General features: G+C 59.0%; 8 protein-coding genes across 8 annotated transcripts; all 8 read right to left on the bottom strand.

Moving 5' to 3' along the window:
* Positions 1–11,084: 11,084 nt before the first annotated feature.
* Positions 11,085–11,864, bottom strand: LOC126232509 (uncharacterized). The gene has a single exon (XM_049942757.1). The coding sequence runs from the start codon at positions 11,862–11,864 to the stop codon at positions 11,085–11,087; it is 780 nt and encodes a 259-aa protein (XP_049798714.1).
* Positions 11,865–29,679: 17,815 nt separating this feature from the next.
* Positions 29,680–30,459, bottom strand: LOC126232511 (uncharacterized). Its single transcript, XM_049942758.1, has one exon. It carries the CDS (start codon positions 30,457–30,459, stop codon positions 29,680–29,682), a length of 780 nt encoding a protein of 259 aa, XP_049798715.1.
* Positions 30,460–47,234: 16,775 nt separating this feature from the next.
* On the bottom strand, positions 47,235–56,522 carry LOC126232512 (WAS/WASL-interacting protein family member 2-like). Its single transcript, XM_049942759.1, has 2 exons — positions 56,077–56,522; positions 47,235–47,961 (listed from the first exon to the last, which is right to left on the bottom strand). Exons 1-2 carry the CDS (start codon positions 56,520–56,522, stop codon positions 47,235–47,237), a joined length of 1,173 nt encoding a protein of 390 aa, XP_049798716.1.
* An 8,255-nt stretch (positions 56,523–64,777) lies between these two features.
* On the bottom strand, positions 64,778–65,557 carry LOC126232513 (uncharacterized). The gene has a single exon (XM_049942760.1). It carries the CDS (start codon positions 65,555–65,557, stop codon positions 64,778–64,780), a length of 780 nt encoding a protein of 259 aa, XP_049798717.1.
* Positions 65,558–78,687: 13,130 nt separating this feature from the next.
* LOC126232514 (uncharacterized) lies at positions 78,688–79,467 on the bottom strand. Its single transcript, XM_049942761.1, has one exon. The coding sequence runs from the start codon at positions 79,465–79,467 to the stop codon at positions 78,688–78,690; it is 780 nt and encodes a 259-aa protein (XP_049798718.1).
* Positions 79,468–91,769: 12,302 nt separating this feature from the next.
* On the bottom strand, positions 91,770–92,549 carry LOC126232515 (uncharacterized). The gene has a single exon (XM_049942762.1). It carries the CDS (start codon positions 92,547–92,549, stop codon positions 91,770–91,772), a length of 780 nt encoding a protein of 259 aa, XP_049798719.1.
* A 12,328-nt stretch (positions 92,550–104,877) lies between these two features.
* LOC126232516 (uncharacterized) lies at positions 104,878–105,657 on the bottom strand. Its single transcript, XM_049942763.1, has one exon. The coding sequence runs from the start codon at positions 105,655–105,657 to the stop codon at positions 104,878–104,880; it is 780 nt and encodes a 259-aa protein (XP_049798720.1).
* Positions 105,658–122,445: 16,788 nt separating this feature from the next.
* Positions 122,446–123,225, bottom strand: LOC126232517 (uncharacterized). The gene has a single exon (XM_049942764.1). The coding sequence runs from the start codon at positions 123,223–123,225 to the stop codon at positions 122,446–122,448; it is 780 nt and encodes a 259-aa protein (XP_049798721.1).
* Between the last annotated feature and the right edge of the window lie 14,235 nt (positions 123,226–137,460).

Below are 137,460 nucleotides of genomic sequence, written 5' to 3' on the forward strand. Positions count from 1 at the left end.
CCGACTCGTGGAGATAACATCGTGGACCTACGGATGACAAACAGACCCGAACGTGTTTCGACTCTGTATGTGCAGAACAGGGACGCAGTGATCATAAGGCCGTTGCAGGGAGGACGGTGTATCTATCTGTTTTGGCTAGCAAGAGTAATAGAAGGCAGATTTGCAGACGACCCGACAGATGAAAAGGCAAATGCCTGTTCCGACACTGACAATGTTGAGTGTTCATGGAGAAAGTGCAAGGCAATGGTAAAAATGCGTTTTTAGACAGGTACGTGCCGAGTGTCGAACTGTGAGGGATGGGAAAAAAAACCCACCGTGGTATACTACAACAACAACGTTAGGAAACTGTTGCGAAAGCAAAGAGAGCTTCACCCAAAGTTTAAACGCAGCCAAAACCTCCGAGACAAACAGAAGCTAAACGATGTCCAAAGTGTGAGCGTAAGGAGGGCTATGCGTGAAGCGTTCAGTGAATTCGAAAGTAGAACAAACCCTATGTACCGACGTTGACAGAAAATGCTAGGACGTTCCGGTCTTGCGTTGAATCAGTAAGTGGCTCGAAACAGCATATCCAGACACTCCGGCATGGTGATGGCATTGAAACAGAGGATGACACGCGTAAAGCTGTGAAATACCTAAACACCTGTTTCCAAAGCTGTTTCACAGAGGACGGACCGCACTGCAGTTCCGTCTCTAAATGCTCGCACGAACGAGAAACCGGCTGACATCGAAATAAGTGTCCAAGGAGGAATGGGAAAGTCCGCCGGACCCGACGGGATTACCAATTCGCGATTCCTACACAGGGTACGCGAAACAACCTGCCCCCCTTCTAACAGCCGTGTACCGCAAGTCTCTGGAGAGGAAGGGAGGGTTCCAAATGATTGGAAAAGAGCACAGGTAGTCCCAGTCGTCGAGCAGATGCGCAAAAACCATAGACCCATATCTCTGACGTCGATGTGTTGTAGAACATGTTGTTTGCTCGAGTATCATGTCGTTTGTGGAAACTCCAGAGTCTACTATGTAGGAATCCATGTTGGATTCCGGAAACAGCGATCGTGTGTGAGACCCCCAGCTCGCTTTATTTGCGCATGAGACCCAGAAAATATGAGATACAGGCTCCCAGGTGGATGCCATTGTCGTTGACGTCCGGAAGGCGTTCGATACAGCTCCGCACCGTCGCCTGATAAACGACGTAAGAGTCTACAGAATATCAGACCAACTGTGTGGCTGGATTGACGAGATGTTAGCAGACGGAACACAGCATGTTGTTATCAATGGAGAGACAGACGTCTACAGACGTTAAAGTAACCCCTGGCGTGCCACGGGGGAGTGTTATGGGACCATTGCTTTTCACAATTCATATCATATAAATGAGCTAGTAGATAGTGCCGGACGTTCCATGCGTCGTTTCGCGGATGATGTGCTGTATGTAGTATACAGAGAGGTTGCAGGACGATCGGCAGCGGATAGGCACCCGGTGCAGGGAGTGGCAACTGTCCCCTTAACATAGACAAATGTGATGTATTGCGAATATACAGAAAGAAGGATCGTTTATTGTATGATTGATTATATGATAGCGGGACAAACACTGGTAGCTGTGACGTCTGTAAAATATGTATCTGGGAGTATGCGTGCGGAATGATTTGGAAGTGGAATGATGATCAGATAAAAGTAATTGTTGGTAAGGCGGGTACCAGGTTGAGATGCACTGGGAGAATGCTTAGCAAAAATGTAGTCCATCAACAAAGGAGGTGGCTTACAAAAACACGCGTTCGACCGACCCATACGTGAGTGTTGCCCACCAGTGTGGGATGCGTAGCAGGTCGGGTTGACGGAGGAGATAGAGAAAGGTCCAACGTTTCGTCACAGGGTTATGTGGTAACCGTGATAGTTAAGTGGCAGACTCTGCAAGGGAGGCGCTCTCTGCATCGCGGTGTAGCTTGCTCGCCAGGTTTTCGAGAGGGTGCGTTTCCGGATGAGGTATCGAATATATTGCTTCCCCGTACGTATATACCTCCCGAGGAGATCCCGAATGTAGTAAAAGTAGAGAGATTCGAGCGCGCACGGAGGCTTTCAGACAGTCGTTGTTCCCGCGAACCATACGCGACTGGAACGGCAAAGGGAGGCAATGACGACAGTGGCACGTAACGTAAAAAGTGCCCTCCGCCACACACCGTTGGGTGGCTTGCGGCGTATAAATGTAGGAGGTCGGCTGTCGTGTGTGCTTGGAGGCAGATTCGGTGTGTCTGTAGTTGCGGACGGCGGTCAGCCCCCCTCGCGTAAGCGGCGAGGGGCGGCGGCGCTCGGTTGGCCGGTGCCGATGTTGCGCAGGCGGCGCCCGTTTTGTTTGCGGCGGGCAATTTTGTGAGAAAGGGGCGCGAATGTTGGCGGGCGAGGTGGCCCGACGGCTGCGGGCCGATCGGGAAACGGTGGGAGGGCGATGGGGCGGCGGAGGTGCGTTTGCACGGCCGGCATCGCCGCACGCCTCCGCTTGTGTGGCTGTGGCGGCGGCCGCGCTGGCCGGGCTGGCGCGGCGACGGTGTGGCACTTTTGCCGAAGGTTTGGCCATTGTGGCGGGTCGTCGGCTGGGGCTGTGGGGGCGGCATGTGGGCGGGGGCGGCGATTCTCGGCGGGCCGAGCCAGGCTGTAGCGCGCGGTAGCTGCAGTTTGGCCGTGGTTTGCGGCGCTGCCGTGGCGACTGGTTGGCGACTGTGGTGTGGCCGTGTGTAGCCCCATCCTCGGTGGTTTGAACGGCGCGGGTGGTTGCGGCGCAGGTTTGGGGCTGGTCCGCACAGGCTGTCGGACGTTGGGCGGTAGCAAGCGCGGGAGGCGCGGCGCGGCGGCGCGCAGAGTGGCGGCCGCTCTCTCGGCCGTCCGCGCCCGCCCGCGACACTGGCTGGGCCTGGCGGCGCGGCGGCTATTCTCTGCCGCCGTGCTTGCCGCCTGCCGCTCTCGCTCTCGCTCTCGTGTGTGTACGCGCGTCGTCGAAATAATGGCAGATCAGGCGGCTACGAACGAGACTGCTGCGGCACCCGCCGCCACCGGCCCGGCACGACGAAGAAGGCCAAGTCTGCGGCGTCTGCGAAGAAGCCGCGCGCCAAGCCTGCGCACCCGCGCACCTCTGAGATGGTGACGGCCGCCATCAAGAGTCTGAAGGAGCGCGGCGGCTCGTCGCTGCAGGCGATCAAGAAGTACATTGCCGCGCACTACAAGCTGGACGCGGAGAAGCTGGCGCCCTTTATCAAGAAGTACCTCAAGTCGGCCGTCGTGGCTGGCGAGCTGGTGCAGACGAAGGGGAAGGGCGCGTCCGGCTCTTTCAAGCTTGCCGGCGCCGGCGGCGGGGCGGCCGAGGGCGGCAAGGCCCGTGCCGGCGGTGCGAAGAAGAAGCGCGCCGCTCCGGCCAGCAAGGAGAAGAAGGGCGCCCGTGCGGCCGGCGCAAAGAAGGCTGGTGGCGTGAAGGCGGCGACCGGTCGGAAGGCGGGCGCCGCCAAGAAGGCGTCTGCGGCGTCGGCGGCTCCCGCGGGTGCGAAGAAGGCGGCTGCGGCCAAGCCGGCCAAGGCCAAGTCGCCGTCGAAGGCGAAGAAGGCCGCGAAGGTTCCGACGAAGAAGCCGAAGGCGCCGCGCCCGAAGAAGGCGACGACGCCGTCTAAGGCGAAGGCTTCGCCCAAGAAGAAGAAGTGAAGTTAAAGTAAAGAAAGGAAAGGGGAAGGAAGGGAAGGGCTGGCGCTTGACCCCGTCGTCCCCCACCCCCCTCCCCCGCGTCGTCTAGTGGCGCGCGATGGCACGGCTGCGCGCGGCCCAAAACGGCCCTTCTCAGGGCCATCAGAGGACGTCGGGAAGGCGTTGATTGTCGTGCTTGGCGCGTTGTGTTGTCTTGTTTGGGTGGCCGTGCGTGCATGCGCCGGGGTGTGTGTGTGTGTGTGTGTGTGTGTGTGTGTGGGGTTGGTTGGTGTTTGTGTGGCGTTTCTGTATGACCCTTGTGGGTACTGTGTGCGTGCCGTGGTGGTTGGATTGTGGGGCCGGTGGCGGTAGGCGGCGGCGCGCGGTAGCGGAGCGGTTGTGGCCGTTTTGTTTTGTGTTTTGTATTTTGTGCGGCGGCCGACGGTTGGTTTCTCATGTTTCTGGAGACTCTGTTTGTTTGCTTGCTTTGCGGATGGCGCGTCTTGTTTGTTATGTGTGTGTCCTCTCTGTGTGAAAGGGGGACGGGGACGTTGAGACGTGGAAGTGGCCGGCGGGAATTGGGAAGGCGCGGTGGCGCCTCGGAGACGGCGGCGGCCAGCCACCCGTGGTGACGTCGTCCGGCTGTTTGTTTGTGTGTATTTGAAGGGGTGGGGTGGGATGACGTCGATTGTGATTGTTGGCGAGAGCGGCTGTGTACGGGAGGGAGGGTGGGGAATTGTGGTGGTTGTTTTAACGGGGCTAGAGAGAGAGGCTGGGCGGCAAGACCGACAAAAGTTTTGCTCGCGACGGAGAGATGTTAGTGGCCCTGAAAAGGGCCGTTTTTTTTGTGTTGCGCGCGTGCGGTGCCGTGCCGCGGCTAAGCGGTTTAGGCGCGCTCGCCGCGGATGCGGCGCGCGAGCTGGATGTCCTTGGGCATGATGGTGACGCGCTTGGCGTGGATTGCGCACAGGTTGGTGTCTTCGAAGAGGCCGACGAGGTAGGCCTCGCTGGCCTCCTGCAGGGCCATGACTGCGGAGCTCTGGAAGCGCAGGTCGGTCTTGAAGTCCTGGGCGATCTCGCGCACTAGGCGCTGGAACGGCAGCTTGCGGATGAGCAGCTCTGTGCTCTTCTGGTAGCGCCTGATTTCTCGCAGGGCGACGGTGCCCGGCCTGTAGCGGTGGGGCTTCTTGACGCCGCCGGTGGCGGGCGCGCTCTTCCTCGCCGCCTTGGTGGCGAGCTGTTTGCGCGGCGCCTTTCCGCCGGTGGACTTGCGGGCCGTTTGCTTTGTGCGGGCCATAGCGGTTAGCGGTGCGTGCGGTAGCGAAGCGTCCGGTGCTGCCTTGACAACGGGCCCGCGCGGGCCCGTGCTGCGCTTATATGCCCTCGGTGCGCGTGGTGGGGGGAGGGCGGGCCAGAGTCTATATAGGGGGGCGGCGCGCGCTCACGGCGCACCGTAGCCGACTCGCTAGCGCCGGGTGAGGAGCTGCCGCTTGTGCTTTTTTTGTTGCTTGAGGAGGAGGAAGAATGACAGGCCGCGGCAAGGGAGGAAAGGGGCTGGGCAAGGGTGGCGCCAAGCGGCACCGCAAGGTGTTGCGCGACAACATCCAGGGCATCACGAAGCCCGCCATCCGCCGCCTGGCTCGCAGGGGCGGCGTGAAGCGCATCTCTGGTCTGATCTACGAGGAGACCCGCGGAGTGCTGAAGGTGTTCCTGGAGAACGTGATCCGCGACGCGGTGACGTACACTGAGCACGCCAAGCGCAAGACTGTGACGGCCATGGACGTGGTGTACGCCCTGAAGAGGCAGGGGCGCACCCTGTACGGTTTCGGCGGTTAGGCAGGCAGCCGGTGTGCTGTGCTGTGGCCTTCCCGCGGCCGTGCCGTTGCCCGTGCTTGGTGGGAGAGACGAAAAACGGCCCTTTTCAGGGCCACCACACTGTTCGGAAATTGAAAAGTGCGAAAGGGTCTGTGTTGCCTGCCTGCCTCTGTGTGTGTGTGTTTGTTGTTGTTGTTGTTGTTGTTGTGCGCCTCTGTTGCTTTGCGTGCGTGCGTTCCGTTTGGAGTTTCGACGTGACGTGTGTGATGATGGATGCGGGAGGGCGCGGCTGAGTCCGGTGTGTGCGTGGTTTGTTTGTGGCGCGGGCCGGATCATCGATCGGATCAGCTGTTTGGTTTGGTTTGGTTTGTCCTGTGCCTGTGTGTTTGGAGAGCGCGCGCGGCGGCCCGCGTGTCGTCCGTCGTCGGGCCGTTACGCGCTCTTTTAATTATGAACATATTAACAATGATCACATCACATTATTGGTGTATTGATGTCGTTGTCGTTGTTTGGAACGCGACTGTGCGTGCGTGGAGGGGTGCAGAAAAAATGTGTGTGTGTTCGGCCACACGGGCTGTGGACAAGATGGCGGACGTGCGCCGGCGCTGTGGACGTTGTTGTAAAGTGCGGCGAGGACGACGGAAACTTTGCTTTGGACGTAGGTTTGTGTGGTGGCCCTGAAAAGGGCCGATTGTTGTGAGGCGAGCCGGCAAGGCAAAGGCGCGTTTGCGTTTGCGTGCAGGGAGCACGCAAGCGCAGCGCCGCGGTCCCTGTTTAGGCCTTCTTCTCGGTCTTCTTTGGCAGCAGGACGGCCTGGATGTTGGGCAGGACACCACCCTGTGCGATGGTGACGCCCGACAAGAGCTTGTTGAGCTCCTCGTCGTTGCGGATGGCGAGCTGCAGGTGGCGCGGGATGATGCGCGTCTTCTTGTTGTCGCGGGCCGCGTTTCCGGCCAGCTCGAGCACCTCAGCCGCGAGGTACTCCATGACGGCGGCGAGGTAGACGGGCGCCCCGGCGCCGACGCGCTCGGCGTAGTTTCCCTTGCGCAGGAGGCGGTGGATTCTGCCGACCGGGAACTGGAGCCCAGCCCTGCTTGAGCGGGACTTTGACTTGCCCTTGACTTTGCCTCCCTTTCCGCGTCCGGACATGGCGTTTGGCTAGTGGCGTAAGCGCTAAACACGTAACCGTAACGGTGCGAGCCGCAGCGAGTCGAGCAGCGGAGTGCGTGCGTGTGCCGGCGGCGGCGGGGTGGGGGTCCCTTTATGGGCTCGGGTGCGGCGGCCGGTTGCGCGCGCGCCCCATTGGTCGGCGGCCGCAACAGGGCGAGCTGGTAAAGGTGCGGTGTTGCGGTAGCGGCGGGTGCCACTGTGTGGGGAGACGCTGACTAGAGCGGAGCGCTTGCTGCCTGTTGTTGTACGTTCGAGATGCCGCCCAAGACTAGCGGGAAGGCCGCCAAGAAGGCCGGCAAGGCGCAGAAGAACATTTCGAAGGGCGACAAGAAGAAGAAGCGCAAGAGGAAGGAGAGCTATGCCATCTACATCTACAAGGTGCTGAAGCAGGTGCACCCCGACACGGGCATCTCGTCGAAGGCGATGAGCATCATGAACAGCTTCGTGAACGACATTTTCGAGCGCATTGCGGCCGAGGCGTCTCGCCTGGCGCACTACAACAAGCGCTCGACCATCACGTCCCGCGAGATCCAGACGGCTGTGCGGCTCTTGCTGCCTGGCGAGCTGGCCAAGCACGCCGTGAGCGAGGGCACGAAGGCGGTGACCAAGTACACGAGCTCCAAGTAAGGAGGAGGTTGTTACTTCGGCTCTTAGGAAGGAAGGAAGGAAGGAAGGAAGGAAGGAAGGAAGGAAGCTCCCTCCGTTGCGAGAGCGGCAAAACGGCCCTTTTCAGGGCCACCAAATTGCCTTTGCGGGAAGAGCGGAATTGTTTGTGTGTGTGTGAGTGAGTGAGTGAGTGAGTGAGTGAGAGGGGCGGCATAGCTACCCGGTTTGGTTGGTTGCGAGGCAGCTGGTGGTGCTGCTGTGCCGTGGTGGTGTGGTCTCGAATGTGGTTGTGGTTGTGGTTACTGGGGTACGGCCGCGAGGGTTTGGTTGCCGCCGGTGTGACGTGGAATGCGTGCACGAGTCTTGGCGTGGTTGTTTGTCGACACACAGATAGATCGATAGGAGGTGTTGGTGCTGTCTGTGGCGCTGATTCATGTCTTTGTCTCCGTCTGCCCGGTTAGTCACGTGACTGCAATTGAAAGTCCTCGCGATTGATTGATTGTTGGATGTCACCGTTACGGCCGTCTGTTGTCACATCATACATGATGGCGAGGGTGAAATGTTGTGTTGCCGTCGACTATTCCCTTTGCTGTACGGCGCGTTGGTGTGTGTGTGTTGGTGACGTTTTAAATGGACGTGTCGTACTATCATCCATTACGAAGTCGCCAAGAAATGTACGGGCGGGTGGGGTAGGCGACACGCACGGTGGTGTACCTATTTGGCCCTTGATTTGATGATAGCCGTTTCTGCAGTTTGACTGATGATTGATTGGACTGTTGTGCGCACGCACGTCATTCACGGTGCACGTGTGTTCGGTTGAGTACAGTAAGCGTGAGGCTAGACGACGACGGTCGTTGTTTGTTGTTATGGGCGTACACGCGTTTCGTTGGTCTGTGTCCCCCGGTGTGAAATGGCAGGTGTGTCGGTGATGTGATCCGATCCGGCGGCTCTGAGTAACTGTCAATATCGGCGCGGTACACCGGCGTCATGGCAACGTGTCGGTGTTCACACCAGTCGCACTGTGGCACCGTCGGCGCCGCGAACGGTGACGAAAGGCTGACCTTTGATCGGTCGAGTGTCGTGTCTGGGCAGAACGTGTGGAATGAGCAAAACTGTTGGGGACGGAAACAATGGTGGAGGAGGGGAACGGAAAGTAATAAAACAAACAAAATGGAGAAGCAATCACCGGAAAACGAAGCAGGGAAAAACGGAGAGGCGCTGTCTATAGCAACGGAACGTTCCCGTGCATTGCAGCCGCACTGAAAGGCGTTTACGGCGCGGCTGCAGGTGTCGGCCGTGGTGACGGCTGAATTGCATTGCCTTCCCGGATGAAACGTTCGCCGACATGGCTCGGAGGAGGAATCTATGAGAATGCGTTGCCCTTGCCTGCCGTTTCGTGTGCCCTCCTGTTGTGTACGCTGTTGTTGTCCGGTGTAGCGAAGGGTGTGTATGTAGGGGTGTGTGTGTGTTTAGTGGGGAATTGGAAGGTCGATAGCTGCCGTCACGGTCAAGATAACGCAGTCAAAGGTGTCGCGAAAAAGTGTGTTAGCCGTGGTTGGTTGGTTCGTGTGTTTTAAAGAGAATGGACGAGAGAGAGAAAGTAGGTGGAGAGTGCGTTGCGTGTTGCCTAACTGCGTCCGCGAATATGGCAGTAGTTGGTGGTGGGCGTGCCCTTGCATGTGGCCCGGAAGGCGTGTCCGTTTCGCGGTAGTGGCACCGCTGCTGGCATATTCGGGAGATGGGAGGGGCGCGAAAGGAGAAAGGAGACGCGGAGGCTTTTAAAGACGGGGAGGGCGCGTGTGGGTGGCTCGCGCTGCGCTCGGCGGTTGTGTTTGTGCAACAAATGTGTTGCCGGGAGGGGACCGTTGTTGTGGTGCGGTTGTAGCCTCAGACGCGGCCGGCAGTGAACGTGAGACGACGGATGCGGGCCGGGGCGGCGCATGTCGCCGGTGCCATGCCTTTTAAGAGCCGCGTGGTCGGGGGTGTGCGCACCGTGTGTCGTGTTGCGAGACAGCATCATTTGTGCTGCGTGGCGTGGCGTGGCGTGGGGGCGAGGAGAGCGAGCCGCGCGGTGTGCTTGTGCGCCGGAGAATGGCACACTGCGCCTGCCCGTTGAGGAGGCCGATGGCCGTGGTGTGGTGGAAATGGAGCGCGTCGGACGTGCACCAATGAGAAAGAGAAACAAAGCGGCGACAACGAACGAAAGGGGGAGGGAGGCCATTGTGTCACATGCGGCGGTGGGAGGAAAAAAAAAAAAACAAACAAACAAACAAACAAGAAACGAAGACGTAAGAAAGAGGAGAAACAACAAAGAGAATGAGTCGTGCGTTCGCGAGGGGGGGTGCGCGTGTAACTCCGGTACGCGCAGTGCCGGAGCCCAACGGCTGTGTCGTCGACGCCAGTGCTTGTCGGCCGAATGGGTGCGGGAATAGAGGCAGCGTCGGCACGGAGAAGCAAGCAAGAAGGAAGGACGCACGCGCGCTGCGGCGTTTGGCGCGGTTTGCGGCTGGCGCCTTTGGTGGCAACGGCCGGGACAAGCAGCGGTGTATGGTGGTGTGCGGGGCGGACAGGGGCGGCGGCGGTGGTGGACTGGGAGGAGGCGAGGCGGCGCCGACGGTGGCGTGTGGTACGGCGAAAACGGGACGGACGGACGGCGGATGTTGGAGAGGCGCCGCGCACGCAGACACATGGAAGGAAGGAAGGAACGAACGCAAGGGAACAAATGGAGGGGGCGAATGTGGAGATGCGGGCAGGCGGTGGTGTTTGTGGGCATGTGGTGGGGAGAAGGGCGGGGGCGGGAGGACAGAGGCGAGGCGACTGCGTGCTTGCTCGCTCGCTCGCGTGTCTTTTGTTTTTGTGTTTGTTTTTCCATCGTTTGGTCGCCTTGGAGCCTGTCGGTCCCGTCCGTGTGTGGCCACGCTTCGGGTGCGTGTATGTTTGTACGTTTCGTTTGTTCGTCTTCTGCAGCAGAGGCGGTGCGCGGCAGTGGGAACGCCTGCCTGGCGGCTGGGACGGCCAGCAAATGCGGTTGGATGGGCGGCCACAGCACCGCACCTGTGCCCAAGGAGGCGACGCTGGCGGCGGGGCCCCCTCGGATGCGGCCGGCTGGGGGCTGTGTGCGCTGCCGCTGCCGCTGCCGCCGCCGCCGCCGCCGCCGCCGCCGCCGCCGCCGCCGCCGCCGCCGCCGCCGCCGCTGCTGGTGCTGGTGCTGGTGCAGCAGCAACAACGACGAACAACGAGTAAGCAAGAAGAGGACGAAGCGGATGGCTGGTGGGTGAGTGCATTTATTTAGGCGGTCGACAAGGCAGTGCGTGATGTGGCGTTGTGACGGGGGTTTGCTCACGTGGCCTCGTTTGTGTTGATGCGCAGGAAGATGAGATGCGGGCAGACGCAGACGCGTACAGAGAGACGAGCCCGGTCTGCAGCAGGATGTGTGGCGCGGCGCGCCGAGTGCAGAGCAGCGCGCGCCGCCTGGGCCGGGCTGGGCCCGCCCGGCGGCGGGCCGCGCTGTTGTCGCGGACGTGAGCGCCCCCTGGCGGGTGGTCGGAGGCGGCGCGGTGGACGTGTGTCCTTGGCCAGTGCACATTGCGAGTGGCTGGCTGGCGGTCGGCGGCGAGACGGGAGAGGAGGTATGTGTCGCGGGCGCCTTTGCTGCGCTGCGTCGTTGCGTGCCTGGGCGTGCGCCTGTCGACTGTGTGTGACTGTGTTGGGCGTTGTGCCACGTACGTGTGTGCTCGGCCGAAGGCGTCGGAAGAAAAAGAGAGAGAGAGACGGGCGGGAAAGTGGGTCGGTGTGCGTGCGTCGCCCGTGATGCGATGATGTCGCGTCATGTCATGTCATGTCTTTGCGAAACGGCTGCCGAGAGGTGTGTGGTGGCGAGCGGGAATGTGCGTTTGGTGGTTGCCGGCCGGCCGGCAGTTGTTGGTGGTTCCTCCTGTGTGGTTGTTTGTGCTGCTTTGATGGCAACGTGGAAGGACGCCGGTTTTTCCGTGCCTTGCGTGTGGTTGTGTCGACGGTGACTGGTTGGGGGTGTGCGCCGATGCACGTGCCATGTTGTTATGTTTGGGTCGTGAGTGTGTTTTTGGCTGTGTTGTTGTGTACGGGAAGGGGGAGAGAGGAGGAGGCGGCGGCGGCGGCGGCGGCGGCGGGGGTGATAGTGCGTGCAGTAGTGCCGTTGCGACGGGCGTCGGGTGGAGCCGTGCGTAGTGGCGGAAAGGTGTAGGTTGCGGGAAGCGAGCCCGTCGCGTGTCGTCGTCGACGACGGGGTCGCGTGCGCTGTGAATCGAGAGTGGCGGGAAAGGGGCAGCGTGCCGCTGTGTCGTGGTCGTTAGCAGAGGCCTGTGTGCCTGTCCGTTTGTTTTCTGTCGGACGCTTGGTGCGAGGTGTTTGTTTTGTTTTGTTGCCGCCGCCGCGGTTGTTTTTGTTTGTCGGCTGTGCTGTGTCGGTGGGTCGGCGAGCTGTTTTGCGGTGCGTGAATGTGTTGGTGCAAAAGTGGCGGCGGCGTCATGGCTGCGACCGCGACGAGCCGCGGGCGCGCCATTGATGATGTTGAACACAGAGCGGCTGTGTGCAATGGGAGGCCTTGTGTACGGGTAGCGGTGTTGTCGTACGTGCATCCGGCCCGGTGCGGAAAGCGCCGTTGCGGTTGCGGGTTGCCTCTGGTCGCGACGTGTGGTGCTCGGCTTTGTGGGTTTTTTTGGTGCCCCTTTGGCCGGTGGGTGGTGTTTGTTGTTTTGTGTGTGTGTGTGTGTGTGTGTGTGTGTGGTCGGTCTCTTTGGCGCTCGGTATATATCTGCCTCCTGCTCGGTCTTGTTGTCGACGTCGTCTGTAGTTTTTTGCGGCTTGCCGACGACCGACCGACCGAACTACTACCTACCTGTGACAGCTACGTGTGGCGCCCGAAGGTGAACGTAACGTGACCTCGGCGCCCTTAGCCTAACCTAAGATGTCCGGCCGTAAGGTAGGTGCGGCCACCTGACGCCTCACGTCCGAACGCTTAACCTAACTTTCTAACCTAACTTTAACCCTTAACCTAACCCACGTCCACCTAACGTAACCTAACCTAACCCAAGCGACGCCAACCCTAACCTAAGGTGTTGTACACTGCGAATGTCGAAGGCATGTTATAGTCTTAGGTGGAGAGCACTACACGCAACAAGCGGCTACACGGGTAGCAGGGGTTGTGTGGCGTGGGCTGGGCGGTTTTGTTAGGTTAGATGGCCTTGGGCAAGTACAGAAAGGGGGCAACAGCAGCCTCAACGGGTGCGGGGACCAAGCAGCAATCGGTATCGTTTGTTAATTGTCAACTGTCGAAGCTGCGTTGGTACAGTACCGGAACCGCAAGCGCTGACAGAGAAAGCACCGAAGCTCTGCAATCGTGATAAGGTACAGAAAGCTGGCTGACGCCAGGGATAAATTCTGCCGAAATTGTCACAAAGGTACAGACGGTGTTTTAGAAAGGCTCGATTGCATGCAACCGGTGGTGGTGTGTTCGTCGCTGTTTGAGTAGTAGTTTTGATCCTGTAGTGAAGTAGAGGTGGATGGTTCCTGTGAAATATTGTGGGTGGAGGTTACACCCAACAACCGAGCTAGGTTTAATAATAATTGGCTCCTTTGACCGACCTCCCGACGCAGCAGCATTAGTGGCAGAACAACGGAGAGACGGATTTTGGAAACACATTTCACATACATTTTCCTCAGCATGTTAGGGTCTTAGGTGGAGATTTCAATTTACCCGATATAGACTGGGACACTCAGATGATGTTCAGGACGGGTGGTAGGGGGACAGAGAGCATCGAGTGACATTATACTGAGTGCACTGTCCGAAAATCACCTCGAGCAAAATGAACAGAGAACCGACTCGTGGAGATAACATCGTGGACCTACGGATGACAAACAGACCCGAACGTGTTTCGACTCTGTATGTGCAGAACAGGGACGCAGTGATCATAAGGCCGTTGCAGGGAGGACGGTGTATCTATCTGTTTTGGCTAGCAAGAGTAATAGAAGGCAGATTTGCAGACGACCCGACAGATGAAAAGGCAAATGCCTGTTCCGACACTGACAATGTTGAGTGTTCATGGAGAAAGTGCAAGGCAATGGTAAAAATGCGTTTTTAGACAGGTACGTGCCGAGTGTCGAACTGTGAGGGATGGGAAAAAAAACCCACCGTGGTATACTACAACAACAACGTTAGGAAACTGTTGCGAAAGCAAAGAGAGCTTCACCCAAAGTTTAAACGCAGCCAAAACCTCCGAGACAAACAGAAGCTAAACGATGTCCAAAGTGTGAGCGTAAGGAGGGCTATGCGTGAAGCGTTCAGTGAATTCGAAAGTAGAACAAACCCTATGTACCGACGTTGACAGAAAATGCTAGGACGTTCCGGTCTTGCGTTGAATCAGTAAGTGGCTCGAAACAGCATATCCAGACACTCCGGCATGGTGATGGCATTGAAACAGAGGATGACACGCGTAAAGCTGTGAAATACCTAAACACCTGTTTCCAAAGCTGTTTCACAGAGGACGGACCGCACTGCAGTTCCGTCTCTAAATGCTCGCACGAACGAGAAACCGGCTGACATCGAAATAAGTGTCCAAGGAGGAATGGGAAAGTCCGCCGGACCCGACGGGATTACCAATTCGCGATTCCTACACAGGGTACGCGAAACAACCTGCCCCCCTTCTAACAGCCGTGTACCGCAAGTCTCTGGAGAGGAAGGGAGGGTTCCAAATGATTGGAAAAGAGCACAGGTAGTCCCAGTCGTCGAGCAGATGCGCAAAAACCATAGACCCATATCTCTGACGTCGATGTGTTGTAGAACATGTTGTTTGCTCGAGTATCATGTCGTTTGTGGAAACTCCAGAGTCTACTATGTAGGAATCCATGTTGGATTCCGGAAACAGCGATCGTGTGTGAGACCCCCAGCTCGCTTTATTTGCGCATGAGACCCAGAAAATATGAGATACAGGCTCCCAGGTGGATGCCATTGTCGTTGACGTCCGGAAGGCGTTCGATACAGCTCCGCACCGTCGCCTGATAAACGACGTAAGAGTCTACAGAATATCAGACCAACTGTGTGGCTGGATTGACGAGATGTTAGCAGACGGAACACAGCATGTTGTTATCAATGGAGAGACAGACGTCTACAGACGTTAAAGTAACCCCTGGCGTGCCACGGGGGAGTGTTATGGGACCATTGCTTTTCACAATTCATATCATATAAATGAGCTAGTAGATAGTGCCGGACGTTCCATGCGTCGTTTCGCGGATGATGTGCTGTATGTAGTATACAGAGAGGTTGCAGGACGATCGGCAGCGGATAGGCACCCGGTGCAGGGAGTGGCAACTGTCCCCTTAACATAGACAAATGTGATGTATTGCGAATATACAGAAAGAAGGATCGTTTATTGTATGATTGATTATATGATAGCGGGACAAACACTGGTAGCTGTGACGTCTGTAAAATATGTATCTGGGAGTATGCGTGCGGAATGATTTGGAAGTGGAATGATGATCAGATAAAAGTAATTGTTGGTAAGGCGGGTACCAGGTTGAGATGCACTGGGAGAATGCTTAGCAAAAATGTAGTCCATCAACAAAGGAGGTGGCTTACAAAAACACGCGTTCGACCGACCCATACGTGAGTGTTGCCCACCAGTGTGGGATGCGTAGCAGGTCGGGTTGACGGAGGAGATAGAGAAAGGTCCAACGTTTCGTCACAGGGTTATGTGGTAACCGTGATAGTTAAGTGGCAGACTCTGCAAGGGAGGCGCTCTCTGCATCGCGGTGTAGCTTGCTCGCCAGGTTTTCGAGAGGGTGCGTTTCCGGATGAGGTATCGAATATATTGCTTCCCCGTACGTATATACCTCCCGAGGAGATCCCGAATGTAGTAAAAGTAGAGAGATTCGAGCGCGCACGGAGGCTTTCAGACAGTCGTTGTTCCCGCGAACCATACGCGACTGGAACGGCAAAGGGAGGCAATGACGACAGTGGCACGTAACGTAAAAAGTGCCCTCCGCCACACACCGTTGGGTGGCTTGCGGCGTATAAATGTAGGAGGTCGGCTGTCGTGTGTGCTTGGAGGCAGATTCGGTGTGTCTGTAGTTGCGGACGGCGGTCAGCCCCCCTCGCGTAAGCGGCGAGGGGCGGCGGCGCTCGGTTGGCCGGTGCCGATGTTGCGCAGGCGGCGCCCGTTTTGTTTGCGGCGGGCAATTTTGTGAGAAAGGGGCGCGAATGTTGGCGGGCGAGGTGGCCCGACGGCTGCGGGCCGATCGGGAAACGGTGGGAGGGCGATGGGGCGGCGGAGGTGCGTTTGCACGGCCGGCATCGCCGCACGCCTCCGCTTGTGTGGCTGTGGCGGCGGCCGCGCTGGCCGGGCTGGCGCGGCGACGGTGTGGCACTTTTGCCGAAGGTTTGGCCATTGTGGCGGGTCGTCGGCTGGGGCTGTGGGGGCGGCATGTGGGCGGGGGCGGCGATTCTCGGCGGGCCGAGCCAGGCTGTAGCGCGCGGTAGCTGCAGTTTGGCCGTGGTTTGCGGCGCTGCCGTGGCGACTGGTTGGCGACTGTGGTGTGGCCGTGTGTAGCCCCATCCTCGGTGGTTTGAACGGCGCGGGTGGTTGCGGCGCAGGTTTGGGGCTGGTCCGCACAGGCTGTCGGACGTTGGGCGGTAGCAAGCGCGGGAGGCGCGGCGCGGCGGCGCGCAGAGTGGCGGCCGCTCTCTCGGCCGTCCGCGCCCGCCCGCGACACTGGCTGGGCCTGGCGGCGCGGCGGCTATTCTCTGCCGCCGTGCTTGCCGCCTGCCGCTCTCGCTCTCGCTCTCGTGTGTGTACGCGCGTCGTCGAAATAATGGCAGATCAGGCGGCTACGAACGAGACTGCTGCGGCACCCGCCGCCACCGGCACGACGAAGAAGGCCAAGTCTGCGGCGTCTGCGAAGAAGCCGCGCGCCAAGCCTGCGCACCCGCGCACCTCTGAGATGGTGACGGCCGCCATCAAGAGTCTGAAGGAGCGCGGCGGCTCGTCGCTGCAGGCGATCAAGAAGTACATTGCCGCGCACTACAAGCTGGACGCGGAGAAGCTGGCGCCCTTTATCAAGAAGTACCTCAAGTCGGCCGTCGTGGCTGGCGAGCTGGTGCAGACGAAGGGGAAGGGCGCGTCCGGCTCTTTCAAGCTTGCCGGCGCCGGCGGCGGGGCGGCCGAGGGCGGCAAGGCCCGTGCCGGCGGTGCGAAGAAGAAGCGCGCCGCTCCGGCCAGCAAGGAGAAGAAGGGCGCCCGTGCGGCCGGCGCAAAGAAGGCTGGTGGCGTGAAGGCGGCGACCGGTCGGAAGGCGGGCGCCGCCAAGAAGGCGTCTGCGGCGTCGGCGGCTCCCGCGGGTGCGAAGAAGGCGGCTGCGGCCAAGCCGGCCAAGGCCAAGTCGCCGTCGAAGGCGAAGAAGGCCGCGAAGGTTCCGACGAAGAAGCCGAAGGCGCCGCGCCCGAAGAAGGCGACGACGCCGTCTAAGGCGAAGGCTTCGCCCAAGAAGAAGAAGTGAAGTTAAAGTAAAGAAAGGAAAGGGGAAGGAAGGGAAGGGCTGGCGCTTGACCCCGTCGTCCCCCACCCCCCTCCCCCGCGTCGTCTAGTGGCGCGCGATGGCACGGCTGCGCGCGGCCCAAAACGGCCCTTCTCAGGGCCATCAGAGGACGTCGGGAAGGCGTTGATTGTCGTGCTTGGCGCGTTGTGTTGTCTTGTTTGGGTGGCCGTGCGTGCATGCGCCGGGGTGTGTGTGTGTGTGTGTGTGTGTGTGGGTTGGTTGGTGTTTGTGTGGCGTTTCTGTATGACCCTTGTGGGTACTGTGTGCGTGCCGTGGTGGTTGGATTGTGGGGCCGGTGGCGGTAGGCGGCGGCGCGCGGTAGCGGAGCGGTTGTGGCCGTTTTGTTTTGTGTTTTGTATTTTGTGCGGCGGCCGACGGTTGGTTTCTCATGTTTCTGGAGACTCTGTTTGTTTGCTTGCTTTGCGGATGGCGCGTCTTGTTTGTTATGTGTGTGTCCTCTCTGTGTGAAAGGGGGACGGGGACGTTGAGACGTGGAAGTGGCCGGCGGGAATTGGGAAGGCGCGGTGGCGCCTCGGAGACGGCGGCGGCCAGCCACCCGTGGTGACGTCGTCCGGCTGTTTGTTTGTGTGTATTTGAAGGGGTGGGGTGGGATGACGTCGATTGTGATTGTTGGCGAGAGCGGCTGTGTACGGGAGGGAGGGTGGGGAATTGTGGTGGTTGTTTTAACGGGGCTAGAGAGAGAGGCTGGGCGGCAAGACCGACAAAAGTTTTGCTCGCGACGGAGAGATGTTAGTGGCCCTGAAAAGGGCCGTTTTTTTTGTGTTGCGCGCGTGCGGTGCCGTGCCGCGGCTAAGCGGTTTAGGCGCGCTCGCCGCGGATGCGGCGCGCGAGCTGGATGTCCTTGGGCATGATGGTGACGCGCTTGGCGTGGATTGCGCACAGGTTGGTGTCTTCGAAGAGGCCGACGAGGTAGGCCTCGCTGGCCTCCTGCAGGGCCATGACTGCGGAGCTCTGGAAGCGCAGGTCGGTCTTGAAGTCCTGGGCGATCTCGCGCACTAGGCGCTGGAACGGCAGCTTGCGGATGAGCAGCTCTGTGCTCTTCTGGTAGCGCCTGATTTCTCGCAGGGCGACGGTGCCCGGCCTGTAGCGGTGGGGCTTCTTGACGCCGCCGGTGGCGGGCGCGCTCTTCCTCGCCGCCTTGGTGGCGAGCTGTTTGCGCGGCGCCTTTCCGCCGGTGGACTTGCGGGCCGTTTGCTTTGTGCGGGCCATAGCGGTTAGCGGTGCGTGCGGTAGCGAAGCGTCCGGTGCTGCCTTGACAACGGGCCCGCGCGGGCCCGTGCTGCGCTTATATGCCCTCGGTGCGCGTGGTGGGGGGAGGGCGGGCCAGAGTCTATATAGGGGGGCGGCGCGCGCTCACGGCGCACCGTAGCCGACTCGCTAGCGCCGGGTGAGGAGCTGCCGCTTGTGCTTTGTTGCTTGAGGAGGAGGAAGAATGACAGGCCGCGGCAAGGGAGGAAAGGGGCTGGGCAAGGGTGGCGCCAAGCGGCACCGCAAGGTGTTGCGCGACAACATCCAGGGCATCACGAAGCCCGCCATCCGCCGCCTGGCTCGCAGGGGCGGCGTGAAGCGCATCTCTGGTCTGATCTACGAGGAGACCCGCGGAGTGCTGAAGGTGTTCCTGGAGAACGTGATCCGCGACGCGGTGACGTACACTGAGCACGCCAAGCGCAAGACTGTGACGGCCATGGACGTGGTGTACGCCCTGAAGAGGCAGGGGCGCACCCTGTACGGTTTCGGCGGTTAGGCAGGCAGCCGGTGTGCTGTGCTGTGGCCTTCCCGCGGCCGTGCCGTTGCCCGTGCTTGGTGGGAGAGACGAAAAACGGCCCTTTTCAGGGCCACCACACTGTTCGGAAATTGAAAAGTGCGAAAGGGTCTGTGTTGCCTGCCTGCCTCTGTGTGTGTGTGTTTGTTGTTGTTGTTGTTGTTGTTGTGCGCCTCTGTTGCTTTGCGTGCGTGCGTTCCGTTTGGAGTTTCGACGTGACGTGTGTGATGATGGATGCGGGAGGGCGCGGCTGAGTCCGGTGTGTGCGTGGTTTGTTTGTGGCGCGGGCCGGATCATCGATCGGATCAGCTGTTTGGTTTGGTTTGGTTTGTCCTGTGCCTGTGTGTTTGGAGAGCGCGCGCGGCGGCCCGCGTGTCGTCCGTCGTCGGGCCGTTACGCGCTCTTTTAATTATGAACATATTAACAATGATCACATCACATTATTGGTGTATTGATGTCGTTGTCGTTGTTTGGAACGCGACTGTGCGTGCGTGGAGGGGTGCAGAAAAAATGTGTGTGTGTTCGGCCACACGGGCTGTGGACAAGATGGCGGACGTGCGCCGGCGCTGTGGACGTTGTTGTAAAGTGCGGCGAGGACGACGGAAACTTTGCTTTGGACGTAGGTTTGTGTGGTGGCCCTGAAAAGGGCCGATTGTTGTGAGGCGAGCCGGCAAGGCAAAGGCGCGTTTGCGTTTGCGTGCAGGGAGCACGCAAGCGCAGCGCCGCGGTCCCTGTTTAGGCCTTCTTCTCGGTCTTCTTTGGCAGCAGGACGGCCTGGATGTTGGGCAGGACACCACCCTGTGCGATGGTGACGCCCGACAAGAGCTTGTTGAGCTCCTCGTCGTTGCGGATGGCGAGCTGCAGGTGGCGCGGGATGATGCGCGTCTTCTTGTTGTCGCGGGCCGCGTTTCCGGCCAGCTCGAGCACCTCAGCCGCGAGGTACTCCATGACGGCGGCGAGGTAGACGGGCGCCCCGGCGCCGACGCGCTCGGCGTAGTTTCCCTTGCGCAGGAGGCGGTGGATTCTGCCGACCGGGAACTGGAGCCCAGCCCTGCTTGAGCGGGACTTTGACTTGCCCTTGACTTTGCCTCCCTTTCCGCGTCCGGACATGGCGTTTGGCTAGTGGCGTAAGCGCTAAACACGTAACCGTAACGGTGCGAGCCGCAGCGAGTCGAGCAGCGGAGTGCGTGCGTGTGCCGGCGGCGGCGCTCGTGTTGCATATTTGACGTACTCGGACGTTGAGTAGTCTTGTGGTGGAGGTTCTTTGTCCTTTGACATTTCCTCCAAGTTTGTATGTTAAATTTTGCATGTGAATGCACCTAACTTTTTGTTTTACCCTTGCTTTATATGCTGATTTTTGTGAACCGCTGTTTTGTGTTTATGGTAATCTTTTTTATTAATTTAGGATGCATTTTGGCCTCCTGTATTTTAGGTTGTCGGTGTTGTAATTCCCTATGTTGTTTATCAGTTGGTTTTCAGAGTGGCTCGCGTTTTGGTAGAATGCTACCGCGAGTTCTCTGAACCTATCTTTCAACATCTTTACTTCCGTTGCCTCGTGGGTGTCGGCAGTGGGGAAGCGTGTCCTGACGTGAATTGCCCGTCTGAGTGCTCGATTTTGGACCCGCTGCAGCCTTTGCAGGTGAGTTTTGGCTGCGTAGCCCCAGACTGGGCAGGCATATTCAATGATAGGGCGGACAAGCGTACAGTACAGCCTCACTCCTGTAGTTGCCGCCAAGCTGCTTTCGGTGTTTAGAAGGGGGTAAATGGCGTTGAGTCTGGCGCTGGCCTTCCTTCTGATGTCGTCGATATGTGCGCGCCATGTCAGTCTTTTGTCAAGGGTGACACCCAGGTATTTGGCCGTGGCCCTCCATGGGATGTCGCGTCTGTGTAGTCGTAGTTGTCTGTTTTGTCGTGCGCGATGGGCAGGGTTGCGTTTGCCTCTCCTTTTGGTGAGCATTATCGCTTGGGTCTTCTCCCCATTTATTGTGATTCGCCATTTCCTGGCCCAGGCTTCCGTCTGGTGTAGTAGGTTTTGGAGTCTTGTCGTCACTATCCTCCTGTTTGTACTAACGGCGAAGAATGCCGTATCATCGGCGTATTGGGCTGTCTGGGTCTGTGGGGCAGACGGTGTGTCGGCCGTGTACAGGTTGTACAGTATTGGGCCTAGCACCGAGCCCTGTGGTACTCCAGCTTTGATGGTGCGTTTTGTGGACCTCGCAGTGTCCACTTTGACGCAAAATGTGCGGTTGGCTAGGTAGCTCTTCAGGAGCTTAACGACATGGCCAGGGAATCCTAGCGTGTACAATTTGTACAGTAGTCCAGTGTGCCACACACTGTCGAAGGCCTTGGCTACGTCTAGTAGCACTAGTCCACAGAAGCCTTTCCGGTTAAAGGCTTCTGTTGCGGCTTCGACCACTCGCATGAGTTGTTGGGGTGCTGAGTGTTGGTTGCGAAATCCGAACTGGAAGTTGGGGAGCATGTTCTCTCTCCTTATGTGCCTGTCTATGTGCACTAGGAAGAGGCGCTCGTACAGCTTACTCAGTGTTGGGAGTAGGCTTATGGGGCGATGGTGCTGGGGAAAGATGGGATCTTTTCCAGGCTTAGCGATCGCGACCACTTCCGCGTGTTTCCACTGTTTAGGGAATTTTTGTGATCGCGTGATTTCGTTAAACGTTTCTGTCAATTTTTCTATCGCTAGCTGGGGCAGGTGCTTAAGCAGTTCATTGGTGAGGAGATCGTGACCTGGGGCTTTCTTGTTGGGCAGCGATTTGATGGCTTTCGCTACCTCCTCCGTGGAGAAGGCAGGTGGATCTTCATCGACGTCGTCATCCGCTGCCAGAAATGCGGTTAGTTGTCTGCGGACCATTCTTTCGTGTTCGTGATCCTGCGCCTCTGCTGGTGTGAACTGTTTCTCGAAGACGTCGGCGAGTGCGTTGGCTTTATCTTGGGCGCTGAACACTAGTCCTCTCTCGCCGTGCAGAGGCGGCATTCTTGCGCGTCTTTTAGTGAACTGCTTGGTGGCTTGCCAGAGGCTGTTATCCTGCACTTTGAGAGCTGTAAGGCGGTTTGACCATTGCTGGTTTCTGTGCTCTGTGAGCGCTACCTTAAGTTCTCTCTGTAGCCTATTGAGCATCTTCCTGGTGTCCGGATTTCGCGTAAGTTTCCATTCCTTCGCGGTCCTGTTTTTGTGCCTAATCTGGGCAAGCAGCTGGGGTGGCAGTCGCTGTGTTTGGGGAGGGGCCGGAGGTAGTTCAGGTGTTGCGCCCTGTGCTGCTTGCAGGACCGTGTCAGTGAAAGTGCTCAGCGTTTGTTCTGTATCCTCTGTCGGGAGCGGGATGTTAGTAAGTTCTTCCATAACTTGTGTTTTGAATCTTTCCCAGTCGATGCGTTTGTACGAGATTGAGCGCTGGTTGTGCGGTAGCCAACCGCCCATGTCAATCTCGAATGTGACAGGATTGTGATCTGACGACATTCTATTCAGTGAATGCGCCGTCACAAATCCTGGGAGACCTTTAGTGATTGCTACGTCGATTACATCCGGGTTGTTTCCGTTTCTGGGAAAGTGTGTGGGCTCCTCAGGGGCCCACACGTGCATGTGGTGGATGCGCGCGATGCTTTTCAATTGTCGGCCGGCTTGGTTCGTCCTCCTGGAGTTCCAGTCGGAGTGCTTGGAGTTAAGGTCTCCTCCAAGTATCAGCTTGCCTCCAATTTGTCCTAATTTGACGATATCGTCTTCAACTAACCTGTGGTTTTTGGGTTGTCGATATGCTGACACCACAGTTACCGGTCCTGTGGATGTCTGTACCTCTAGTGCTATTGTTTCCAACTGCGTCATTTCTGGTGTGTGAATCTGGTGGTGCGGAATCCCCCTTCTTATATAGATTGCTACCCCGCCCCCTGCAGTTGGTCGGTCTCGTCTGTAGCAGAGGTAGTTTGGTGCAGGAACTCTGATTCCCGGTTTCAGGTTGGTCTCCTGCACCATGCATATGTCTATTTCTTCTTCCGCCAGGAATTGTCTAAACTCTAGACCCTGGGGGAAGAGGCTCATGGCGTTAAACGTGCACAGTTTAAAACCCTGAATTGCTGGCCTAGCCATGTTGCGGTGCTGTATCACTGGTTGTCGCAGTGGTCTGCGAGGTCCTAACTGCCGATGAGATGTCGGCGGAGAGCTGGTCAAATTTCCTTGTCATGGTGTGCATCAGCTTGTCCATGAGCTTGATGACTTCTGTCAGGGCTTGGGAGAAGTGGTGTATGGGTGTGTTGCTTGTTTGTGTTGTTGTTGCTGCTGGGTTTGTGTATTCTGTTGTGGGGGTCTGTGCGGGTGATACTGCCCTTGCGTAGGTGCGTGTGTCGTCCTGTGACCGTGTACTTGGGTTGGAAGTTTGCGTGTTTGTGTTGTCTTCTTTTTCTTTGTTTCGTGGTTTTGTTTTTGTCTCTTCTGTTTGCGTTTTTTGTGTGGTGCTGGTTGTTTTGTTAGTGTTGTTTCGTGTTGGTGCTTGGTAGGTGTTTTTGTTGTTTGTGATCTGCCCTGTTTGTCGGGCCTTGGCCCTCTTGTGTGCTGGACAGCCTTGGTAACTGGCTGTGTGGGCGCCGCTGCAGTTTGCGCATTTTGGCTTGTCTTGGGGCGTCATTCGGCACTCCCTGGACGCGTGGTTGCCTGCGCACCGCACGCAGCGTGGTGGCATTTCGCAGTGGTAATTGACATGCCCAATGATTTGGCAATTGAAGCACTGAGGTGCCCTTGATCTCTGTTTTAGTGTTTCCGCGGTTATTCCAAGGCCCATTAGTCGGGTTTCCTGGAACAACTTCCGGTGCTGTGGGGTGTCGGTTAGTGTGGCACAGTAGAGCGGGTCTCGGTTGTTTGAGCCCTGTTTGCGCACCGATCTTACGTCGTACCCTTTGGCCGTTATGGCTTCTTTGATATCGACGGGATCGGTGCGTGTTGGGAAGCCTCTCAGAACGACTTTCAGGGTCTTCTGTGCGCCTGTCGGGTACGTGTAGTGTGCTATTTTGTGTGTTTTTAGAGTGTTCTTGATGGTGGTGTAGTCGTCTAGTGTTTTTAACGTGATTTTAATCTTATCTCCGCCGGCGGATTTCGCGTGGAAGCGCTCGTCGCCTATGGCGGCGGTGATAAGATCGTACATCTGTTTGTAGGTGTCAGGAAATGTGGCTACTATGGGTGGCAGTTTTTCGTACTTTGGGGTTTGTGTGTTTTGTTGTGTCTGTGGTGGTGGTGCTTGTGATTCCGCGTCTTCATCGAGCGCGGCGAATTTATTTTGTGTGGCGCATGCAGTGCCGGCCGAGGTTGGTGATGGCGTGGCCTTGGCCGTGCGCCGCGCCAGCTCGAAGGTCCCGTTATCTTCCGGTTCCTCGGCTGTGGCGGGCGAACTCTCTGATGCAGCGCTGGGGCTTGTGTGTGTCGGCTCTGGGCTCTGGGGCGAGTCCGCGGCCGGAGTGTCGTGTATGGTGTTATGTGTTTGGGAGGACGTGTCAGCTTTCGATTCGTCATTTGCAGTCTCGTCTGTCACTAGAGCGTCTGCGGGAGGCGCGTCTGTCGCAGTCGAGCCCGCTCTTGGTCCGTCTTTTGCAGTCCCGTCTGTCAGTAATGCGTCTACGGAAGGCTCGTCTGCCGCAGTCGCTTCCCTCGCAGGTATGTTGCTTGGGCCTGGAGTGGCTGTCCCTGCAGCTGTGACCGCCCTATCTGTGTCTGTCTGCGTGTGGAAAACTAGAGAGGGAAGCTCGGGCGCCCCTGCTTTGCGCTTTGGTGACTTGGCGCGTTTCCTTTTCTCCCTGACTAGCAGTTTTGCTGTCGGCTTTGGGAGTATTTTCCTTTCTGCCTTCCTCTCTATTTCCCTATTGTATTTTGTTTCTTGTCTTGCCCGTTCCCTTCGCTGTTCTTCTCTCCTCCGTTCCCTACGTTTTTCCGTTCTAATAACCCGCTGCATCAGCCTCCTCTCCTCCTCAGGGTCGAGGTGTGGGAGAACATTCTGAATCAGCGGGCTACTGAGTATCGTGCCTAGTCCTCTCCGGTTGATCCTTTCTACACTGAAACCCGTCCCCTCTCTCGCCACGTGGATCTCCACCGAATCCTCCATGTCCGTGCGCAGGGTGGGGGCGGCAAAGTCAAAGGCTGCCAAGGGATTGCTGAGCGCGGCCTTTGTTGTCACCGTTACACGTTTCCGGCCAACACTCAGCCCTAACGCCTGACGTGCGCGGGTATACTGGCCGGCGAGCAGGTCCTGGCGGATCTGGTCGTCTTCCAGGCCCTGACACGTAAATGCCCTACCTCTCGGGGGGGCAGGGAGATTCCCCGCGGCAGCTGGGGCGCCCGAGCCGGGCGGCAAAGCGGCCCGCGGCAACAAGGAGACGCGCCTCGCGTCGCGGCAGTAATAACTGCAGCGACTCCCAAGGCGCTGCTCCAACTCACCAAACACAACGTCAATTTGCCCAACGGCTCCCGCTGACGCTAAAAAGCTCAGGGTGCCGCCTTGCACGATTCTAAAAGAACCCGCTGGCCCTACAAGGCCCGTTTGTATCCTAACAAGAACACAACCGGGACACTTCTCACTCGGGGCTACACTGGAATTCACCAAATGCCCCCGCAGTGTTCCTCGCAAGCGAGGTTCCTGAGGCTTCACAGTCAGCGCGGTCGGTGGAACTAGCGCAGCCTAACGCGCGTGTGCTCTCACCGGCTGCTGCTCAGCGTATGCCGGCGGCGGCGGGGTGGGGGTCCCTTTATGGGCTCGGGTGCGGCGGCCGGTTGCGCGCGCGCCCCATTGGTCGGCGGCCGCAACAGGGCGGGCTGGTAAAGGTGCGGTGTTGCGGTAGCGGCGGGTGCCACTGTGTGGGGAGACGCTGACTAGAGCGGAGCGCTTGCTGCCTGTTGTTGTACGTTCGAGATGCCGCCCAAGACTAGCGGGAAGGCCGCCAAGAAGGCCGGCAAGGCGCAGAAGAACATTTCGAAGGGCGACAAGAAGAAGAAGCGCAAGAGGAAGGAGAGCTATGCCATCTACATCTACAAGGTGCTGAAGCAGGTGCACCCCGACACGGGCATCTCGTCGAAGGCGATGAGCATCATGAACAGCTTCGTGAACGACATTTTCGAGCGCATTGCGGCCGAGGCGTCTCGCCTGGCGCACTACAACAAGCGCTCGACCATCACGTCCCGCGAGATCCAGACGGCTGTGCGGCTCTTGCTGCCTGGCGAGCTGGCCAAGCACGCCGTGAGCGAGGGCACGAAGGCGGTGACCAAGTACACGAGCTCCAAGTAAGGAGGAGGTTGTTACTTCGGCTCTTGGAAGGAAGGAAGGAAGGAAGGAAGGAAGGAAGGAAGGAAGCTCCCTCCGTTGCGAGAGCGGCAAAACGGCCCTTTTCAGGGCCACCAAATTGCCTTTGCGGGAAGAGCGGAATTGTTTGTGTGTGTGTGAGTGAGTGAGTGAGTGAGTGAGTGAGAGGGGCGGCATAGCTACCCGGTTTGGTTGGTTGCGAGGCAGCTGGTGGTGCTGCTGTGCCGTGGTGGTGTGGTCTCGAATGTGGTTGTGGTTGTGGTTACTGGGGTACGGCCGCGAGGGTTTGGTTGCCGCCGGTGTGACGTGGAATGCGTGCACGAGTCTTGGCGTGGTTGTTTGTCGACACACAGATAGATCGATAGGAGGTGTTGGTGCTGTCTGTGGCGCTGATTCATGTCTTTGTCTCCGTCTGCCCGGTTAGTCACGTGACTGCAATTGAAAGTCCTCGCGATTGATTGATTGTTGGATGTCACCGTTACGGCCGTCTGTTGTCACATCATACATGATGGCGAGGGTGAAATGTTGTGTTGCCGTCGACTATTCCCTTTGCTGTACGGCGCGTTGGTGTGTGTGTGTTGGTGACGTTTTAAATGGACGTGTCGTACTATCATCCATTACGAAGTCGCCAAGAAATGTACGGGCGGGTGGGGTAGGCGACACGCACGGTGGTGTACCTATTTGGCCCTTGATTTGATGATAGCCGTTTCTGCAGTTTGACTGATGATTGATTGGACTGTTGTGCGCACGCACGTCATTCACGGTGCACGTGTGTTCGGTTGAGTACAGTAAGCGTGAGGCTAGACGACGACGGTCGTTGTTTGTTGTTATGGGCGTACACGCGTTTCGTTGGTCTGTGTCCCCCGGTGTGAAATGGCAGGTGTGTCGGTGATGTGATCCGATCCGGCGGCTCTGAGTAACTGTCAATATCGGCGCGGTACACCGGCGTCATGGCAACGTGTCGGTGTTCACACCAGTCGCACTGTGGCACCGTCGGCGCCGCGAACGGTGACGAAAGGCTGACCTTTGATCGGTCGAGTGTCGTGTCTGGGCAGAACGTGTGGAATGAGCAAAACTGTTGGGGACGGAAACAATGGTGGAGGAGGGGAACGGAAAGTAATAAAACAAACAAAATGGAGAAGCAATCACCGGAAAACGAAGCAGGGAAAAACGGAGAGGCGCTGTCTATAGCAACGGAACGTTCCCGTGCATTGCAGCCGCACTGAAAGGCGTTTACGGCGCGGCTGCAGGTGTCGGCCGTGGTGACGGCTGAATTGCATTGCCTTCCCGGATGAAACGTTCGCCGACATGGCTCGGAGGAGGAATCTATGAGAATGCGTTGCCCTTGCCTGCCGTTTCGTGTGCCCTCCTGTTGTGTACGCTGTTGTTGTCCGGTGTAGCGAAGGGTGTGTATGTAGGGGTGTGTGTGTGTTTAGTGGGGAATTGGAAGGTCGATAGCTGCCGTCACGGTCAAGATAACGCAGTCAAAGGTGTCGCGAAAAAGTGTGTTAGCCGTGGTTGGTTGGTTCGTGTGTTTTAAAGAGAATGGACGAGAGAGAGAAAGTAGGTGGAGAGTGCGTTGCGTGTTGCCTAACTGCGTCCGCGAATATGGCAGTAGTTGGTGGTGGGCGTGCCCTTGCATGTGGCCCGGAAGGCGTGTCCGTTTCGCGGTAGTGGCACCGCTGCTGGCATATTCGGGAGATGGGAGGGGCGCGAAAGGAGAAAGGAGACGCGGAGGCTTTTAAAGACGGGGAGGGCGCGTGTGGGTGGCTCGCGCTGCGCTCGGCGGTTGTGTTTGTGCAACAAATGTGTTGCCGGGAGGGGACCGTTGTTGTGGTGCGGTTGTAGCCTCAGACGCGGCCGGCAGTGAACGTGAGACGACGGATGCGGGCCGGGGCGGCGCATGTCGCCGGTGCCATGCCTTTTAAGAGCCGCGTGGTCGGGGGTGTGCGCACCGTGTGTCGTGTTGCGAGACAGCATCATTTGTGCTGCGTGGCGTGGCGTGGCGTGGGGGCGAGGAGAGCGAGCCGCGCGGTGTGCTTGTGCGCCGGAGAATGGCACACTGCGCCTGCCCGTTGAGGAGGCCGATGGCCGTGGTGTGGTGGAAATGGAGCGCGTCGGACGTGCACCAATGAGAAAGAGAAACAAAGCGGCGACAACGAACGAAAGGGGGAGGGAGGCCATTGTGTCACATGCGGCGGTGGGAGGAAAAAAAAAAAAACAAACAAACAAACAAACAAGAAACGAAGACGTAAGAAAGAGGAGAAACAACAAAGAGAATGAGTCGTGCGTTCGCGAGGGGGGGTGCGCGTGTAACTCCGGTACGCGCAGTGCCGGAGCCCAACGGCTGTGTCGTCGACGCCAGTGCTTGTCGGCCGAATGGGTGCGGGAATAGAGGCAGCGTCGGCACGGAGAAGCAAGCAAGAAGGAAGGACGCACGCGCGCTGCGGCGTTTGGCGCGGTTTGCGGCTGGCGCCTTTGGTGGCAACGGCCGGGACAAGCAGCGGTGTATGGTGGTGTGCGGGGCGGACAGGGGCGGCGGCGGTGGTGGACTGGGAGGAGGCGAGGCGGCGCCGACGGTGGCGTGTGGTACGGCGAAAACGGGACGGACGGACGGCGGATGTTGGAGAGGCGCCGCGCACGCAGACACATGGAAGGAAGGAAGGAACGAACGCAAGGGAACAAATGGAGGGGGCGAATGTGGAGATGCGGGCAGGCGGTGGTGTTTGTGGGCATGTGGTGGGGAGAAGGGCGGGGGCGGGAGGACAGAGGCGAGGCGACTGCGTGCTTGCTCGCTCGCTCGCGTGTCTTTTGTTTTTGTGTTTGTTTTTCCATCGTTTGGTCGCCTTGGAGCCTGTCGGTCCCGTCCGTGTGTGGCCACGCTTCGGGTGCGTGTATGTTTGTACGTTTCGTTTGTTCGTCTTCTGCAGCAGAGGCGGTGCGCGGCAGTGGGAACGCCTGCCTGGCGGCTGGGACGGCCAGCAAATGCGGTTGGATGGGCGGCCACAGCACCGCACCTGTGCCCAAGGAGGCGACGCTGGCGGCGGGGCCCCCTCGGATGCGGCCGGCTGGGGGCTGTGTGCGCTGCCGCTGCCGCTGCCGCCGCCGCCGCCGCCGCCGCCGCCGCCGCCGCCGCCGCCGCCGCCGCCGGTGCTGGTGCTGGTGCTGGTGCAGCAGCAACAACGACGAACAACGAGTAAGCAAGAAGAGGACGAAGCGGATGGCTGGTGGGTGAGTGCATTTATTTAGGCGGTCGACAAGGCAGTGCGTGATGTGGCGTTGTGACGGGGGTTTGCTCACGTGGCCTCGTTTGTGTTGATGCGCAGGAAGATGAGATGCGGGCAGACGCAGACGCGTACAGAGAGACGAGCCCGGTCTGCAGCAGGATGTGTGGCGCGGCGCGCCGAGTGCAGAGCAGCGCGCGCCGCCTGGGCCGGGCTGGGCCCGCCCGGCGGCGGGCCGCGCTGTTGTCGCGGACGTGAGCGCCCCCTGGCGGGTGGTCGGAGGCGGCGCGGTGGACGTGTGTCCGGTTGGCCAGTGCACATTGCGAGTGGCTGGCTGGCGGTCGGCGGCGAGACGGGAGAGGAGGTATGTGTCGCGGGCGCCTTTGCTGCGCTGCGTCGTTGCGTGCCTGGGCGTGCGCCTGTCGACTGTGTGTGACTGTGTTGGGCGTTGTGCCACGTACGTGTGTGCTCGGCCGAAGGCGTCGGAAGAAAAAGAGAGAGAGAGACGGGCGGGAAAGTGGGTCGGTGTGCGTGCGTCGCCCGTGATGCGATGATGTCGCGTCATGTCATGTCATGTCTTTGCGAAACGGCTGCCGAGAGGTGTGTGGTGGCGAGCGGGAATGTGCGTTTGGTGGTTGCCGGCCGGCCGGCAGTTGTTGGTGGTTCCTCCTGTGTGGTTGTTTGTGCTGCTTTGATGGCAACGTGGAAGGACGCCGGTTTTTCCGTGCCTTGCGTGTGGTTGTGTCGACGGTGACTGGTTGGGGGTGTGCGCCGATGCACGTGCCATGTTGTTATGTTTGGGTCGTGAGTGTGTTTTTGGCTGTGTTGTTGTGTACGGGAAGGGGGAGAGAGGAGGAGGCGGCGGCGGCGGCGGCGGCGGCGGGGGTGATAGTGCGTGCAGTAGTGCCGTTGCGACGGGCGTCGGGTGGAGCCGTGCGTAGTGGCGGAAAGGTGTAGGTTGCGGGAAGCGAGCCCGTCGCGTGTCGTCGTCGACGACGGGGTCGCGTGCGCTGTGAATCGAGAGTGGCGGGAAAGGGGCAGCGTGCCGCTGTGTCGTGGTCGTTAGCAGAGGCCTGTGTGCCTGTCCGTTTGTTTTCTGTCGGACGCTTGGTGCGAGGTGTTTGTTTTGTTTTGTTGCCGCCGCCGCGGTTGTTTTTGTTTGTCGGCTGTGCTGTGTCGGTGGGTCGGCGAGCTGTTTTGCGGTGCGTGAATGTGTTGGTGCAAAAGTGGCGGCGGCGTCATGGCTGCGACCGCGACGAGCCGCGGGCGCGCCATTGATGATGTTGAACACAGAGCGGCTGTGTGCAATGGGAGGCCTTGTGTACGGGTAGCGGTGTTGTCGTACGTGCATCCGGCCCGGTGCGGAAAGCGCCGTTGCGGTTGCGGGTTGCCTCTGGTCGCGACGTGTGGTGCTCGGCTTTGTGGGTTTTTTTGGTGCCCCTTTGGCCGGTGGGTGGTGTTTGTTGTTTTGTGTGTGTGTGTGTGTGTGTGTGTGTGGTCGGTCTCTTTGGCGCTCGGTATATATCTGCCTCCTGCTCGGTCTTGTTGTCGACGTCGTCTGTAGTTTTTTGCGGCTTGCCGACGACCGACCGACCGAACTACTACCTACCTGTGACAGCTACGTGTGGCGCCCGAAGGTGAACGTAACGTGACCTCGGCGCCCTTAGCCTAACCTAAGATGTCCGGCCGTAAGGTAGGTGCGGCCACCTGACGCCTCACGTCCGAACGCTTAACCTAACTTTGACGCCTAACCTAACTTTAACCCTTAACCTAACCCACGTCCACCTAACGTAACCTAACCTAACCCAAGCGACGCCAACCCTAACCTAAGGTGTTGTACACTGCGAATGTCGAAGGCATGTTATAGTCTTAGGTGGAGAGCACTACACGCAACAAGCGGCTACACGGGTAGCAGGGGTTGTGTGGCGTGGGCTGGGCGGTTTTGTTAGGTTAGATGGCCTTGGGCAAGTACAGAAAGGGGGCAACAGCAGCCTCAACGGGTGCGGGGACCAAGCAGCAATCGGTATCGTTTGTTAATTGTCAACTGTCGAAGCTGCGTTGGTACAGTACCGGAACCGCAAGCGCTGACAGAGAAAGCACCGAAGCTCTGCAATCGTGATAAGGTACAGAAAGCTGGCTGACGCCAGGGATAAATTCTGCCGAAATTGTCACAAAGGTACAGACGGTGTTTTAGAAAGGCTCGATTGCATGCAACCGGTGGTGGTGTGTTCGTCGCTGTTTGAGTAGTAGTTTTGATCCTGTAGTGAAGTAGAGGTGGATGGTTCCTGTGAAATATTGTGGGTGGAGGTTACACCCAACAACCGAGCTAGGTTTAATAATAATTGGCTCCTTTGACCGACCTCCCGACGCAGCAGCATTAGTGGCAGAACAACGGAGAGACGGATTTTGGAAACACATTTCACATACATTTTCCTCAGCATGTTAGGGTCTTAGGTGGAGATTTCAATTTACCCGATATAGACTGGGACACTCAGATGATGTTCAGGACGGGTGGTAGGGGGACAGAGAGCATCGAGTGACATTATACTGAGTGCACTGTCCGAAAATCACCTCGAGCAAAATGAACAGAGAACCGACTCGTGGAGATAACATCGTGGACCTACGGATGACAAACAGACCCGAACGTGTTTCGACTCTGTATGTGCAGAACAGGGACGCAGTGATCATAAGGCCGTTGCAGGGAGGACGGTGTATCTATCTGTTTTGGCTAGCAAGAGTAATAGAAGGCAGATTTGCAGACGACCCGACAGATGAAAAGGCAAATGCCTGTTCCGACACTGACAATGTTGAGTGTTCATGGAGAAAGTGCAAGGCAATGGTAAAAATGCGTTTTTAGACAGGTACGTGCCGAGTGTCGAACTGTGAGGGATGGGAAAAAAAACCCACCGTGGTATACTACAACAACAACGTTAGGAAACTGTTGCGAAAGCAAAGAGAGCTTCACCCAAAGTTTAAACGCAGCCAAAACCTCCGAGACAAACAGAAGCTAAACGATGTCCAAAGTGTGAGCGTAAGGAGGGCTATGCGTGAAGCGTTCAGTGAATTCGAAAGTAGAACAAACCCTATGTACCGACGTTGACAGAAAATGCTAGGACGTTCCGGTCTTGCGTTGAATCAGTAAGTGGCTCGAAACAGCATATCCAGACACTCCGGCATGGTGATGGCATTGAAACAGAGGATGACACGCGTAAAGCTGTGAAATACCTAAACACCTGTTTCCAAAGCTGTTTCACAGAGGACGGACCGCACTGCAGTTCCGTCTCTAAATGCTCGCACGAACGAGAAACCGGCTGACATCGAAATAAGTGTCCAAGGAGGAATGGGAAAGTCCGCCGGACCCGACGGGATTACCAATTCGCGATTCCTACACAGGGTACGCGAAACAACCTGCCCCCCTTCTAACAGCCGTGTACCGCAAGTCTCTGGAGAGGAAGGGAGGGTTCCAAATGATTGGAAAAGAGCACAGGTAGTCCCAGTCGTCGAGCAGATGCGCAAAAACCATAGACCCATATCTCTGACGTCGATGTGTTGTAGAACATGTTGTTTGCTCGAGTATCATGTCGTTTGTGGAAACTCCAGAGTCTACTATGTAGGAATCCATGTTGGATTCCGGAAACAGCGATCGTGTGTGAGACCCCCAGCTCGCTTTATTTGCGCATGAGACCCAGAAAATATGAGATACAGGCTCCCAGGTGGATGCCATTGTCGTTGACGTCCGGAAGGCGTTCGATACAGCTCCGCACCGTCGCCTGATAAACGACGTAAGAGTCTACAGAATATCAGACCAACTGTGTGGCTGGATTGACGAGATGTTAGCAGACGGAACACAGCATGTTGTTATCAATGGAGAGACAGACGTCTACAGACGTTAAAGTAACCCCTGGCGTGCCACGGGGGAGTGTTATGGGACCATTGCTTTTCACAATTCATATCATATAAATGAGCTAGTAGATAGTGCCGGACGTTCCATGCGTCGTTTCGCGGATGATGTGCTGTATGTAGTATACAGAGAGGTTGCAGGACGATCGGCAGCGGATAGGCACCCGGTGCAGGGAGTGGCAACTGTCCCCTTAACATAGACAAATGTGATGTATTGCGAATATACAGAAAGAAGGATCGTTTATTGTATGATTGATTATATGATAGCGGGACAAACACTGGTAGCTGTGACGTCTGTAAAATATGTATCTGGGAGTATGCGTGCGGAATGATTTGGAAGTGGAATGATGATCAGATAAAAGTAATTGTTGGTAAGGCGGGTACCAGGTTGAGATGCACTGGGAGAATGCTTAGCAAAAATGTAGTCCATCAACAAAGGAGGTGGCTTACAAAAACACGCGTTCGACCGACCCATACGTGAGTGTTGCCCACCAGTGTGGGATGCGTAGCAGGTCGGGTTGACGGAGGAGATAGAGAAAGGTCCAACGTTTCGTCACAGGGTTATGTGGTAACCGTGATAGTTAAGTGGCAGACTCTGCAAGGGAGGCGCTCTCTGCATCGCGGTGTAGCTTGCTCGCCAGGTTTTCGAGAGGGTGCGTTTCCGGATGAGGTATCGAATATATTGCTTCCCCGTACGTATATACCTCCCGAGGAGATCCCGAATGTAGTAAAAGTAGAGAGATTCGAGCGCGCACGGAGGCTTTCAGACAGTCGTTGTTCCCGCGAACCATACGCGACTGGAACGGCAAAGGGAGGCAATGACGACAGTGGCACGTAACGTAAAAAGTGCCCTCCGCCACACACCGTTGGGTGGCTTGCGGCGTATAAATGTAGGAGGTCGGCTGTCGTGTGTGCTTGGAGGCAGATTCGGTGTGTCTGTAGTTGCGGACGGCGGTCAGCCCCCCTCGCGTAAGCGGCGAGGGGCGGCGGCGCTCGGTTGGCCGGTGCCGATGTTGCGCAGGCGGCGCCCGTTTTGTTTGCGGCGGGCAATTTTGTGAGAAAGGGGCGCGAATGTTGGCGGGCGAGGTGGCCCGACGGCTGCGGGCCGATCGGGAAACGGTGGGAGGGCGATGGGGCGGCGGAGGTGCGTTTGCACGGCCGGCATCGCCGCACGCCTCCGCTTGTGTGGCTGTGGCGGCGGCCGCGCTGGCCGGGCTGGCGCGGCGACGGTGTGGCACTTTTGCCGAAGGTTTGGCCATTGTGGCGGGTCGTCGGCTGGGGCTGTGGGGGCGGCATGTGGGCGGGGGCGGCGATTCTCGGCGGGCCGAGCCAGGCTGTAGCGCGCGGTAGCTGCAGTTTGGCCGTGGTTTGCGGCGCTGCCGTGGCGACTGGTTGGCGACTGTGGTGTGGCCGTGTGTAGCCCCATCCTCGGTGGTTTGAACGGCGCGGGTGGTTGCGGCGCAGGTTTGGGGCTGGTCCGCACAGGCTGTCGGACGTTGGGCGGTAGCAAGCGCGCCGGTCCGCATCTTCAGAGTGTCGTCGACTTAGGAAAGGTAGTTTTTACCAAAGAGGCATTTACTACTAACAGCAGATCACAAGAAGGAAAGAAGGTGCTTCATGTTTATTTATATGTCATCAGGCAGGCGGTGGGGAAAGTAGAATCACAATAAGAGAGCGATACGTCGCAAGTTAGCGAGTAAGTAGCGCGCTGGGCCGCTTGTAGCGGTCTCTGTCGTGAGGCGGAGCACCAAGGCCCCGGATAAGAGGGTTCGCAGAGTCCGCAGAGGAACGATAGAGAAGTCTTGCTTGACGTTGGAAACGGGCGATGACGTAGTCCTCTTGGGCCGCCTCGTGGAGATAGTGCGACGGAAACGTGGCAGGAACGTGAAAAATTCGGCGGAGGGCCTTGTTCTGCAGCTGCTGAAGGCGATGAATGTGCTTGTTGGCTGCGTTTCCCCAGACGGCGCTTGCGTAATCCATCACTGGGCGGATAAAGAGGCGATAGACCAGAAGTCCGTTCCTCGCGGAGAGAGCAGAGCGCTCGTTGAGGAGGGGGTATAAAGCCCCCAGACGCTGGTGCACCTTTAGGCGGACAGCCGCTGCTTGCTGTTGCCACGTCAGTTGACGGTCCATTATGACACCCAAGTAGGTGGCGGCGTCGCTCCACACAATGTCCACACCAAAAAGACGAACTGGCGGGACTGGCGGCGAGTGTCTCCTAGTGAAGATGACGGCCTGGCTTTTTAGGGCATTAAAGGAGACACGCCATCTCGTCGCCCACGTCTCTAGGTCGGCGCAAGCATCCTGCAACCGACGGTGGAGAGCTGCTGGCCACCGGCTTCGGGTGTAGAGTAGAGTATCATCAGCGTAAAGGGCCCTCTCGATGCGTGGCGATCGAGGGAGGTCAGATGTATAGATTGAATAAAGCGTGGGGCCCAGGACAGAGCCCTGCGGAACGCCCGCCGTGATCAGCCGAGTCGAGGACAGGGCGTCGCCTATCCGCACCTGGAAGCGGCGTCCCCGCAAGTACGAGGCGAGGAGATGAACTATCTTCTTCGGGAAGCCCATGTGTCGTAGCTTGTACAACAGCCCACAGTGCCACACACTGTCAAACGCCTTCGAGACGTCTAGGAAGATGGCGCCGCAGAACTCCCTGTTGTTGAAGGCGAGGGTGATTTCCTCCACCACACGGATCAACTGGAGGCAGGTGGAATGCCCCTTCCGAAAGCCAAACTGCTCAGGCGGAAGTATACGTCGGTGGTCCAGGAAGTCCCGTAAGCGGTGAAGCAGGAGCCTCTCGAAGACTTTGCTCAGGTGCGGCAGCAGGCTGATAGGCCGGTAGTTGCGAGGATCCTGGCGGGGTTTACCCGGTTTTGGAACAGCCACGACAATCGCACGCCGCCAAGCTGCAGGATAGGTGCACGTCCGGACGATACTATTGAAAATGGTGGCCAGTATCACGAAAGCGACGGGCGGCAATTCCTTAAGGACCCGCACAGGGAGGTCATCAGCACCCGGCGCTTTGGCGGATGATAAGGCTGCAACGGTGGACTTGACTTCCGCCGGAGTAATGGGAGCTAGCAAATCGTCCTCTTCGCCAACGTCTTCCGCCAGGTACGTGGCCATGGTCTCCTCCACGAGGTGAACATGCTGCAGATCGACAGGGTCATCGATGGGGCGAAAGTTTGCTTCAAAGACGTCAGCCAACGCGTTGGCCTTGTCTAAAGGTGCATAAGCGACGCCGGCAGGAGCATCCAAAGGAGGAACAGAGGCCTTCCGCTTAGTGAAAAATCTCACAGCGTCCCAGGAGTGGGCGTCTGGGGTAAAGGAGGCCAGCTGCGACGCCCATTGACGATTCTTGTGCTCGATGATGGCGGACTTGACGGTGCGGCGGAGAAAGTTGACATGCCGCTTCAGGTGAGGGTCCCTCGTAAGCCGCCAGTCCTTGAAAAGTCGATTTCTCTCGCGGATTAGATCGAGGATGTCCGGCGGGAGACCAGGCCGCGGCGGTGGAGGGCGCCGAGGGCGCGGCGTGGAGGAATCCAACGCAGTCCCCACAGCGGCGGTAAATTCATCGATCGCCCAGTCCACGTCGCGAGCGTCGTCCTCAGGGTGAAGATGCGCGGAACGAGAAAGGCGGGCACGGAAACTGTCCCAGTCCGTCCTCTTGAGGTCCCGACGGGCAGGTTGCGACGACGGGGAGACAGCTAGCCGGAAGAGGACAGGGAGGTGGTCCGAATTTAGGGCGTGGATCGACTCCGCTGTGAGAAACTGCCGCAGCCCTTTGGTGATAGCAAGGTCCAAGACATCCGGAGCACCCCTGGATGGAAAACAGGTGGGAGTGTCCGGCCCACAGGCGTAGGCATCCACCTGGTCCAGCACGCGAAGAAGTCGGCGGCCATTGTGCGTGGTGGTGATGGAATTCCAAGCAGCGTGCTTCGCGTTAAGATCGCCAGCGACGAAGAGACGGCCACGAACTTGGAGAAGCGCACGAGCTTCATCCATGTTGAGAGGTCCACGAGGCGGCCGATAGGCCGCGACGAACGTCACGAGGCCGGCGGAAGTCTCGACCGCGACCGCCGTTGTCTCGAAGGTCTGGAGCGGCGGCGTCGGTGCAGCGTAGTGACGGATACTGGCTTTGACATAGATGGCGGTGCCGCCTCCGGCCGTCATCCGGTCAGTACGATAGCACCGATAATTGGCAATATTGGCTCGAAGCGCGGGCTTGAGATGAGTCTCCGTCACTAGGCAGAGATCCACGTCGTAGTCTAGAAGGAACTGCCGCAGGTCCATGAGGTCGTGATACAGTCCGTTGGCATTGTAAGTAACAATGCAGAGGTCCTCTAGGCGTCTAATCGCGGCCATGCTGGACAGAGGGTGCCTCGCTGGTGGCGCTGAGCGCTCCTCGGACGGTCGCCTCGACCGCGGCTGCAATGGACGCAGGGAGAGCCTGAATGGCTTTGGACATCTCTGCGAGAGCAGCGAGCATCGTTTGAAGAAGGGTCGTCACGTCGCAGTCAGCAGCAGGGGGTTGACTGCCGGAGGGAGGCTGCAGACCAGCACCCGGACGGCGTCGCGGTGGTAACGCCGGAAAAGAGGTCGTCGACAGGTCCAACCCAGGAGCAGGAGCGGGGGCCTGGACCCCACCCCTGACGACATCGGCAGCCGTTGGGCGCTGCAGGACGTAGGCACGGCGCCGCTCCAACAGGGTAGGCGGCTGTGAGCGAGAGGCTGCTGCAGTCGGCGTAGACGCTGCGGTGTTCCCAGTAGTGCCGCGGGGTGAGCGACGTTTGGCGTTCAATGGTGGCAGTCCTCGCTGGCGGCGACTGGCCTCCTTGTGCTTCGGACAGGCACGGTAATTTGCCGTGTGGTTGCCGCCACATAGGCCACACTTAGCGGGCTCCTGCCGGGGGTGAGTGCAGGTCTTACTCTCATGACCACCGCCGCAGCGAACACACATAGCCGGCATGGTGCAATGGCGAGCTACATGATTGAAACCCTGGCAGCGATAACACTGCAGGACTCCACGTGACTTCCGAAGCTTCTCCACCGTCACGGCCAGGGCACAGAGCCTGGTCAGTTGGAAAATTTCACGATGGCGGTCCGTGTCTGGCAGTACGACGACACGCAGACCCGACTTCTTGTTCGTACCAGGGATCTTGTGGTAGTCCACGACGGTGGCGACGAAGCCAAGCTCCTCCAGCGACTCCTTCACATAGTCATTTTGAAGGGAGTTCAAAATTCCACGGATGACAACAGTCAGAACTGGTGGCCGCACCATCGGGAACGTATAACACGCGATGCCCTGGGCGCCAACCATATCCATGACTCGCATGTAGTCGTCAGTGTGAGTCAGCGTCAGCTTGAGCTTGTCCCCTCCGGCCTGCTTGGCGGTGAACGGCTGCTGGCAGTGCTGCTTAAGCCACTCGTACAACGTGCGGTAATCGTCAGGGTACTGCAAGACGATGGGCGGTATCCTCTGTTGCTGTGGTGGTGCAGGGCGTTGCTCCTGCGGCGGTGGCTCCGGCGGCGCGGCCGCTCCCGTCCCCTCGTCGCCTTCTTCCATAGCCTCAAAACGATTCTGCAGGGCGATCGCGTCATCAGCAACTTCCTGTCGATTTCGCGCCACTTTCTTCTTCGGAGGGCGCACAAACCCTTCCTCGTCGACGTGCGATGTTGAAGGACGTTGGCGTCCTTTGCCACTCACGCGTCTGCCACTCCGACGCAGGTTGGAAATAAACTCCCGCTCCGCATCTTCGTCGACCGACGCATCCGTAGAGTATTCCGCCGCAAAGTCCAGTTCACGTGCCGTGGTCGTCAACAGATCATTACCCGTCCTCCTTTGCCGTGTCGTCATCGGTGGAGTGACTGACGAGGCCGGCGGTGGGGCAAGCCCCACCGCACGGCGGTCAGTCCCCTCCTCAGCGCAGCTAACGTGATCCGAACGCATCGACATCCCCGTAGCGAATGGTAGCAAGCGCGGGAGGCGCGGCGCGGCGGCGCGCAGAGTGGCGGCCGCTCTCTCGGCCGTCCGCGCCCGCCCGCGACACTGGCTGGGCCTGGCGGCGCGGCGGCTATTCTCTGCCGCCGTGCTTGCCGCCTGCCGCTCTCGCTCTCGCTCTCGTGTGTGTACGCGCGTCGTCGAAATAATGGCAGATCAGGCGGCTACGAACGAGACTGCTGCGGCACCCGCCGCCACCGGCACGACGAAGAAGGCCAAGTCTGCGGCGTCTGCGAAGAAGCCGCGCGCCAAGCCTGCGCACCCGCGCACCTCTGAGATGGTGACGGCCGCCATCAAGAGTCTGAAGGAGCGCGGCGGCTCGTCGCTGCAGGCGATCAAGAAGTACATTGCCGCGCACTACAAGCTGGACGCGGAGAAGCTGGCGCCCTTTATCAAGAAGTACCTCAAGTCGGCCGTCGTGGCTGGCGAGCTGGTGCAGACGAAGGGGAAGGGCGCGTCCGGCTCTTTCAAGCTTGCCGGCGCCGGCGGCGGGGCGGCCGAGGGCGGCAAGGCCCGTGCCGGCGGTGCGAAGAAGAAGCGCGCCGCTCCGGCCAGCAAGGAGAAGAAGGGCGCCCGTGCGGCCGGCGCAAAGAAGGCTGGTGGCGTGAAGGCGGCGACCGGTCGGAAGGCGGGCGCCGCCAAGAAGGCGTCTGCGGCGTCGGCGGCTCCCGCGGGTGCGAAGAAGGCGGCTGCGGCCAAGCCGGCCAAGGCCAAGTCGCCGTCGAAGGCGAAGAAGGCCGCGAAGGTTCCGACGAAGAAGCCGAAGGCGCCGCGCCCGAAGAAGGCGACGACGCCGTCTAAGGCGAAGGCTTCGCCCAAGAAGAAGAAGTGAAGTTAAAGTAAAGAAAGGAAAGGGGAAGGAAGGGAAGGGCTGGCGCTTGACCCCGTCGTCCCCCACCCCCCTCCCCCGCGTCGTCTAGTGGCGCGCGATGGCACGGCTGCGCGCGGCCCAAAACGGCCCTTCTCAGGGCCATCAGAGGACGTCGGGAAGGCGTTGATTGTCGTGCTTGGCGCGTTGTGTTGTCTTGTTTGGGTGGCCGTGCGTGCATGCGCCGGGGTGTGTGTGTGTGTGTGTGTGTGTGGGGTTGGTTGGTGTTTGTGTGGCGTTTCTGTATGACCCTTGTGGGTACTGTGTGCGTGCCGTGGTGGTTGGATTGTGGGGCCGGTGGCGGTAGGCGGCGGCGCGCGGTAGCGGAGCGGTTGTGGCCGTTTTGTTTTGTGTTTTGTATTTTGTGCGGCGGCCGACGGTTGGTTTCTCATGTTTCTGGAGACTCTGTTTGTTTGCTTGCTTTGCGGATGGCGCGTCTTGTTTGTTATGTGTGTGTCCTCTCTGTGTGAAAGGGGGACGGGGACGTTGAGACGTGGAAGTGGCCGGCGGGAATTGGGAAGGCGCGGTGGCGCCTCGGAGACGGCGGCGGCCAGCCACCCGTGGTGACGTCGTCCGGCTGTTTGTTTGTGTGTATTTGAAGGGGTGGGGTGGGATGACGTCGATTGTGATTGTTGGCGAGAGCGGCTGTGTACGGGAGGGAGGGTGGGGAATTGTGGTGGTTGTTTTAACGGGGCTAGAGAGAGAGGCTGGGCGGCAAGACCGACAAAAGTTTTGCTCGCGACGGAGAGATGTTAGTGGCCCTGAAAAGGGCCGTTTTTTTTGTGTTGCGCGCGTGCGGTGCCGTGCCGCGGCTAAGCGGTTTAGGCGCGCTCGCCGCGGATGCGGCGCGCGAGCTGGATGTCCTTGGGCATGATGGTGACGCGCTTGGCGTGGATTGCGCACAGGTTGGTGTCTTCGAAGAGGCCGACGAGGTAGGCCTCGCTGGCCTCCTGCAGGGCCATGACTGCGGAGCTCTGGAAGCGCAGGTCGGTCTTGAAGTCCTGGGCGATCTCGCGCACTAGGCGCTGGAACGGCAGCTTGCGGATGAGCAGCTCTGTGCTCTTCTGGTAGCGCCTGATTTCTCGCAGGGCGACGGTGCCCGGCCTGTAGCGGTGGGGCTTCTTGACGCCGCCGGTGGCGGGCGCGCTCTTCCTCGCCGCCTTGGTGGCGAGCTGTTTGCGCGGCGCCTTTCCGCCGGTGGACTTGCGGGCCGTTTGCTTTGTGCGGGCCATAGCGGTTAGCGGTGCGTGCGGTAGCGAAGCGTCCGGTGCTGCCTTGACAACGGGCCCGCGCGGGCCCGTGCTGCGCTTATATGCCCTCGGTGCGCGTGGTGGGGGGAGGGCGGGCCAGAGTCTATATAGGGGGGCGGCGCGCGCTCACGGCGCACCGTAGCCGACTCGCTAGCGCCGGGTGAGGAGCTGCCGCTTGTGCTTTTTTTGTTGCTTGAGGAGGAGGAAGAATGACAGGCCGCGGCAAGGGAGGAAAGGGGCTGGGCAAGGGTGGCGCCAAGCGGCACCGCAAGGTGTTGCGCGACAACATCCAGGGCATCACGAAGCCCGCCATCCGCCGCCTGGCTCGCAGGGGCGGCGTGAAGCGCATCTCTGGTCTGATCTACGAGGAGACCCGCGGAGTGCTGAAGGTGTTCCTGGAGAACGTGATCCGCGACGCGGTGACGTACACTGAGCACGCCAAGCGCAAGACTGTGACGGCCATGGACGTGGTGTACGCCCTGAAGAGGCAGGGGCGCACCCTGTACGGTTTCGGCGGTTAGGCAGGCAGCCGGTGTGCTGTGCTGTGGCCTTCCCGCGGCCGTGCCGTTGCCCGTGCTTGGTGGGAGAGACGAAAAACGGCCCTTTTCAGGGCCACCACACTGTTCGGAAATTGAAAAGTGCGAAAGGGTCTGTGTTGCCTGCCTGCCTCTGTGTGTGTGTGTTTGTTGTTGTTGTTGTTGTTGTTGTGCGCCTCTGTTGCTTTGCGTGCGTGCGTTCCGTTTGGAGTTTCGACGTGACGTGTGTGATGATGGATGCGGGAGGGCGCGGCTGAGTCCGGTGTGTGCGTGGTTTGTTTGTGGCGCGGGCCGGATCATCGATCGGATCAGCTGTTTGGTTTGGTTTGGTTTGTCCTGTGCCTGTGTGTTTGGAGAGCGCGCGCGGCGGCCCGCGTGTCGTCCGTCGTCGGGCCGTTACGCGCTCTTTTAATTATGAACATATTAACAATGATCACATCACATTATTGGTGTATTGATGTCGTTGTCGTTGTTTGGAACGCGACTGTGCGTGCGTGGAGGGGTGCAGAAAAAATGTGTGTGTGTTCGGCCACACGGGCTGTGGACAAGATGGCGGACGTGCGCCGGCGCTGTGGACGTTGTTGTAAAGTGCGGCGAGGACGACGGAAACTTTGCTTTGGACGTAGGTTTGTGTGGTGGCCCTGAAAAGGGCCGATTGTTGTGAGGCGAGCCGGCAAGGCAAAGGCGCGTTTGCGTTTGCGTGCAGGGAGCACGCAAGCGCAGCGCCGCGGTCCCTGTTTAGGCCTTCTTCTCGGTCTTCTTTGGCAGCAGGACGGCCTGGATGTTGGGCAGGACACCACCCTGTGCGATGGTGACGCCCGACAAGAGCTTGTTGAGCTCCTCGTCGTTGCGGATGGCGAGCTGCAGGTGGCGCGGGATGATGCGCGTCTTCTTGTTGTCGCGGGCCGCGTTTCCGGCCAGCTCGAGCACCTCAGCCGCGAGGTACTCCATGACGGCGGCGAGGTAGACGGGCGCCCCGGCGCCGACGCGCTCGGCGTAGTTTCCCTTGCGCAGGAGGCGGTGGATTCTGCCGACCGGGAACTGGAGCCCAGCCCTGCTTGAGCGGGACTTTGACTTGCCCTTGACTTTGCCTCCCTTTCCGCGTCCGGACATGGCGTTTGGCTAGTGGCGTAAGCGCTAAACACGTAACCGTAACGGTGCGAGCCGCAGCGAGTCGAGCAGCGGAGTGCGTGCGTGTGCCGGCGGCGGCGGGGTGGGGGTCCCTTTATGGGCTCGGGTGCGGCGGCCGGTTGCGCGCGCGCCCCATTGGTCGGCGGCCGCAACAGGGCGAGCTGGTAAAGGTGCGGTGTTGCGGTAGCGGCGGGTGCCACTGTGTGGGGAGACGCTGACTAGAGCGGAGCGCTTGCTGCCTGTTGTTGTACGTTCGAGATGCCGCCCAAGACTAGCGGGAAGGCCGCCAAGAAGGCCGGCAAGGCGCAGAAGAACATTTCGAAGGGCGACAAGAAGAAGAAGCGCAAGAGGAAGGAGAGCTATGCCATCTACATCTACAAGGTGCTGAAGCAGGTGCACCCCGACACGGGCATCTCGTCGAAGGCGATGAGCATCATGAACAGCTTCGTGAACGACATTTTCGAGCGCATTGCGGCCGAGGCGTCTCGCCTGGCGCACTACAACAAGCGCTCGACCATCACGTCCCGCGAGATCCAGACGGCTGTGCGGCTCTTGCTGCCTGGCGAGCTGGCCAAGCACGCCGTGAGCGAGGGCACGAAGGCGGTGACCAAGTACACGAGCTCCAAGTAAGGAGGAGGTTGTTACTTCGGCTCTTGGAAGGAAGGAAGGAAGGAAGGAAGGAAGGAAGGAAGGAAGCTCCCTCCGTTGCGAGAGCGGCAAAACGGCCCTTTTCAGGGCCACCAAATTGCCTTTGCGGGAAGAGCGGAATTGTTTGTGTGTGTGTGAGTGAGTGAGTGAGTGAGTGAGTGAGAGGGGCGGCATAGCTACCCGGTTTGGTTGGTTGCGAGGCAGCTGGTGGTGCTGCTGTGCCGTGGTGGTGTGGTCTCGAATGTGGTTGTGGTTGTGGTTACTGGGGTACGGCCGCGAGGGTTTGGTTGCCGCCGGTGTGACGTGGAATGCGTGCACGAGTCTTGGCGTGGTTGTTTGTCGACACACAGATAGATCGATAGGAGGTGTTGGTGCTGTCTGTGGCGCTGATTCATGTCTTTGTCTCCGTCTGCCCGGTTAGTCACGTGACTGCAATTGAAAGTCCTCGCGATTGATTGATTGTTGGATGTCACCGTTACGGCCGTCTGTTGTCACATCATACATGATGGCGAGGGTGAAATGTTGTGTTGCCGTCGACTATTCCCTTTGCTGTACGGCGCGTTGGTGTGTGTGTGTTGGTGACGTTTTAAATGGACGTGTCGTACTATCATCCATTACGAAGTCGCCAAGAAATGTACGGGCGGGTGGGGTAGGCGACACGCACGGTGGTGTACCTATTTGGCCCTTGATTTGATGATAGCCGTTTCTGCAGTTTGACTGATGATTGATTGGACTGTTGTGCGCACGCACGTCATTCACGGTGCACGTGTGTTCGGTTGAGTACAGTAAGCGTGAGGCTAGACGACGACGGTCGTTGTTTGTTGTTATGGGCGTACACGCGTTTCGTTGGTCTGTGTCCCCCGGTGTGAAATGGCAGGTGTGTCGGTGATGTGATCCGATCCGGCGGCTCTGAGTAACTGTCAATATCGGCGCGGTACACCGGCGTCATGGCAACGTGTCGGTGTTCACACCAGTCGCACTGTGGCACCGTCGGCGCCGCGAACGGTGACGAAAGGCTGACCTTTGATCGGTCGAGTGTCGTGTCTGGGCAGAACGTGTGGAATGAGCAAAACTGTTGGGGACGGAAACAATGGTGGAGGAGGGGAACGGAAAGTAATAAAACAAACAAAATGGAGAAGCAATCACCGGAAAACGAAGCAGGGAAAAACGGAGAGGCGCTGTCTATAGCAACGGAACGTTCCCGTGCATTGCAGCCGCACTGAAAGGCGTTTACGGCGCGGCTGCAGGTGTCGGCCGTGGTGACGGCTGAATTGCATTGCCTTCCCGGATGAAACGTTCGCCGACATGGCTCGGAGGAGGAATCTATGAGAATGCGTTGCCCTTGCCTGCCGTTTCGTGTGCCCTCCTGTTGTGTACGCTGTTGTTGTCCGGTGTAGCGAAGGGTGTGTATGTAGGGGTGTGTGTGTGTTTAGTGGGGAATTGGAAGGTCGATAGCTGCCGTCACGGTCAAGATAACGCAGTCAAAGGTGTCGCGAAAAAGTGTGTTAGCCGTGGTTGGTTGGTTCGTGTGTTTTAAAGAGAATGGACGAGAGAGAGAAAGTAGGTGGAGAGTGCGTTGCGTGTTGCCTAACTGCGTCCGCGAATATGGCAGTAGTTGGTGGTGGGCGTGCCCTTGCATGTGGCCCGGAAGGCGTGTCCGTTTCGCGGTAGTGGCACCGCTGCTGGCATATTCGGGAGATGGGAGGGGCGCGAAAGGAGAAAGGAGACGCGGAGGCTTTTAAAGACGGGGAGGGCGCGTGTGGGTGGCTCGCGCTGCGCTCGGCGGTTGTGTTTGTGCAACAAATGTGTTGCCGGGAGGGGACCGTTGTTGTGGTGCGGTTGTAGCCTCAGACGCGGCCGGCAGTGAACGTGAGACGACGGATGCGGGCCGGGGCGGCGCATGTCGCCGGTGCCATGCCTTTTAAGAGCCGCGTGGTCGGGGGTGTGCGCACCGTGTGTCGTGTTGCGAGACAGCATCATTTGTGCTGCGTGGCGTGGCGTGGCGTGGGGGCGAGGAGAGCGAGCCGCGCGGTGTGCTTGTGCGCCGGAGAATGGCACACTGCGCCTGCCCGTTGAGGAGGCCGATGGCCGTGGTGTGGTGGAAATGGAGCGCGTCGGACGTGCACCAATGAGAAAGAGAAACAAAGCGGCGACAACGAACGAAAGGGGGAGGGAGGCCATTGTGTCACATGCGGCGGTGGGAGGAAAAAAAAAAAAACAAACAAACAAACAAACAAGAAACGAAGACGTAAGAAAGAGGAGAAACAACAAAGAGAATGAGTCGTGCGTTCGCGAGGGGGGGTGCGCGTGTAACTCCGGTACGCGCAGTGCCGGAGCCCAACGGCTGTGTCGTCGACGCCAGTGCTTGTCGGCCGAATGGGTGCGGGAATAGAGGCAGCGTCGGCACGGAGAAGCAAGCAAGAAGGAAGGACGCACGCGCGCTGCGGCGTTTGGCGCGGTTTGCGGCTGGCGCCTTTGGTGGCAACGGCCGGGACAAGCAGCGGTGTATGGTGGTGTGCGGGGCGGACAGGGGCGGCGGCGGTGGTGGACTGGGAGGAGGCGAGGCGGCGCCGACGGTGGCGTGTGGTACGGCGAAAACGGGACGGACGGACGGCGGATGTTGGAGAGGCGCCGCGCACGCAGACACATGGAAGGAAGGAAGGAACGAACGCAAGGGAACAAATGGAGGGGGCGAATGTGGAGATGCGGGCAGGCGGTGGTGTTTGTGGGCATGTGGTGGGGAGAAGGGCGGGGGCGGGAGGACAGAGGCGAGGCGACTGCGTGCTTGCTCGCTCGCTCGCGTGTCTTTTGTTTTTGTGTTTGTTTTTCCATCGTTTGGTCGCCTTGGAGCCTGTCGGTCCCGTCCGTGTGTGGCCACGCTTCGGGTGCGTGTATGTTTGTACGTTTCGTTTGTTCGTCTTCTGCAGCAGAGGCGGTGCGCGGCAGTGGGAACGCCTGCCTGGCGGCTGGGACGGCCAGCAAATGCGGTTGGATGGGCGGCCACAGCACCGCACCTGTGCCCAAGGAGGCGACGCTGGCGGCGGGGCCCCCTCGGATGCGGCCGGCTGGGGGCTGTGTGCGCTGCCGCTGCCGCTGCCGCCGCCGCCGCCGCCGCCGCCGCCGCCGCCGCCGCCGCCGCCGCCGCCGGTGCTGGTGCTGGTGCTGGTGCAGCAGCAACAACGACGAACAACGAGTAAGCAAGAAGAGGACGAAGCGGATGGCTGGTGGGTGAGTGCATTTATTTAGGCGGTCGACAAGGCAGTGCGTGATGTGGCGTTGTGACGGGGGTTTGCTCACGTGGCCTCGTTTGTGTTGATGCGCAGGAAGATGAGATGCGGGCAGACGCAGACGCGTACAGAGAGACGAGCCCGGTCTGCAGCAGGATGTGTGGCGCGGCGCGCCGAGTGCAGAGCAGCGCGCGCCGCCTGGGCCGGGCTGGGCCCGCCCGGCGGCGGGCCGCGCTGTTGTCGCGGACGTGAGCGCCCCCTGGCGGGTGGTCGGAGGCGGCGCGGTGGACGTGTGTCCGGTTGGCCAGTGCACATTGCGAGTGGCTGGCTGGCGGTCGGCGGCGAGACGGGAGAGGAGGTATGTGTCGCGGGCGCCTTTGCTGCGCTGCGTCGTTGCGTGCCTGGGCGTGCGCCTGTCGACTGTGTGTGACTGTGTTGGGCGTTGTGCCACGTACGTGTGTGCTCGGCCGAAGGCGTCGGAAGAAAAAGAGAGAGAGAGACGGGCGGGAAAGTGGGTCGGTGTGCGTGCGTCGCCCGTGATGCGATGATGTCGCGTCATGTCATGTCATGTCTTTGCGAAACGGCTGCCGAGAGGTGTGTGGTGGCGAGCGGGAATGTGCGTTTGGTGGTTGCCGGCCGGCCGGCAGTTGTTGGTGGTTCCTCCTGTGTGGTTGTTTGTGCTGCTTTGATGGCAACGTGGAAGGACGCCGGTTTTTCCGTGCCTTGCGTGTGGTTGTGTCGACGGTGACTGGTTGGGGGTGTGCGCCGATGCACGTGCCATGTTGTTATGTTTGGGTCGTGAGTGTGTTTTTGGCTGTGTTGTTGTGTACGGGAAGGGGGAGAGAGGAGGAGGCGGCGGCGGCGGCGGCGGCGGCGGGGGTGATAGTGCGTGCAGTAGTGCCGTTGCGACGGGCGTCGGGTGGAGCCGTGCGTAGTGGCGGAAAGGTGTAGGTTGCGGGAAGCGAGCCCGTCGCGTGTCGTCGTCGACGACGGGGTCGCGTGCGCTGTGAATCGAGAGTGGCGGGAAAGGGGCAGCGTGCCGCTGTGTCGTGGTCGTTAGCAGAGGCCTGTGTGCCTGTCCGTTTGTTTTCTGTCGGACGCTTGGTGCGAGGTGTTTGTTTTGTTTTGTTGCCGCCGCCGCGGTTGTTTTTGTTTGTCGGCTGTGCTGTGTCGGTGGGTCGGCGAGCTGTTTTGCGGTGCGTGAATGTGTTGGTGCAAAAGTGGCGGCGGCGTCATGGCTGCGACCGCGACGAGCCGCGGGCGCGCCATTGATGATGTTGAACACAGAGCGGCTGTGTGCAATGGGAGGCCTTGTGTACGGGTAGCGGTGTTGTCGTACGTGCATCCGGCCCGGTGCGGAAAGCGCCGTTGCGGTTGCGGGTTGCCTCTGGTCGCGACGTGTGGTGCTCGGCTTTGTGGGTTTTTTTGGTGCCCCTTTGGCCGGTGGGTGGTGTTTGTTGTTTTGTGTGTGTGTGTGTGTGTGTGTGTGTGGTCGGTCTCTTTGGCGCTCGGTATATATCTGCCTCCTGCTCGGTCTTGTTGTCGACGTCGTCTGTAGTTTTTTGCGGCTTGCCGACGACCGACCGACCGAACTACTACCTACCTGTGACAGCTACGTGTGGCGCCCGAAGGTGAACGTAACGTGACCTCGGCGCCCTTAGCCTAACCTAAGATGTCCGGCCGTAAGGTAGGTGCGGCCACCTGACGCCTCACGTCCGAACGCTTAACCTAACTTTGACGCCTAACCTAACTTTAACCCTTAACCTAACCCACGTCCACCTAACGTAACCTAACCTAACCCAAGCGACGCCAACCCTAACCTAAGGTGTTGTACACTGCGAATGTCGAAGGCATGTTATAGTCTTAGGTGGAGAGCACTACACGCAACAAGCGGCTACACGGGTAGCAGGGGTTGTGTGGCGTGGGCTGGGCGGTTTTGTTAGGTTAGATGGCCTTGGGCAAGTACAGAAAGGGGGCAACAGCAGCCTCAACGGGTGCGGGGACCAAGCAGCAATCGGTATCGTTTGTTAATTGTCAACTGTCGAAGCTGCGTTGGTACAGTACCGGAACCGCAAGCGCTGACAGAGAAAGCACCGAAGCTCTGCAATCGTGATAAGGTACAGAAAGCTGGCTGACGCCAGGGATAAATTCTGCCGAAATTGTCACAAAGGTACAGACGGTGTTTTAGAAAGGCTCGATTGCATGCAACCGGTGGTGGTGTGTTCGTCGCTGTTTGAGTAGTAGTTTTGATCCTGTAGTGAAGTAGAGGTGGATGGTTCCTGTGAAATATTGTGGGTGGAGGTTACACCCAACAACCGAGCTAGGTTTAATAATAATTGGCTCCTTTGACCGACCTCCCGACGCAGCAGCATTAGTGGCAGAACAACGGAGAGACGGATTTTGGAAACACATTTCACATACATTTTCCTCAGCATGTTAGGGTCTTAGGTGGAGATTTCAATTTACCCGATATAGACTGGGACACTCAGATGATGTTCAGGACGGGTGGTAGGGGGACAGAGAGCATCGAGTGACATTATACTGAGTGCACTGTCCGAAAATCACCTCGAGCAAAATGAACAGAGAACCGACTCGTGGAGATAACATCGTGGACCTACGGATGACAAACAGACCCGAACGTGTTTCGACTCTGTATGTGCAGAACAGGGACGCAGTGATCATAAGGCCGTTGCAGGGAGGACGGTGTATCTATCTGTTTTGGCTAGCAAGAGTAATAGAAGGCAGATTTGCAGACGACCCGACAGATGAAAAGGCAAATGCCTGTTCCGACACTGACAATGTTGAGTGTTCATGGAGAAAGTGCAAGGCAATGGTAAAAATGCGTTTTTAGACAGGTACGTGCCGAGTGTCGAACTGTGAGGGATGGGAAAAAAAACCCACCGTGGTATACTACAACAACAACGTTAGGAAACTGTTGCGAAAGCAAAGAGAGCTTCACCCAAAGTTTAAACGCAGCCAAAACCTCCGAGACAAACAGAAGCTAAACGATGTCCAAAGTGTGAGCGTAAGGAGGGCTATGCGTGAAGCGTTCAGTGAATTCGAAAGTAGAACAAACCCTATGTACCGACGTTGACAGAAAATGCTAGGACGTTCCGGTCTTGCGTTGAATCAGTAAGTGGCTCGAAACAGCATATCCAGACACTCCGGCATGGTGATGGCATTGAAACAGAGGATGACACGCGTAAAGCTGTGAAATACCTAAACACCTGTTTCCAAAGCTGTTTCACAGAGGACGGACCGCACTGCAGTTCCGTCTCTAAATGCTCGCACGAACGAGAAACCGGCTGACATCGAAATAAGTGTCCAAGGAGGAATGGGAAAGTCCGCCGGACCCGACGGGATTACCAATTCGCGATTCCTACACAGGGTACGCGAAACAACCTGCCCCCCTTCTAACAGCCGTGTACCGCAAGTCTCTGGAGAGGAAGGGAGGGTTCCAAATGATTGGAAAAGAGCACAGGTAGTCCCAGTCGTCGAGCAGATGCGCAAAAACCATAGACCCATATCTCTGACGTCGATGTGTTGTAGAACATGTTGTTTGCTCGAGTATCATGTCGTTTGTGGAAACTCCAGAGTCTACTATGTAGGAATCCATGTTGGATTCCGGAAACAGCGATCGTGTGTGAGACCCCCAGCTCGCTTTATTTGCGCATGAGACCCAGAAAATATGAGATACAGGCTCCCAGGTGGATGCCATTGTCGTTGACGTCCGGAAGGCGTTCGATACAGCTCCGCACCGTCGCCTGATAAACGACGTAAGAGTCTACAGAATATCAGACCAACTGTGTGGCTGGATTGACGAGATGTTAGCAGACGGAACACAGCATGTTGTTATCAATGGAGAGACAGACGTCTACAGACGTTAAAGTAACCCCTGGCGTGCCACGGGGGAGTGTTATGGGACCATTGCTTTTCACAATTCATATCATATAAATGAGCTAGTAGATAGTGCCGGACGTTCCATGCGTCGTTTCGCGGATGATGTGCTGTATGTAGTATACAGAGAGGTTGCAGGACGATCGGCAGCGGATAGGCACCCGGTGCAGGGAGTGGCAACTGTCCCCTTAACATAGACAAATGTGATGTATTGCGAATATACAGAAAGAAGGATCGTTTATTGTATGATTGATTATATGATAGCGGGACAAACACTGGTAGCTGTGACGTCTGTAAAATATGTATCTGGGAGTATGCGTGCGGAATGATTTGGAAGTGGAATGATGATCAGATAAAAGTAATTGTTGGTAAGGCGGGTACCAGGTTGAGATGCACTGGGAGAATGCTTAGCAAAAATGTAGTCCATCAACAAAGGAGGTGGCTTACAAAAACACGCGTTCGACCGACCCATACGTGAGTGTTGCCCACCAGTGTGGGATGCGTAGCAGGTCGGGTTGACGGAGGAGATAGAGAAAGGTCCAACGTTTCGTCACAGGGTTATGTGGTAACCGTGATAGTTAAGTGGCAGACTCTGCAAGGGAGGCGCTCTCTGCATCGCGGTGTAGCTTGCTCGCCAGGTTTTCGAGAGGGTGCGTTTCCGGATGAGGTATCGAATATATTGCTTCCCCGTACGTATATACCTCCCGAGGAGATCCCGAATGTAGTAAAAGTAGAGAGATTCGAGCGCGCACGGAGGCTTTCAGACAGTCGTTGTTCCCGCGAACCATACGCGACTGGAACGGCAAAGGGAGGCAATGACGACAGTGGCACGTAACGTAAAAAGTGCCCTCCGCCACACACCGTTGGGTGGCTTGCGGCGTATAAATGTAGGAGGTCGGCTGTCGTGTGTGCTTGGAGGCAGATTCGGTGTGTCTGTAGTTGCGGACGGCGGTCAGCCCCCCTCGCGTAAGCGGCGAGGGGCGGCGGCGCTCGGTTGGCCGGTGCCGATGTTGCGCAGGCGGCGCCCGTTTTGTTTGCGGCGGGCAATTTTGTGAGAAAGGGGCGCGAATGTTGGCGGGCGAGGTGGCCCGACGGCTGCGGGCCGATCGGGAAACGGTGGGAGGGCGATGGGGCGGCGGAGGTGCGTTTGCACGGCCGGCATCGCCGCACGCCTCCGCTTGTGTGGCTGTGGCGGCGGCCGCGCTGGCCGGGCTGGCGCGGCGACGGTGTGGCACTTTTGCCGAAGGTTTGGCCATTGTGGCGGGTCGTCGGCTGGGGCTGTGGGGGCGGCATGTGGGCGGGGGCGGCGATTCTCGGCGGGCCGAGCCAGGCTGTAGCGCGCGGTAGCTGCAGTTTGGCCGTGGTTTGCGGCGCTGCCGTGGCGACTGGTTGGCGACTGTGGTGTGGCCGTGTGTAGCCCCATCCTCGGTGGTTTGAACGGCGCGGGTGGTTGCGGCGCAGGTTTGGGGCTGGTCCGCACAGGCTGTCGGACGTTGGGCGGTAGCAAGCGCTCCAGTCCACTATCATCTAACTTCATCAAGTGGGAGTAATGTAGCATGTACCCGAAGGCATTTACTACACCGTCTGAGGAACGGAAAAGAGAAACATCAGGATTTTCTTTATTGTCATCTAAGGATGTGGTGGTGGAAACAGACTATCATGGGGAACTGAAGTTTCTGAAAGTTGCAACTGCTGTCGCTAGCGACGGAGCAGCGCAACGGGCCTCTGATAGAGGTCACGGTCATCTACAGGCGCCCCAAGGTTCCTGAGAAGGGGATTATCCGAAGCAGCAGCCGTGGCATACATCTTCTGGGCGATGGCTTGAAAGCGAGCGAGGACTTCCTGTTCATGGGCAGCTTCGTGAAGATATCGCGCCGGAAACTGGGGATGCACGTGGAAAATCCGGCGAAGAGCCTTATTCTGCTGCTGTTGTAGGCGATGGAGGTGTCGGTGCGCCGCATTTCCCCAAGCAGCACAGGCATAGTCCATCACAGGACGCACAAACATCCGGTAGATGAGGAGCCCATTATTGACGGAGAGCGCGGAGTGCTCGTTCAGCAGGGGATAAAGCGCCCCCAGCCGCTGCTCAACCTTCCGGCGAACTTCTAGCACCTGCTGCTGCCAGATGAGTTGGCGGTCCATCACAACGCCGAGGTAGGTGGCTGTCGGCGTCCAGGGGATGACCTCGCCGAATAACTGGAGTTGTTGATCGTGTGGCGGGGTCCTCTTGCGCGTGAAGACCACGGCTTGGCTCTTCTGAGCGTTGAACCGGACACGCCAAAGAGTCGCCCACGCTTCGAGGGCGGCGCACGCGTCCTGGAGACGTCGATACATGGCTTGAGGCCACCGGCTGCGGGTGAAGATCGCTGTGTCATCGGCGTACATCGCGCGCTCCACCCGGGGAGAGGTAGGAAGATCGGCCGTATACAGAGAGTACAGGGTCGGACCGAGGACCGAGCCCTGCGGGACGCCGGCGGCAATGGGTCGGAGCGTCGACGTCGAGTCGTCAATGCGGACCACAAAGGTGCGGCCCCGCAGATAGCTATCCAGAAGGCAGATGAAGGACCGCGGAAATCCGTGCATATGGAGCTTCCACAGCAGCCCGGAGTGCCACACGCTGTCGAAAGCCTTGGTGACATCGAGGAAAATGGCGCCACAATACTCCTGATTGTTGAAGGCCGTGGTGATCGCTTCAACAACGCGGACGAGCTGCTGCGTAGAGGAGTGGCCACCCCGGAAACCAAACTGTTCCGGAGGTAACAGGCGACGACGGTCCATGATGATCTTGAGCCGGTGAAGGAGAAGCCGCTCGAAAATCTTGCTGAGCTGCGGAAGCAAGCTGATGGGCCGGTAGTTGTTAGGATTCTTCCGGTCCTTACCCGGCTTGGGTATGGCGACAACAACAGCATGCTTCCAGGCAGCCGGATAGGTACAAGTCACTAGTATGGCAGTAAATAGGCGGGCCAGATAGGCAAAAGCAGCAGGAGGCAGTTCCTTGAGCGCCTTCCCAGGAACGTCGTCGGCACCAGGAGCCTTGTTAGCGGCCATCGCCCGGATGCAGGAGGTCACCTCATCGGTCGTGAAGACTGGCAGATGGTCGTCGTCACGGTGGTCGGCGGAGAGGTAGGCCTCGAGGCCACGGTCCACATCATGAACGAACTGGGCGTCCACAGGATCGTCGAGAGGGACGAAGTTCGCCTGAAACACATCAGCAAGGGCGTTTGCCTTAGCCACAGGGGTATAGGCGACACCAGTCGGCGAGTCCAGAGGAGGCAGAGCGTGCTTCCGCTTGGTGAAGAAGCGAACCGCGTCCCACGCGTGGGGATCCGGAGTGAACGACGCCAGCTTCTGAGCCCACTGCTCGTTCTTGTGAGCGCTGATGGCGGCTTTGATGTCACGGCGGAGGAGGTTGACACGCCGCTTCAGAAGGGGGTCGCGGGTGAGGCGCCATTCCTTGCTGAGGCGATTCCGCACGCGGATGAGATCCAGAATGTCGGCCGGGAGTCCCGGGCGCCGGGGAAGCGTGCCCCGGGACGGCGGTGTGGATCGCAGCAGGGCGGAGTGGACGTCATCAGCGAAGGCAGCGACGTCAGCATCGACGTCGTGGATGTCGGCGTCAAGACGCGGCCGCACACGAGCGAGGACGTCCGCGCGGTAGGCAGTCCAATCAGTGCGCCGAAGGTGAAGGCGAGGCGAGGCGACGGCGGGATCAACAGCGAGATTGAAGAGGACCGGCAGATGGTTTGAGTTCAACTCATGGACGACGTCAGCCGTCAGGAATTGATGCAGGCCTTTTGTGACGGCGAAGTCCAGGACGTCCGGCGTGCCGCGGGATGGGTAGCAGGTCGGCTCCTCCGGCCCGCAAGCGTAAGCACCAACCCTGTCGATGACCTGATGAAATTGGCGGCCGCTGTGGGTGGTGTGCAGAGAATTCCACGCCGCATGTTTTGCGTTGAAGTCGCCGGCTAAAAAGAGCTTCCCCGGGAGACGGAGCAGCGCATAGGCGTCGTCCAAGTCCAGCAGGTAGCGTGGAGGACGGTAGACGGAGACGAAGGTGACCACCCCCGCCGAGGTCACCACGGCCACAGCTGTCGCCTCCATCTGTCGTAACGGTGGCGTGGGTACGACATAGTGGCGAATGTTCCGCTTGATGTAGATCGCGGTGCCGCCACCGCGGGTGGGGCGGTCGTAGCGATAGCACTTGTAGTTTGCGATGTTGGCCCGTAGACCCGCCTTCAGGTGCGTCTCCGTCACGAGGAAGATGTCAATGTTGTGGGCTGCAAGGAAGTGCTTGACTTCCAGGAGATCGCGGAAAAGTCCGTCTGCGTTGTATGTGGAAATACGGAGTTCCTCGATGCGTCGCACCCTATCCATGATGCTGGGGAGCGTCACTGGTGGTGTGAAGAACGCTTCGGATCGTAGATTCTACGGTGGCAGCAAGTGTGGCGGGCAACGCCTGGATGGCGCGGCTCATCTCGGTGACCGCCGTCATCATGGTTTGGAGGAGGGTGAAGAGGTCGTGGGAGTCGACACCCGGCTGCTGGCTGTCCTGCGGAGTGAGGTCGACGGGACGGCGGCGGCGCAACGGCGGAAAGGCGGCGGGGCCTTCGGGAACGTCCGTCGGAGCAGCAGAGGACGCAGGGGCGTCTCTGCGGATGACGTACGGTGCAGCAAGTGGACGTTGCCAGGCGTTAGGAGGGCGAGATTGCGAGAGTGAGTCCCGTCCCTGCTGCTGGGCCCCCGCGTGGCGGAAGCTGGCAGGAGTGCTGCTGACGACAGCGGTCCTACGGCGGCGATCCCTGGCGGTGAGCGGGGGAAGCCCTCGTTGCCGGCGGCTGGCCTCCTTGTGCTTAGGACACGACCTGAAGTTGGCGGGGTGTTGTCCGCCACACAGGCCGCACTTCGCAGGTTGTTCCCGAGGTACTTGGCATTGCCGACTGTCATGGGCGCCGCCGCACTTGACGCAAACAAAAGGCATCGTACAACCACGGGCAACATGGTTGAAGCCTTGGCACCTGTAGCATTGCGTTACCCCACGTGACTTGCGGAGCGTTTCGGCAGACATGACAAGTCCGCAAAGGCGGGTGACGTTGAAAATCTTCCGATGGTCAGGCGTATCAGGAAGGATGACGATTCTGAGGCCCGACCGACGGTTAGTGCCCGGTATTTTGTGGTAATCCACGATCGTGGCGGCAAAGCCGAGGTCTTCCAGTTCTTCTTTGACCCAGTCGTTAGGGAGGGACTCAAGAATCCCCCGAAGAATCACCTTCAAGGTCGGCGGCCGAACGACCGGAAAAGTATAATTCGGGATGCCTTGCGAACCAAGGAAGTCCATAACGGTGGAGTAGTCGTCGAGGGTGGTGACAGAAAGCTTCAGCTTGTCGCCGCCCGTCTGGCGCGCGGTGAAAGGCTGCGTCAGGTGCTGCTTCAACCACTCGTAAAATTCCTTATAGGACGAGGGAAGCTGCAGCACGATCGGTGGAATACGCTTCTGCTGTTGCGGTGGCGGCTGTTGCTGCTGCGCCTGGTGCTGGAGAGTGGGCGGAGCCGCATCGTCAGCGTCTTCAGGGATGTCATCGAATCGGTTGTGCACCGGAATATCCGTCGCCTGCGGCTGAGCTTGCGCCGCCCGCGCTTGACGCTTCTTCGGCGGTCTGCGGAAGCCATCATCCGGCACATCGGCAGCGCGCGAACCACTATCAGTGCCCCTCTTCTTCCGAGAAGCCGCCGTCGACGGTGTCTGCCTCAGGACGACGTCGTCGTCGATGGAAGTATCGGAGAAATCGGCCAAATCGAGGTCCATAGTCGAAGCCGGGTCCGTCATAATCGTGTTCCTCTCTGCCATAGCTCTGGTCGTCATAGATGGGGGGCCGGATGGGGCCGCCGACGGGGCAAGCCCCGCCGGACGGCGATCCGCCACACCCGTCGCTCCGCGCACGTCCGTCTGCTGCGACATCTCGCACTCGAATGGTAGCAAGCGCGGGAGGCGCGGCGCGGCGGCGCGCAGAGTGGCGGCCGCTCTCTCGGCCGTCCGCGCCCGCCCGCGACACTGGCTGGGCCTGGCGGCGCGGCGGCTATTCTCTGCCGCCGTGCTTGCCGCCTGCCGCTCTCGCTCTCGCTCTCGTGTGTGTACGCGCGTCGTCGAAATAATGGCAGATCAGGCGGCTACGAACGAGACTGCTGCGGCACCCGCCGCCACCGGCACGACGAAGAAGGCCAAGTCTGCGGCGTCTGCGAAGAAGCCGCGCGCCAAGCCTGCGCACCCGCGCACCTCTGAGATGGTGACGGCCGCCATCAAGAGTCTGAAGGAGCGCGGCGGCTCGTCGCTGCAGGCGATCAAGAAGTACATTGCCGCGCACTACAAGCTGGACGCGGAGAAGCTGGCGCCCTTTATCAAGAAGTACCTCAAGTCGGCCGTCGTGGCTGGCGAGCTGGTGCAGACGAAGGGGAAGGGCGCGTCCGGCTCTTTCAAGCTTGCCGGCGCCGGCGGCGGGGCGGCCGAGGGCGGCAAGGCCCGTGCCGGCGGTGCGAAGAAGAAGCGCGCCGCTCCGGCCAGCAAGGAGAAGAAGGGCGCCCGTGCGGCCGGCGCAAAGAAGGCTGGTGGCGTGAAGGCGGCGACCGGTCGGAAGGCGGGCGCCGCCAAGAAGGCGTCTGCGGCGTCGGCGGCTCCCGCGGGTGCGAAGAAGGCGGCTGCGGCCAAGCCGGCCAAGGCCAAGTCGCCGTCGAAGGCGAAGAAGGCCGCGAAGGTTCCGACGAAGAAGCCGAAGGCGCCGCGCCCGAAGAAGGCGACGACGCCGTCTAAGGCGAAGGCTTCGCCCAAGAAGAAGAAGTGAAGTTAAAGTAAAGAAAGGAAAGGGGAAGGAAGGGAAGGGCTGGCGCTTGACCCCGTCGTCCCCCACCCCCCTCCCCCGCGTCGTCTAGTGGCGCGCGATGGCACGGCTGCGCGCGGCCCAAAACGGCCCTTCTCAGGGCCATCAGAGGACGTCGGGAAGGCGTTGATTGTCGTGCTTGGCGCGTTGTGTTGTCTTGTTTGGGTGGCCGTGCGTGCATGCGCCGGGGTGTGTGTGTGTGTGTGTGTGTGTGGGGTTGGTTGGTGTTTGTGTGGCGTTTCTGTATGACCCTTGTGGGTACTGTGTGCGTGCCGTGGTGGTTGGATTGTGGGGCCGGTGGCGGTAGGCGGCGGCGCGCGGTAGCGGAGCGGTTGTGGCCGTTTTGTTTTGTGTTTTGTATTTTGTGCGGCGGCCGACGGTTGGTTTCTCATGTTTCTGGAGACTCTGTTTGTTTGCTTGCTTTGCGGATGGCGCGTCTTGTTTGTTATGTGTGTGTCCTCTCTGTGTGAAAGGGGGACGGGGACGTTGAGACGTGGAAGTGGCCGGCGGGAATTGGGAAGGCGCGGTGGCGCCTCGGAGACGGCGGCGGCCAGCCACCCGTGGTGACGTCGTCCGGCTGTTTGTTTGTGTGTATTTGAAGGGGTGGGGTGGGATGACGTCGATTGTGATTGTTGGCGAGAGCGGCTGTGTACGGGAGGGAGGGTGGGGAATTGTGGTGGTTGTTTTAACGGGGCTAGAGAGAGAGGCTGGGCGGCAAGACCGACAAAAGTTTTGCTCGCGACGGAGAGATGTTAGTGGCCCTGAAAAGGGCCGTTTTTTTTGTGTTGCGCGCGTGCGGTGCCGTGCCGCGGCTAAGCGGTTTAGGCGCGCTCGCCGCGGATGCGGCGCGCGAGCTGGATGTCCTTGGGCATGATGGTGACGCGCTTGGCGTGGATTGCGCACAGGTTGGTGTCTTCGAAGAGGCCGACGAGGTAGGCCTCGCTGGCCTCCTGCAGGGCCATGACTGCGGAGCTCTGGAAGCGCAGGTCGGTCTTGAAGTCCTGGGCGATCTCGCGCACTAGGCGCTGGAACGGCAGCTTGCGGATGAGCAGCTCTGTGCTCTTCTGGTAGCGCCTGATTTCTCGCAGGGCGACGGTGCCCGGCCTGTAGCGGTGGGGCTTCTTGACGCCGCCGGTGGCGGGCGCGCTCTTCCTCGCCGCCTTGGTGGCGAGCTGTTTGCGCGGCGCCTTTCCGCCGGTGGACTTGCGGGCCGTTTGCTTTGTGCGGGCCATAGCGGTTAGCGGTGCGTGCGGTAGCGAAGCGTCCGGTGCTGCCTTGACAACGGGCCCGCGCGGGCCCGTGCTGCGCTTATATGCCCTCGGTGCGCGTGGTGGGGGGAGGGCGGGCCAGAGTCTATATAGGGGGGCGGCGCGCGCTCACGGCGCACCGTAGCCGACTCGCTAGCGCCGGGTGAGGAGCTGCCGCTTGTGCTTTTTTTGTTGCTTGAGGAGGAGGAAGAATGACAGGCCGCGGCAAGGGAGGAAAGGGGCTGGGCAAGGGTGGCGCCAAGCGGCACCGCAAGGTGTTGCGCGACAACATCCAGGGCATCACGAAGCCCGCCATCCGCCGCCTGGCTCGCAGGGGCGGCGTGAAGCGCATCTCTGGTCTGATCTACGAGGAGACCCGCGGAGTGCTGAAGGTGTTCCTGGAGAACGTGATCCGCGACGCGGTGACGTACACTGAGCACGCCAAGCGCAAGACTGTGACGGCCATGGACGTGGTGTACGCCCTGAAGAGGCAGGGGCGCACCCTGTACGGTTTCGGCGGTTAGGCAGGCAGCCGGTGTGCTGTGCTGTGGCCTTCCCGCGGCCGTGCCGTTGCCCGTGCTTGGTGGGAGAGACGAAAAACGGCCCTTTTCAGGGCCACCACACTGTTCGGAAATTGAAAAGTGCGAAAGGGTCTGTGTTGCCTGCCTGCCTCTGTGTGTGTGTGTTTGTTGTTGTTGTTGTTGTTGTTGTGCGCCTCTGTTGCTTTGCGTGCGTGCGTTCCGTTTGGAGTTTCGACGTGACGTGTGTGATGATGGATGCGGGAGGGCGCGGCTGAGTCCGGTGTGTGCGTGGTTTGTTTGTGGCGCGGGCCGGATCATCGATCGGATCAGCTGTTTGGTTTGGTTTGGTTTGTCCTGTGCCTGTGTGTTTGGAGAGCGCGCGCGGCGGCCCGCGTGTCGTCCGTCGTCGGGCCGTTACGCGCTCTTTTAATTATGAACATATTAACAATGATCACATCACATTATTGGTGTATTGATGTCGTTGTCGTTGTTTGGAACGCGACTGTGCGTGCGTGGAGGGGTGCAGAAAAAATGTGTGTGTGTTCGGCCACACGGGCTGTGGACAAGATGGCGGACGTGCGCCGGCGCTGTGGACGTTGTTGTAAAGTGCGGCGAGGACGACGGAAACTTTGCTTTGGACGTAGGTTTGTGTGGTGGCCCTGAAAAGGGCCGATTGTTGTGAGGCGAGCCGGCAAGGCAAAGGCGCGTTTGCGTTTGCGTGCAGGGAGCACGCAAGCGCAGCGCCGCGGTCCCTGTTTAGGCCTTCTTCTCGGTCTTCTTTGGCAGCAGGACGGCCTGGATGTTGGGCAGGACACCACCCTGTGCGATGGTGACGCCCGACAAGAGCTTGTTGAGCTCCTCGTCGTTGCGGATGGCGAGCTGCAGGTGGCGCGGGATGATGCGCGTCTTCTTGTTGTCGCGGGCCGCGTTTCCGGCCAGCTCGAGCACCTCAGCCGCGAGGTACTCCATGACGGCGGCGAGGTAGACGGGCGCCCCGGCGCCGACGCGCTCGGCGTAGTTTCCCTTGCGCAGGAGGCGGTGGATTCTGCCGACCGGGAACTGGAGCCCAGCCCTGCTTGAGCGGGACTTTGACTTGCCCTTGACTTTGCCTCCCTTTCCGCGTCCGGACATGGCGTTTGGCTAGTGGCGTAAGCGCTAAACACGTAACCGTAACGGTGCGAGCCGCAGCGAGTCGAGCAGCGGAGTGCGTGCGTGTGCCGGCGGCGGCGGGGTGGGGGTCCCTTTATGGGCTCGGGTGCGGCGGCCGGTTGCGCGCGCGCCCCATTGGTCGGCGGCCGCAACAGGGCGAGCTGGTAAAGGTGCGGTGTTGCGGTAGCGGCGGGTGCCACTGTGTGGGGAGACGCTGACTAGAGCGGAGCGCTTGCTGCCTGTTGTTGTACGTTCGAGATGCCGCCCAAGACTAGCGGGAAGGCCGCCAAGAAGGCCGGCAAGGCGCAGAAGAACATTTCGAAGGGCGACAAGAAGAAGAAGCGCAAGAGGAAGGAGAGCTATGCCATCTACATCTACAAGGTGCTGAAGCAGGTGCACCCCGACACGGGCATCTCGTCGAAGGCGATGAGCATCATGAACAGCTTCGTGAACGACATTTTCGAGCGCATTGCGGCCGAGGCGTCTCGCCTGGCGCACTACAACAAGCGCTCGACCATCACGTCCCGCGAGATCCAGACGGCTGTGCGGCTCTTGCTGCCTGGCGAGCTGGCCAAGCACGCCGTGAGCGAGGGCACGAAGGCGGTGACCAAGTACACGAGCTCCAAGTAAGGAGGAGGTTGTTACTTCGGCTCTTGGAAGGAAGGAAGGAAGGAAGGAAGGAAGGAAGGAAGGAAGCTCCCTCCGTTGCGAGAGCGGCAAAACGGCCCTTTTCAGGGCCACCAAATTGCCTTTGCGGGAAGAGCGGAATTGTTTGTGTGTGTGTGAGTGAGTGAGTGAGTGAGTGAGTGAGAGGGGCGGCATAGCTACCCGGTTTGGTTGGTTGCGAGGCAGCTGGTGGTGCTGCTGTGCCGTGGTGGTGTGGTCTCGAATGTGGTTGTGGTTGTGGTTACTGGGGTACGGCCGCGAGGGTTTGGTTGCCGCCGGTGTGACGTGGAATGCGTGCACGAGTCTTGGCGTGGTTGTTTGTCGACACACAGATAGATCGATAGGAGGTGTTGGTGCTGTCTGTGGCGCTGATTCATGTCTTTGTCTCCGTCTGCCCGGTTAGTCACGTGACTGCAATTGAAAGTCCTCGCGATTGATTGATTGTTGGATGTCACCGTTACGGCCGTCTGTTGTCACATCATACATGATGGCGAGGGTGAAATGTTGTGTTGCCGTCGACTATTCCCTTTGCTGTACGGCGCGTTGGTGTGTGTGTGTTGGTGACGTTTTAAATGGACGTGTCGTACTATCATCCATTACGAAGTCGCCAAGAAATGTACGGGCGGGTGGGGTAGGCGACACGCACGGTGGTGTACCTATTTGGCCCTTGATTTGATGATAGCCGTTTCTGCAGTTTGACTGATGATTGATTGGACTGTTGTGCGCACGCACGTCATTCACGGTGCACGTGTGTTCGGTTGAGTACAGTAAGCGTGAGGCTAGACGACGACGGTCGTTGTTTGTTGTTATGGGCGTACACGCGTTTCGTTGGTCTGTGTCCCCCGGTGTGAAATGGCAGGTGTGTCGGTGATGTGATCCGATCCGGCGGCTCTGAGTAACTGTCAATATCGGCGCGGTACACCGGCGTCATGGCAACGTGTCGGTGTTCACACCAGTCGCACTGTGGCACCGTCGGCGCCGCGAACGGTGACGAAAGGCTGACCTTTGATCGGTCGAGTGTCGTGTCTGGGCAGAACGTGTGGAATGAGCAAAACTGTTGGGGACGGAAACAATGGTGGAGGAGGGGAACGGAAAGTAATAAAACAAACAAAATGGAGAAGCAATCACCGGAAAACGAAGCAGGGAAAAACGGAGAGGCGCTGTCTATAGCAACGGAACGTTCCCGTGCATTGCAGCCGCACTGAAAGGCGTTTACGGCGCGGCTGCAGGTGTCGGCCGTGGTGACGGCTGAATTGCATTGCCTTCCCGGATGAAACGTTCGCCGACATGGCTCGGAGGAGGAATCTATGAGAATGCGTTGCCCTTGCCTGCCGTTTCGTGTGCCCTCCTGTTGTGTACGCTGTTGTTGTCCGGTGTAGCGAAGGGTGTGTATGTAGGGGTGTGTGTGTGTTTAGTGGGGAATTGGAAGGTCGATAGCTGCCGTCACGGTCAAGATAACGCAGTCAAAGGTGTCGCGAAAAAGTGTGTTAGCCGTGGTTGGTTGGTTCGTGTGTTTTAAAGAGAATGGACGAGAGAGAGAAAGTAGGTGGAGAGTGCGTTGCGTGTTGCCTAACTGCGTCCGCGAATATGGCAGTAGTTGGTGGTGGGCGTGCCCTTGCATGTGGCCCGGAAGGCGTGTCCGTTTCGCGGTAGTGGCACCGCTGCTGGCATATTCGGGAGATGGGAGGGGCGCGAAAGGAGAAAGGAGACGCGGAGGCTTTTAAAGACGGGGAGGGCGCGTGTGGGTGGCTCGCGCTGCGCTCGGCGGTTGTGTTTGTGCAACAAATGTGTTGCCGGGAGGGGACCGTTGTTGTGGTGCGGTTGTAGCCTCAGACGCGGCCGGCAGTGAACGTGAGACGACGGATGCGGGCCGGGGCGGCGCATGTCGCCGGTGCCATGCCTTTTAAGAGCCGCGTGGTCGGGGGTGTGCGCACCGTGTGTCGTGTTGCGAGACAGCATCATTTGTGCTGCGTGGCGTGGCGTGGCGTGGGGGCGAGGAGAGCGAGCCGCGCGGTGTGCTTGTGCGCCGGAGAATGGCACACTGCGCCTGCCCGTTGAGGAGGCCGATGGCCGTGGTGTGGTGGAAATGGAGCGCGTCGGACGTGCACCAATGAGAAAGAGAAACAAAGCGGCGACAACGAACGAAAGGGGGAGGGAGGCCATTGTGTCACATGCGGCGGTGGGAGGAAAAAAAAAAAAACAAACAAACAAACAAACAAGAAACGAAGACGTAAGAAAGAGGAGAAACAACAAAGAGAATGAGTCGTGCGTTCGCGAGGGGGGGTGCGCGTGTAACTCCGGTACGCGCAGTGCCGGAGCCCAACGGCTGTGTCGTCGACGCCAGTGCTTGTCGGCCGAATGGGTGCGGGAATAGAGGCAGCGTCGGCACGGAGAAGCAAGCAAGAAGGAAGGACGCACGCGCGCTGCGGCGTTTGGCGCGGTTTGCGGCTGGCGCCTTTGGTGGCAACGGCCGGGACAAGCAGCGGTGTATGGTGGTGTGCGGGGCGGACAGGGGCGGCGGCGGTGGTGGACTGGGAGGAGGCGAGGCGGCGCCGACGGTGGCGTGTGGTACGGCGAAAACGGGACGGACGGACGGCGGATGTTGGAGAGGCGCCGCGCACGCAGACACATGGAAGGAAGGAAGGAACGAACGCAAGGGAACAAATGGAGGGGGCGAATGTGGAGATGCGGGCAGGCGGTGGTGTTTGTGGGCATGTGGTGGGGAGAAGGGCGGGGGCGGGAGGACAGAGGCGAGGCGACTGCGTGCTTGCTCGCTCGCTCGCGTGTCTTTTGTTTTTGTGTTTGTTTTTCCATCGTTTGGTCGCCTTGGAGCCTGTCGGTCCCGTCCGTGTGTGGCCACGCTTCGGGTGCGTGTATGTTTGTACGTTTCGTTTGTTCGTCTTCTGCAGCAGAGGCGGTGCGCGGCAGTGGGAACGCCTGCCTGGCGGCTGGGACGGCCAGCAAATGCGGTTGGATGGGCGGCCACAGCACCGCACCTGTGCCCAAGGAGGCGACGCTGGCGGCGGGGCCCCCTCGGATGCGGCCGGCTGGGGGCTGTGTGCGCTGCCGCTGCCGCTGCCGCCGCCGCCGCCGCCGCCGCCGCCGCCGCCGCCGGTGCTGGTGCTGGTGCTGGTGCAGCAGCAACAACGACGAACAACGAGTAAGCAAGAAGAGGACGAAGCGGATGGCTGGTGGGTGAGTGCATTTATTTAGGCGGTCGACAAGGCAGTGCGTGATGTGGCGTTGTGACGGGGGTTTGCTCACGTGGCCTCGTTTGTGTTGATGCGCAGGAAGATGAGATGCGGGCAGACGCAGACGCGTACAGAGAGACGAGCCCGGTCTGCAGCAGGATGTGTGGCGCGGCGCGCCGAGTGCAGAGCAGCGCGCGCCGCCTGGGCCGGGCTGGGCCCGCCCGGCGGCGGGCCGCGCTGTTGTCGCGGACGTGAGCGCCCCCTGGCGGGTGGTCGGAGGCGGCGCGGTGGACGTGTGTCCGGTTGGCCAGTGCACATTGCGAGTGGCTGGCTGGCGGTCGGCGGCGAGACGGGAGAGGAGGTATGTGTCGCGGGCGCCTTTGCTGCGCTGCGTCGTTGCGTGCCTGGGCGTGCGCCTGTCGACTGTGTGTGACTGTGTTGGGCGTTGTGCCACGTACGTGTGTGCTCGGCCGAAGGCGTCGGAAGAAAAAGAGAGAGAGAGACGGGCGGGAAAGTGGGTCGGTGTGCGTGCGTCGCCCGTGATGCGATGATGTCGCGTCATGTCATGTCATGTCTTTGCGAAACGGCTGCCGAGAGGTGTGTGGTGGCGAGCGGGAATGTGCGTTTGGTGGTTGCCGGCCGGCCGGCAGTTGTTGGTGGTTCCTCCTGTGTGGTTGTTTGTGCTGCTTTGATGGCAACGTGGAAGGACGCCGGTTTTTCCGTGCCTTGCGTGTGGTTGTGTCGACGGTGACTGGTTGGGGGTGTGCGCCGATGCACGTGCCATGTTGTTATGTTTGGGTCGTGAGTGTGTTTTTGGCTGTGTTGTTGTGTACGGGAAGGGGGAGAGAGGAGGAGGCGGCGGCGGCGGCGGCGGCGGCGGGGGTGATAGTGCGTGCAGTAGTGCCGTTGCGACGGGCGTCGGGTGGAGCCGTGCGTAGTGGCGGAAAGGTGTAGGTTGCGGGAAGCGAGCCCGTCGCGTGTCGTCGTCGACGACGGGGTCGCGTGCGCTGTGAATCGAGAGTGGCGGGAAAGGGGCAGCGTGCCGCTGTGTCGTGGTCGTTAGCAGAGGCCTGTGTGCCTGTCCGTTTGTTTTCTGTCGGACGCTTGGTGCGAGGTGTTTGTTTTGTTTTGTTGCCGCCGCCGCGGTTGTTTTTGTTTGTCGGCTGTGCTGTGTCGGTGGGTCGGCGAGCTGTTTTGCGGTGCGTGAATGTGTTGGTGCAAAAGTGGCGGCGGCGTCATGGCTGCGACCGCGACGAGCCGCGGGCGCGCCATTGATGATGTTGAACACAGAGCGGCTGTGTGCAATGGGAGGCCTTGTGTACGGGTAGCGGTGTTGTCGTACGTGCATCCGGCCCGGTGCGGAAAGCGCCGTTGCGGTTGCGGGTTGCCTCTGGTCGCGACGTGTGGTGCTCGGCTTTGTGGGTTTTTTTGGTGCCCCTTTGGCCGGTGGGTGGTGTTTGTTGTTTTGTGTGTGTGTGTGTGTGTGTGTGTGTGGTCGGTCTCTTTGGCGCTCGGTATATATCTGCCTCCTGCTCGGTCTTGTTGTCGACGTCGTCTGTAGTTTTTTGCGGCTTGCCGACGACCGACCGACCGAACTACTACCTACCTGTGACAGCTACGTGTGGCGCCCGAAGGTGAACGTAACGTGACCTCGGCGCCCTTAGCCTAACCTAAGATGTCCGGCCGTAAGGTAGGTGCGGCCACCTGACGCCTCACGTCCGAACGCTTAACCTAACTTTGACGCCTAACCTAACTTTAACCCTTAACCTAACCCACGTCCACCTAACGTAACCTAACCTAACCCAAGCGACGCCAACCCTAACCTAAGGTGTTGTACACTGCGAATGTCGAAGGCATGTTATAGTCTTAGGTGGAGAGCACTACACGCAACAAGCGGCTACACGGGTAGCAGGGGTTGTGTGGCGTGGGCTGGGCGGTTTTGTTAGGTTAGATGGCCTTGGGCAAGTACAGAAAGGGGGCAACAGCAGCCTCAACGGGTGCGGGGACCAAGCAGCAATCGGTATCGTTTGTTAATTGTCAACTGTCGAAGCTGCGTTGGTACAGTACCGGAACCGCAAGCGCTGACAGAGAAAGCACCGAAGCTCTGCAATCGTGATAAGGTACAGAAAGCTGGCTGACGCCAGGGATAAATTCTGCCGAAATTGTCACAAAGGTACAGACGGTGTTTTAGAAAGGCTCGATTGCATGCAACCGGTGGTGGTGTGTTCGTCGCTGTTTGAGTAGTAGTTTTGATCCTGTAGTGAAGTAGAGGTGGATGGTTCCTGTGAAATATTGTGGGTGGAGGTTACACCCAACAACCGAGCTAGGTTTAATAATAATTGGCTCCTTTGACCGACCTCCCGACGCAGCAGCATTAGTGGCAGAACAACGGAGAGACGGATTTTGGAAACACATTTCACATACATTTTCCTCAGCATGTTAGGGTCTTAGGTGGAGATTTCAATTTACCCGATATAGACTGGGACACTCAGATGATGTTCAGGACGGGTGGTAGGGGGACAGAGAGCATCGAGTGACATTATACTGAGTGCACTGTCCGAAAATCACCTCGAGCAAAATGAACAGAGAACCGACTCGTGGAGATAACATCGTGGACCTACGGATGACAAACAGACCCGAACGTGTTTCGACTCTGTATGTGCAGAACAGGGACGCAGTGATCATAAGGCCGTTGCAGGGAGGACGGTGTATCTATCTGTTTTGGCTAGCAAGAGTAATAGAAGGCAGATTTGCAGACGACCCGACAGATGAAAAGGCAAATGCCTGTTCCGACACTGACAATGTTGAGTGTTCATGGAGAAAGTGCAAGGCAATGGTAAAAATGCGTTTTTAGACAGGTACGTGCCGAGTGTCGAACTGTGAGGGATGGGAAAAAAAACCCACCGTGGTATACTACAACAACAACGTTAGGAAACTGTTGCGAAAGCAAAGAGAGCTTCACCCAAAGTTTAAACGCAGCCAAAACCTCCGAGACAAACAGAAGCTAAACGATGTCCAAAGTGTGAGCGTAAGGAGGGCTATGCGTGAAGCGTTCAGTGAATTCGAAAGTAGAACAAACCCTATGTACCGACGTTGACAGAAAATGCTAGGACGTTCCGGTCTTGCGTTGAATCAGTAAGTGGCTCGAAACAGCATATCCAGACACTCCGGCATGGTGATGGCATTGAAACAGAGGATGACACGCGTAAAGCTGTGAAATACCTAAACACCTGTTTCCAAAGCTGTTTCACAGAGGACGGACCGCACTGCAGTTCCGTCTCTAAATGCTCGCACGAACGAGAAACCGGCTGACATCGAAATAAGTGTCCAAGGAGGAATGGGAAAGTCCGCCGGACCCGACGGGATTACCAATTCGCGATTCCTACACAGGGTACGCGAAACAACCTGCCCCCCTTCTAACAGCCGTGTACCGCAAGTCTCTGGAGAGGAAGGGAGGGTTCCAAATGATTGGAAAAGAGCACAGGTAGTCCCAGTCGTCGAGCAGATGCGCAAAAACCATAGACCCATATCTCTGACGTCGATGTGTTGTAGAACATGTTGTTTGCTCGAGTATCATGTCGTTTGTGGAAACTCCAGAGTCTACTATGTAGGAATCCATGTTGGATTCCGGAAACAGCGATCGTGTGTGAGACCCCCAGCTCGCTTTATTTGCGCATGAGACCCAGAAAATATGAGATACAGGCTCCCAGGTGGATGCCATTGTCGTTGACGTCCGGAAGGCGTTCGATACAGCTCCGCACCGTCGCCTGATAAACGACGTAAGAGTCTACAGAATATCAGACCAACTGTGTGGCTGGATTGACGAGATGTTAGCAGACGGAACACAGCATGTTGTTATCAATGGAGAGACAGACGTCTACAGACGTTAAAGTAACCCCTGGCGTGCCACGGGGGAGTGTTATGGGACCATTGCTTTTCACAATTCATATCATATAAATGAGCTAGTAGATAGTGCCGGACGTTCCATGCGTCGTTTCGCGGATGATGTGCTGTATGTAGTATACAGAGAGGTTGCAGGACGATCGGCAGCGGATAGGCACCCGGTGCAGGGAGTGGCAACTGTCCCCTTAACATAGACAAATGTGATGTATTGCGAATATACAGAAAGAAGGATCGTTTATTGTATGATTGATTATATGATAGCGGGACAAACACTGGTAGCTGTGACGTCTGTAAAATATGTATCTGGGAGTATGCGTGCGGAATGATTTGGAAGTGGAATGATGATCAGATAAAAGTAATTGTTGGTAAGGCGGGTACCAGGTTGAGATGCACTGGGAGAATGCTTAGCAAAAATGTAGTCCATCAACAAAGGAGGTGGCTTACAAAAACACGCGTTCGACCGACCCATACGTGAGTGTTGCCCACCAGTGTGGGATGCGTAGCAGGTCGGGTTGACGGAGGAGATAGAGAAAGGTCCAACGTTTCGTCACAGGGTTATGTGGTAACCGTGATAGTTAAGTGGCAGACTCTGCAAGGGAGGCGCTCTCTGCATCGCGGTGTAGCTTGCTCGCCAGGTTTTCGAGAGGGTGCGTTTCCGGATGAGGTATCGAATATATTGCTTCCCCGTACGTATATACCTCCCGAGGAGATCCCGAATGTAGTAAAAGTAGAGAGATTCGAGCGCGCACGGAGGCTTTCAGACAGTCGTTGTTCCCGCGAACCATACGCGACTGGAACGGCAAAGGGAGGCAATGACGACAGTGGCACGTAACGTAAAAAGTGCCCTCCGCCACACACCGTTGGGTGGCTTGCGGCGTATAAATGTAGGAGGTCGGCTGTCGTGTGTGCTTGGAGGCAGATTCGGTGTGTCTGTAGTTGCGGACGGCGGTCAGCCCCCCTCGCGTAAGCGGCGAGGGGCGGCGGCGCTCGGTTGGCCGGTGCCGATGTTGCGCAGGCGGCGCCCGTTTTGTTTGCGGCGGGCAATTTTGTGAGAAAGGGGCGCGAATGTTGGCGGGCGAGGTGGCCCGACGGCTGCGGGCCGATCGGGAAACGGTGGGAGGGCGATGGGGCGGCGGAGGTGCGTTTGCACGGCCGGCATCGCCGCACGCCTCCGCTTGTGTGGCTGTGGCGGCGGCCGCGCTGGCCGGGCTGGCGCGGCGACGGTGTGGCACTTTTGCCGAAGGTTTGGCCATTGTGGCGGGTCGTCGGCTGGGGCTGTGGGGGCGGCATGTGGGCGGGGGCGGCGATTCTCGGCGGGCCGAGCCAGGCTGTAGCGCGCGGTAGCTGCAGTTTGGCCGTGGTTTGCGGCGCTGCCGTGGCGACTGGTTGGCGACTGTGGTGTGGCCGTGTGTAGCCCCATCCTCGGTGGTTTGAACGGCGCGGGTGGTTGCGGCGCAGGTTTGGGGCTGGTCCGCACAGGCTGTCGGACGTTGGGCGGTAGCAAGCGCGGGAGGCGCGGCGCGGCGGCGCGCAGAGTGGCGGCCGCTCTCTCGGCCGTCCGCGCCCGCCCGCGACACTGGCTGGGCCTGGGATCGATATCCTTCTCCTGTGGGCAACGGACAACAAAATCAAAATCAACGCCCTCAAGACGAAAGCCATACTCTTCACTCGCCGGAGACCGATTCTTCACCGTCGCCTCCAAATCAATGACCACGCCATCGATTGGTCCACCACAACAAAATACTTGGGGGTCACACTGGACCATAAACTCACATTTTCAGCCCACGTAAACGACAAAAGCCTCAAAATTATTCGCGCCATCCATGGACTTTACCCCTTCTTAGCCAGCACTGAACTGAATGTCGCGACGAAGCTCCGCATCTACCGAGCGACAATACTCCCGATGATGCTATATGGCTGCGCAACGTGGGGAATCACATCTCCCACCAACATACGCAAACTACAACGCTTGCAAAACCGGTGTCTAAGAATCATCCTCAAAGCGCCCAGGTGGTCCCGGATTAATTCCTTACACGATGAACTACAGATTTCACCTATCGATCAAGTAATCCAATTACACGTCCAGCGTCTCATCACCAAAATCGACGACTTAAGAATGTCGACAAGGCAACTCGAAGGAGTCGCGACCATCCAACCCGAACCCTGGCATAAAGTCAAGGTTCCTAGGGCCCTCACAACTCAATAAAAAGCGAAGCAAAGGTATGTAGGGCACAAAGGACCCCAGTGAGCCCAAAGTCCTACAAACGATTACAATAAAGATATACAAACCCTACCTTTCAACCTTGGAAGTCCAGCCGCCAAAGGCGGTAGCACTTCGGCGACAACACCACACACAGGGTAAAAAAAAAAAAAAAAAAAAAAAAAAAAAAAAAAAAAAAAAAAAAAAAAAAACGGCGCGGCGGCTATTCTCTGCCGCCGTGCTTGCCGCCTGCCGCTCTCGCTCTCGCTCTCGTGTGTGTACGCGCGTCGTCGAAATAATGGCAGATCAGGCGGCTACGAACGAGACTGCTGCGGCACCCGCCGCCACCGGCACGACGAAGAAGGCCAAGTCTGCGGCGTCTGCGAAGAAGCCGCGCGCCAAGCCTGCGCACCCGCGCACCTCTGAGATGGTGACGGCCGCCATCAAGAGTCTGAAGGAGCGCGGCGGCTCGTCGCTGCAGGCGATCAAGAAGTACATTGCCGCGCACTACAAGCTGGACGCGGAGAAGCTGGCGCCCTTTATCAAGAAGTACCTCAAGTCGGCCGTCGTGGCTGGCGAGCTGGTGCAGACGAAGGGGAAGGGCGCGTCCGGCTCTTTCAAGCTTGCCGGCGCCGGCGGCGGGGCGGCCGAGGGCGGCAAGGCCCGTGCCGGCGGTGCGAAGAAGAAGCGCGCCGCTCCGGCCAGCAAGGAGAAGAAGGGCGCCCGTGCGGCCGGCGCAAAGAAGGCTGGTGGCGTGAAGGCGGCGACCGGTCGGAAGGCGGGCGCCGCCAAGAAGGCGTCTGCGGCGTCGGCGGCTCCCGCGGGTGCGAAGAAGGCGGCTGCGGCCAAGCCGGCCAAGGCCAAGTCGCCGTCGAAGGCGAAGAAGGCCGCGAAGGTTCCGACGAAGAAGCCGAAGGCGCCGCGCCCGAAGAAGGCGACGACGCCGTCTAAGGCGAAGGCTTCGCCCAAGAAGAAGAAGTGAAGTTAAAGTAAAGAAAGGAAAGGGGAAGGAAGGGAAGGGCTGGCGCTTGACCCCGTCGTCCCCCACCCCCCTCCCCCGCGTCGTCTAGTGGCGCGCGATGGCACGGCTGCGCGCGGCCCAAAACGGCCCTTCTCAGGGCCATCAGAGGACGTCGGGAAGGCGTTGATTGTCGTGCTTGGCGCGTTGTGTTGTCTTGTTTGGGTGGCCGTGCGTGCATGCGCCGGGGTGTGTGTGTGTGTGTGTGTGTGTGGGGTTGGTTGGTGTTTGTGTGGCGTTTCTGTATGACCCTTGTGGGTACTGTGTGCGTGCCGTGGTGGTTGGATTGTGGGGCCGGTGGCGGTAGGCGGCGGCGCGCGGTAGCGGAGCGGTTGTGGCCGTTTTGTTTTGTGTTTTGTATTTTGTGCGGCGGCCGACGGTTGGTTTCTCATGTTTCTGGAGACTCTGTTTGTTTGCTTGCTTTGCGGATGGCGCGTCTTGTTTGTTATGTGTGTGTCCTCTCTGTGTGAAAGGGGGACGGGGACGTTGAGACGTGGAAGTGGCCGGCGGGAATTGGGAAGGCGCGGTGGCGCCTCGGAGACGGCGGCGGCCAGCCACCCGTGGTGACGTCGTCCGGCTGTTTGTTTGTGTGTATTTGAAGGGGTGGGGTGGGATGACGTCGATTGTGATTGTTGGCGAGAGCGGCTGTGTACGGGAGGGAGGGTGGGGAATTGTGGTGGTTGTTTTAACGGGGCTAGAGAGAGAGGCTGGGCGGCAAGACCGACAAAAGTTTTGCTCGCGACGGAGAGATGTTAGTGGCCCTGAAAAGGGCCGTTTTTTTTGTGTTGCGCGCGTGCGGTGCCGTGCCGCGGCTAAGCGGTTTAGGCGCGCTCGCCGCGGATGCGGCGCGCGAGCTGGATGTCCTTGGGCATGATGGTGACGCGCTTGGCGTGGATTGCGCACAGGTTGGTGTCTTCGAAGAGGCCGACGAGGTAGGCCTCGCTGGCCTCCTGCAGGGCCATGACTGCGGAGCTCTGGAAGCGCAGGTCGGTCTTGAAGTCCTGGGCGATCTCGCGCACTAGGCGCTGGAACGGCAGCTTGCGGATGAGCAGCTCTGTGCTCTTCTGGTAGCGCCTGATTTCTCGCAGGGCGACGGTGCCCGGCCTGTAGCGGTGGGGCTTCTTGACGCCGCCGGTGGCGGGCGCGCTCTTCCTCGCCGCCTTGGTGGCGAGCTGTTTGCGCGGCGCCTTTCCGCCGGTGGACTTGCGGGCCGTTTGCTTTGTGCGGGCCATAGCGGTTAGCGGTGCGTGCGGTAGCGAAGCGTCCGGTGCTGCCTTGACAACGGGCCCGCGCGGGCCCGTGCTGCGCTTATATGCCCTCGGTGCGCGTGGTGGGGGGAGGGCGGGCCAGAGTCTATATAGGGGGGCGGCGCGCGCTCACGGCGCACCGTAGCCGACTCGCTAGCGCCGGGTGAGGAGCTGCCGCTTGTGCTTTTTTTGTTGCTTGAGGAGGAGGAAGAATGACAGGCCGCGGCAAGGGAGGAAAGGGGCTGGGCAAGGGTGGCGCCAAGCGGCACCGCAAGGTGTTGCGCGACAACATCCAGGGCATCACGAAGCCCGCCATCCGCCGCCTGGCTCGCAGGGGCGGCGTGAAGCGCATCTCTGGTCTGATCTACGAGGAGACCCGCGGAGTGCTGAAGGTGTTCCTGGAGAACGTGATCCGCGACGCGGTGACGTACACTGAGCACGCCAAGCGCAAGACTGTGACGGCCATGGACGTGGTGTACGCCCTGAAGAGGCAGGGGCGCACCCTGTACGGTTTCGGCGGTTAGGCAGGCAGCCGGTGTGCTGTGCTGTGGCCTTCCCGCGGCCGTGCCGTTGCCCGTGCTTGGTGGGAGAGACGAAAAACGGCCCTTTTCAGGGCCACCACACTGTTCGGAAATTGAAAAGTGCGAAAGGGTCTGTGTTGCCTGCCTGCCTCTGTGTGTGTGTGTTTGTTGTTGTTGTTGTTGTTGTTGTGCGCCTCTGTTGCTTTGCGTGCGTGCGTTCCGTTTGGAGTTTCGACGTGACGTGTGTGATGATGGATGCGGGAGGGCGCGGCTGAGTCCGGTGTGTGCGTGGTTTGTTTGTGGCGCGGGCCGGATCATCGATCGGATCAGCTGTTTGGTTTGGTTTGGTTTGTCCTGTGCCTGTGTGTTTGGAGAGCGCGCGCGGCGGCCCGCGTGTCGTCCGTCGTCGGGCCGTTACGCGCTCTTTTAATTATGAACATATTAACAATGATCACATCACATTATTGGTGTATTGATGTCGTTGTCGTTGTTTGGAACGCGACTGTGCGTGCGTGGAGGGGTGCAGAAAAAATGTGTGTGTGTTCGGCCACACGGGCTGTGGACAAGATGGCGGACGTGCGCCGGCGCTGTGGACGTTGTTGTAAAGTGCGGCGAGGACGACGGAAACTTTGCTTTGGACGTAGGTTTGTGTGGTGGCCCTGAAAAGGGCCGATTGTTGTGAGGCGAGCCGGCAAGGCAAAGGCGCGTTTGCGTTTGCGTGCAGGGAGCACGCAAGCGCAGCGCCGCGGTCCCTGTTTAGGCCTTCTTCTCGGTCTTCTTTGGCAGCAGGACGGCCTGGATGTTGGGCAGGACACCACCCTGTGCGATGGTGACGCCCGACAAGAGCTTGTTGAGCTCCTCGTCGTTGCGGATGGCGAGCTGCAGGTGGCGCGGGATGATGCGCGTCTTCTTGTTGTCGCGGGCCGCGTTTCCGGCCAGCTCGAGCACCTCAGCCGCGAGGTACTCCATGACGGCGGCGAGGTAGACGGGCGCCCCGGCGCCGACGCGCTCGGCGTAGTTTCCCTTGCGCAGGAGGCGGTGGATTCTGCCGACCGGGAACTGGAGCCCAGCCCTGCTTGAGCGGGACTTTGACTTGCCCTTGACTTTGCCTCCCTTTCCGCGTCCGGACATGGCGTTTGGCTAGTGGCGTAAGCGCTAAACACGTAACCGTAACGGTGCGAGCCGCAGCGAGTCGAGCAGCGGAGTGCGTGCGTGTGCCGGCGGCGGCGGGGTGGGGGTCCCTTTATGGGCTCGGGTGCGGCGGCCGGTTGCGCGCGCGCCCCATTGGTCGGCGGCCGCAACAGGGCGAGCTGGTAAAGGTGCGGTGTTGCGGTAGCGGCGGGTGCCACTGTGTGGGGAGACGCTGACTAGAGCGGAGCGCTTGCTGCCTGTTGTTGTACGTTCGAGATGCCGCCCAAGACTAGCGGGAAGGCCGCCAAGAAGGCCGGCAAGGCGCAGAAGAACATTTCGAAGGGCGACAAGAAGAAGAAGCGCAAGAGGAAGGAGAGCTATGCCATCTACATCTACAAGGTGCTGAAGCAGGTGCACCCCGACACGGGCATCTCGTCGAAGGCGATGAGCATCATGAACAGCTTCGTGAACGACATTTTCGAGCGCATTGCGGCCGAGGCGTCTCGCCTGGCGCACTACAACAAGCGCTCGACCATCACGTCCCGCGAGATCCAGACGGCTGTGCGGCTCTTGCTGCCTGGCGAGCTGGCCAAGCACGCCGTGAGCGAGGGCACGAAGGCGGTGACCAAGTACACGAGCTCCAAGTAAGGAGGAGGTTGTTACTTCGGCTCTTGGAAGGAAGGAAGGAAGGAAGGAAGGAAGGAAGGAAGGAAGCTCCCTCCGTTGCGAGAGCGGCAAAACGGCCCTTTTCAGGGCCACCAAATTGCCTTTGCGGGAAGAGCGGAATTGTTTGTGTGTGTGTGAGTGAGTGAGTGAGTGAGTGAGTGAGAGGGGCGGCATAGCTACCCGGTTTGGTTGGTTGCGAGGCAGCTGGTGGTGCTGCTGTGCCGTGGTGGTGTGGTCTCGAATGTGGTTGTGGTTGTGGTTACTGGGGTACGGCCGCGAGGGTTTGGTTGCCGCCGGTGTGACGTGGAATGCGTGCACGAGTCTTGGCGTGGTTGTTTGTCGACACACAGATAGATCGATAGGAGGTGTTGGTGCTGTCTGTGGCGCTGATTCATGTCTTTGTCTCCGTCTGCCCGGTTAGTCACGTGACTGCAATTGAAAGTCCTCGCGATTGATTGATTGTTGGATGTCACCGTTACGGCCGTCTGTTGTCACATCATACATGATGGCGAGGGTGAAATGTTGTGTTGCCGTCGACTATTCCCTTTGCTGTACGGCGCGTTGGTGTGTGTGTGTTGGTGACGTTTTAAATGGACGTGTCGTACTATCATCCATTACGAAGTCGCCAAGAAATGTACGGGCGGGTGGGGTAGGCGACACGCACGGTGGTGTACCTATTTGGCCCTTGATTTGATGATAGCCGTTTCTGCAGTTTGACTGATGATTGATTGGACTGTTGTGCGCACGCACGTCATTCACGGTGCACGTGTGTTCGGTTGAGTACAGTAAGCGTGAGGCTAGACGACGACGGTCGTTGTTTGTTGTTATGGGCGTACACGCGTTTCGTTGGTCTGTGTCCCCCGGTGTGAAATGGCAGGTGTGTCGGTGATGTGATCCGATCCGGCGGCTCTGAGTAACTGTCAATATCGGCGCGGTACACCGGCGTCATGGCAACGTGTCGGTGTTCACACCAGTCGCACTGTGGCACCGTCGGCGCCGCGAACGGTGACGAAAGGCTGACCTTTGATCGGTCGAGTGTCGTGTCTGGGCAGAACGTGTGGAATGAGCAAAACTGTTGGGGACGGAAACAATGGTGGAGGAGGGGAACGGAAAGTAATAAAACAAACAAAATGGAGAAGCAATCACCGGAAAACGAAGCAGGGAAAAACGGAGAGGCGCTGTCTATAGCAACGGAACGTTCCCGTGCATTGCAGCCGCACTGAAAGGCGTTTACGGCGCGGCTGCAGGTGTCGGCCGTGGTGACGGCTGAATTGCATTGCCTTCCCGGATGAAACGTTCGCCGACATGGCTCGGAGGAGGAATCTATGAGAATGCGTTGCCCTTGCCTGCCGTTTCGTGTGCCCTCCTGTTGTGTACGCTGTTGTTGTCCGGTGTAGCGAAGGGTGTGTATGTAGGGGTGTGTGTGTGTTTAGTGGGGAATTGGAAGGTCGATAGCTGCCGTCACGGTCAAGATAACGCAGTCAAAGGTGTCGCGAAAAAGTGTGTTAGCCGTGGTTGGTTGGTTCGTGTGTTTTAAAGAGAATGGACGAGAGAGAGAAAGTAGGTGGAGAGTGCGTTGCGTGTTGCCTAACTGCGTCCGCGAATATGGCAGTAGTTGGTGGTGGGCGTGCCCTTGCATGTGGCCCGGAAGGCGTGTCCGTTTCGCGGTAGTGGCACCGCTGCTGGCATATTCGGGAGATGGGAGGGGCGCGAAAGGAGAAAGGAGACGCGGAGGCTTTTAAAGACGGGGAGGGCGCGTGTGGGTGGCTCGCGCTGCGCTCGGCGGTTGTGTTTGTGCAACAAATGTGTTGCCGGGAGGGGACCGTTGTTGTGGTGCGGTTGTAGCCTCAGACGCGGCCGGCAGTGAACGTGAGACGACGGATGCGGGCCGGGGCGGCGCATGTCGCCGGTGCCATGCCTTTTAAGAGCCGCGTGGTCGGGGGTGTGCGCACCGTGTGTCGTGTTGCGAGACAGCATCATTTGTGCTGCGTGGCGTGGCGTGGCGTGGGGGCGAGGAGAGCGAGCCGCGCGGTGTGCTTGTGCGCCGGAGAATGGCACACTGCGCCTGCCCGTTGAGGAGGCCGATGGCCGTGGTGTGGTGGAAATGGAGCGCGTCGGACGTGCACCAATGAGAAAGAGAAACAAAGCGGCGACAACGAACGAAAGGGGGAGGGAGGCCATTGTGTCACATGCGGCGGTGGGAGGAAAAAAAAAAAAACAAACAAACAAACAAACAAGAAACGAAGACGTAAGAAAGAGGAGAAACAACAAAGAGAATGAGTCGTGCGTTCGCGAGGGGGGGTGCGCGTGTAACTCCGGTACGCGCAGTGCCGGAGCCCAACGGCTGTGTCGTCGACGCCAGTGCTTGTCGGCCGAATGGGTGCGGGAATAGAGGCAGCGTCGGCACGGAGAAGCAAGCAAGAAGGAAGGACGCACGCGCGCTGCGGCGTTTGGCGCGGTTTGCGGCTGGCGCCTTTGGTGGCAACGGCCGGGACAAGCAGCGGTGTATGGTGGTGTGCGGGGCGGACAGGGGCGGCGGCGGTGGTGGACTGGGAGGAGGCGAGGCGGCGCCGACGGTGGCGTGTGGTACGGCGAAAACGGGACGGACGGACGGCGGATGTTGGAGAGGCGCCGCGCACGCAGACACATGGAAGGAAGGAAGGAACGAACGCAAGGGAACAAATGGAGGGGGCGAATGTGGAGATGCGGGCAGGCGGTGGTGTTTGTGGGCATGTGGTGGGGAGAAGGGCGGGGGCGGGAGGACAGAGGCGAGGCGACTGCGTGCTTGCTCGCTCGCTCGCGTGTCTTTTGTTTTTGTGTTTGTTTTTCCATCGTTTGGTCGCCTTGGAGCCTGTCGGTCCCGTCCGTGTGTGGCCACGCTTCGGGTGCGTGTATGTTTGTACGTTTCGTTTGTTCGTCTTCTGCAGCAGAGGCGGTGCGCGGCAGTGGGAACGCCTGCCTGGCGGCTGGGACGGCCAGCAAATGCGGTTGGATGGGCGGCCACAGCACCGCACCTGTGCCCAAGGAGGCGACGCTGGCGGCGGGGCCCCCTCGGATGCGGCCGGCTGGGGGCTGTGTGCGCTGCCGCTGCCGCTGCCGCCGCCGCCGCCGCCGCCGCCGCCGCCGCCGCCGCCGCCGCCGCCGCCGGTGCTGGTGCTGGTGCTGGTGCAGCAGCAACAACGACGAACAACGAGTAAGCAAGAAGAGGACGAAGCGGATGGCTGGTGGGTGAGTGCATTTATTTAGGCGGTCGACAAGGCAGTGCGTGATGTGGCGTTGTGACGGGGGTTTGCTCACGTGGCCTCGTTTGTGTTGATGCGCAGGAAGATGAGATGCGGGCAGACGCAGACGCGTACAGAGAGACGAGCCCGGTCTGCAGCAGGATGTGTGGCGCGGCGCGCCGAGTGCAGAGCAGCGCGCGCCGCCTGGGCCGGGCTGGGCCCGCCCGGCGGCGGGCCGCGCTGTTGTCGCGGACGTGAGCGCCCCCTGGCGGGTGGTCGGAGGCGGCGCGGTGGACGTGTGTCCGGTTGGCCAGTGCACATTGCGAGTGGCTGGCTGGCGGTCGGCGGCGAGACGGGAGAGGAGGTATGTGTCGCGGGCGCCTTTGCTGCGCTGCGTCGTTGCGTGCCTGGGCGTGCGCCTGTCGACTGTGTGTGACTGTGTTGGGCGTTGTGCCACGTACGTGTGTGCTCGGCCGAAGGCGTCGGAAGAAAAAGAGAGAGAGAGACGGGCGGGAAAGTGGGTCGGTGTGCGTGCGTCGCCCGTGATGCGATGATGTCGCGTCATGTCATGTCATGTCTTTGCGAAACGGCTGCCGAGAGGTGTGTGGTGGCGAGCGGGAATGTGCGTTTGGTGGTTGCCGGCCGGCCGGCAGTTGTTGGTGGTTCCTCCTGTGTGGTTGTTTGTGCTGCTTTGATGGCAACGTGGAAGGACGCCGGTTTTTCCGTGCCTTGCGTGTGGTTGTGTCGACGGTGACTGGTTGGGGGTGTGCGCCGATGCACGTGCCATGTTGTTATGTTTGGGTCGTGAGTGTGTTTTTGGCTGTGTTGTTGTGTACGGGAAGGGGGAGAGAGGAGGAGGCGGCGGCGGCGGCGGCGGCGGCGGGGGTGATAGTGCGTGCAGTAGTGCCGTTGCGACGGGCGTCGGGTGGAGCCGTGCGTAGTGGCGGAAAGGTGTAGGTTGCGGGAAGCGAGCCCGTCGCGTGTCGTCGTCGACGACGGGGTCGCGTGCGCTGTGAATCGAGAGTGGCGGGAAAGGGGCAGCGTGCCGCTGTGTCGTGGTCGTTAGCAGAGGCCTGTGTGCCTGTCCGTTTGTTTTCTGTCGGACGCTTGGTGCGAGGTGTTTGTTTTGTTTTGTTGCCGCCGCCGCGGTTGTTTTTGTTTGTCGGCTGTGCTGTGTCGGTGGGTCGGCGAGCTGTTTTGCGGTGCGTGAATGTGTTGGTGCAAAAGTGGCGGCGGCGTCATGGCTGCGACCGCGACGAGCCGCGGGCGCGCCATTGATGATGTTGAACACAGAGCGGCTGTGTGCAATGGGAGGCCTTGTGTACGGGTAGCGGTGTTGTCGTACGTGCATCCGGCCCGGTGCGGAAAGCGCCGTTGCGGTTGCGGGTTGCCTCTGGTCGCGACGTGTGGTGCTCGGCTTTGTGGGTTTTTTTGGTGCCCCTTTGGCCGGTGGGTGGTGTTTGTTGTTTTGTGTGTGTGTGTGTGTGTGTGTGTGTGGTCGGTCTCTTTGGCGCTCGGTATATATCTGCCTCCTGCTCGGTCTTGTTGTCGACGTCGTCTGTAGTTTTTTGCGGCTTGCCGACGACCGACCGACCGAACTACTACCTACCTGTGACAGCTACGTGTGGCGCCCGAAGGTGAACGTAACGTGACCTCGGCGCCCTTAGCCTAACCTAAGATGTCCGGCCGTAAGGTAGGTGCGGCCACCTGACGCCTCACGTCCGAACGCTTAACCTAACTTTGACGCCTAACCTAACTTTAACCCTTAACCTAACCCACGTCCACCTAACGTAACCTAACCTAACCCAAGCGACGCCAACCCTAACCTAAGGTGTTGTACACTGCGAATGTCGAAGGCATGTTATAGTCTTAGGTGGAGAGCACTACACGCAACAAGCGGCTACACGGGTAGCAGGGGTTGTGTGGCGTGGGCTGGGCGGTTTTGTTAGGTTAGATGGCCTTGGGCAAGTACAGAAAGGGGGCAACAGCAGCCTCAACGGGTGCGGGGACCAAGCAGCAATCGGTATCGTTTGTTAATTGTCAACTGTCGAAGCTGCGTTGGTACAGTACCGGAACCGCAAGCGCTGACAGAGAAAGCACCGAAGCTCTGCAATCGTGATAAGGTACAGAAAGCTGGCTGACGCCAGGGATAAATTCTGCCGAAATTGTCACAAAGGTACAGACGGTGTTTTAGAAAGGCTCGATTGCATGCAACCGGTGGTGGTGTGTTCGTCGCTGTTTGAGTAGTAGTTTTGATCCTGTAGTGAAGTAGAGGTGGATGGTTCCTGTGAAATATTGTGGGTGGAGGTTACACCCAACAACCGAGCTAGGTTTAATAATAATTGGCTCCTTTGACCGACCTCCCGACGCAGCAGCATTAGTGGCAGAACAACGGAGAGACGGATTTTGGAAACACATTTCACATACATTTTCCTCAGCATGTTAGGGTCTTAGGTGGAGATTTCAATTTACCCGATATAGACTGGGACACTCAGATGATGTTCAGGACGGGTGGTAGGGGGACAGAGAGCATCGAGTGACATTATACTGAGTGCACTGTCCGAAAATCACCTCGAGCAAAATGAACAGAGAACCGACTCGTGGAGATAACATCGTGGACCTACGGATGACAAACAGACCCGAACGTGTTTCGACTCTGTATGTGCAGAACAGGGACGCAGTGATCATAAGGCCGTTGCAGGGAGGACGGTGTATCTATCTGTTTTGGCTAGCAAGAGTAATAGAAGGCAGATTTGCAGACGACCCGACAGATGAAAAGGCAAATGCCTGTTCCGACACTGACAATGTTGAGTGTTCATGGAGAAAGTGCAAGGCAATGGTAAAAATGCGTTTTTAGACAGGTACGTGCCGAGTGTCGAACTGTGAGGGATGGGAAAAAAAACCCACCGTGGTATACTACAACAACAACGTTAGGAAACTGTTGCGAAAGCAAAGAGAGCTTCACCCAAAGTTTAAACGCAGCCAAAACCTCCGAGACAAACAGAAGCTAAACGATGTCCAAAGTGTGAGCGTAAGGAGGGCTATGCGTGAAGCGTTCAGTGAATTCGAAAGTAGAACAAACCCTATGTACCGACGTTGACAGAAAATGCTAGGACGTTCCGGTCTTGCGTTGAATCAGTAAGTGGCTCGAAACAGCATATCCAGACACTCCGGCATGGTGATGGCATTGAAACAGAGGATGACACGCGTAAAGCTGTGAAATACCTAAACACCTGTTTCCAAAGCTGTTTCACAGAGGACGGACCGCACTGCAGTTCCGTCTCTAAATGCTCGCACGAACGAGAAACCGGCTGACATCGAAATAAGTGTCCAAGGAGGAATGGGAAAGTCCGCCGGACCCGACGGGATTACCAATTCGCGATTCCTACACAGGGTACGCGAAACAACCTGCCCCCCTTCTAACAGCCGTGTACCGCAAGTCTCTGGAGAGGAAGGGAGGGTTCCAAATGATTGGAAAAGAGCACAGGTAGTCCCAGTCGTCGAGCAGATGCGCAAAAACCATAGACCCATATCTCTGACGTCGATGTGTTGTAGAACATGTTGTTTGCTCGAGTATCATGTCGTTTGTGGAAACTCCAGAGTCTACTATGTAGGAATCCATGTTGGATTCCGGAAACAGCGATCGTGTGTGAGACCCCCAGCTCGCTTTATTTGCGCATGAGACCCAGAAAATATGAGATACAGGCTCCCAGGTGGATGCCATTGTCGTTGACGTCCGGAAGGCGTTCGATACAGCTCCGCACCGTCGCCTGATAAACGACGTAAGAGTCTACAGAATATCAGACCAACTGTGTGGCTGGATTGACGAGATGTTAGCAGACGGAACACAGCATGTTGTTATCAATGGAGAGACAGACGTCTACAGACGTTAAAGTAACCCCTGGCGTGCCACGGGGGAGTGTTATGGGACCATTGCTTTTCACAATTCATATCATATAAATGAGCTAGTAGATAGTGCCGGACGTTCCATGCGTCGTTTCGCGGATGATGTGCTGTATGTAGTATACAGAGAGGTTGCAGGACGATCGGCAGCGGATAGGCACCCGGTGCAGGGAGTGGCAACTGTCCCCTTAACATAGACAAATGTGATGTATTGCGAATATACAGAAAGAAGGATCGTTTATTGTATGATTGATTATATGATAGCGGGACAAACACTGGTAGCTGTGACGTCTGTAAAATATGTATCTGGGAGTATGCGTGCGGAATGATTTGGAAGTGGAATGATGATCAGATAAAAGTAATTGTTGGTAAGGCGGGTACCAGGTTGAGATGCACTGGGAGAATGCTTAGCAAAAATGTAGTCCATCAACAAAGGAGGTGGCTTACAAAAACACGCGTTCGACCGACCCATACGTGAGTGTTGCCCACCAGTGTGGGATGCGTAGCAGGTCGGGTTGACGGAGGAGATAGAGAAAGGTCCAACGTTTCGTCACAGGGTTATGTGGTAACCGTGATAGTTAAGTGGCAGACTCTGCAAGGGAGGCGCTCTCTGCATCGCGGTGTAGCTTGCTCGCCAGGTTTTCGAGAGGGTGCGTTTCCGGATGAGGTATCGAATATATTGCTTCCCCGTACGTATATACCTCCCGAGGAGATCCCGAATGTAGTAAAAGTAGAGAGATTCGAGCGCGCACGGAGGCTTTCAGACAGTCGTTGTTCCCGCGAACCATACGCGACTGGAACGGCAAAGGGAGGCAATGACGACAGTGGCACGTAACGTAAAAAGTGCCCTCCGCCACACACCGTTGGGTGGCTTGCGGCGTATAAATGTAGGAGGTCGGCTGTCGTGTGTGCTTGGAGGCAGATTCGGTGTGTCTGTAGTTGCGGACGGCGGTCAGCCCCCCTCGCGTAAGCGGCGAGGGGCGGCGGCGCTCGGTTGGCCGGTGCCGATGTTGCGCAGGCGGCGCCCGTTTTGTTTGCGGCGGGCAATTTTGTGAGAAAGGGGCGCGAATGTTGGCGGGCGAGGTGGCCCGACGGCTGCGGGCCGATCGGGAAACGGTGGGAGGGCGATGGGGCGGCGGAGGTGCGTTTGCACGGCCGGCATCGCCGCACGCCTCCGCTTGTGTGGCTGTGGCGGCGGCCGCGCTGGCCGGGCTGGCGCGGCGACGGTGTGGCACTTTTGCCGAAGGTTTGGCCATTGTGGCGGGTCGTCGGCTGGGGCTGTGGGGGCGGCATGTGGGCGGGGGCGGCGATTCTCGGCGGGCCGAGCCAGGCTGTAGCGCGCGGTAGCTGCAGTTTGGCCGTGGTTTGCGGCGCTGCCGTGGCGACTGGTTGGCGACTGTGGTGTGGCCGTGTGTAGCCCCATCCTCGGTGGTTTGAACGGCGCGGGTGGTTGCGGCGCAGGTTTGGGGCTGGTCCGCACAGGCTGTCGGACGTTGGGCGGTAGCAAGCGCGGGAGGCGCGGCGCGGCGGCGCGCAGAGTGGCGGCCGCTCTCTCGGCCGTCCGCGCCCGCCCGCGACACTGGCTGGGCCTGGCGGCGCGGCGGCTATTCTCTGCCGCCGTGCTTGCCGCCTGCCGCTCTCGCTCTCGCTCTCGTGTGTGTACGCGCGTCGTCGAAATAATGGCAGATCAGGCGGCTACGAACGAGACTGCTGCGGCACCCGCCGCCACCGGCACGACGAAGAAGGCCAAGTCTGCGGCGTCTGCGAAGAAGCCGCGCGCCAAGCCTGCGCACCCGCGCACCTCTGAGATGGTGACGGCCGCCATCAAGAGTCTGAAGGAGCGCGGCGGCTCGTCGCTGCAGGCGATCAAGAAGTACATTGCCGCGCACTACAAGCTGGACGCGGAGAAGCTGGCGCCCTTTATCAAGAAGTACCTCAAGTCGGCCGTCGTGGCTGGCGAGCTGGTGCAGACGAAGGGGAAGGGCGCGTCCGGCTCTTTCAAGCTTGCCGGCGCCGGCGGCGGGGCGGCCGAGGGCGGCAAGGCCCGTGCCGGCGGTGCGAAGAAGAAGCGCGCCGCTCCGGCCAGCAAGGAGAAGAAGGGCGCCCGTGCGGCCGGCGCAAAGAAGGCTGGTGGCGTGAAGGCGGCGACCGGTCGGAAGGCGGGCGCCGCCAAGAAGGCGTCTGCGGCGTCGGCGGCTCCCGCGGGTGCGAAGAAGGCGGCTGCGGCCAAGCCGGCCAAGGCCAAGTCGCCGTCGAAGGCGAAGAAGGCCGCGAAGGTTCCGACGAAGAAGCCGAAGGCGCCGCGCCCGAAGAAGGCGACGACGCCGTCTAAGGCGAAGGCTTCGCCCAAGAAGAAGAAGTGAAGTTAAAGTAAAGAAAGGAAAGGGGAAGGAAGGGAAGGGCTGGCGCTTGACCCCGTCGTCCCCCACCCCCCTCCCCCGCGTCGTCTAGTGGCGCGCGATGGCACGGCTGCGCGCGGCCCAAAACGGCCCTTCTCAGGGCCATCAGAGGACGTCGGGAAGGCGTTGATTGTCGTGCTTGGCGCGTTGTGTTGTCTTGTTTGGGTGGCCGTGCGTGCATGCGCCGGGGTGTGTGTGTGTGTGTGTGTGTGTGTGGGGTTGGTTGGTGTTTGTGTGGCGTTTCTGTATGACCCTTGTGGGTACTGTGTGCGTGCCGTGGTGGTTGGATTGTGGGGCCGGTGGCGGTAGGCGGCGGCGCGCGGTAGCGGAGCGGTTGTGGCCGTTTTGTTTTGTGTTTTGTATTTTGTGCGGCGGCCGACGGTTGGTTTCTCATGTTTCTGGAGACTCTGTTTGTTTGCTTGCTTTGCGGATGGCGCGTCTTGTTTGTTATGTGTGTGTCCTCTCTGTGTGAAAGGGGGACGGGGACGTTGAGACGTGGAAGTGGCCGGCGGGAATTGGGAAGGCGCGGTGGCGCCTCGGAGACGGCGGCGGCCAGCCACCCGTGGTGACGTCGTCCGGCTGTTTGTTTGTGTGTATTTGAAGGGGTGGGGTGGGATGACGTCGATTGTGATTGTTGGCGAGAGCGGCTGTGTACGGGAGGGAGGGTGGGGAATTGTGGTGGTTGTTTTAACGGGGCTAGAGAGAGAGGCTGGGCGGCAAGACCGACAAAAGTTTTGCTCGCGACGGAGAGATGTTAGTGGCCCTGAAAAGGGCCGTTTTTTTTGTGTTGCGCGCGTGCGGTGCCGTGCCGCGGCTAAGCGGTTTAGGCGCGCTCGCCGCGGATGCGGCGCGCGAGCTGGATGTCCTTGGGCATGATGGTGACGCGCTTGGCGTGGATTGCGCACAGGTTGGTGTCTTCGAAGAGGCCGACGAGGTAGGCCTCGCTGGCCTCCTGCAGGGCCATGACTGCGGAGCTCTGGAAGCGCAGGTCGGTCTTGAAGTCCTGGGCGATCTCGCGCACTAGGCGCTGGAACGGCAGCTTGCGGATGAGCAGCTCTGTGCTCTTCTGGTAGCGCCTGATTTCTCGCAGGGCGACGGTGCCCGGCCTGTAGCGGTGGGGCTTCTTGACGCCGCCGGTGGCGGGCGCGCTCTTCCTCGCCGCCTTGGTGGCGAGCTGTTTGCGCGGCGCCTTTCCGCCGGTGGACTTGCGGGCCGTTTGCTTTGTGCGGGCCATAGCGGTTAGCGGTGCGTGCGGTAGCGAAGCGTCCGGTGCTGCCTTGACAACGGGCCCGCGCGGGCCCGTGCTGCGCTTATATGCCCTCGGTGCGCGTGGTGGGGGGAGGGCGGGCCAGAGTCTATATAGGGGGGCGGCGCGCGCTCACGGCGCACCGTAGCCGACTCGCTAGCGCCGGGTGAGGAGCTGCCGCTTGTGCTTTTTTTGTTGCTTGAGGAGGAGGAAGAATGACAGGCCGCGGCAAGGGAGGAAAGGGGCTGGGCAAGGGTGGCGCCAAGCGGCACCGCAAGGTGTTGCGCGACAACATCCAGGGCATCACGAAGCCCGCCATCCGCCGCCTGGCTCGCAGGGGCGGCGTGAAGCGCATCTCTGGTCTGATCTACGAGGAGACCCGCGGAGTGCTGAAGGTGTTCCTGGAGAACGTGATCCGCGACGCGGTGACGTACACTGAGCACGCCAAGCGCAAGACTGTGACGGCCATGGACGTGGTGTACGCCCTGAAGAGGCAGGGGCGCACCCTGTACGGTTTCGGCGGTTAGGCAGGCAGCCGGTGTGCTGTGCTGTGGCCTTCCCGCGGCCGTGCCGTTGCCCGTGCTTGGTGGGAGAGACGAAAAACGGCCCTTTTCAGGGCCACCACACTGTTCGGAAATTGAAAAGTGCGAAAGGGTCTGTGTTGCCTGCCTGCCTCTGTGTGTGTGTGTTTGTTGTTGTTGTTGTTGTTGTTGTGCGCCTCTGTTGCTTTGCGTGCGTGCGTTCCGTTTGGAGTTTCGACGTGACGTGTGTGATGATGGATGCGGGAGGGCGCGGCTGAGTCCGGTGTGTGCGTGGTTTGTTTGTGGCGCGGGCCGGATCATCGATCGGATCAGCTGTTTGGTTTGGTTTGGTTTGTCCTGTGCCTGTGTGTTTGGAGAGCGCGCGCGGCGGCCCGCGTGTCGTCCGTCGTCGGGCCGTTACGCGCTCTTTTAATTATGAACATATTAACAATGATCACATCACATTATTGGTGTATTGATGTCGTTGTCGTTGTTTGGAACGCGACTGTGCGTGCGTGGAGGGGTGCAGAAAAAATGTGTGTGTGTTCGGCCACACGGGCTGTGGACAAGATGGCGGACGTGCGCCGGCGCTGTGGACGTTGTTGTAAAGTGCGGCGAGGACGACGGAAACTTTGCTTTGGACGTAGGTTTGTGTGGTGGCCCTGAAAAGGGCCGATTGTTGTGAGGCGAGCCGGCAAGGCAAAGGCGCGTTTGCGTTTGCGTGCAGGGAGCACGCAAGCGCAGCGCCGCGGTCCCTGTTTAGGCCTTCTTCTCGGTCTTCTTTGGCAGCAGGACGGCCTGGATGTTGGGCAGGACACCACCCTGTGCGATGGTGACGCCCGACAAGAGCTTGTTGAGCTCCTCGTCGTTGCGGATGGCGAGCTGCAGGTGGCGCGGGATGATGCGCGTCTTCTTGTTGTCGCGGGCCGCGTTTCCGGCCAGCTCGAGCACCTCAGCCGCGAGGTACTCCATGACGGCGGCGAGGTAGACGGGCGCCCCGGCGCCGACGCGCTCGGCGTAGTTTCCCTTGCGCAGGAGGCGGTGGATTCTGCCGACCGGGAACTGGAGCCCAGCCCTGCTTGAGCGGGACTTTGACTTGCCCTTGACTTTGCCTCCCTTTCCGCGTCCGGACATGGCGTTTGGCTAGTGGCGTAAGCGCTAAACACGTAACCGTAACGGTGCGAGCCGCAGCGAGTCGAGCAGCGGAGTGCGTGCGTGTGCCGGCGGCGGCGGGGTGGGGGTCCCTTTATGGGCTCGGGTGCGGCGGCCGGTTGCGCGCGCGCCCCATTGGTCGGCGGCCGCAACAGGGCGAGCTGGTAAAGGTGCGGTGTTGCGGTAGCGGCGGGTGCCACTGTGTGGGGAGACGCTGACTAGAGCGGAGCGCTTGCTGCCTGTTGTTGTACGTTCGAGATGCCGCCCAAGACTAGCGGGAAGGCCGCCAAGAAGGCCGGCAAGGCGCAGAAGAACATTTCGAAGGGCGACAAGAAGAAGAAGCGCAAGAGGAAGGAGAGCTATGCCATCTACATCTACAAGGTGCTGAAGCAGGTGCACCCCGACACGGGCATCTCGTCGAAGGCGATGAGCATCATGAACAGCTTCGTGAACGACATTTTCGAGCGCATTGCGGCCGAGGCGTCTCGCCTGGCGCACTACAACAAGCGCTCGACCATCACGTCCCGCGAGATCCAGACGGCTGTGCGGCTCTTGCTGCCTGGCGAGCTGGCCAAGCACGCCGTGAGCGAGGGCACGAAGGCGGTGACCAAGTACACGAGCTCCAAGTAAGGAGGAGGTTGTTACTTCGGCTCTTGGAAGGAAGGAAGGAAGGAAGGAAGGAAGGAAGCTCCCTCCGTTGCGAGAGCGGCAAAACGGCCCTTTTCAGGGCCACCAAATTGCCTTTGCGGGAAGAGCGGAATTGTTTGTGTGTGTGTGAGTGAGTGAGTGAGTGAGTGAGTGAGAGGGGCGGCATAGCTACCCGGTTTGGTTGGTTGCGAGGCAGCTGGTGGTGCTGCTGTGCCGTGGTGGTGTGGTCTCGAATGTGGTTGTGGTTGTGGTTACTGGGGTACGGCCGCGAGGGTTTGGTTGCCGCCGGTGTGACGTGGAATGCGTGCACGAGTCTTGGCGTGGTTGTTTGTCGACACACAGATAGATCGATAGGAGGTGTTGGTGCTGTCTGTGGCGCTGATTCATGTCTTTGTCTCCGTCTGCCCGGTTAGTCACGTGACTGCAATTGAAAGTCCTCGCGATTGATTGATTGTTGGATGTCACCGTTACGGCCGTCTGTTGTCACATCATACATGATGGCGAGGGTGAAATGTTGTGTTGCCGTCGACTATTCCCTTTGCTGTACGGCGCGTTGGTGTGTGTGTGTTGGTGACGTTTTAAATGGACGTGTCGTACTATCATCCATTACGAAGTCGCCAAGAAATGTACGGGCGGGTGGGGTAGGCGACACGCACGGTGGTGTACCTATTTGGCCCTTGATTTGATGATAGCCGTTTCTGCAGTTTGACTGATGATTGATTGGACTGTTGTGCGCACGCACGTCATTCACGGTGCACGTGTGTTCGGTTGAGTACAGTAAGCGTGAGGCTAGACGACGACGGTCGTTGTTTGTTGTTATGGGCGTACACGCGTTTCGTTGGTCTGTGTCCCCCGGTGTGAAATGGCAGGTGTGTCGGTGATGTGATCCGATCCGGCGGCTCTGAGTAACTGTCAATATCGGCGCGGTACACCGGCGTCATGGCAACGTGTCGGTGTTCACACCAGTCGCACTGTGGCACCGTCGGCGCCGCGAACGGTGACGAAAGGCTGACCTTTGATCGGTCGAGTGTCGTGTCTGGGCAGAACGTGTGGAATGAGCAAAACTGTTGGGGACGGAAACAATGGTGGAGGAGGGGAACGGAAAGTAATAAAACAAACAAAATGGAGAAGCAATCACCGGAAAACGAAGCAGGGAAAAACGGAGAGGCGCTGTCTATAGCAACGGAACGTTCCCGTGCATTGCAGCCGCACTGAAAGGCGTTTACGGCGCGGCTGCAGGTGTCGGCCGTGGTGACGGCTGAATTGCATTGCCTTCCCGGATGAAACGTTCGCCGACATGGCTCGGAGGAGGAATCTATGAGAATGCGTTGCCCTTGCCTGCCGTTTCGTGTGCCCTCCTGTTGTGTACGCTGTTGTTGTCCGGTGTAGCGAAGGGTGTGTATGTAGGGGTGTGTGTGTGTTTAGTGGGGAATTGGAAGGTCGATAGCTGCCGTCACGGTCAAGATAACGCAGTCAAAGGTGTCGCGAAAAAGTGTGTTAGCCGTGGTTGGTTGGTTCGTGTGTTTTAAAGAGAATGGACGAGAGAGAGAAAGTAGGTGGAGAGTGCGTTGCGTGTTGCCTAACTGCGTCCGCGAATATGGCAGTAGTTGGTGGTGGGCGTGCCCTTGCATGTGGCCCGGAAGGCGTGTCCGTTTCGCGGTAGTGGCACCGCTGCTGGCATATTCGGGAGATGGGAGGGGCGCGAAAGGAGAAAGGAGACGCGGAGGCTTTTAAAGACGGGGAGGGCGCGTGTGGGTGGCTCGCGCTGCGCTCGGCGGTTGTGTTTGTGCAACAAATGTGTTGCCGGGAGGGGACCGTTGTTGTGGTGCGGTTGTAGCCTCAGACGCGGCCGGCAGTGAACGTGAGACGACGGATGCGGGCCGGGGCGGCGCATGTCGCCGGTGCCATGCCTTTTAAGAGCCGCGTGGTCGGGGGTGTGCGCACCGTGTGTCGTGTTGCGAGACAGCATCATTTGTGCTGCGTGGCGTGGCGTGGCGTGGGGGCGAGGAGAGCGAGCCGCGCGGTGTGCTTGTGCGCCGGAGAATGGCACACTGCGCCTGCCCGTTGAGGAGGCCGATGGCCGTGGTGTGGTGGAAATGGAGCGCGTCGGACGTGCACCAATGAGAAAGAGAAACAAAGCGGCGACAACGAACGAAAGGGGGAGGGAGGCCATTGTGTCACATGCGGCGGTGGGAGGAAAAAAAAAAAAACAAACAAACAAACAAACAAGAAACGAAGACGTAAGAAAGAGGAGAAACAACAAAGAGAATGAGTCGTGCGTTCGCGAGGGGGGGTGCGCGTGTAACTCCGGTACGCGCAGTGCCGGAGCCCAACGGCTGTGTCGTCGACGCCAGTGCTTGTCGGCCGAATGGGTGCGGGAATAGAGGCAGCGTCGGCACGGAGAAGCAAGCAAGAAGGAAGGACGCACGCGCGCTGCGGCGTTTGGCGCGGTTTGCGGCTGGCGCCTTTGGTGGCAACGGCCGGGACAAGCAGCGGTGTATGGTGGTGTGCGGGGCGGACAGGGGCGGCGGCGGTGGTGGACTGGGAGGAGGCGAGGCGGCGCCGACGGTGGCGTGTGGTACGGCGAAAACGGGACGGACGGACGGCGGATGTTGGAGAGGCGCCGCGCACGCAGACACATGGAAGGAAGGAAGGAACGAACGCAAGGGAACAAATGGAGGGGGCGAATGTGGAGATGCGGGCAGGCGGTGGTGTTTGTGGGCATGTGGTGGGGAGAAGGGCGGGGGCGGGAGGACAGAGGCGAGGCGACTGCGTGCTTGCTCGCTCGCTCGCGTGTCTTTTGTTTTTGTGTTTGTTTTTCCATCGTTTGGTCGCCTTGGAGCCTGTCGGTCCCGTCCGTGTGTGGCCACGCTTCGGGTGCGTGTATGTTTGTACGTTTCGTTTGTTCGTCTTCTGCAGCAGAGGCGGTGCGCGGCAGTGGGAACGCCTGCCTGGCGGCTGGGACGGCCAGCAAATGCGGTTGGATGGGCGGCCACAGCACCGCACCTGTGCCCAAGGAGGCGACGCTGGCGGCGGGGCCCCCTCGGATGCGGCCGGCTGGGGGCTGTGTGCGCTGCCGCTGCCGCTGCCGCCGCCGCCGCCGCCGCCGCCGCCGCCGCCGCCGCCGCCGCCGCCGCCGGTGCTGGTGCTGGTGCTGGTGCAGCAGCAACAACGACGAACAACGAGTAAGCAAGAAGAGGACGAAGCGGATGGCTGGTGGGTGAGTGCATTTATTTAGGCGGTCGACAAGGCAGTGCGTGATGTGGCGTTGTGACGGGGGTTTGCTCACGTGGCCTCGTTTGTGTTGATGCGCAGGAAGATGAGATGCGGGCAGACGCAGACGCGTACAGAGAGACGAGCCCGGTCTGCAGCAGGATGTGTGGCGCGGCGCGCCGAGTGCAGAGCAGCGCGCGCCGCCTGGGCCGGGCTGGGCCCGCCCGGCGGCGGGCCGCGCTGTTGTCGCGGACGTGAGCGCCCCCTGGCGGGTGGTCGGAGGCGGCGCGGTGGACGTGTGTCCGGTTGGCCAGTGCACATTGCGAGTGGCTGGCTGGCGGTCGGCGGCGAGACGGGAGAGGAGGTATGTGTCGCGGGCGCCTTTGCTGCGCTGCGTCGTTGCGTGCCTGGGCGTGCGCCTGTCGACTGTGTGTGACTGTGTTGGGCGTTGTGCCACGTACGTGTGTGCTCGGCCGAAGGCGTCGGAAGAAAAAGAGAGAGAGAGACGGGCGGGAAAGTGGGTCGGTGTGCGTGCGTCGCCCGTGATGCGATGATGTCGCGTCATGTCATGTCATGTCTTTGCGAAACGGCTGCCGAGAGGTGTGTGGTGGCGAGCGGGAATGTGCGTTTGGTGGTTGCCGGCCGGCCGGCAGTTGTTGGTGGTTCCTCCTGTGTGGTTGTTTGTGCTGCTTTGATGGCAACGTGGAAGGACGCCGGTTTTTCCGTGCCTTGCGTGTGGTTGTGTCGACGGTGACTGGTTGGGGGTGTGCGCCGATGCACGTGCCATGTTGTTATGTTTGGGTCGTGAGTGTGTTTTTGGCTGTGTTGTTGTGTACGGGAAGGGGGAGAGAGGAGGAGGCGGCGGCGGCGGCGGCGGCGGCGGGGGTGATAGTGCGTGCAGTAGTGCCGTTGCGACGGGCGTCGGGTGGAGCCGTGCGTAGTGGCGGAAAGGTGTAGGTTGCGGGAAGCGAGCCCGTCGCGTGTCGTCGTCGACGACGGGGTCGCGTGCGCTGTGAATCGAGAGTGGCGGGAAAGGGGCAGCGTGCCGCTGTGTCGTGGTCGTTAGCAGAGGCCTGTGTGCCTGTCCGTTTGTTTTCTGTCGGACGCTTGGTGCGAGGTGTTTGTTTTGTTTTGTTGCCGCCGCCGCGGTTGTTTTTGTTTGTCGGCTGTGCTGTGTCGGTGGGTCGGCGAGCTGTTTTGCGGTGCGTGAATGTGTTGGTGCAAAAGTGGCGGCGGCGTCATGGCTGCGACCGCGACGAGCCGCGGGCGCGCCATTGATGATGTTGAACACAGAGCGGCTGTGTGCAATGGGAGGCCTTGTGTACGGGTAGCGGTGTTGTCGTACGTGCATCCGGCCCGGTGCGGAAAGCGCCGTTGCGGTTGCGGGTTGCCTCTGGTCGCGACGTGTGGTGCTCGGCTTTGTGGGTTTTTTTGGTGCCCCTTTGGCCGGTGGGTGGTGTTTGTTGTTTTGTGTGTGTGTGTGTGTGTGTGTGTGTGGTCGGTCTCTTTGGCGCTCGGTATATATCTGCCTCCTGCTCGGTCTTGTTGTCGACGTCGTCTGTAGTTTTTTGCGGCTTGCCGACGACCGACCGACCGAACTACTACCTACCTGTGACAGCTACGTGTGGCGCCCGAAGGTGAACGTAACGTGACCTCGGCGCCCTTAGCCTAACCTAAGATGTCCGGCCGTAAGGTAGGTGCGGCCACCTGACGCCTCACGTCCGAACGCTTAACCTAACTTTGACGCCTAACCTAACTTTAACCCTTAACCTAACCCACGTCCACCTAACGTAACCTAACCTAACCCAAGCGACGCCAACCCTAACCTAAGGTGTTGTACACTGCGAATGTCGAAGGCATGTTATAGTCTTAGGTGGAGAGCACTACACGCAACAAGCGGCTACACGGGTAGCAGGGGTTGTGTGGCGTGGGCTGGGCGGTTTTGTTAGGTTAGATGGCCTTGGGCAAGTACAGAAAGGGGGCAACAGCAGCCTCAACGGGTGCGGGGACCAAGCAGCAATCGGTATCGTTTGTTAATTGTCAACTGTCGAAGCTGCGTTGGTACAGTACCGGAACCGCAAGCGCTGACAGAGAAAGCACCGAAGCTCTGCAATCGTGATAAGGTACAGAAAGCTGGCTGACGCCAGGGATAAATTCTGCCGAAATTGTCACAAAGGTACAGACGGTGTTTTAGAAAGGCTCGATTGCATGCAACCGGTGGTGGTGTGTTCGTCGCTGTTTGAGTAGTAGTTTTGATCCTGTAGTGAAGTAGAGGTGGATGGTTCCTGTGAAATATTGTGGGTGGAGGTTACACCCAACAACCGAGCTAGGTTTAATAATAATTGGCTCCTTTGACCGACCTCCCGACGCAGCAGCATTAGTGGCAGAACAACGGAGAGACGGATTTTGGAAACACATTTCACATACATTTTCCTCAGCATGTTAGGGTCTTAGGTGGAGATTTCAATTTACCCGATATAGACTGGGACACTCAGATGATGTTCAGGACGGGTGGTAGGGGGACAGAGAGCATCGAGTGACATTATACTGAGTGCACTGTCCGAAAATCACCTCGAGCAAAATGAACAGAGAACCGACTCGTGGAGATAACATCGTGGACCTACGGATGACAAACAGACCCGAACGTGTTTCGACTCTGTATGTGCAGAACAGGGACGCAGTGATCATAAGGCCGTTGCAGGGAGGACGGTGTATCTATCTGTTTTGGCTAGCAAGAGTAATAGAAGGCAGATTTGCAGACGACCCGACAGATGAAAAGGCAAATGCCTGTTCCGACACTGACAATGTTGAGTGTTCATGGAGAAAGTGCAAGGCAATGGTAAAAATGCGTTTTTAGACAGGTACGTGCCGAGTGTCGAACTGTGAGGGATGGGAAAAAAAACCCACCGTGGTATACTACAACAACAACGTTAGGAAACTGTTGCGAAAGCAAAGAGAGCTTCACCCAAAGTTTAAACGCAGCCAAAACCTCCGAGACAAACAGAAGCTAAACGATGTCCAAAGTGTGAGCGTAAGGAGGGCTATGCGTGAAGCGTTCAGTGAATTCGAAAGTAGAACAAACCCTATGTACCGACGTTGACAGAAAATGCTAGGACGTTCCGGTCTTGCGTTGAATCAGTAAGTGGCTCGAAACAGCATATCCAGACACTCCGGCATGGTGATGGCATTGAAACAGAGGATGACACGCGTAAAGCTGTGAAATACCTAAACACCTGTTTCCAAAGCTGTTTCACAGAGGACGGACCGCACTGCAGTTCCGTCTCTAAATGCTCGCACGAACGAGAAACCGGCTGACATCGAAATAAGTGTCCAAGGAGGAATGGGAAAGTCCGCCGGACCCGACGGGATTACCAATTCGCGATTCCTACACAGGGTACGCGAAACAACCTGCCCCCCTTCTAACAGCCGTGTACCGCAAGTCTCTGGAGAGGAAGGGAGGGTTCCAAATGATTGGAAAAGAGCACAGGTAGTCCCAGTCGTCGAGCAGATGCGCAAAAACCATAGACCCATATCTCTGACGTCGATGTGTTGTAGAACATGTTGTTTGCTCGAGTATCATGTCGTTTGTGGAAACTCCAGAGTCTACTATGTAGGAATCCATGTTGGATTCCGGAAACAGCGATCGTGTGTGAGACCCCCAGCTCGCTTTATTTGCGCATGAGACCCAGAAAATATGAGATACAGGCTCCCAGGTGGATGCCATTGTCGTTGACGTCCGGAAGGCGTTCGATACAGCTCCGCACCGTCGCCTGATAAACGACGTAAGAGTCTACAGAATATCAGACCAACTGTGTGGCTGGATTGACGAGATGTTAGCAGACGGAACACAGCATGTTGTTATCAATGGAGAGACAGACGTCTACAGACGTTAAAGTAACCCCTGGCGTGCCACGGGGGAGTGTTATGGGACCATTGCTTTTCACAATTCATATCATATAAATGAGCTAGTAGATAGTGCCGGACGTTCCATGCGTCGTTTCGCGGATGATGTGCTGTATGTAGTATACAGAGAGGTTGCAGGACGATCGGCAGCGGATAGGCACCCGGTGCAGGGAGTGGCAACTGTCCCCTTAACATAGACAAATGTGATGTATTGCGAATATACAGAAAGAAGGATCGTTTATTGTATGATTGATTATATGATAGCGGGACAAACACTGGTAGCTGTGACGTCTGTAAAATATGTATCTGGGAGTATGCGTGCGGAATGATTTGGAAGTGGAATGATGATCAGATAAAAGTAATTGTTGGTAAGGCGGGTACCAGGTTGAGATGCACTGGGAGAATGCTTAGCAAAAATGTAGTCCATCAACAAAGGAGGTGGCTTACAAAAACACGCGTTCGACCGACCCATACGTGAGTGTTGCCCACCAGTGTGGGATGCGTAGCAGGTCGGGTTGACGGAGGAGATAGAGAAAGGTCCAACGTTTCGTCACAGGGTTATGTGGTAACCGTGATAGTTAAGTGGCAGACTCTGCAAGGGAGGCGCTCTCTGCATCGCGGTGTAGCTTGCTCGCCAGGTTTTCGAGAGGGTGCGTTTCCGGATGAGGTATCGAATATATTGCTTCCCCGTACGTATATACCTCCCGAGGAGATCCCGAATGTAGTAAAAGTAGAGAGATTCGAGCGCGCACGGAGGCTTTCAGACAGTCGTTGTTCCCGCGAACCATACGCGACTGGAACGGCAAAGGGAGGCAATGACGACAGTGGCACGTAACGTAAAAAGTGCCCTCCGCCACACACCGTTGGGTGGCTTGCGGCGTATAAATGTAGGAGGTCGGCTGTCGTGTGTGCTTGGAGGCAGATTCGGTGTGTCTGTAGTTGCGGACGGCGGTCAGCCCCCCTCGCGTAAGCGGCGAGGGGCGGCGGCGCTCGGTTGGCCGGTGCCGATGTTGCGCAGGCGGCGCCCGTTTTGTTTGCGGCGGGCAATTTTGTGAGAAAGGGGCGCGAATGTTGGCGGGCGAGGTGGCCCGACGGCTGCGGGCCGATCGGGAAACGGTGGGAGGGCGATGGGGCGGCGGAGGTGCGTTTGCACGGCCGGCATCGCCGCACGCCTCCGCTTGTGTGGCTGTGGCGGCGGCCGCGCTGGCCGGGCTGGCGCGGCGACGGTGTGGCACTTTTGCCGAAGGTTTGGCCATTGTGGCGGGTCGTCGGCTGGGGCTGTGGGGGCGGCATGTGGGCGGGGGCGGCGATTCTCGGCGGGCCGAGCCAGGCTGTAGCGCGCGGTAGCTGCAGTTTGGCCGTGGTTTGCGGCGCTGCCGTGGCGACTGGTTGGCGACTGTGGTGTGGCCGTGTGTAGCCCCATCCTCGGTGGTTTGAACGGCGCGGGTGGTTGCGGCGCAGGTTTGGGGCTGGTCCGCACAGGCTGTCGGACGTTGGGCGGTAGCAAGCGCGGGAGGCGCGGCGCGGCGGCGCGCAGAGTGGCGGCCGCTCTCTCGGCCGTCCGCGCCCGCCCGCGACACTGGCTGGGCCTGGCGGCGCGGCGGCTATTCTCTGCCGCCGTGCTTGCCGCCTGCCGCTCTCGCTCTCGCTCTCGTGTGTGTACGCGCGTCGTCGAAATAATGGCAGATCAGGCGGCTACGAACGAGACTGCTGCGGCACCCGCCGCCACCGGCACGACGAAGAAGGCCAAGTCTGCGGCGTCTGCGAAGAAGCCGCGCGCCAAGCCTGCGCACCCGCGCACCTCTGAGATGGTGACGGCCGCCATCAAGAGTCTGAAGGAGCGCGGCGGCTCGTCGCTGCAGGCGATCAAGAAGTACATTGCCGCGCACTACAAGCTGGACGCGGAGAAGCTGGCGCCCTTTATCAAGAAGTACCTCAAGTCGGCCGTCGTGGCTGGCGAGCTGGTGCAGACGAAGGGGAAGGGCGCGTCCGGCTCTTTCAAGCTTGCCGGCGCCGGCGGCGGGGCGGCCGAGGGCGGCAAGGCCCGTGCCGGCGGTGCGAAGAAGAAGCGCGCCGCTCCGGCCAGCAAGGAGAAGAAGGGCGCCCGTGCGGCCGGCGCAAAGAAGGCTGGTGGCGTGAAGGCGGCGACCGGTCGGAAGGCGGGCGCCGCCAAGAAGGCGTCGGCGGCTCCCGCGGGTGCGAAGAAGGCGGCTGCGGCCAAGCCGGCCAAGGCCAAGTCGCCGTCGAAGGCGAAGAAGGCCGCGAAGGTTCCGACGAAGAAGCCGAAGGCGCCGCGCCCGAAGAAGGCGACGACGCCGTCTAAGGCGAAGGCTTCGCCCAAGAAGAAGAAGTGAAGTTAAAGTAAAGAAAGGAAAGGGGAAGGAAGGGAAGGGCTGGCGCTTGACCCCGTCGTCCCCCACCCCCCTCCCCCGCGTCGTCTAGTGGCGCGCGATGGCACGGCTGCGCGCGGCCCAAAACGGCCCTTCTCAGGGCCATCAGAGGACGTCGGGAAGGCGTTGATTGTCGTGCTTGGCGCGTTGTGTTGTCTTGTTTGGGTGGCCGTGCGTGCATGCGCCGGGGTGTGTGTGTGTGTGTGTGTGTGTGGGGTTGGTTGGTGTTTGTGTGGCGTTTCTGTATGACCCTTGTGGGTACTGTGTGCGTGCCGTGGTGGTTGGATTGTGGGGCCGGTGGCGGTAGGCGGCGGCGCGCGGTAGCGGAGCGGTTGTGGCCGTTTTGTTTTGTGTTTTGTATTTTGTGCGGCGGCCGACGGTTGGTTTCTCATGTTTCTGGAGACTCTGTTTGTTTGCTTGCTTTGCGGATGGCGCGTCTTGTTTGTTATGTGTGTGTCCTCTCTGTGTGAAAGGGGGACGGGGACGTTGAGACGTGGAAGTGGCCGGCGGGAATTGGGAAGGCGCGGTGGCGCCTCGGAGACGGCGGCGGCCAGCCACCCGTGGTGACGTCGTCCGGCTGTTTGTTTGTGTGTATTTGAAGGGGTGGGGTGGGATGACGTCGATTGTGATTGTTGGCGAGAGCGGCTGTGTACGGGAGGGAGGGTGGGGAATTGTGGTGGTTGTTTTAACGGGGCTAGAGAGAGAGGCTGGGCGGCAAGACCGACAAAAGTTTTGCTCGCGACGGAGAGATGTTAGTGGCCCTGAAAAGGGCCGTTTTTTTTGTGTTGCGCGCGTGCGGTGCCGTGCCGCGGCTAAGCGGTTTAGGCGCGCTCGCCGCGGATGCGGCGCGCGAGCTGGATGTCCTTGGGCATGATGGTGACGCGCTTGGCGTGGATTGCGCACAGGTTGGTGTCTTCGAAGAGGCCGACGAGGTAGGCCTCGCTGGCCTCCTGCAGGGCCATGACTGCGGAGCTCTGGAAGCGCAGGTCGGTCTTGAAGTCCTGGGCGATCTCGCGCACTAGGCGCTGGAACGGCAGCTTGCGGATGAGCAGCTCTGTGCTCTTCTGGTAGCGCCTGATTTCTCGCAGGGCGACGGTGCCCGGCCTGTAGCGGTGGGGCTTCTTGACGCCGCCGGTGGCGGGCGCGCTCTTCCTCGCCGCCTTGGTGGCGAGCTGTTTGCGCGGCGCCTTTCCGCCGGTGGACTTGCGGGCCGTTTGCTTTGTGCGGGCCATAGCGGTTAGCGGTGCGTGCGGTAGCGAAGCGTCCGGTGCTGCCTTGACAACGGGCCCGCGCGGGCCCGTGCTGCGCTTATATGCCCTCGGTGCGCGTGGTGGGGGGAGGGCGGGCCAGAGTCTATATAGGGGGGCGGCGCGCGCTCACGGCGCACCGTAGCCGACTCGCTAGCGCCGGGTGAGGAGCTGCCGCTTGTGCTTTTTTTGTTGCTTGAGGAGGAGGAAGAATGACAGGCCGCGGCAAGGGAGGAAAGGGGCTGGGCAAGGGTGGCGCCAAGCGGCACCGCAAGGTGTTGCGCGACAACATCCAGGGCATCACGAAGCCCGCCATCCGCCGCCTGGCTCGCAGGGGCGGCGTGAAGCGCATCTCTGGTCTGATCTACGAGGAGACCCGCGGAGTGCTGAAGGTGTTCCTGGAGAACGTGATCCGCGACGCGGTGACGTACACTGAGCACGCCAAGCGCAAGACTGTGACGGCCATGGACGTGGTGTACGCCCTGAAGAGGCAGGGGCGCACCCTGTACGGTTTCGGCGGTTAGGCAGGCAGCCGGTGTGCTGTGCTGTGGCCTTCCCGCGGCCGTGCCGTTGCCCGTGCTTGGTGGGAGAGACGAAAAACGGCCCTTTTCAGGGCCACCACACTGTTCGGAAATTGAAAAGTGCGAAAGGGTCTGTGTTGCCTGCCTGCCTCTGTGTGTGTGTGTTTGTTGTTGTTGTTGTTGTTGTTGTGCGCCTCTGTTGCTTTGCGTGCGTGCGTTCCGTTTGGAGTTTCGACGTGACGTGTGTGATGATGGATGCGGGAGGGCGCGGCTGAGTCCGGTGTGTGCGTGGTTTGTTTGTGGCGCGGGCCGGATCATCGATCGGATCAGCTGTTTGGTTTGGTTTGGTTTGTCCTGTGCCTGTGTGTTTGGAGAGCGCGCGCGGCGGCCCGCGTGTCGTCCGTCGTCGGGCCGTTACGCGCTCTTTTAATTATGAACATATTAACAATGATCACATCACATTATTGGTGTATTGATGTCGTTGTCGTTGTTTGGAACGCGACTGTGCGTGCGTGGAGGGGTGCAGAAAAAATGTGTGTGTGTTCGGCCACACGGGCTGTGGACAAGATGGCGGACGTGCGCCGGCGCTGTGGACGTTGTTGTAAAGTGCGGCGAGGACGACGGAAACTTTGCTTTGGACGTAGGTTTGTGTGGTGGCCCTGAAAAGGGCCGATTGTTGTGAGGCGAGCCGGCAAGGCAAAGGCGCGTTTGCGTTTGCGTGCAGGGAGCACGCAAGCGCAGCGCCGCGGTCCCTGTTTAGGCCTTCTTCTCGGTCTTCTTTGGCAGCAGGACGGCCTGGATGTTGGGCAGGACACCACCCTGTGCGATGGTGACGCCCGACAAGAGCTTGTTGAGCTCCTCGTCGTTGCGGATGGCGAGCTGCAGGTGGCGCGGGATGATGCGCGTCTTCTTGTTGTCGCGGGCCGCGTTTCCGGCCAGCTCGAGCACCTCAGCCGCGAGGTACTCCATGACGGCGGCGAGGTAGACGGGCGCCCCGGCGCCGACGCGCTCGGCGTAGTTTCCCTTGCGCAGGAGGCGGTGGATTCTGCCGACCGGGAACTGGAGCCCAGCCCTGCTTGAGCGGGACTTTGACTTGCCCTTGACTTTGCCTCCCTTTCCGCGTCCGGACATGGCGTTTGGCTAGTGGCGTAAGCGCTAAACACGTAACCGTAACGGTGCGAGCCGCAGCGAGTCGAGCAGCGGAGTGCGTGCGTGTGCCGGCGGCGGCGGGGTGGGGGTCCCTTTATGGGCTCGGGTGCGGCGGCCGGTTGCGCGCGCGCCCCATTGGTCGGCGGCCGCAACAGGGCGAGCTGGTAAAGGTGCGGTGTTGCGGTAGCGGCGGGTGCCACTGTGTGGGGAGACGCTGACTAGAGCGGAGCGCTTGCTGCCTGTTGTTGTACGTTCGAGATGCCGCCCAAGACTAGCGGGAAGGCCGCCAAGAAGGCCGGCAAGGCGCAGAAGAACATTTCGAAGGGCGACAAGAAGAAGAAGCGCAAGAGGAAGGAGAGCTATGCCATCTACATCTACAAGGTGCTGAAGCAGGTGCACCCCGACACGGGCATCTCGTCGAAGGCGATGAGCATCATGAACAGCTTCGTGAACGACATTTTCGAGCGCATTGCGGCCGAGGCGTCTCGCCTGGCGCACTACAACAAGCGCTCGACCATCACGTCCCGCGAGATCCAGACGGCTGTGCGGCTCTTGCTGCCTGGCGAGCTGGCCAAGCACGCCGTGAGCGAGGGCACGAAGGCGGTGACCAAGTACACGAGCTCCAAGTAAGGAGGAGGTTGTTACTTCGGCTCTTGGAAGGAAGGAAGGAAGGAAGGAAGGAAGGAAGGAAGGAAGCTCCCTCCGTTGCGAGAGCGGCAAAACGGCCCTTTTCAGGGCCACCAAATTGCCTTTGCGGGAAGAGCGGAATTGTTTGTGTGTGTGTGAGTGAGTGAGTGAGTGAGTGAGTGAGAGGGGCGGCATAGCTACCCGGTTTGGTTGGTTGCGAGGCAGCTGGTGGTGCTGCTGTGCCGTGGTGGTGTGGTCTCGAATGTGGTTGTGGTTGTGGTTACTGGGGTACGGCCGCGAGGGTTTGGTTGCCGCCGGTGTGACGTGGAATGCGTGCACGAGTCTTGGCGTGGTTGTTTGTCGACACACAGATAGATCGATAGGAGGTGTTGGTGCTGTCTGTGGCGCTGATTCATGTCTTTGTCTCCGTCTGCCCGGTTAGTCACGTGACTGCAATTGAAAGTCCTCGCGATTGATTGATTGTTGGATGTCACCGTTACGGCCGTCTGTTGTCACATCATACATGATGGCGAGGGTGAAATGTTGTGTTGCCGTCGACTATTCCCTTTGCTGTACGGCGCGTTGGTGTGTGTGTGTTGGTGACGTTTTAAATGGACGTGTCGTACTATCATCCATTACGAAGTCGCCAAGAAATGTACGGGCGGGTGGGGTAGGCGACACGCACGGTGGTGTACCTATTTGGCCCTTGATTTGATGATAGCCGTTTCTGCAGTTTGACTGATGATTGATTGGACTGTTGTGCGCACGCACGTCATTCACGGTGCACGTGTGTTCGGTTGAGTACAGTAAGCGTGAGGCTAGACGACGACGGTCGTTGTTTGTTGTTATGGGCGTACACGCGTTTCGTTGGTCTGTGTCCCCCGGTGTGAAATGGCAGGTGTGTCGGTGATGTGATCCGATCCGGCGGCTCTGAGTAACTGTCAATATCGGCGCGGTACACTCAATATCGGCGCGGTACACCGGCGTCATGGCAACGTGTCGGTGTTCACACCAGTCGCACTGTGGCACCGTCGGCGCCGCGAACGGTGACGAAAGGCTGACCTTTGATCGGTCGAGTGTCGTGTCTGGGCAGAACGTGTGGAATGAGCAAAACTGTTGGGGACGGAAACAATGGTGGAGGAGGGGAACGGAAAGTAATAAAACAAACAAAATGGAGAAGCAATCACCGGAAAACGAAGCAGGGAAAAACGGAGAGGCGCTGTCTATAGCAACGGAACGTTCCCGTGCATTGCAGCCGCACTGAAAGGCGTTTACGGCGCGGCTGCAGGTGTCGGCCGTGGTGACGGCTGAATTGCATTGCCTTCCCGGATGAAACGTTCGCCGACATGGCTCGGAGGAGGAATCTATGAGAATGCGTTGCCCTTGCCTGCCGTTTCGTGTGCCCTCCTGTTGTGTACGCTGTTGTTGTCCGGTGTAGCGAAGGGTGTGTATGTAGGGGTGTGTGTGTGTTTAGTGGGGAATTGGAAGGTCGATAGCTGCCGTCACGGTCAAGATAACGCAGTCAAAGGTGTCGCGAAAAAGTGTGTTAGCCGTGGTTGGTTGGTTCGTGTGTTTTAAAGAGAATGGACGAGAGAGAGAAAGTAGGTGGAGAGTGCGTTGCGTGTTGCCTAACTGCGTCCGCGAATATGGCAGTAGTTGGTGGTGGGCGTGCCCTTGCATGTGGCCCGGAAGGCGTGTCCGTTTCGCGGTAGTGGCACCGCTGCTGGCATATTCGGGAGATGGGAGGGGCGCGAAAGGAGAAAGGAGACGCGGAGGCTTTTAAAGACGGGGAGGGCGCGTGTGGGTGGCTCGCGCTGCGCTCGGCGGTTGTGTTTGTGCAACAAATGTGTTGCCGGGAGGGGACCGTTGTTGTGGTGCGGTTGTAGCCTCAGACGCGGCCGGCAGTGAACGTGAGACGACGGATGCGGGCCGGGGCGGCGCATGTCGCCGGTGCCATGCCTTTTAAGAGCCGCGTGGTCGGGGGTGTGCGCACCGTGTGTCGTGTTGCGAGACAGCATCATTTGTGCTGCGTGGCGTGGCGTGGCGTGGGGGCGAGGAGAGCGAGCCGCGCGGTGTGCTTGTGCGCCGGAGAATGGCACACTGCGCCTGCCCGTTGAGGAGGCCGATGGCCGTGGTGTGGTGGAAATGGAGCGCGTCGGACGTGCACCAATGAGAAAGAGAAACAAAGCGGCGACAACGAACGAAAGGGGGAGGGAGGCCATTGTGTCACATGCGGCGGTGGGAGGAAAAAAAAAAAAACAAACAAACAAACAAACAAGAAACGAAGACGTAAGAAAGAGGAGAAACAACAAAGAGAATGAGTCGTGCGTTCGCGAGGGGGGGTGCGCGTGTAACTCCGGTACGCGCAGTGCCGGAGCCCAACGGCTGTGTCGTCGACGCCAGTGCTTGTCGGCCGAATGGGTGCGGGAATAGAGGCAGCGTCGGCACGGAGAAGCAAGCAAGAAGGAAGGACGCACGCGCGCTGCGGCGTTTGGCGCGGTTTGCGGCTGGCGCCTTTGGTGGCAACGGCCGGGACAAGCAGCGGTGTATGGTGGTGTGCGGGGCGGACAGGGGCGGCGGCGGTGGTGGACTGGGAGGAGGCGAGGCGGCGCCGACGGTGGCGTGTGGTACGGCGAAAACGGGACGGACGGACGGCGGATGTTGGAGAGGCGCCGCGCACGCAGACACATGGAAGGAAGGAAGGAACGAACGCAAGGGAACAAATGGAGGGGGCGAATGTGGAGATGCGGGCAGGCGGTGGTGTTTGTGGGCATGTGGTGGGGAGAAGGGCGGGGGCGGGAGGACAGAGGCGAGGCGACTGCGTGCTTGCTCGCTCGCTCGCGTGTCTTTTGTTTTTGTGTTTGTTTTTCCATCGTTTGGTCGCCTTGGAGCCTGTCGGTCCCGTCCGTGTGTGGCCACGCTTCGGGTGCGTGTATGTTTGTACGTTTCGTTTGTTCGTCTTCTGCAGCAGAGGCGGTGCGCGGCAGTGGGAACGCCTGCCTGGCGGCTGGGACGGCCAGCAAATGCGGTTGGATGGGCGGCCACAGCACCGCACCTGTGCCCAAGGAGGCGACGCTGGCGGCGGGGCCCCCTCGGATGCGGCCGGCTGGGGGCTGTGTGCGCTGCCGCTGCCGCTGCCGCCGCCGCCGCCGCCGCCGCCGCCGCCGCCGCCGCCGCCGCCGCCGCCGCCGCCGCCGGTGCTGGTGCTGGTGCTGGTGCAGCAGCAACAACGACGAACAACGAGTAAGCAAGAAGAGGACGAAGCGGATGGCTGGTGGGTGAGTGCATTTATTTAGGCGGTCGACAAGGCAGTGCGTGATGTGGCGTTGTGACGGGGGTTTGCTCACGTGGCCTCGTTTGTGTTGATGCGCAGGAAGATGAGATGCGGGCAGACGCAGACGCGTACAGAGAGACGAGCCCGGTCTGCAGCAGGATGTGTGGCGCGGCGCGCCGAGTGCAGAGCAGCGCGCGCCGCCTGGGCCGGGCTGGGCCCGCCCGGCGGCGGGCCGCGCTGTTGTCGCGGACGTGAGCGCCCCCTGGCGGGTGGTCGGAGGCGGCGCGGTGGACGTGTGTCCGGTTGGCCAGTGCACATTGCGAGTGGCTGGCTGGCGGTCGGCGGCGAGACGGGAGAGGAGGTATGTGTCGCGGGCGCCTTTGCTGCGCTGCGTCGTTGCGTGCCTGGGCGTGCGCCTGTCGACTGTGTGTGACTGTGTTGGGCGTTGTGCCACGTACGTGTGTGCTCGGCCGAAGGCGTCGGAAGAAAAAGAGAGAGAGAGACGGGCGGGAAAGTGGGTCGGTGTGCGTGCGTCGCCCGTGATGCGATGATGTCGCGTCATGTCATGTCATGTCTTTGCGAAACGGCTGCCGAGAGGTGTGTGGTGGCGAGCGGGAATGTGCGTTTGGTGGTTGCCGGCCGGCCGGCAGTTGTTGGTGGTTCCTCCTGTGTGGTTGTTTGTGCTGCTTTGATGGCAACGTGGAAGGACGCCGGTTTTTCCGTGCCTTGCGTGTGGTTGTGTCGACGGTGACTGGTTGGGGGTGTGCGCCGATGCACGTGCCATGTTGTTATGTTTGGGTCGTGAGTGTGTTTTTGGCTGTGTTGTTGTGTACGGGAAGGGGGAGAGAGGAGGAGGCGGCGGCGGCGGCGGCGGCGGCGGGGGTGATAGTGCGTGCAGTAGTGCCGTTGCGACGGGCGTCGGGTGGAGCCGTGCGTAGTGGCGGAAAGGTGTAGGTTGCGGGAAGCGAGCCCGTCGCGTGTCGTCGTCGACGACGGGGTCGCGTGCGCTGTGAATCGAGAGTGGCGGGAAAGGGGCAGCGTGCCGCTGTGTCGTGGTCGTTAGCAGAGGCCTGTGTGCCTGTCCGTTTGTTTTCTGTCGGACGCTTGGTGCGAGGTGTTTGTTTTGTTTTGTTGCCGCCGCCGCGGTTGTTTTTGTTTGTCGGCTGTGCTGTGTCGGTGGGTCGGCGAGCTGTTTTGCGGTGCGTGAATGTGTTGGTGCAAAAGTGGCGGCGGCGTCATGGCTGCGACCGCGACGAGCCGCGGGCGCGCCATTGATGATGTTGAACACAGAGCGGCTGTGTGCAATGGGAGGCCTTGTGTACGGGTAGCGGTGTTGTCGTACGTGCATCCGGCCCGGTGCGGAAAGCGCCGTTGCGGTTGCGGGTTGCCTCTGGTCGCGACGTGTGGTGCTCGGCTTTGTGGGTTTTTTTGGTGCCCCTTTGGCCGGTGGGTGGTGTTTGTTGTTTTGTGTGTGTGTGTGTGTGTGTGTGTGTGGTCGGTCTCTTTGGCGCTCGGTATATATCTGCCTCCTGCTCGGTCTTGTTGTCGACGTCGTCTGTAGTTTTTTGCGGCTTGCCGACGACCGACCGACCGAACTACTACCTACCTGTGACAGCTACGTGTGGCGCCCGAAGGTGAACGTAACGTGACCTCGGCGCCCTTAGCCTAACCTAAGATGTCCGGCCGTAAGGTAGGTGCGGCCACCTGACGCCTCACGTCCGAACGCTTAACCTAACTTTGACGCCTAACCTAACTTTAACCCTTAACCTAACCCACGTCCACCTAACGTAACCTAACCTAACCCAAGCGACGCCAACCCTAACCTAAGGTGTTGTACACTGCGAATGTCGAAGGCATGTTATAGTCTTAGGTGGAGAGCACTACACGCAACAAGCGGCTACACGGGTAGCAGGGGTTGTGTGGCGTGGGCTGGGCGGTTTTGTTAGGTTAGATGGCCTTGGGCAAGTACAGAAAGGGGGCAACAGCAGCCTCAACGGGTGCGGGGACCAAGCAGCAATCGGTATCGTTTGTTAATTGTCAACTGTCGAAGCTGCGTTGGTACAGTACCGGAACCGCAAGCGCTGACAGAGAAAGCACCGAAGCTCTGCAATCGTGATAAGGTACAGAAAGCTGGCTGACGCCAGGGATAAATTCTGCCGAAATTGTCACAAAGGTACAGACGGTGTTTTAGAAAGGCTCGATTGCATGCAACCGGTGGTGGTGTGTTCGTCGCTGTTTGAGTAGTAGTTTTGATCCTGTAGTGAAGTAGAGGTGGATGGTTCCTGTGAAATATTGTGGGTGGAGGTTACACCCAACAACCGAGCTAGGTTTAATAATAATTGGCTCCTTTGACCGACCTCCCGACGCAGCAGCATTAGTGGCAGAACAACGGAGAGACGGATTTTGGAAACACATTTCACATACATTTTCCTCAGCATGTTAGGGTCTTAGGTGGAGATTTCAATTTACCCGATATAGACTGGGACACTCAGATGATGTTCAGGACGGGTGGTAGGGGGACAGAGAGCATCGAGTGACATTATACTGAGTGCACTGTCCGAAAATCACCTCGAGCAAAATGAACAGAGAACCGACTCGTGGAGATAACATCGTGGACCTACGGATGACAAACAGACCCGAACGTGTTTCGACTCTGTATGTGCAGAACAGGGACGCAGTGATCATAAGGCCGTTGCAGGGAGGACGGTGTATCTATCTGTTTTGGCTAGCAAGAGTAATAGAAGGCAGATTTGCAGACGACCCGACAGATGAAAAGGCAAATGCCTGTTCCGACACTGACAATGTTGAGTGTTCATGGAGAAAGTGCAAGGCAATGGTAAAAATGCGTTTTTAGACAGGTACGTGCCGAGTGTCGAACTGTGAGGGATGGGAAAAAAAACCCACCGTGGTATACTACAACAACAACGTTAGGAAACTGTTGCGAAAGCAAAGAGAGCTTCACCCAAAGTTTAAACGCAGCCAAAACCTCCGAGACAAACAGAAGCTAAACGATGTCCAAAGTGTGAGCGTAAGGAGGGCTATGCGTGAAGCGTTCAGTGAATTCGAAAGTAGAACAAACCCTATGTACCGACGTTGACAGAAAATGCTAGGACGTTCCGGTCTTGCGTTGAATCAGTAAGTGGCTCGAAACAGCATATCCAGACACTCCGGCATGGTGATGGCATTGAAACAGAGGATGACACGCGTAAAGCTGTGAAATACCTAAACACCTGTTTCCAAAGCTGTTTCACAGAGGACGGACCGCACTGCAGTTCCGTCTCTAAATGCTCGCACGAACGAGAAACCGGCTGACATCGAAATAAGTGTCCAAGGAGGAATGGGAAAGTCCGCCGGACCCGACGGGATTACCAATTCGCGATTCCTACACAGGGTACGCGAAACAACCTGCCCCCCTTCTAACAGCCGTGTACCGCAAGTCTCTGGAGAGGAAGGGAGGGTTCCAAATGATTGGAAAAGAGCACAGGTAGTCCCAGTCGTCGAGCAGATGCGCAAAAACCATAGACCCATATCTCTGACGTCGATGTGTTGTAGAACATGTTGTTTGCTCGAGTATCATGTCGTTTGTGGAAACTCCAGAGTCTACTATGTAGGAATCCATGTTGGATTCCGGAAACAGCGATCGTGTGTGAGACCCCCAGCTCGCTTTATTTGCGCATGAGACCCAGAAAATATGAGATACAGGCTCCCAGGTGGATGCCATTGTCGTTGACGTCCGGAAGGCGTTCGATACAGCTCCGCACCGTCGCCTGATAAACGACGTAAGAGTCTACAGAATATCAGACCAACTGTGTGGCTGGATTGACGAGATGTTAGCAGACGGAACACAGCATGTTGTTATCAATGGAGAGACAGACGTCTACAGACGTTAAAGTAACCCCTGGCGTGCCACGGGGGAGTGTTATGGGACCATTGCTTTTCACAATTCATATCATATAAATGAGCTAGTAGATAGTGCCGGACGTTCCATGCGTCGTTTCGCGGATGATGTGCTGTATGTAGTATACAGAGAGGTTGCAGGACGATCGGCAGCGGATAGGCACCCGGTGCAGGGAGTGGCAACTGTCCCCTTAACATAGACAAATGTGATGTATTGCGAATATACAGAAAGAAGGATCGTTTATTGTATGATTGATTATATGATAGCGGGACAAACACTGGTAGCTGTGACGTCTGTAAAATATGTATCTGGGAGTATGCGTGCGGAATGATTTGGAAGTGGAATGATGATCAGATAAAAGTAATTGTTGGTAAGGCGGGTACCAGGTTGAGATGCACTGGGAGAATGCTTAGCAAAAATGTAGTCCATCAACAAAGGAGGTGGCTTACAAAAACACGCGTTCGACCGACCCATACGTGAGTGTTGCCCACCAGTGTGGGATGCGTAGCAGGTCGGGTTGACGGAGGAGATAGAGAAAGGTCCAACGTTTCGTCACAGGGTTATGTGGTAACCGTGATAGTTAAGTGGCAGACTCTGCAAGGGAGGCGCTCTCTGCATCGCGGTGTAGCTTGCTCGCCAGGTTTTCGAGAGGGTGCGTTTCCGGATGAGGTATCGAATATATTGCTTCCCCGTACGTATATACCTCCCGAGGAGATCCCGAATGTAGTAAAAGTAGAGAGATTCGAGCGCGCACGGAGGCTTTCAGACAGTCGTTGTTCCCGCGAACCATACGCGACTGGAACGGCAAAGGGAGGCAATGACGACAGTGGCACGTAACGTAAAAAGTGCCCTCCGCCACACACCGTTGGGTGGCTTGCGGCGTATAAATGTAGGAGGTCGGCTGTCGTGTGTGCTTGGAGGCAGATTCGGTGTGTCTGTAGTTGCGGACGGCGGTCAGCCCCCCTCGCGTAAGCGGCGAGGGGCGGCGGCGCTCGGTTGGCCGGTGCCGATGTTGCGCAGGCGGCGCCCGTTTTGTTTGCGGCGGGCAATTTTGTGAGAAAGGGGCGCGAATGTTGGCGGGCGAGGTGGCCCGACGGCTGCGGGCCGATCGGGAAACGGTGGGAGGGCGATGGGGCGGCGGAGGTGCGTTTGCACGGCCGGCATCGCCGCACGCCTCCGCTTGTGTGGCTGTGGCGGCGGCCGCGCTGGCCGGGCTGGCGCGGCGACGGTGTGGCACTTTTGCCGAAGGTTTGGCCATTGTGGCGGGTCGTCGGCTGGGGCTGTGGGGGCGGCATGTGGGCGGGGGCGGCGATTCTCGGCGGGCCGAGCCAGGCTGTAGCGCGCGGTAGCTGCAGTTTGGCCGTGGTTTGCGGCGCTGCCGTGGCGACTGGTTGGCGACTGTGGTGTGGCCGTGTGTAGCCCCATCCTCGGTGGTTTGAACGGCGCGGGTGGTTGCGGCGCAGGTTTGGGGCTGGTCCGCACAGGCTGTCGGACGTTGGGCGGTAGCAAGCGCCGGTCCGCATCTTCAGAGTGTCGTCGACTTAGGAAATGTAGTTTTTACCAAAGAGGCATTTACTACTAACAGCAGATCACAAGAAGGAAAGAAGGTGCTTCATGTTTATTTATATGTCATCAGGCTGGCGGTGGGGAAAGTAGAATCACAATAAGAGAGCGATACTTCGCAAGCTAGCGAGTAAGTAGCGCGCTGGGCCGCTTGTAGCGGTCTCTGTCGTGAGGCGGAGCACCAAGGCCCCGGATAAGAGGGTTCGCAGAGTCCGCAGAGGAACGGTACAGAAGTCTTGCTTGACGTTGGAAACGGGCGATGACGTAGTCCTCTTGGGCCGCCTCGTGGAGATAGTGCGACGGAAACGTGGCAGGAACGTGAAAAATTCGGCGGAGGGCCTTGTTCTGCAGCTGCTGAAGGCGATGAATGTGCTTGTTGGCTGCGTTTCCCCAGACGGCGCTTGCGTAATCCATCACTGGGCGGATAAAGAGGCGATAGACCAGAAGCCCGTTCCTCGCGGAGAGAGCAGAGCGCTCGTTGAGGAGGGGGTATAAAGCCCCCAGACGCTGGTGCACCTTAAGGCGGACAGCCGCTGCTTGCTGTTGCCACGTCAGTTGACGATCCATTATGACACCCAAGTAGGTGGCGGCGTCGCTCCACACAATGTCCACACCAAACAGACGAACCGGCGGGACTGGTGGCGAGTGTCTCCTAGTGAAGATGACGGCCTGGCTTTTTAGGGCATTAAAGGAGACACGCCATCTCGTCGCCCACGTCTCTAGGTCGGCGCAAGCATCCTGCAACCGACGGTGGAGAGCTGCTGGCCACCGGCTTCGGGTGTAGAGTAGAGTGTCATCAGCGTAAAGGGCCCTCTCGATGCGTGGCGATCGAGGGAGGTCAGATGTGTAGATTGAATAAAGCGTGGGGCCCAGGACAGAGCCCTGCGGAACGCCCGCCGTGATCAGCCGAGTCGAGGACAGGGCGTCGCCTATCCGCACCTGGAAGCGGCGTCCCCGCAAGTACGAGGCGAGGAGATGAACTATCTTCTTCGGGAAGCCCATGTGTCGTAGCTTGTACAACAGCCCACAGTGCCACACACTGTCAAACGCCTTCGAGACGTCTAGGAAGATGGCGCCGCAGAACTCCCTGTTGTTGAAGGCGAGGGTGATTTCCTCCACCACACGGATCAACTGGAGGCAGGTGGAATGCCCCTTCCGAAAGCCAAACTGCTCAGGCGGAAGTATACGTCGGTGGTCCAGGAAGTCCCGTAAGCGGTGAAGCAGGAGCCTCTCGAAGACTTTGCTCAGGTGCGGCAGCAGGCTGATAGGCCGGTAGTTGCGAGGATCCTGGCGGGGTTTACCCGGTTTTGGAACAGCCACGACAATCGCACGCCGCCAAGCTGCAGGATAGGTGCACGTCCGGACGATACTATTGAAAATGGTGGCCAGTATCACGAAAGCGACGGGCGGCAATTCCTTAAGGACCCGCACAGGGAGGTCATCAGCACCCGGCGCTTTGGCGGATGATAAGGCTGCAACGGTGGACTTGACTTCCGCCGGAGTAATGAGAGCTAGCAAATCGTCCTCTTCGCCAACGTCTTCCGCCAAGTACGTGGCCATGGTCTCCTCCACGAGGTGAACATGCTGCAGATCGACAGGGTCATCGATGGGGCGAAAGTTTGCTTCAAAGACGTCAGCCAACGCGTTGGCCTTGTCTAAAGGTGCATAAGCGACGCCGGCAGGAGCATCCAAAGGAGGAACAGAGGCCTTCCGCTTAGTGAAAAATCTCACAGCGTCCCAGGAGTGGGCGTCTGGGGTAAAGGAGGCCAGCTGCGACGCCCATTGACGATTCTTGTGCTCGATGATGGCGGACTTGACGGTGCGGCGGAGAAAGTTGACATGCCGCTTCAGGTGAGGGTCCCTCGTAAGCCGCCAGTCCTTGAAAAGTCGATTTCTCTCGCGGATTAGATCGAGGATGTCCGGCGGGAGACCAGGCCGCGGCGGTGGAGGGCGCCGAGGGCGCGGCGTGGAGGAATCCAACGCAGTCCCCACAGCGGCGGTAAATTCATCGATCGCCCAGTCCACGTCGCGAGCGTCGTCCTCAGGGTGAAGATGCGCGGAACGAGAAAGGCGGGCACGGAAACTGTCCCAGTCCGTCCTCTTGAGGTCCCGACGGGCAGGTTGCGACGACGGGGAGACAGCTAGCCGGAAGAGGACAGGGAGGTGGTCCGAATTTAGGGCGTGGATCGACTCCGCTGTGAGAAACTGCCGCAGCCCTTTGGTGATAGCAAGGTCCAAGACATCCGGAGCACCCCTGGATGGAAAACAGGTGGGAGAGTCTGGCCCACAGGCGTAGGCATCCACCTGGTCCAGCACGCGAAGAAGTCGGCGGCCATTATGCGTGGTGGTGATGGAATTCCAAGCAGCGTGCTTCGCGTTAAGATCGCCAGCGACGAATAGACGGCCACGAACTTGGAGAAGTGCACGAGCTTCATCCATGTTGAGAGGGCCACGAGGCGGGCGATAGGCCGCGACGAACGTCACGAGGCCGGCAGAAGTCTCGACCGCGACCGCCGTTGTCTCGAAGGTCTGGAGCGGCGGCGTCGGTGCAGCGTAGTGACGAATACTGGCTTTGACATAGATGGCGGTGCCGCCTCCGGCCGTCATCCGGTCAGTACGATAGCACCGATAATTGGCAATATTGGCTCGAAGCGCGGGCTTGAGATGAGTCTCCGTCACTAGGCAGAGATCCACGTCGTAGTCTAGAAGGAACTGCCGCAGGTCCATGAGGTCGTGATACAGTCCATTGGCATTGTAAGTAACAATGCAGAGGTCCTCTAGGCGTCTAATCGCGGCCATGCTGGACAGAGGGTGCCTCGCTGGTGGCGCTGAGCGCTCCTCGGACGGTCGCCTCGACCGCGGCTGCAATGGACGCAGGGAGAGCCTGAATGGCTTTGGACATCTCTGCGAGAGCAGCGAGCATCGTTTGAAGAAGGGTCGTCACGTCGCAGTCAGCAGCAGGGGGTTGACTGCCGGAGGGAGGCTGCAGACCAGCACCCGGACGGCGTCGCGGTGGTAACGCCGGAAAAGAGGTCGTCGACAGGTCCAACCCAGGAGCAGGAGCGGGGGCCTGGACCCCACCCCTGACGACATCGGCAGCCGTTGGGCGCTGCAGGACGTAGGCACGGCGCCGCTCCAACAGGGTAGGCGGCTGTGAGCGAGAGGCTGCTGCAGTCGGCGTAGACGCTGCGGTGGTCCCAGTAGTGCCGCGGGGTGAGCGACGTTTGGCGTTCAATGGTGGCAGTCCTCGCTGGCGGCGACTGGCCTCCTTGTGCTTCGGACAGGCACGGTAATTTGCCGTGTGGTTGCCGCCACATAGGCCACACTTAGCGGGCTCTTGCCGGGGGTGAGTGCAGGTCTTACTCTCATGACCACCGCCGCAGCGAACACACATAGCCGGCATGGTGCAATGGCGAGCTACATGATTGAAACCCTGGCAGCGATAACACTGCAGGACTCCACGTGACTTCCGAAGCTTCTCCACCGTCACGGCCAGGGCACAGAGCCTGGTCAGTTGGAAAATTTCACGATGGCGGTCCGTGTCTGGCAGTACGACGACACGCAGACCCGACTTCTTGTTCGTACCAGGGATCTTGTGGTAGTCCACGACGGTGGCGACGAAGCCAAGCTCCTCCAGCGACTCCTTCACATAGTCATTTTGAAGGGAGTTCAAAATTCCACGGATGACAACAGTCAGAACTGGTGGCCGCACCATCGGGAACGTATAACACGCGATGCCCTGGGCGCCAACCATATCCATGACTCGCATGTAGTCGTCAGTGTGAGTCAGCGTCAGCTTGAGCTTGTCCCCTCCGGCCTGCTTGGCGGTGAACGGCTGCTGGCAGTGCTGCTTAAGCCACTCGTACAACGTGCGGTAATCATCAGGGTACTGCAAGACGATGGGCGGTATCCTCTGTTGCTGTGGTGGTGCAGGGCGTTGCTCCTGCGGCGGTGGCTCCGGCGGCGCGGCCGCTCCCGTCCCCTCGTCGCCTTCTTCCATAGCCTCAAAACGATTTTGCAGGGCGATCGCGTCATCAGCAACTTCCTGTCGATTTCGCGCCACTTTCTTCTTCGGAGGGCGCACAAACCCTTCCTCGTCGACGTGCGATGTTGAAGGACGTTGGCGTCCTTTGCCACTCACGCGTCTGCCACTCCGACGCAGGTTGGAAATAAACTCCCGCTCCGCATCTTCGTCGACCGACGCATCCGTAGAGTATTCCGCCGCAAAGTCCAGTTCACGTGCCGTGGTCGTCAACAGATCATTACCCGTCCTCCTTTGCCGTGTCGTCATCGGTGGAGTGACTGACGAGGCCGGCGGTGGGGCAAGCCCCACCGCACGGCGGTCAGTCCCCTCCTCAGCGCAGCTAACGTGATCCGAACGCATCGACATCCCCGTAGCGAATGGTAGCAAGCGCGGGAGGCGCGGCGCGGCGGCGCGCAGAGTGGCGGCCGCTCTCTCGGCCGTCCGCGCCCGCCCGCGACACTGGCTGGGCCTGGCGGCGCGGCGGCTATTCTCTGCCGCCGTGCTTGCCGCCTGCCGCTCTCGCTCTCGCTCTCGTGTGTGTACGCGCGTCGTCGAAATAATGGCAGATCAGGCGGCTACGAACGAGACTGCTGCGGCACCCGCCGCCACCGGCACGACGAAGAAGGCCAAGTCTGCGGCGTCTGCGAAGAAGCCGCGCGCCAAGCCTGCGCACCCGCGCACCTCTGAGATGGTGACGGCCGCCATCAAGAGTCTGAAGGAGCGCGGCGGCTCGTCGCTGCAGGCGATCAAGAAGTACATTGCCGCGCACTACAAGCTGGACGCGGAGAAGCTGGCGCCCTTTATCAAGAAGTACCTCAAGTCGGCCGTCGTGGCTGGCGAGCTGGTGCAGACGAAGGGGAAGGGCGCGTCCGGCTCTTTCAAGCTTGCCGGCGCCGGCGGCGGGGCGGCCGAGGGCGGCAAGGCCCGTGCCGGCGGTGCGAAGAAGAAGCGCGCCGCTCCGGCCAGCAAGGAGAAGAAGGGCGCCCGTGCGGCCGGCGCAAAGAAGGCTGGTGGCGTGAAGGCGGCGACCGGTCGGAAGGCGGGCGCCGCCAAGAAGGCGTCTGCGGCGTCGGCGGCTCCCGCGGGTGCGAAGAAGGCGGCTGCGGCCAAGCCGGCCAAGGCCAAGTCGCCGTCGAAGGCGAAGAAGGCCGCGAAGGTTCCGACGAAGAAGCCGAAGGCGCCGCGCCCGAAGAAGGCGACGACGCCGTCTAAGGCGAAGGCTTCGCCCAAGAAGAAGAAGTGAAGTTAAAGTAAAGAAAGGAAAGGGGAAGGAAGGGAAGGGCTGGCGCTTGACCCCGTCGTCCCCCACCCCCCTCCCCCGCGTCGTCTAGTGGCGCGCGATGGCACGGCTGCGCGCGGCCCAAAACGGCCCTTCTCAGGGCCATCAGAGGACGTCGGGAAGGCGTTGATTGTCGTGCTTGGCGCGTTGTGTTGTCTTGTTTGGGTGGCCGTGCGTGCATGCGCCGGGGTGTGTGTGTGTGTGTGTGTGTGTGTGTGTGGGGTTGGTTGGTGTTTGTGTGGCGTTTCTGTATGACCCTTGTGGGTACTGTGTGCGTGCCGTGGTGGTTGGATTGTGGGGCCGGTGGCGGTAGGCGGCGGCGCGCGGTAGCGGAGCGGTTGTGGCCGTTTTGTTTTGTGTTTTGTATTTTGTGCGGCGGCCGACGGTTGGTTTCTCATGTTTCTGGAGACTCTGTTTGTTTGCTTGCTTTGCGGATGGCGCGTCTTGTTTGTTATGTGTGTGTCCTCTCTGTGTGAAAGGGGGACGGGGACGTTGAGACGTGGAAGTGGCCGGCGGGAATTGGGAAGGCGCGGTGGCGCCTCGGAGACGGCGGCGGCCAGCCACCCGTGGTGACGTCGTCCGGCTGTTTGTTTGTGTGTATTTGAAGGGGTGGGGTGGGATGACGTCGATTGTGATTGTTGGCGAGAGCGGCTGTGTACGGGAGGGAGGGTGGGGAATTGTGGTGGTTGTTTTAACGGGGCTAGAGAGAGAGGCTGGGCGGCAAGACCGACAAAAGTTTTGCTCGCGACGGAGAGATGTTAGTGGCCCTGAAAAGGGCCGTTTTTTTTGTGTTGCGCGCGTGCGGTGCCGTGCCGCGGCTAAGCGGTTTAGGCGCGCTCGCCGCGGATGCGGCGCGCGAGCTGGATGTCCTTGGGCATGATGGTGACGCGCTTGGCGTGGATTGCGCACAGGTTGGTGTCTTCGAAGAGGCCGACGAGGTAGGCCTCGCTGGCCTCCTGCAGGGCCATGACTGCGGAGCTCTGGAAGCGCAGGTCGGTCTTGAAGTCCTGGGCGATCTCGCGCACTAGGCGCTGGAACGGCAGCTTGCGGATGAGCAGCTCTGTGCTCTTCTGGTAGCGCCTGATTTCTCGCAGGGCGACGGTGCCCGGCCTGTAGCGGTGGGGCTTCTTGACGCCGCCGGTGGCGGGCGCGCTCTTCCTCGCCGCCTTGGTGGCGAGCTGTTTGCGCGGCGCCTTTCCGCCGGTGGACTTGCGGGCCGTTTGCTTTGTGCGGGCCATAGCGGTTAGCGGTGCGTGCGGTAGCGAAGCGTCCGGTGCTGCCTTGACAACGGGCCCGCGCGGGCCCGTGCTGCGCTTATATGCCCTCGGTGCGCGTGGTGGGGGGAGGGCGGGCCAGAGTCTATATAGGGGGGCGGCGCGCGCTCACGGCGCACCGTAGCCGACTCGCTAGCGCCGGGTGAGGAGCTGCCGCTTGTGCTTTTTTTGTTGCTTGAGGAGGAGGAAGAATGACAGGCCGCGGCAAGGGAGGAAAGGGGCTGGGCAAGGGTGGCGCCAAGCGGCACCGCAAGGTGTTGCGCGACAACATCCAGGGCATCACGAAGCCCGCCATCCGCCGCCTGGCTCGCAGGGGCGGCGTGAAGCGCATCTCTGGTCTGATCTACGAGGAGACCCGCGGAGTGCTGAAGGTGTTCCTGGAGAACGTGATCCGCGACGCGGTGACGTACACTGAGCACGCCAAGCGCAAGACTGTGACGGCCATGGACGTGGTGTACGCCCTGAAGAGGCAGGGGCGCACCCTGTACGGTTTCGGCGGTTAGGCAGGCAGCCGGTGTGCTGTGCTGTGGCCTTCCCGCGGCCGTGCCGTTGCCCGTGCTTGGTGGGAGAGACGAAAAACGGCCCTTTTCAGGGCCACCACACTGTTCGGAAATTGAAAAGTGCGAAAGGGTCTGTGTTGCCTGCCTGCCTCTGTGTGTGTGTGTTTGTTGTTGTTGTTGTTGTTGTTGTGCGCCTCTGTTGCTTTGCGTGCGTGCGTTCCGTTTGGAGTTTCGACGTGACGTGTGTGATGATGGATGCGGGAGGGCGCGGCTGAGTCCGGTGTGTGCGTGGTTTGTTTGTGGCGCGGGCCGGATCATCGATCGGATCAGCTGTTTGGTTTGGTTTGGTTTGTCCTGTGCCTGTGTGTTTGGAGAGCGCGCGCGGCGGCCCGCGTGTCGTCCGTCGTCGGGCCGTTACGCGCTCTTTTAATTATGAACATATTAACAATGATCACATCACATTATTGGTGTATTGATGTCGTTGTCGTTGTTTGGAACGCGACTGTGCGTGCGTGGAGGGGTGCAGAAAAAATGTGTGTGTGTTCGGCCACACGGGCTGTGGACAAGATGGCGGACGTGCGCCGGCGCTGTGGACGTTGTTGTAAAGTGCGGCGAGGACGACGGAAACTTTGCTTTGGACGTAGGTTTGTGTGGTGGCCCTGAAAAGGGCCGATTGTTGTGAGGCGAGCCGGCAAGGCAAAGGCGCGTTTGCGTTTGCGTGCAGGGAGCACGCAAGCGCAGCGCCGCGGTCCCTGTTTAGGCCTTCTTCTCGGTCTTCTTTGGCAGCAGGACGGCCTGGATGTTGGGCAGGACACCACCCTGTGCGATGGTGACGCCCGACAAGAGCTTGTTGAGCTCCTCGTCGTTGCGGATGGCGAGCTGCAGGTGGCGCGGGATGATGCGCGTCTTCTTGTTGTCGCGGGCCGCGTTTCCGGCCAGCTCGAGCACCTCAGCCGCGAGGTACTCCATGACGGCGGCGAGGTAGACGGGCGCCCCGGCGCCGACGCGCTCGGCGTAGTTTCCCTTGCGCAGGAGGCGGTGGATTCTGCCGACCGGGAACTGGAGCCCAGCCCTGCTTGAGCGGGACTTTGACTTGCCCTTGACTTTGCCTCCCTTTCCGCGTCCGGACATGGCGTTTGGCTAGTGGCGTAAGCGCTAAACACGTAACCGTAACGGTGCGAGCCGCAGCGAGTCGAGCAGCGGAGTGCGTGCGTGTGCCGGCGGCGGCGGGGTGGGGGTCCCTTTATGGGCTCGGGTGCGGCGGCCGGTTGCGCGCGCGCCCCATTGGTCGGCGGCCGCAACAGGGCGAGCTGGTAAAGGTGCGGTGTTGCGGTAGCGGCGGGTGCCACTGTGTGGGGAGACGCTGACTAGAGCGGAGCGCTTGCTGCCTGTTGTTGTACGTTCGAGATGCCGCCCAAGACTAGCGGGAAGGCCGCCAAGAAGGCCGGCAAGGCGCAGAAGAACATTTCGAAGGGCGACAAGAAGAAGAAGCGCAAGAGGAAGGAGAGCTATGCCATCTACATCTACAAGGTGCTGAAGCAGGTGCACCCCGACACGGGCATCTCGTCGAAGGCGATGAGCATCATGAACAGCTTCGTGAACGACATTTTCGAGCGCATTGCGGCCGAGGCGTCTCGCCTGGCGCACTACAACAAGCGCTCGACCATCACGTCCCGCGAGATCCAGACGGCTGTGCGGCTCTTGCTGCCTGGCGAGCTGGCCAAGCACGCCGTGAGCGAGGGCACGAAGGCGGTGACCAAGTACACGAGCTCCAAGTAAGGAGGAGGTTGTTACTTCGGCTCTTGGAAGGAAGGAAGGAAGGAAGGAAGGAAGGAAGGAAGGAAGCTCCCTCCGTTGCGAGAGCGGCAAAACGGCCCTTTTCAGGGCCACCAAATTGCCTTTGCGGGAAGAGCGGAATTGTTTGTGTGTGTGTGAGTGAGTGAGTGAGTGAGTGAGTGAGAGGGGCGGCATAGCTACCCGGTTTGGTTGGTTGCGAGGCAGCTGGTGGTGCTGCTGTGCCGTGGTGGTGTGGTCTCGAATGTGGTTGTGGTTGTGGTTACTGGGGTACGGCCGCGAGGGTTTGGTTGCCGCCGGTGTGACGTGGAATGCGTGCACGAGTCTTGGCGTGGTTGTTTGTCGACACACAGATAGATCGATAGGAGGTGTTGGTGCTGTCTGTGGCGCTGATTCATGTCTTTGTCTCCGTCTGCCCGGTTAGTCACGTGACTGCAATTGAAAGTCCTCGCGATTGATTGATTGTTGGATGTCACCGTTACGGCCGTCTGTTGTCACATCATACATGATGGCGAGGGTGAAATGTTGTGTTGCCGTCGACTATTCCCTTTGCTGTACGGCGCGTTGGTGTGTGTGTGTTGGTGACGTTTTAAATGGACGTGTCGTACTATCATCCATTACGAAGTCGCCAAGAAATGTACGGGCGGGTGGGGTAGGCGACACGCACGGTGGTGTACCTATTTGGCCCTTGATTTGATGATAGCCGTTTCTGCAGTTTGACTGATGATTGATTGGACTGTTGTGCGCACGCACGTCATTCACGGTGCACGTGTGTTCGGTTGAGTACAGTAAGCGTGAGGCTAGACGACGACGGTCGTTGTTTGTTGTTATGGGCGTACACGCGTTTCGTTGGTCTGTGTCCCCCGGTGTGAAATGGCAGGTGTGTCGGTGATGTGATCCGATCCGGCGGCTCTGAGTAACTGTCAATATCGGCGCGGTACACCGGCGTCATGGCAACGTGTCGGTGTTCACACCAGTCGCACTGTGGCACCGTCGGCGCCGCGAACGGTGACGAAAGGCTGACCTTTGATCGGTCGAGTGTCGTGTCTGGGCAGAACGTGTGGAATGAGCAAAACTGTTGGGGACGGAAACAATGGTGGAGGAGGGGAACGGAAAGTAATAAAACAAACAAAATGGAGAAGCAATCACCGGAAAACGAAGCAGGGAAAAACGGAGAGGCGCTGTCTATAGCAACGGAACGTTCCCGTGCATTGCAGCCGCACTGAAAGGCGTTTACGGCGCGGCTGCAGGTGTCGGCCGTGGTGACGGCTGAATTGCATTGCCTTCCCGGATGAAACGTTCGCCGACATGGCTCGGAGGAGGAATCTATGAGAATGCGTTGCCCTTGCCTGCCGTTTCGTGTGCCCTCCTGTTGTGTACGCTGTTGTTGTCCGGTGTAGCGAAGGGTGTGTATGTAGGGGTGTGTGTGTGTTTAGTGGGGAATTGGAAGGTCGATAGCTGCCGTCACGGTCAAGATAACGCAGTCAAAGGTGTCGCGAAAAAGTGTGTTAGCCGTGGTTGGTTGGTTCGTGTGTTTTAAAGAGAATGGACGAGAGAGAGAAAGTAGGTGGAGAGTGCGTTGCGTGTTGCCTAACTGCGTCCGCGAATATGGCAGTAGTTGGTGGTGGGCGTGCCCTTGCATGTGGCCCGGAAGGCGTGTCCGTTTCGCGGTAGTGGCACCGCTGCTGGCATATTCGGGAGATGGGAGGGGCGCGAAAGGAGAAAGGAGACGCGGAGGCTTTTAAAGACGGGGAGGGCGCGTGTGGGTGGCTCGCGCTGCGCTCGGCGGTTGTGTTTGTGCAACAAATGTGTTGCCGGGAGGGGACCGTTGTTGTGGTGCGGTTGTAGCCTCAGACGCGGCCGGCAGTGAACGTGAGACGACGGATGCGGGCCGGGGCGGCGCATGTCGCCGGTGCCATGCCTTTTAAGAGCCGCGTGGTCGGGGGTGTGCGCACCGTGTGTCGTGTTGCGAGACAGCATCATTTGTGCTGCGTGGCGTGGCGTGGCGTGGGGGCGAGGAGAGCGAGCCGCGCGGTGTGCTTGTGCGCCGGAGAATGGCACACTGCGCCTGCCCGTTGAGGAGGCCGATGGCCGTGGTGTGGTGGAAATGGAGCGCGTCGGACGTGCACCAATGAGAAAGAGAAACAAAGCGGCGACAACGAACGAAAGGGGGAGGGAGGCCATTGTGTCACATGCGGCGGTGGGAGGAAAAAAAAAAAAACAAACAAACAAACAAACAAGAAACGAAGACGTAAGAAAGAGGAGAAACAACAAAGAGAATGAGTCGTGCGTTCGCGAGGGGGGGTGCGCGTGTAACTCCGGTACGCGCAGTGCCGGAGCCCAACGGCTGTGTCGTCGACGCCAGTGCTTGTCGGCCGAATGGGTGCGGGAATAGAGGCAGCGTCGGCACGGAGAAGCAAGCAAGAAGGAAGGACGCACGCGCGCTGCGGCGTTTGGCGCGGTTTGCGGCTGGCGCCTTTGGTGGCAACGGCCGGGACAAGCAGCGGTGTATGGTGGTGTGCGGGGCGGACAGGGGCGGCGGCGGTGGTGGACTGGGAGGAGGCGAGGCGGCGCCGACGGTGGCGTGTGGTACGGCGAAAACGGGACGGACGGACGGCGGATGTTGGAGAGGCGCCGCGCACGCAGACACATGGAAGGAAGGAAGGAACGAACGCAAGGGAACAAATGGAGGGGGCGAATGTGGAGATGCGGGCAGGCGGTGGTGTTTGTGGGCATGTGGTGGGGAGAAGGGCGGGGGCGGGAGGACAGAGGCGAGGCGACTGCGTGCTTGCTCGCTCGCTCGCGTGTCTTTTGTTTTTGTGTTTGTTTTTCCATCGTTTGGTCGCCTTGGAGCCTGTCGGTCCCGTCCGTGTGTGGCCACGCTTCGGGTGCGTGTATGTTTGTACGTTTCGTTTGTTCGTCTTCTGCAGCAGAGGCGGTGCGCGGCAGTGGGAACGCCTGCCTGGCGGCTGGGACGGCCAGCAAATGCGGTTGGATGGGCGGCCACAGCACCGCACCTGTGCCCAAGGAGGCGACGCTGGCGGCGGGGCCCCCTCGGATGCGGCCGGCTGGGGGCTGTGTGCGCTGCCGCTGCCGCTGCCGCCGCCGCCGCCGCCGCCGCCGCCGCCGCCGCCGCCGCCGCCGCCGCCGCCGCCGCCGGTGCTGGTGCTGGTGCTGGTGCAGCAGCAACAACGACGAACAACGAGTAAGCAAGAAGAGGACGAAGCGGATGGCTGGTGGGTGAGTGCATTTATTTAGGCGGTCGACAAGGCAGTGCGTGATGTGGCGTTGTGACGGGGGTTTGCTCACGTGGCCTCGTTTGTGTTGATGCGCAGGAAGATGAGATGCGGGCAGACGCAGACGCGTACAGAGAGACGAGCCCGGTCTGCAGCAGGATGTGTGGCGCGGCGCGCCGAGTGCAGAGCAGCGCGCGCCGCCTGGGCCGGGCTGGGCCCGCCCGGCGGCGGGCCGCGCTGTTGTCGCGGACGTGAGCGCCCCCTGGCGGGTGGTCGGAGGCGGCGCGGTGGACGTGTGTCCGGTTGGCCAGTGCACATTGCGAGTGGCTGGCTGGCGGTCGGCGGCGAGACGGGAGAGGAGGTATGTGTCGCGGGCGCCTTTGCTGCGCTGCGTCGTTGCGTGCCTGGGCGTGCGCCTGTCGACTGTGTGTGACTGTGTTGGGCGTTGTGCCACGTACGTGTGTGCTCGGCCGAAGGCGTCGGAAGAAAAAGAGAGAGAGAGACGGGCGGGAAAGTGGGTCGGTGTGCGTGCGTCGCCCGTGATGCGATGATGTCGCGTCATGTCATGTCATGTCTTTGCGAAACGGCTGCCGAGAGGTGTGTGGTGGCGAGCGGGAATGTGCGTTTGGTGGTTGCCGGCCGGCCGGCAGTTGTTGGTGGTTCCTCCTGTGTGGTTGTTTGTGCTGCTTTGATGGCAACGTGGAAGGACGCCGGTTTTTCCGTGCCTTGCGTGTGGTTGTGTCGACGGTGACTGGTTGGGGGTGTGCGCCGATGCACGTGCCATGTTGTTATGTTTGGGTCGTGAGTGTGTTTTTGGCTGTGTTGTTGTGTACGGGAAGGGGGAGAGAGGAGGAGGCGGCGGCGGCGGCGGCGGCGGCGGGGGTGATAGTGCGTGCAGTAGTGCCGTTGCGACGGGCGTCGGGTGGAGCCGTGCGTAGTGGCGGAAAGGTGTAGGTTGCGGGAAGCGAGCCCGTCGCGTGTCGTCGTCGACGACGGGGTCGCGTGCGCTGTGAATCGAGAGTGGCGGGAAAGGGGCAGCGTGCCGCTGTGTCGTGGTCGTTAGCAGAGGCCTGTGTGCCTGTCCGTTTGTTTTCTGTCGGACGCTTGGTGCGAGGTGTTTGTTTTGTTTTGTTGCCGCCGCCGCGGTTGTTTTTGTTTGTCGGCTGTGCTGTGTCGGTGGGTCGGCGAGCTGTTTTGCGGTGCGTGAATGTGTTGGTGCAAAAGTGGCGGCGGCGTCATGGCTGCGACCGCGACGAGCCGCGGGCGCGCCATTGATGATGTTGAACACAGAGCGGCTGTGTGCAATGGGAGGCCTTGTGTACGGGTAGCGGTGTTGTCGTACGTGCATCCGGCCCGGTGCGGAAAGCGCCGTTGCGGTTGCGGGTTGCCTCTGGTCGCGACGTGTGGTGCTCGGCTTTGTGGGTTTTTTTGGTGCCCCTTTGGCCGGTGGGTGGTGTTTGTTGTTTTGTGTGTGTGTGTGTGTGTGTGTGTGTGGTCGGTCTCTTTGGCGCTCGGTATATATCTGCCTCCTGCTCGGTCTTGTTGTCGACGTCGTCTGTAGTTTTTTGCGGCTTGCCGACGACCGACCGACCGAACTACTACCTACCTGTGACAGCTACGTGTGGCGCCCGAAGGTGAACGTAACGTGACCTCGGCGCCCTTAGCCTAACCTAAGATGTCCGGCCGTAAGGTAGGTGCGGCCACCTGACGCCTCACGTCCGAACGCTTAACCTAACTTTGACGCCTAACCTAACTTTAACCCTTAACCTAACCCACGTCCACCTAACGTAACCTAACCTAACCCAAGCGACGCCAACCCTAACCTAAGGTGTTGTACACTGCGAATGTCGAAGGCATGTTATAGTCTTAGGTGGAGAGCACTACACGCAACAAGCGGCTACACGGGTAGCAGGGGTTGTGTGGCGTGGGCTGGGCGGTTTTGTTAGGTTAGATGGCCTTGGGCAAGTACAGAAAGGGGGCAACAGCAGCCTCAACGGGTGCGGGGACCAAGCAGCAATCGGTATCGTTTGTTAATTGTCAACTGTCGAAGCTGCGTTGGTACAGTACCGGAACCGCAAGCGCTGACAGAGAAAGCACCGAAGCTCTGCAATCGTGATAAGGTACAGAAAGCTGGCTGACGCCAGGGATAAATTCTGCCGAAATTGTCACAAAGGTACAGACGGTGTTTTAGAAAGGCTCGATTGCATGCAACCGGTGGTGGTGTGTTCGTCGCTGTTTGAGTAGTAGTTTTGATCCTGTAGTGAAGTAGAGGTGGATGGTTCCTGTGAAATATTGTGGGTGGAGGTTACACCCAACAACCGAGCTAGGTTTAATAATAATTGGCTCCTTTGACCGACCTCCCGACGCAGCAGCATTAGTGGCAGAACAACGGAGAGACGGATTTTGGAAACACATTTCACATACATTTTCCTCAGCATGTTAGGGTCTTAGGTGGAGATTTCAATTTACCCGATATAGACTGGGACACTCAGATGATGTTCAGGACGGGTGGTAGGGGGACAGAGAGCATCGAGTGACATTATACTGAGTGCACTGTCCGAAAATCACCTCGAGCAAAATGAACAGAGAACCGACTCGTGGAGATAACATCGTGGACCTACGGATGACAAACAGACCCGAACGTGTTTCGACTCTGTATGTGCAGAACAGGGACGCAGTGATCATAAGGCCGTTGCAGGGAGGACGGTGTATCTATCTGTTTTGGCTAGCAAGAGTAATAGAAGGCAGATTTGCAGACGACCCGACAGATGAAAAGGCAAATGCCTGTTCCGACACTGACAATGTTGAGTGTTCATGGAGAAAGTGCAAGGCAATGGTAAAAATGCGTTTTTAGACAGGTACGTGCCGAGTGTCGAACTGTGAGGGATGGGAAAAAAAACCCACCGTGGTATACTACAACAACAACGTTAGGAAACTGTTGCGAAAGCAAAGAGAGCTTCACCCAAAGTTTAAACGCAGCCAAAACCTCCGAGACAAACAGAAGCTAAACGATGTCCAAAGTGTGAGCGTAAGGAGGGCTATGCGTGAAGCGTTCAGTGAATTCGAAAGTAGAACAAACCCTATGTACCGACGTTGACAGAAAATGCTAGGACGTTCCGGTCTTGCGTTGAATCAGTAAGTGGCTCGAAACAGCATATCCAGACACTCCGGCATGGTGATGGCATTGAAACAGAGGATGACACGCGTAAAGCTGTGAAATACCTAAACACCTGTTTCCAAAGCTGTTTCACAGAGGACGGACCGCACTGCAGTTCCGTCTCTAAATGCTCGCACGAACGAGAAACCGGCTGACATCGAAATAAGTGTCCAAGGAGGAATGGGAAAGTCCGCCGGACCCGACGGGATTACCAATTCGCGATTCCTACACAGGGTACGCGAAACAACCTGCCCCCCTTCTAACAGCCGTGTACCGCAAGTCTCTGGAGAGGAAGGGAGGGTTCCAAATGATTGGAAAAGAGCACAGGTAGTCCCAGTCGTCGAGCAGATGCGCAAAAACCATAGACCCATATCTCTGACGTCGATGTGTTGTAGAACATGTTGTTTGCTCGAGTATCATGTCGTTTGTGGAAACTCCAGAGTCTACTATGTAGGAATCCATGTTGGATTCCGGAAACAGCGATCGTGTGTGAGACCCCCAGCTCGCTTTATTTGCGCATGAGACCCAGAAAATATGAGATACAGGCTCCCAGGTGGATGCCATTGTCGTTGACGTCCGGAAGGCGTTCGATACAGCTCCGCACCGTCGCCTGATAAACGACGTAAGAGTCTACAGAATATCAGACCAACTGTGTGGCTGGATTGACGAGATGTTAGCAGACGGAACACAGCATGTTGTTATCAATGGAGAGACAGACGTCTACAGACGTTAAAGTAACCCCTGGCGTGCCACGGGGGAGTGTTATGGGACCATTGCTTTTCACAATTCATATCATATAAATGAGCTAGTAGATAGTGCCGGACGTTCCATGCGTCGTTTCGCGGATGATGTGCTGTATGTAGTATACAGAGAGGTTGCAGGACGATCGGCAGCGGATAGGCACCCGGTGCAGGGAGTGGCAACTGTCCCCTTAACATAGACAAATGTGATGTATTGCGAATATACAGAAAGAAGGATCGTTTATTGTATGATTGATTATATGATAGCGGGACAAACACTGGTAGCTGTGACGTCTGTAAAATATGTATCTGGGAGTATGCGTGCGGAATGATTTGGAAGTGGAATGATGATCAGATAAAAGTAATTGTTGGTAAGGCGGGTACCAGGTTGAGATGCACTGGGAGAATGCTTAGCAAAAATGTAGTCCATCAACAAAGGAGGTGGCTTACAAAAACACGCGTTCGACCGACCCATACGTGAGTGTTGCCCACCAGTGTGGGATGCGTAGCAGGTCGGGTTGACGGAGGAGATAGAGAAAGGTCCAACGTTTCGTCACAGGGTTATGTGGTAACCGTGATAGTTAAGTGGCAGACTCTGCAAGGGAGGCGCTCTCTGCATCGCGGTGTAGCTTGCTCGCCAGGTTTTCGAGAGGGTGCGTTTCCGGATGAGGTATCGAATATATTGCTTCCCCGTACGTATATACCTCCCGAGGAGATCCCGAATGTAGTAAAAGTAGAGAGATTCGAGCGCGCACGGAGGCTTTCAGACAGTCGTTGTTCCCGCGAACCATACGCGACTGGAACGGCAAAGGGAGGCAATGACGACAGTGGCACGTAACGTAAAAAGTGCCCTCCGCCACACACCGTTGGGTGGCTTGCGGCGTATAAATGTAGGAGGTCGGCTGTCGTGTGTGCTTGGAGGCAGATTCGGTGTGTCTGTAGTTGCGGACGGCGGTCAGCCCCCCTCGCGTAAGCGGCGAGGGGCGGCGGCGCTCGGTTGGCCGGTGCCGATGTTGCGCAGGCGGCGCCCGTTTTGTTTGCGGCGGGCAATTTTGTGAGAAAGGGGCGCGAATGTTGGCGGGCGAGGTGGCCCGACGGCTGCGGGCCGATCGGGAAACGGTGGGAGGGCGATGGGGCGGCGGAGGTGCGTTTGCACGGCCGGCATCGCCGCACGCCTCCGCTTGTGTGGCTGTGGCGGCGGCCGCGCTGGCCGGGCTGGCGCGGCGACGGTGTGGCACTTTTGCCGAAGGTTTGGCCATTGTGGCGGGTCGTCGGCTGGGGCTGTGGGGGCGGCATGTGGGCGGGGGCGGCGATTCTCGGCGGGCCGAGCCAGGCTGTAGCGCGCGGTAGCTGCAGTTTGGCCGTGGTTTGCGGCGCTGCCGTGGCGACTGGTTGGCGACTGTGGTGTGGCCGTGTGTAGCCCCATCCTCGGTGGTTTGAACGGCGCGGGTGGTTGCGGCGCAGGTTTGGGGCTGGTCCGCACAGGCTGTCGGACGTTGGGCGGTAGCAAGCGCGGGAGGCGCGGCGCGGCGGCGCGCAGAGTGGCGGCCGCTCTCTCGGCCGTCCGCGCCCGCCCGCGACACTGGCTGGGCCTGGCGGCGCGGCGGCTATTCTCTGCCGCCGTGCTTGCCGCCTGCCGCTCTCGCTCTCGCTCTCGTGTGTGTACGCGCGTCGTCGAAATAATGGCAGATCAGGCGGCTACGAACGAGACTGCTGCGGCACCCGCCGCCACCGGCACGACGAAGAAGGCCAAGTCTGCGGCGTCTGCGAAGAAGCCGCGCGCCAAGCCTGCGCACCCGCGCACCTCTGAGATGGTGACGGCCGCCATCAAGAGTCTGAAGGAGCGCGGCGGCTCGTCGCTGCAGGCGATCAAGAAGTACATTGCCGCGCACTACAAGCTGGACGCGGAGAAGCTGGCGCCCTTTATCAAGAAGTACCTCAAGTCGGCCGTCGTGGCTGGCGAGCTGGTGCAGACGAAGGGGAAGGGCGCGTCCGGCTCTTTCAAGCTTGCCGGCGCCGGCGGCGGGGCGGCCGAGGGCGGCAAGGCCCGTGCCGGCGGTGCGAAGAAGAAGCGCGCCGCTCCGGCCAGCAAGGAGAAGAAGGGCGCCCGTGCGGCCGGCGCAAAGAAGGCTGGTGGCGTGAAGGCGGCGACCGGTCGGAAGGCGGGCGCCGCCAAGAAGGCGTCTGCGGCGTCGGCGGCTCCCGCGGGTGCGAAGAAGGCGGCTGCGGCCAAGCCGGCCAAGGCCAAGTCGCCGTCGAAGGCGAAGAAGGCCGCGAAGGTTCCGACGAAGAAGCCGAAGGCGCCGCGCCCGAAGAAGGCGACGACGCCGTCTAAGGCGAAGGCTTCGCCCAAGAAGAAGAAGTGAAGTTAAAGTAAAGAAAGGAAAGGGGAAGGAAGGGAAGGGCTGGCGCTTGACCCCGTCGTCCCCCACCCCCCTCCCCCGCGTCGTCTAGTGGCGCGCGATGGCACGGCTGCGCGCGGCCCAAAACGGCCCTTCTCAGGGCCATCAGAGGACGTCGGGAAGGCGTTGATTGTCGTGCTTGGCGCGTTGTGTTGTCTTGTTTGGGTGGCCGTGCGTGCATGCGCCGGGGTGTGTGTGTGTGTGTGTGTGTGTGTGTGTGGGGTTGGTTGGTGTTTGTGTGGCGTTTCTGTATGACCCTTGTGGGTACTGTGTGCGTGCCGTGGTGGTTGGATTGTGGGGCCGGTGGCGGTAGGCGGCGGCGCGCGGTAGCGGAGCGGTTGTGGCCGTTTTGTTTTGTGTTTTGTATTTTGTGCGGCGGCCGACGGTTGGTTTCTCATGTTTCTGGAGACTCTGTTTGTTTGCTTGCTTTGCGGATGGCGCGTCTTGTTTGTTATGTGTGTGTCCTCTCTGTGTGAAAGGGGGACGGGGACGTTGAGACGTGGAAGTGGCCGGCGGGAATTGGGAAGGCGCGGTGGCGCCTCGGAGACGGCGGCGGCCAGCCACCCGTGGTGACGTCGTCCGGCTGTTTGTTTGTGTGTATTTGAAGGGGTGGGGTGGGATGACGTCGATTGTGATTGTTGGCGAGAGCGGCTGTGTACGGGAGGGAGGGTGGGGAATTGTGGTGGTTGTTTTAACGGGGCTAGAGAGAGAGGCTGGGCGGCAAGACCGACAAAAGTTTTGCTCGCGACGGAGAGATGTTAGTGGCCCTGAAAAGGGCCGTTTTTTTTGTGTTGCGCGCGTGCGGTGCCGTGCCGCGGCTAAGCGGTTTAGGCGCGCTCGCCGCGGATGCGGCGCGCGAGCTGGATGTCCTTGGGCATGATGGTGACGCGCTTGGCGTGGATTGCGCACAGGTTGGTGTCTTCGAAGAGGCCGACGAGGTAGGCCTCGCTGGCCTCCTGCAGGGCCATGACTGCGGAGCTCTGGAAGCGCAGGTCGGTCTTGAAGTCCTGGGCGATCTCGCGCACTAGGCGCTGGAACGGCAGCTTGCGGATGAGCAGCTCTGTGCTCTTCTGGTAGCGCCTGATTTCTCGCAGGGCGACGGTGCCCGGCCTGTAGCGGTGGGGCTTCTTGACGCCGCCGGTGGCGGGCGCGCTCTTCCTCGCCGCCTTGGTGGCGAGCTGTTTGCGCGGCGCCTTTCCGCCGGTGGACTTGCGGGCCGTTTGCTTTGTGCGGGCCATAGCGGTTAGCGGTGCGTGCGGTAGCGAAGCGTCCGGTGCTGCCTTGACAACGGGCCCGCGCGGGCCCGTGCTGCGCTTATATGCCCTCGGTGCGCGTGGTGGGGGGAGGGCGGGCCAGAGTCTATATAGGGGGGCGGCGCGCGCTCACGGCGCAGCGCACAGGAGAAACAGCCGTAGCACGAGGAACACGACCGCACCACAACAAGTAAACAGGCAACAGAACACCAACACCCACGAACACATCCCGGACACCAACTCAACAACCCACATAACACACCCAGTCACCACAGAAAGCACACAGGCGCCAACAACTGCCACACGAACAACCGACTCGCAGGCCAGCCCTCACCAAACGCCAACACTGGAACAAGCGGCCGCTAACACGACCAATAACTCGCAGGCCGACATGACCAACATCACTACAACATTCCAGAGAATAATGGAAACATTATTCCCCGGACGCACGACCACCGAAATAGTCACGAAGATTATGGGGTGTGTCTCACAACTCTTCATGCAGTTCATGTCGGGTACGCTCAACTGGACTAGCGCCAAAGCCACTATCACACCGCTTTTTACACTACTACATGGATAATACACCACACCAGCCCCGAAACGCAGACTTAAACACTATCACGCAGATCCTGTTTTGGAATGCCAACGGGATCGCAAGCAAAAAAGCCGAGATGGCCGCGTTCATGGAGCGAAAGGGTATCCGAATCGCTCTTGTGAACGAAACACTGCTTACGCCTCGCAAACAACTAAACTTCCCAGGTTATTGCGTCTATCGTACCGACCGAGCGGATGGCAGGAGGGGAGGCGGCACGGCAATCATCATACACAGAGACATCGACCACACGAACATCGAGCTCCCAGCACTTGAAAGACTAGAGGCTACGGCCGTCAGGGTCAAGTTCAACGGAGCCAACACCACACTGGTATCGCTATACAATCCTCCTAATAACATAGTAACACGCGATATCAGCACAGTACTCAACATAGCACCGCGGGTAATAGCCGCTGGAGACCTCAACGCAAAACACCCCGATTGGAACTCACGAATACGAACCTCCAACGGCAAGAAACTGTACGAACACGCACTAGGCCGAAACTACATTATACTTGGACCGGACGTTCCCACGTTCGTGCCCACACAGGCCCGACATAGGCCAGACGTGTTAGACATAGCCCTCATAAAGGGCATCACATGCACACTCAACCTAACGGTTGAAAACGATCTGGACTCAGACCACATGCCTGTAATACTGCACATGGAAGAGACACTGCAGGACATCGTACCACGCAGGATGCTTAACTACAAGCGTGCGAATTGGACACTGTTCAAGGAAACGCTTGATAGTCGCATTCCTAACACCCACGAAATTAATAACACACAGCAAATCGATGAGGCTGTGGAGGCTCTCACAACTGCCGTCCAAGACGCAATGACTGACGCCATTCCATTTACAACACCAAGACAACACTCGACGGCCCTGCCCCAGGAAATCCTGGGCCTTATCTCAATGAGGAACCGCCTCAGGAGATACTGGCAGCGTACCAGGCGCCCGTTCTATAAACTGCACGTCAACAGACTCCAGGGCATAATACGAAATAAAATTCAAACATTCAGAAACGAACAATGGGGACAGAAACTCGCAGGGCTGGATACCACACGTCCTGGCGTGTGGCAGCTGGCCAGACACTTCACCAGGGAGAAACATTACATTCCCACGTTACAAGGACCAGACGGCCCAGCCTACTCCGCGACGGAGAAGGCAGAGCTTATGGCCTCAACACTTGCAGCGTCTTTCATGCCGAATCTGGTTCCTTCAGACCCAGCATTCACACTTGAAACGGACCAGGAGGTTACACGACTTGTAGCCCAGCCCTCGCGCAACGAAATAAGACGTACTAGCACAAATGAAGTTACATGGGCTATCAAGCACACCACCGCTAGAAAAGCCCCTGGGCCTGATGGCATTCAAAACCGTGTCCTCCAGGAGTTCACGGATAAAGCCGTAGAATACCTCGCACACATAACGAATGCCATCCTGACACACCAACACTTCCCTGACTTTTGGAAGGCGGCCAAGGTCCTGATGTTCAGGAAGCCAGGGAAAGACCACTCCCTCCCACAAAATTACCGACCCATCAGTCTGCTGTGCTCGCTCAGCAAGATTGTTGAGAAGGTAATACTAAAACGTATCACTAGGCATTGCATCGCCAACGACACCCTAAGACCGGAGCAATTCGGCTTTAGGAATCACCACTCGTCAACACAACAACTCCTCCGCGTAGTCGAACATATAACACACGGCTACAACATGAACAAAGCCACAGGGGCCGTGTTCCTAGACATCGAAAAGGCTTTCGATCGTCTCTGGCACAACGGACTCATACGCAAACTAAGCGAAGCTGGTTTCCCGGACGGACTCGTACGTCTCATACACTCATATCTCACGAACAGATGTTTCAACACTAACGTGCAGGATAAACAATCAACACAACACGGTATCCAAGCTGGAGTACCCCAAGGAAGCATCCTAGGGCCCATCTTGTTTAACCTGTACATTAATGACTTCCCAGCGACACGAAACACGACGTTAGCCGTCTACGCGGATGACACAGCCATCCTCGCGCAAGACTGGAAACCGTCGAACATCAACTCACGAATACAGACAGCACTCAGAACAGCTGAGCCTTGGCTGGAGCGATGGCGTATTAAAGTAAACGTCGACAAGTGCGAAGCAGTTCTGTTCACACGCAGACCGAAACTACTGCGCAAACACCAACACTGTAGACCGATAACACTACATACACGCCCAATACGTTTCCGAGAGAAAGTCAGATACCTTGGTGTCTGGCTGGACCGGAAACTTACATGGGGGGACCACATTGAATACGTTGCCAACCGAGCGCACGCGAGGCTCAAACACCTCTACCCAATGCTCAACAGGGAAAGCACACTGAATAGGAGGGTGTCGAGGTCCTTATACACGACACTGATTAGACCTCTGATGACGTACGCAGCTCCCGTCTGGGGATATGCAGCTCCCACACGACTGCGCCGCCTGCAGATCATACAGAACAAGGTGCTACGAATCATTAGCAATGCTCCACGCTACACACGCACCGTGGATCTTCACCGTGAATACCGCCTTGATACCCTCAAGGAAGTATTCAAGAAACACGCCACACGACTATACAGGAACTCGAGACACTCGAACAATCCGTTCATCCTCACTCTGGGAAACTACGATCACAACCACAGGTGGAAACACAAGCGGCCAAAGACACTGCTTGCTAGGGCGTAACCACCTATGGTAAACTAACATACGCAAACAGCGACAAACGTCGGTAAGCCCCTGCATATCAGCAACACTGACTGGCAACTACCAGCTGCTATTAGAGCCGACCAACAGGCCACAGCAGGGACACCGACGAGCTCGCCCACAGACGCACGAACAATCTCCCAACACTCCCTCATACTGTGCCTCCGGTATATGACTATCGGACACGAGACCGATAACAAAACTAACTGTTGCAGGTTGCAGGACGCTGAACGAGGACTCTGTACCAGCACCAGCCGCCGAGCAGCACAAACGCACGACATCAAGGTATCGACATGCATGATACCCACTACTAACAAAGCCTATCCTTGTACAACCTATCGCAGGCAGCAAGACAACCGCTACTGCTCTTGCCGCCCGACCTAACTTTCGCAGAGGTTTTTTTCCCTTGGCTCTTGCCTTGGCACTTTTTTTCCTCTGCCCTTCAAACCGCTACCCTTCGTCAGACTTCGACCAATCTATCTCCAGATGAGCGCGTATTAATGGTTAATCCTAACCAGACGTACGCAAACATCGCAGTACCCACATCCTGCGACACCTCACTTTAGTGAATACTAACCCTTATGCAGAGATGGCAGTAGACCTTTTGTGTTGGCCATCATGCCGGTGTGGGCGTGGAGGGGCTCCACCTCTAAAAAAAAAAAAAAAAAAAGCTCACGGCGCACCGTAGCCGACTCGCTAGCGCCGGGTGAGGAGCTGCCGCTTGTGCTTTTTTTGTTGCTTGAGGAGGAGGAAGAATGACAGGCCGCGGCAAGGGAGGAAAGGGGCTGGGCAAGGGTGGCGCCAAGCGGCACCGCAAGGTGTTGCGCGACAACATCCAGGGCATCACGAAGCCCGCCATCCGCCGCCTGGCTCGCAGGGGCGGCGTGAAGCGCATCTCTGGTCTGATCTACGAGGAGACCCGCGGAGTGCTGAAGGTGTTCCTGGAGAACGTGATCCGCGACGCGGTGACGTACACTGAGCACGCCAAGCGCAAGACTGTGACGGCCATGGACGTGGTGTACGCCCTGAAGAGGCAGGGGCGCACCCTGTACGGTTTCGGCGGTTAGGCAGGCAGCCGGTGTGCTGTGCTGTGGCCTTCCCGCGGCCGTGCCGTTGCCCGTGCTTGGTGGGAGAGACGAAAAACGGCCCTTTTCAGGGCCACCACACTGTTCGGAAATTGAAAAGTGCGAAAGGGTCTGTGTTGCCTGCCTGCCTCTGTGTGTGTGTGTTTGTTGTTGTTGTTGTTGTTGTTGTGCGCCTCTGTTGCTTTGCGTGCGTGCGTTCCGTTTGGAGTTTCGACGTGACGTGTGTGATGATGGATGCGGGAGGGCGCGGCTGAGTCCGGTGTGTGCGTGGTTTGTTTGTGGCGCGGGCCGGATCATCGATCGGATCAGCTGTTTGGTTTGGTTTGGTTTGTCCTGTGCCTGTGTGTTTGGAGAGCGCGCGCGGCGGCCCGCGTGTCGTCCGTCGTCGGGCCGTTACGCGCTCTTTTAATTATGAACATATTAACAATGATCACATCACATTATTGGTGTATTGATGTCGTTGTCGTTGTTTGGAACGCGACTGTGCGTGCGTGGAGGGGTGCAGAAAAAATGTGTGTGTGTTCGGCCACACGGGCTGTGGACAAGATGGCGGACGTGCGCCGGCGCTGTGGACGTTGTTGTAAAGTGCGGCGAGGACGACGGAAACTTTGCTTTGGACGTAGGTTTGTGTGGTGGCCCTGAAAAGGGCCGATTGTTGTGAGGCGAGCCGGCAAGGCAAAGGCGCGTTTGCGTTTGCGTGCAGGGAGCACGCAAGCGCAGCGCCGCGGTCCCTGTTTAGGCCTTCTTCTCGGTCTTCTTTGGCAGCAGGACGGCCTGGATGTTGGGCAGGACACCACCCTGTGCGATGGTGACGCCCGACAAGAGCTTGTTGAGCTCCTCGTCGTTGCGGATGGCGAGCTGCAGGTGGCGCGGGATGATGCGCGTCTTCTTGTTGTCGCGGGCCGCGTTTCCGGCCAGCTCGAGCACCTCAGCCGCGAGGTACTCCATGACGGCGGCGAGGTAGACGGGCGCCCCGGCGCCGACGCGCTCGGCGTAGTTTCCCTTGCGCAGGAGGCGGTGGATTCTGCCGACCGGGAACTGGAGCCCAGCCCTGCTTGAGCGGGACTTTGACTTGCCCTTGACTTTGCCTCCCTTTCCGCGTCCGGACATGGCGTTTGGCTAGTGGCGTAAGCGCTAAACACGTAACCGTAACGGTGCGAGCCGCAGCGAGTCGAGCAGCGGAGTGCGTGCGTGTGCCGGCGGCGGCGGGGTGGGGGTCCCTTTATGGGCTCGGGTGCGGCGGCCGGTTGCGCGCGCGCCCCATTGGTCGGCGGCCGCAACAGGGCGAGCTGGTAAAGGTGCGGTGTTGCGGTAGCGGCGGGTGCCACTGTGTGGGGAGACGCTGACTAGAGCGGAGCGCTTGCTGCCTGTTGTTGTACGTTCGAGATGCCGCCCAAGACTAGCGGGAAGGCCGCCAAGAAGGCCGGCAAGGCGCAGAAGAACATTTCGAAGGGCGACAAGAAGAAGAAGCGCAAGAGGAAGGAGAGCTATGCCATCTACATCTACAAGGTGCTGAAGCAGGTGCACCCCGACACGGGCATCTCGTCGAAGGCGATGAGCATCATGAACAGCTTCGTGAACGACATTTTCGAGCGCATTGCGGCCGAGGCGTCTCGCCTGGCGCACTACAACAAGCGCTCGACCATCACGTCCCGCGAGATCCAGACGGCTGTGCGGCTCTTGCTGCCTGGCGAGCTGGCCAAGCACGCCGTGAGCGAGGGCACGAAGGCGGTGACCAAGTACACGAGCTCCAAGTAAGGAGGAGGTTGTTACTTCGGCTCTTGGAAGGAAGGAAGGAAGGAAGGAAGGAAGGAAGGAAGCTCCCTCCGTTGCGAGAGCGGCAAAACGGCCCTTTTCAGGGCCACCAAATTGCCTTTGCGGGAAGAGCGGAATTGTTTGTGTGTGTGTGAGTGAGTGAGTGAGTGAGAGGGGCGGCATAGCTACCCGGTTTGGTTGGTTGCGAGGCAGCTGGTGGTGCTGCTGTGCCGTGGTGGTGTGGTCTCGAATGTGGTTGTGGTTGTGGTTACTGGGGTACGGCCGCGAGGGTTTGGTTGCCGCCGGTGTGACGTGGAATGCGTGCACGAGTCTTGGCGTGGTTGTTTGTCGACACACAGATAGATCGATAGGAGGTGTTGGTGCTGTCTGTGGCGCTGATTCATGTCTTTGTCTCCGTCTGCCCGGTTAGTCACGTGACTGCAATTGAAAGTCCTCGCGATTGATTGATTGTTGGATGTCACCGTTACGGCCGTCTGTTGTCACATCATACATGATGGCGAGGGTGAAATGTTGTGTTGCCGTCGACTATTCCCTTTGCTGTACGGCGCGTTGGTGTGTGTGTGTTGGTGACGTTTTAAATGGACGTGTCGTACTATCATCCATTACGAAGTCGCCAAGAAATGTACGGGCGGGTGGGGTAGGCGACACGCACGGTGGTGTACCTATTTGGCCCTTGATTTGATGATAGCCGTTTCTGCAGTTTGACTGATGATTGATTGGACTGTTGTGCGCACGCACGTCATTCACGGTGCACGTGTGTTCGGTTGAGTACAGTAAGCGTGAGGCTAGACGACGACGGTCGTTGTTTGTTGTTATGGGCGTACACGCGTTTCGTTGGTCTGTGTCCCCCGGTGTGAAATGGCAGGTGTGTCGGTGATGTGATCCGATCCGGCGGCTCTGAGTAACTGTCAATATCGGCGCGGTACACCGGCGTCATGGCAACGTGTCGGTGTTCACACCAGTCGCACTGTGGCACCGTCGGCGCCGCGAACGGTGACGAAAGGCTGACCTTTGATCGGTCGAGTGTCGTGTCTGGGCAGAACGTGTGGAATGAGCAAAACTGTTGGGGACGGAAACAATGGTGGAGGAGGGGAACGGAAAGTAATAAAACAAACAAAATGGAGAAGCAATCACCGGAAAACGAAGCAGGGAAAAACGGAGAGGCGCTGTCTATAGCAACGGAACGTTCCCGTGCATTGCAGCCGCACTGAAAGGCGTTTACGGCGCGGCTGCAGGTGTCGGCCGTGGTGACGGCTGAATTGCATTGCCTTCCCGGATGAAACGTTCGCCGACATGGCTCGGAGGAGGAATCTATGAGAATGCGTTGCCCTTGCCTGCCGTTTCGTGTGCCCTCCTGTTGTGTACGCTGTTGTTGTCCGGTGTAGCGAAGGGTGTGTATGTAGGGGTGTGTGTGTGTTTAGTGGGGAATTGGAAGGTCGATAGCTGCCGTCACGGTCAAGATAACGCAGTCAAAGGTGTCGCGAAAAAGTGTGTTAGCCGTGGTTGGTTGGTTCGTGTGTTTTAAAGAGAATGGACGAGAGAGAGAAAGTAGGTGGAGAGTGCGTTGCGTGTTGCCTAACTGCGTCCGCGAATATGGCAGTAGTTGGTGGTGGGCGTGCCCTTGCATGTGGCCCGGAAGGCGTGTCCGTTTCGCGGTAGTGGCACCGCTGCTGGCATATTCGGGAGATGGGAGGGGCGCGAAAGGAGAAAGGAGACGCGGAGGCTTTTAAAGACGGGGAGGGCGCGTGTGGGTGGCTCGCGCTGCGCTCGGCGGTTGTGTTTGTGCAACAAATGTGTTGCCGGGAGGGGACCGTTGTTGTGGTGCGGTTGTAGCCTCAGACGCGGCCGGCAGT

This window comes from Schistocerca nitens, unplaced genomic scaffold (assembly GCF_023898315.1).
Source record: "Schistocerca nitens isolate TAMUIC-IGC-003100 unplaced genomic scaffold, iqSchNite1.1 HiC_scaffold_519, whole genome shotgun sequence".
NCBI lineage: Eukaryota > Metazoa > Arthropoda > Insecta > Orthoptera > Acrididae > Schistocerca > Schistocerca nitens.

Excerpts from the sequence above, each read along its gene's own strand:
- LOC126232509 (XM_049942757.1), bottom strand. The coding sequence starts at position 11,864 with ATGCACGTACGACAACACCGCTACCCGTACACAAGGCCTCCCATTGCA.
- LOC126232511 (XM_049942758.1), bottom strand. The coding sequence starts at position 30,459 with ATGCACGTACGACAACACCGCTACCCGTACACAAGGCCTCCCATTGCA.
- LOC126232512 (XM_049942759.1), bottom strand. The coding sequence starts at position 56,522 with ATGTCGCAGCAGACGGACGTGCGCGGAGCGACGGGTGTGGCGGATCGC. Across the intron at positions 47,962-56,076 it reads CACCAGGCGCAGCAGCAACA|CCGCTCTGTGTTCAACATCA; the intron begins GCCGCCACCGCA and ends CATTGCACACAG.
- LOC126232513 (XM_049942760.1), bottom strand. The coding sequence starts at position 65,557 with ATGCACGTACGACAACACCGCTACCCGTACACAAGGCCTCCCATTGCA.
- LOC126232514 (XM_049942761.1), bottom strand. The coding sequence starts at position 79,467 with ATGCACGTACGACAACACCGCTACCCGTACACAAGGCCTCCCATTGCA.
- LOC126232515 (XM_049942762.1), bottom strand. The coding sequence starts at position 92,549 with ATGCACGTACGACAACACCGCTACCCGTACACAAGGCCTCCCATTGCA.
- LOC126232516 (XM_049942763.1), bottom strand. The coding sequence starts at position 105,657 with ATGCACGTACGACAACACCGCTACCCGTACACAAGGCCTCCCATTGCA.
- LOC126232517 (XM_049942764.1), bottom strand. The coding sequence starts at position 123,225 with ATGCACGTACGACAACACCGCTACCCGTACACAAGGCCTCCCATTGCA.